This window comes from Hibiscus syriacus, unplaced genomic scaffold, assembly GCF_006381635.1.
Source record: "Hibiscus syriacus cultivar Baekdansim isolate YM2019G1 unplaced genomic scaffold, ASM638163v2 tig00116964_pilon, whole genome shotgun sequence".
Taxonomy (NCBI): Eukaryota; Viridiplantae; Streptophyta; class Magnoliopsida; order Malvales; family Malvaceae; genus Hibiscus; species Hibiscus syriacus.
In genome coordinates this window covers 3,342,179-3,476,869 of record NW_024063489.1, presented here as the reverse complement: position 1 = coordinate 3,476,869, position 134,691 = coordinate 3,342,179, and the positions used below count along the sequence as shown (strand labels likewise).

The 134,691-nt window shown below is 35.0% G+C and overlaps 3 protein-coding genes, 2 non-coding genes and 2 pseudogenes across 5 annotated transcripts; 4 read left to right on the top strand and 3 right to left on the bottom strand.

Moving 5' to 3' along the window:
• Positions 1–36,771: 36,771 nt before the first annotated feature.
• On the top strand, positions 36,772–39,256 carry LOC120190955 (annotated as a pseudogene).
• A 1,337-nt stretch (positions 39,257–40,593) lies between these two features.
• Positions 40,594–40,678, bottom strand: TRNAM-CAU. Its single transcript is given in 2 exon segments — positions 40,594–40,629; positions 40,641–40,678. It is a non-coding gene; the product is annotated as a tRNA-Met (tRNA).
• A 1,476-nt stretch (positions 40,679–42,154) lies between these two features.
• Positions 42,155–42,239, bottom strand: TRNAM-CAU. Its single transcript is given in 2 exon segments — positions 42,155–42,190; positions 42,202–42,239. It is a non-coding gene; the product is annotated as a tRNA-Met (tRNA).
• A 4,309-nt stretch (positions 42,240–46,548) lies between these two features.
• LOC120190870 (RNA-binding protein 38-like) lies at positions 46,549–49,537 on the top strand. The gene is made up of 6 exons (XM_039193913.1): positions 46,549–47,115; positions 47,194–47,317; positions 47,436–47,565; positions 47,975–48,011; positions 48,138–48,390; positions 49,116–49,537. Exons 1-6 carry the CDS (start codon positions 46,933–46,935, stop codon positions 49,187–49,189), a joined length of 801 nt encoding a protein of 266 aa, XP_039049844.1. The 5' UTR covers positions 46,549–46,932; the 3' UTR covers positions 49,190–49,537.
• Positions 49,538–79,553: 30,016 nt separating this feature from the next.
• On the bottom strand, positions 79,554–81,349 carry LOC120190813 (7-deoxyloganetin glucosyltransferase-like). Its single transcript, XM_039193851.1, has 2 exons — positions 80,716–81,349; positions 79,554–80,609 (listed from the first exon to the last, which is right to left on the bottom strand). Exons 1-2 carry the CDS (start codon positions 81,233–81,235, stop codon positions 79,672–79,674), a joined length of 1,458 nt encoding a protein of 485 aa, XP_039049782.1. The 5' UTR covers positions 81,236–81,349; the 3' UTR covers positions 79,554–79,671.
• A 29,015-nt stretch (positions 81,350–110,364) lies between these two features.
• LOC120190894 (protein PHOSPHATE-INDUCED 1-like) lies at positions 110,365–111,623 on the top strand. Its single transcript, XM_039193929.1, has one exon. It carries the CDS (start codon positions 110,418–110,420, stop codon positions 111,375–111,377), a length of 960 nt encoding a protein of 319 aa, XP_039049860.1. The 5' UTR covers positions 110,365–110,417; the 3' UTR covers positions 111,378–111,623.
• A 1,234-nt stretch (positions 111,624–112,857) lies between these two features.
• Positions 112,858–113,980, top strand: LOC120190895 (annotated as a pseudogene).
• Positions 113,981–134,691: the final 20,711 nt, after the last annotated feature.

Below are 134,691 nucleotides of genomic sequence, written 5' to 3'. Positions count from 1 at the left end.
AGATAAACTTATAATGAAAGTAGCCTCAAACTTTAGCTTTATCTCAAATTCCTCGGATCATCGATTTTTACTTCAAGATTCACATCGGTTACTGCAATAACAATTCTTTGCTGTCGACTCAGATTATGTTGTTTCAACAATAACTGGTTCCTATCTTAGTACCCGAAGTGATTTACGTACCTTACAATTCTCACGTTTGGAATTGAGCCTTCGCTTTAGTCTTCGGCTTGAAAGAAAATTAGCTAAGCATGACCAATGTCATGCTTAGCATAATTGAAAATGAAATTCTAAAGAAAATAAAGGAAGTATGCGAAAATTAGAGAGAAAACTAGAGAGAAAAAGAAGACTTTATTCTCAGATGAGAGATATATGTTTTTAGGCTTACCCTGAGAAGGTATTTATAACCTTCAAATTCCTAAAAACAAGCTAAAACATCTTAAATCATAATTAAAACACTTAAAACTATTTAAACTAAAATACCTAAAAAATCATATTTTAAATAATATTTTAAATCCTAATTAAAATACTAAAACATATTTAAACTAAAATATCTAAAACAAAGATAAAATATAAAAATAATATCCTAAAACTTAATTAAAATAGTAAAACATATTTAAATTAAAATACAAAGATAAAATATAATGTTTAAAATATTATCCTAAACTTAAGTTTAATTCAAATCCGAATTTCAATCAACTTTAATTTCGAAAATAAAAAAAATTTATAGAATTATATCATTTTTATACAATTTTTAAAATCTAACGTCCTGAATAAAAAATAAATTAAAATAAACAATTAAACTACAAAAACTAATAATTAAAGAGTAATTTAAAATCAAAATATTAATTAAATTAAACTCTTATCAATATGACAAATCAATTCGGTTGTCTTCATCATCTATCTGAAACAGATAGAGTGTCGTACTCTGATAACGATAGCTTTGTCGGTTCATCAATTTCCATTTCAATCACCAGTGAAAACTGTCAGATTTATGAGATCCAATCCAATCAGATTTTACGTGAAATTGCGAGTGAAAAAGCTAATAAGAGTTCCACAAAGGTTGGTTTTAATTACCGTCGTGACGAAATGGGTCGTGATATTATTCTACGGTAGTTTCTTTTAGTCAAAGTCAACGGTGACCGAACCAAATCAGCAACGTACAGGCATAGTCTCCAATGAAACGGCTATTTTACCTAACTGACACCATTTTTTTCTAATATTTCATTTCTAACACCGTTTGACCAATATTTCTCAAAGTGGTACCCTTTCTGCTGAGCTGGCGAAAGGCGTGTCCCTGGGGACACGCCTTACCCGTGTTTTCGCTGAGTTGGATGTCACGTGTGGAAGACGCATCCCCGGGGACGCGCCTTTCGCCAGCTCGACTGCCACGTATTTAATTTAATAATAAATATTTTATTTTTATTATTATTATAAATTAATAATATATTATGTAAAGTTTTCGATTATAATAAGAATTATCAAATGTATTTTGTTAATGTGTGTTAAAGGTGGGTGAATTATCTACATTAATATGATATAACAATATATGAAAACCAGTTTTGACTTTATTGTAGTTATAGGAAAAATGTATGAAATTATAATATACACATATGATTTATTATTATTTTTGATTTTGATTATCGATCTATTATTTTATCAGTTAATTATTTAATGTTATCAATCTAGTCATCTCATATCAATATTTAACGAAAAATATTGATGCATATTAATAAATTATATAATTACATATTTAATCTTCAAGACTTACATATTTTATAAATTAGTCTTATTGAAAATTTAATTTAATAAATTTAATCATCCAATCAGAACATGAATGTTCATCGTATACATAAATTTTTAATAACTTTTTAATTTGTTTAATTTAATATTTGCTCTACTTAGAAGGTGGAATTATTATTATATTTAAAAAAAAATTATAACTAATAATAATTATTATTAAATAAATATATTAAAATATTTATGTATTTAAATTTAAAAACATTAATTATTAGAAACAAAACATCATTTAAATACAATATTAATTACATAAGAGTTAACGGTTATTGATGATAACAGAGCTGGACATTTTTTTCTATTGTGCCCGATGTTTCTACAATGCCCACTCGTTCTTGTTTCTGTTGACTTCTCCCGAATATCCATATCAAAATGTATTCTAGTAGATTTTGGACGACCTGAGTCCCTCAATAGCAATGGATCTGGTACAATTGTAAGCCAAGTTTGAATCTCATTTGGGTCTCTTTCGTTTCCTATGGGCGGAAACTCAAATTCATATACCTTGAATACTTGTGAAAGTTGGTATACGGGATCAACATAATTTTTGTAGTCCAAATGCGAATGTGAGCAAGCAGCAATGCATGAGAGCATGGATATTTGAGTGCTTGAAAGAAGCACAATCGCACCACCTCTCTTGCAGATTAACTCTGAAAGAGTTAGCTCCAATCCCTTGCAGCGGACGTGGCATTTCGGTTACACGAAACATTCACGGGTGCGAGAAAAATTTGTAACTAACATCCCATTTGATGCAACCACTTTTTTCTGTAAATCAACTACTAGTCTTGGGTGGTAAATATGTCCGTTTTGCATCCAAGTAAGAGCTTGTCCACTGAGCTTTGCAAAGAGTTGATCCAAATGAAAATAAGTCATTTTAACTAACGCCGTGACTGGTAAATGACGCGCCCCCTTTAAGGTTGAATTTATTGCTTCAGCCAAGTTTGTTGTCATATGACCATAGCGATACCCCCCGTCATATGCATTTGTCCACATTTCTTTGCTGATGTCTATAATGTACTCGCACCCCTTCTTATTTTTGCCAACACTCTTGTAGCATCGACTCAAAACCTTTGAGGTAATTTCGTAACCTAAGCCATTAGGAATATGTAATAGTTAATATGAAGTATAAATAAGTAATAAGAAATTGATAGAAAAATTGGGAAAAAGTAACATACCCATCCGCACGACTACTGACGTTCATTGTTCTTCTTGTATTTTCCGTAATAGTTTGCAGCAATAACGGACACAATAACGATGTTGAACATGTGGAGGTCTATACATTGTACCCAAAGAGTCCATTGCTGCTTTTATCCCGGCCCTCGTCTGAAATAATGCATACTCGTTCCCTGGTGACAACATAAACGTAAATTTTTAAGGAAAAAAGCCCAAGACTCAGTGTCTTCTCCTTGAACGAGGGAAAACGCAACAGGAAGAATATTGCGGTTTCCATCTGGACCACACCAATAATAAACTTACTTGTATTTCCCATACAAGAAAGTACCATCATTTGACAACTGGTTTACAGTACTTGACTGCATTAATACACTGAGGGTAAGTCCAAAAGACACGGTAAGATTGGCAGCGATCGCGAACCATTCGATCATTCACGTAATGATGTTGAGTTTCGAACTCAATAATTGTCCCGGGATTAAGTCTTTGCACAACATGAAACCAACTGGGCAGCTCGTTGTAAGAGGAATCCCATTCGCCATGAAGTTTGCAAATGGCATTCTGTTTTGCCAACCACGCTTTTTTATATGAGACAGTGTACCCATAGTGACTGTATAGCAGAAATCAACACTGCAACAGCTATATGAGAGCTTTGCTTCACAATGGGCATGATTGCTTGACAAATAATGTTGGAGTCCAAGTTGGGATGATCCTGGTTTATACCTGTTACACAACATGTATGAGGACCGTTGTATATGGTTAGTTCCCATAAGTTGTTCTTTCTCTTCCTCTTTGATACACGGACCATCCATTGACATCTGTTGTCACATTGGACGCAGTAGCAGACATATTTCTCCGTGTTAGATCGATCAACTCGAGACTTAACTGAGTTACGAATATTGTAACTCTTTATTGCCATCATTGCTTCCTCCTTCGATGCGAACTCCATTCCAATAAGTAAATTACTGTCATTGACTAATGATTGAAGTCCATAGTTGCCAACATCAGGAAGATCTGGAAATTCAGGCTCATACATTGCATCATAATTAGCCTCATACATATGTGCAGGAAGTTCGGCTGGTGTTGTATTTATCGGAACGTCATCCTCGTCATCATCAGAATGTACGTTAAACTGTGGTGAGTCAGGTTCAACGAATAATCCCTTTCAGCACCATCTGCACCTGGCTCGATTGAAGTCCTAGTTGCCAACATCAGGAAGATCTGGAAATTCAGCTCATACATTGCATCATAATTAGCCTCATACATATGTGCAGGAAGTTTCGGCTGGTGTTGTATTTATCGAACGTCATCCTCGTCATCATCAAATGTACGTTAAACTGTGGTGAGTCAGGTTCAACGAATAATCCCGTTTCAGCACCATCTGCACCTGGCTCCCGAAGAGGTTCTTCTGGTGGAGATGAGGGTTCCTATGATAATCTAATGTTGAGGTCAAATAAGTTCCCGCTTGCGTGTCCTCCCCTTGAACTTGAGGCCATTGTATCATGTGGGATGTGAATAGACTGTCGTCTCGTTGGCATTTCCATATATAAGTCGAAAACATTGGCAGATGAATGTCTGCCCCTTGAAGTAGAAGAGATGTTTGCCATATGATTATTGGTGAAGCCACGTGGGTTGAGATCATAAGCAGTTGCAGATGAATGCCTTCCTATTGAACTTGATGGCATGGTATCTGGCGTTGGATCCGCCATTAATGATGTGAAATCATTACAGATCAGTTGTGTCGGGCTATCAACTTGATCATTTGATATGCATTCCAAAGTGAGAGAATATGAGAGACCACGAGTTGCACGAACCTCAATAAAAGTGGCATACATTTCAATAAGAGATTGTGAACTCCACATATGAGCATCAACCATCATAGAAACATCATCATCATTTGAAAGTTGAAATGATGTATACGTGAGCGGAAAAAGTTTAGTAGGAAATCTGTACTGAAGTGAATATAGTCTTCTCTGGCATGCTACACGAATCTTTAACGAAATTTTTGTGATTAACTCCTCAATTGTGATGTTTCTCTTCAAGGTTAAGGGGATATAATGATCTGACTCAAAACAACCCCCTCTTCAGCTTCCTTAATTTCTCCATCATACAAAACAACAGCAGAAAGACTACTCATTTTCAGAGAATTTGAGAATTTAGAGTTTGGGAATTTGAGAATTTGAAAGCTTGTGAACTGAAGTTTGTTTTGAAAGTTTATAATATTGCATATAATAGTGTCTATAATCGGAGTACTATTCACATAAAGGCGCGTTCCCGGGGGCGCGCCTTCCATTATTTTGTCAAGAATATATTATCATTGCCCTATTATGTCACTCATGTCCCTCGGGGACACTAGATATATCAGTACCTATTATTCACTATTCACATGAAGGCGCGTTCCCGGGGGCGCGCCTTCCTTATTTGTCAGAGAATATGTTTCATTGCCCTATTATGTCACTCTTGTCCCTCGGGGACACTAGATATATCAGTACCTATTATTTCACTATTCACATGAGGCGCGTTCCCGGGGGCGCGCCTTCCATTATTTTGTTAGAGAATATGTTCATTGCCCTATTATGTCACTCATGTCCCTCGGGACACTAGATATATCATACCTATTATTTCACTATTCACATGAAGGCGCGTTCCCGGGGGCGCGCCTTCCATTATTTTATCAGAGAATATATTATCATTGCCCTATTATGTCACTCATGTCCCTCAGGGACACTAGATATATCAGTACCTATTATTTCACTATTCACATGAAGGCGCGTTCCCGGGGGCGCGCCTTCCATTATTTTGTCAGAGAATATGTTATCATTGCCCTATTATGTCACTCATGTCCCTCGGGGACACTAGATATATCAGTAAATCAGGTAATTAGATAAAATGTTATGGATAAATTAAATAAATGTGAAGTGATAAGTTGATTGTGACATTGAAATTGTATGGAATGAGCATCGAGATGTTTTTACGAATAAATGTGAAGTCATAAGTTGTTGAAAACATTTTGATATTTCGATATAACAAATTAAGTTAAATGAATTTTAAGATTTTCCAAATGATTTTCTAAGTATATTCGATATAATTATTAGAATATCAAAACATTACTCCAAACATTACTCCAAATGATTTTCCAAATGAATATAATTTTTAATTTCGAATACAATTGGAATATTAAGTTGAAATTTAATGTTAAATTTCGAATACTATAATTTATATTTTAAATTTAAATTTCGAATAATATTATTTTTATTTTTATTTTAAATTTTGAATAATATAATTTGTATTTTAAAAACATTTATCAAACATTTAATGTTAAATGTGAATAAAAAATAACATTAAAAATATGTATGTAACAACCATAAAACATTTAAATAACATAACCAAATTACATAAAATTCTGAAATATAACTATTTAAATAACATTAAATACAACTGGATCACCGATGTCGTCTTCTCGAATGTGTTCCACATGGCGGTGGTTGTCTATTTCGTGGAGGATTTCTTCGTGGAACTTGTTCTTCAGTCTCCTCATCTTCACTATCATCATCAGCAGTATTTTCTTCATTTGGTGTAGATGACGCTGAAGGGGCTGAAGGGCCTGTATAAAATAACGACCCTGGAGGAGTGCTAGTAACAATCCCACCGCTCCCCGGGAACTGTGAAAACTGTGGAAACATTGGCATCGATGTATGTGATCCAGATAAAGATTGAGGTGTCTGCGGAGAAGCACCACCAGCCAAATAAGATGCATATGAACCATATGTTGGATCATTAAACATAGTTGTATATGCACCTCCATATGGTATAAAACCCTGCGGGCTAGGCATGTAACCTGGCGGGCTAGGAATGTAACCCTGTGGGCTCGGAATGTAACCCTGCGGAGATGGCATATAAACTGGTGGGCTTGGCATATAAAGTGGAGGGTTGGGCATGTACCCCTGTGGCATCGACGGATAAGGATGTTGTGGTGGGACTGATGCAGAACCGGTAGCGCCTTCTCTCCGTCCACGCGTCGGGGGACGATGATATTGAGACGGTTGACGTCTTTCTCGGCGCCTAGGAATGTTAACCCCTCGTGCTTCCGCCGAAAGTAGAAACAGCTTCCCATTTTCATTAAACCAGTCCATATAGTTATCCGTAACCATATGACCAGTTTCAGCGTAATATTGTCGAGGGGCCAACAGTGTATATCGGTTCTCCCAAAGTGCAATCCAATCTTTGTGTCTCACCACCCAGTTAACATCCTTCTTTCCTCATCTATCTATGTTATGCACGTCGTCTAAATTCCTAGGTGCTCCAGGAATATATTGCGTACAACCATACTAACGGAGCACACGATCAACTGGATGCCACTCAATAATAGCATAACATATAAGAAGTATAACCGATATCCATACCTCTAATGACCCACTAAGGTGGGGTGGGATGCAAGCTTTCACTTCATCGCTCGCATAAGGTATCCACTGAAACTGAAATATAAATATACAATTCAAATAAATAAAATATTCTAATTATATCTAGCATTTTAAATTAAAATATTAATAATTAAACAAATTTAAAAACATACCTCAGACCCAGCTTTCGTATCAATAAGTAAACGAATTTCCTCTAACCCAATAGGTATACTTTTATGGTCATTTCTTTTCATCGACCACCTATGAATTATAATATAAACTAAATATAACCCTATTTAATTGAAAATATTTAAATCATTTTAGTTCGAAAATTACCTCAACAATAAGGGGAATACGTATGGTTCATTCACGATCGGGCATAAGAAAGGCATGCGGAACCACGCCCATGATTGTAGAAGCAGAAGACATCCACCTATAGCAGTTTTCTTATAATTCGTCGTCCGACACATTTCTCTAAAGAGAAATGCCAAAACTGCAACGCCCCAACTATATCTTCCAGCTTTATCAAAATCGATCAGATGCCGCAACCACATACAATGCACCTGGTTGCGAGATTTGTCGGGCATCAATATTCCTCCAATTATTCGTAGAATATATGCCCGAGCACATGCCTTTGCTTGATCCTCTGAAGCATTTTCATTTAAAACCTCAAAATTAGCTTTCAACCAAGATAAAGCTATTCTACCTCCATTAAATTCTGGCGGAGCAGCTCCAAGATAATCAATGCACATTGATTGCCAATCACCATCCGCCATACCACACATCATATTTCCGTCGACGGGAAGCCCCAAATGCATAGAGACATCCTCCAATGTAATTGTGGCCTCTCCACATGGAAGGTGAAAAGTGTGTGTCTCGGGCCTCCACCTCTCAATCAGTGCAGAGATTAGGACAGGTTCGAGTTTGCAACCGCCTATAATTGTTGCTATATACCCGAACCCGGCAGAAGCTAAATATGGCAAAATACGTTCTGGTGTCGGTATACGTGGATTTTTAATAAAAGTCTCTAAAATACGATCAGTATCCTAAATAATATACATTATAAAAAATAAAAATTAATATAAATTCATAATAACTTTAAAATAAAAATAATTTAAATATTAACATTAATTATAAAAATATTACCATATCGCTAAAATGTCTGGAGATATGATCATATCCAATCGCAACAGCATTTCGTTTTCCATTATAACTGTAGACAAAACAATATAATTAGCAAAAGAAATTAATAATTCTAAATAATATAATTATAGAAATATTATTTAATAAAAAAATAATATTTACATAAATATTAATATAAATATAATAACTATTTAAAAAAATACTAACATAAAAATAAATTTCTTACCACTAATAACAAATTTAAAACTCAAATAGTTGGAGAATTTGAGTTATATAAGAGAGGAAAATATGATTTAGGTGTGAAGAATGAGAGAGGGTTGAGGGGGTTTATATAGGGGAGGAGGGGGGGAGTTAGGGAAAACGGATGGGGATATTTATGGCATTTAATGGAAGGCGCGTCCCCGGGGATGCGCCTTCCACACGTGGCATCTAACTCAGCGAAAACAAGGGTAAAACGTGTCCCCGGGGACGCGCCTTTCACCAGCTCAGCCGAAAGAGTGCCACTTCAGGAAATATTAGTCAAACGGTGTCAGAAAAAAAATATTAAAAAAAATTGATGTCAGTTATGTCAAATAGCCAATGAAACTCTTCAACCGTAAGTCGGGAACATCAATCTCGTACGAAAGTACTGTTAAATCTGTTGTCAATTTATTTGATTTTTCCAGATTACGTCCCGGCATGAAAAAGGATAACAACCAATCCAAAGGAGGACATAATTTCGATAAATCTTTTTTTAGTAAAAAAGAATAAGAACGTCCGTACACTATTAGTAAAATGATATTATATAAAAGTAGAGGATAAACTACACTAGTAGTCAATGAATTTTTAGGATGTTTTCACTTTGATTATTAAACTTTTAAAACTTGTACTATAATCACTAAATTTTTATTTTTCTTTCATTATGATCGTTAATATTAAAAAATATTGATATAACACGTTGAAATATCCTTCCTAAAAAATTTTAATTTTTTTTTTAAATTGATAGTCATTGCTAAGGTCGAACTTCTGATGAACGAAGTCATCATCGATCAATCTCAACGATAGGAAATAGGGGTGTACATTTTTTTAATATCGGATAGTATCCGATCCAAAAATTTGAATATTCAAAAACTTGGATCAGTAAAATTGTCATCTGGATCCAATCTGAAAAATTAGATATTCAGATATGAATATAAACTTTCATTTAATAAAAAAATTAAATTTAATATTTTATAACTTTATATAATATATTTTATACATCTATATTTTATACATCTAGTATATATTTATCAAAACATAATTGAATCATTCTAAAATAAATTTTTAATGCGTGATTTGGAAGCTTGAAAAATAAATAATCTAATGGTTGGCTGGGGCTAGGTAAGGTTGGGGCGCTGGTGTTGGAGCGTTGGGTTGCTGTAGCGTGAGGCAGACTCACTTGTTGAGATCATTGGGCATGGATAAAATCTTCTCAAGACTCATTTTTTATCAGAGTTTCGGATAATTCGAAATTAAATTTTAATCAATTTGTATTTAATTGAATTATCTATTTTTCTTAGATAATCATTTCGAATCGTCTAACAGTTAAAAAATGTATCATATATCTCAATGTTTTCATTGAATCAATAGACCAATGGGTTAGATTGGTCAAAACAGTTTTTTTTTACTCGCCCCTAATGAGAATACTTCGTTTGATAAGAAGATTAACATAATCGAGTTTTAAGTTGATCCAATAGTTGATAACGTATACAAAAATTCTTTATATTAATTTTTATGTCTGTCATCTCCTTTTGTCTTCGTTTTTGTCATTGTTCGATGGTTTTTCAGTAGAAAAGATCATCAAATTACTCTTTTTCTTCTCCACTTTCTTTCTTTTGATTCAAACATGTCAAAAAATCTTTTAATCTTCACAAATTTCAATCAAAATTAAAAGTTAAAACATCATGAAATGTCATTGTTAACTATCAGATTAACTTAAAATCAAATTATGTAATTTTTTCGTCAAACATATATTTTCTACAATTTGGATTAATCAACTGTAACACCCCAATTTAGGGGCTAAATTTTAGAAATGATAAAGTATTAGATTTAATTGGTATTTTGAAATAAACGGTAGATTAAATTATAAAATTTCAAAGTTGGCAGACCATTTTAAGAAGTACAGGAAGTTCAGTGACTAAACTCATGATTTACACATTTTTTATGGGATGAATTATAAACCCCTTCCCCGATCATTTTCCAGAATGTTTTCCCATTTCCCTTCCCCTGTTGACCCTCCTTTCCCTTCGATTTACTCATCGACCGACGTCCGTTTGACGAACCGAAATCACCATCGTGTTCTTTGTTGACCGATGAACAAAACCTCTCAAACCTTTCATCGTGAATCGTCATCGTTCATCGTTAATTTCAGTTGGAAGTATCGTCGGTTTTAACTTAATTTCCATTGGTTTTTCGTCGATTCACGACCATCCGACCATCCGTTTTCGACACCTCCCGCACCATCGTGTTCCTTGAATCGTTCCGAGTCCACTGGTGTTCACCGTTTCTCCGTCTTCACCGGTGAGTTTAGGGGTGAGAAATTCAAAGTTTTCAATATTTCGGAATCAAACTCTTCACTGTTCAAAATTATGAACTGAGCTTGGTAAGTGTCTCAAAATGCCTTAAAATAATTTTTAGATATTTTTCAGGAATTTTTTCGACACCGTATCATTGTTCACGCGTCGCCACTGCGCGTAGGGGGTGCTAATTGTGTAATTAATTTCTGTTAGGGTGATATTTGTGTAAAACTGTTGACCGTTGACTGACCGTTGAATTTTGACCGAAAGAGTCAAAATTTTCAAAAAGTTATATTATATGTTTTTCGACGTCCTGAGTTCGATTGTGCAGCCCGTTTTGCCAAATTGGGACCTGAATGCCTCAAAATTACCAGTCAAACCCTTTAACTTTGACCAAAAAGTTAAAATTTTCGAAGTCATATTTTGTGTTTTTCTACGTCCTGAATCCAAATCCGAAGTCCGTTTCACCAAATTCGAACCCGATAAGCTGTTTTTGACCGATTTATTACCCGAATCGATCCGTTTTTCAGAATTAAGCTCTGCTTTTGATGTAATTTCTGTTGATATGCATCTGAGGAATTATTGGAAGTTGATTTCAAGATTAAGGGCGTTCAAATGGAATTTAATGGTTGATCAGTATGGCACGGAAATCGAGATAATACATTACTACCTCTTTATGCTTTATAGAACATGTTGGTATTGGTAAATGCGTGAATGGAAATGTTTGGTCTCATATGTGTAATTAATGAAGTTCTACACTCGATACGAATGCGGTAGAAAGTAGGTAACTGAATATAACTCAGATGACTATTATAAGAATTGAAGGACAGTTGAAATTAAATTACAAGTTCTGGAATTAAGTGATAAAGGAATCAACCATGGATATGTAGATTATAATTTATCTCATTAAAGGTACTTGGATGATAAATTATGAGAATATTTTGATTAGGTAAAATTACGAAAATACCCCTGTGTTGTAAAATGACAAGAATTGTCTCTGAAAGTTGATTAATAACTCTGAAAAGACTTATTGGTCTGATAAAACTACAGATGTGCATAAGAAATGTTAGTTTTAATTGGAAATTTCGAATAACCGATTTTTAACCCCATGAGGGTTTATACAAGATACTATAAGTCTGTTAAGGAATCATTTCGAGATCAAAGAATGTTCGGGAAAGCAATTAACCATAGGATCTCAAAATTATATCTATTTTCGTTAAGAGTTAATACCAAAGTTATCTGGTTAAGAAATTATGAAAATGCCCTTGAGAGGTAAAAATAGTCTGAGTTGACCCTGGATGAGAAAGTACTTTGAGGATTCATACTTAACTCGATAAATTACGGATTTAATTGTTAAGATCATGTCTTTGTACAAAAAATTTCTGATAACATGTTGGTAACTTTTGAGAAGACAATTGACCTGAAAATCTCCGAGTTAAGAATAAATTATCGAGGGTGCTCTTCTATTAGAATTGTTCGAAAGGTATGAAAAAGATGATACATTTAAATTAAATAATAAGATCAGATGGGAAGAAAGGGTTGAAATACAATGGATCTGTAAAATGACCAGAATACCCTTAGAATGCAAATGACCAAGAATATCACCAAGTTCAGGAATGATTGGATACTCTCGAGCTCTAAAATGAATGAAATAAAATTGAGTACCAAAATGACCAAAATACCCTTATGGTCTAGAATAAGTAAATGTCTTGGATTAATTAAGAAATCCAAATAAATATGGATGTTGTAATGCTCTTAAAAGTTATGGAACATAGCTTAAGTGGTCAACCAACGCTAGAGCTATATCATTACCTGAATGATATAAGTACCACTTGAATGTTTGTTCGTATCATTAAGTATGGATTGATGATAATTTTGGAAGTAACCAGCTCAGCTTAACTCTGGATCACATTCAGTACTAAGAAATGGATATTCGTTAGAGAAATCAACCACGAAGACCAAATTGAATTGAACGAAAGTACAATATGTATCTGAAATTCAGGAACGTCTGAATTACTCTGGAAAATCCCGAAGTAACTAGAATGGACTTGACTGCTAAATGAATTAAGTAACCTCAAGGAATGAGGATTAAGTAAATGATTGGGATAAGCTTGGAAATTTGGATGAACTTACATGATGTATCATCCCTATGGATTATGAACCACAAATCAAGTACATCGACATTTCTTGGTATAGTTAAAACATAGAAATGAAATAAATACTATTAGAATATTTGTTCGTCTCCTCAAGATCTGTTCAGTGATGACTCAAAAATTGATCTATGGATAATAATATTTGGTATTAAAGAGTAAATACCCTAGAAGGTTAATGAATTGACAAGTTGATAAGTATTGTTTCTGGGAGCTATTCATCTGGAGTTGTTCGATAAACTGATTAATCAACATAGATTGTAAAGGTCATGAACCTTCATTTCTTCCCTATCAGCTCAAGTTTTATTCTGAATAACTGATGATTCCATCAGTTATTGATCTCTTTCAATAGTGATTCTACCTTCTGGTATTCTATCGACACACTGAAGATCCGTGTTTCTCTGCCTGATAAGATTATCCAGTATCTCTGAATAACATCTGAAAACACTAGTGTGTTCCCTACTCACATGAATGTTTTATCTGATTTGTAATTTGAATTCTATTATGATATATGACATGAATTCTGTTATGATAAAATGTTTTATTTAGGGGGTAATGTTGGAGGAAGATTATCTGCATACTCCTCGGCTTTGTGCTCAGGGTCTAAATGGTATGTGCGGTTGGGTGTATGGTTCTGGGGAACCTACACATTTGGTACGTGAAAGGATGGGGGTAAAAATATGTTTTAAAAAGATTTGTTTCTTTATACTGGTTTTATGGGAACACATTAGATAACCTATTCCGATCCCCTAAACTCAGTCAGTCGAAATATTTATCTGAATTGAAAGCTCATTTTCCGTTACCACTTGAAATATCAGTAGGATCTCTGCTCAGCATAAAAATCTATAGATGTCGGAACCAATAAGGAAATATATGTTTATCTATATCTGCACGTTTTTCAGCATTATCTGGTATGAAGATACTCATTTTTTTCATATGAATATTATTTATATTATTATTATAATTATAATTATAATAATAATTATTATTATTTTATTATTAATAAATATTATTACATGCCCAATCCAGACTGGACCGACCCAGTTACAAAAGACCCAACTGGCCCAAACTTAACAGAAACCCTAAAACCCATTTAGGGTTTAATCTCAGCTTCAGCCGCCGCTCATCTCTCAGCCGTTGGATCAGATATTGATCCAACGGTCCAAGGACTTCCAGATGCAAACCCTAGGGTTATGATACCCTAGGGACCACGCGGCGCCACTGAGCCATCCACGTTGTTACCCTATGGTGAGTCACCACCATAGTTCGGTGACTCACCGAGGGCCATTCCATTACCCGGTCCAATGAACATCTCGACGAGGCTATAAAGCCTCGGTTCACCTGCAAACAGAAAACACGACAGCAACCCAAGAGAAAAACAGAAAGTAAAAAAAAAGAAAGAGAATATACAGAAAAGGGCGAGCAAACCAACAACCAAAAACACAAAAATAGAAAGGAAAAGACGGAGAGATACTTACTGAGGAAGCTGCAACATCACCGGAGCCTTCACACGTCACCAGAAACCTTCGAAAACCGAAGGTATTTTCGTAGATTTGCTCCGATCGAGAATGTTTTAAGAAAAACGGTCATTGGAACCATTAATAGGATGGTCCGATCTATATTTTGGGGTAAATTTTTTTTTCTGTCCACCGAATGCGGTGGCCGGCAGCGGGGTTAGCACCGTCGAACGGCTGCCGGCCGGTGTCGCTTCTCTCTGTTTTAGAGAGAAGCGAGAGAGTTTTATAACTCTCTCAGTTAGAGAGAGAGAGTGAAAGTGAGAAATGAGAGAAATGGCCTTAAGGCCGTGGGGTTTGGGACTTAAATACCCCTCCCCGAACGACGTCATTTTGGGGAAGGGTCTGTCTGTAATTAATTAAAAGTTAAACCCCGTATACAGTCCAGTAATTTTGTAATTTTATATTATAGTCACCAAAATCAAATTATGAACTTTTTAATTTGATCTCTTAATGTTATTTCTTTATAAATTAGTCACTGACATAAATATTTTAGACAAATAACCGATTTAGTCCTTTAATTCTAATTAATTTTATTTTTAATCCCGAATACATGTTTTAAACTTATTTTAATTTGATATACGAATTTAATATAATTTTTAATCTAGTCACTAAATTAATAAAAAAAAAATAACATGTTTAATCCCTATAATTTTAAATAATTAATTATGAATTAGGTATTTAATTCTATTAGGTTATAATTTAGTCATTAATTTCAATTTTTATTTATTTATTTATTTATTTATTACAAGTTTTATACATAGTTTTAATTTTATTTATTGTTAATATGTTTACTTTTAATTATTATTACTATTATTATTATTATTATTTAGTCATATATATATATATATATATATATATATATATATATATATATATATATATATATATATATATATATATATAAAAATAATATGTATTTTTTATTAAAATCTTATTTAATTATTTTTAACTTATTTTAATCCTGTTTTAATATTTATTTATTTGTCAATATTAAGAAATGGCAGTCTTAAAATAACTGGATGTCCATTTTCTGATTTTTTAGATAAATAAATATCATATTTTATAAATTATATATATTAATTGTTTTAATTATTTATTTATTTATTTTTAATATCGAAAAAAAGAGCTTTCTTAAGGCACCTAGAAGTCTTTTTCTGATATTTCTAAATAAATAAATATTTTATTTATAAATATATATAAATTAATATTTTTTTATAATTATAATTTTGAAATAATAGGATTATAAATTAAATATATTTTGATTTTTTTTAATTTCTAATAATAAGAGACTATTTATAATTAAAAAGTACCAATTTTGGACGTTGTAGGGGTGCTAATCATTCCCTAAACGTAACCGACCACGAATCCCTTTTTATTATTAAAAAGAAAGAATTTTTGGTTAAAACGCATATCAGTTTATCTTTTAATCGATGTTTTCTGAAAAACTCTTTTAAAGGATGATTTTTAGGTATTCGACCTACCTGACCCAAAAGGTCGATGGCGACTCCCAAAATATTTTTTAAAATCAAAATCATTAATTTATTCACATCACTTTTCCCGCCGAGTAAAAATTTCGTGCCCGGGCGAAAATCGGTTACGACAGCTTGGCGACTCCGCTGGGGACAGTCAAGCTTATAAAAATCAATTATAAATTGTCTCTATTAATTATAAATTAAAAATTCATATATTTAATTTATAATTCTTTCTTTTCAAATTTTTTATATACTTATTATTTTTATAATATTTATATTAATATTTCATTTTACTTGCAAGTATTTTATTTCATTATTTATTTTTCTGTCAGAGGTTTGAACATTTCTCCTCATACACAACTTTGCTACATATAGAAGGGGCTTTGGAGAATCGAATTTATTCAAGGTCAATTAAAACTCAACCTTTTCGAGTTAAATTAGCAAAGATTGTTGGAGTACGAGAGGAATGGGTGGTATCCCGTACAAAACAAAAAGGCGAAAGCGAAGGCATTGCTTGGACCAACATTAAAGAACTTATTCAGAGTCATCCAGACACTAAAGTACGATTCGATCTCTTTGCTCTGGGTATGTATGGTATGATCATCTTCCCAAAAGTATTGGGATATATTGAAGCTGCAATAGTAGATTTGTTTGAGCAGCTACCAAAAAGGATTAATCCTTCTTCTGCAATTCTAGCAGAGACTTTCAGGTCATTAAACGCTTGTAGAAAGCTACGAGGTGGACGATTCTCAGGGTGTACCTAATTGTTATATGTCTGGATTCGCAACCATTTCTGGAGGACAGAAAAGATTTCATACAAGCGTTTTAATATGGACTACTCACTATTAAAAGAATTTCTGGAGCAAGAATGGCCGAAAGAAATTACGAAAGATATGTGGATTAATGCCTTTCGAAATTTGCAAAGCGATGACATTGTTTGGCGAGCCCCGTGGCAAATCCAAAGGGAATTCTTTTACAAATTTGGTGATTACAACTGGATAATGCTGCTCGGATTGTGGGGAGTAATTGGATATGCACCACTTCTGGTCATAAGACAGTATGAAGGTCATCAATTTGTACCTGTCACTGCTGGATTACATTCGTCTGAGTTCACATTCCACAACAAAAATTATAAAAGAAATATCATGGAAGCCTTTACAGCTTGGAAAACAACTTTTTGTATCTGAGCTAAAACAGCAAAAGAAATGTTAACTCCTGATTATGAGGAATGGAGATCTGTCAGGAAAAATGAAAATATCCCTCTACCAGACCAAAATGAGGATATCTCTATGGAAGATCGCATTAAGGTGGTTCCATCAGAGATTGAAATCCTGAGAGCTGAGTTTGAAGCAGAAAGAGAAGATTGGTCAAGAGAATTAGAGCAAATGAGACGAGATAAAGCTATGTTGGGTGTTGACATTGACTTTCATTCATCATAATGTGCAATGTTGAGAGAAAACAAAGAAAAAATTGATGGTGAATTCAGAACATTAAAGAAAAATTACCAGGAGTTATATAAATCCCGGAAAGCATCAGGACCGAGCCAATCAACAGTACAGATGACCAGAGAATTGAACATCGAGAAAAGTCGAGTTGAAGATCTGAAAGGAAAGAATAGCCGTCTACTTAAAAGCCTTGAGAAAGGAAAGCAGAAAATGGAAGATTTTGAGGTTGACATAAGAGAGCGAATTATAAAACACAAAACTGAACACCGCGAGGTCATGAATTAAATGCAAAGAGAAAGGGATCGAGCCAAAGATTTAGAAGAGATGAAGAATGACATCCTTGATAAATTTGAAGGTGAGAAAAATATCATGTTCAAGGGATTTGAATCTGAAATAAACCATCTAATTACCAAACTTGAAGTCAGGGGCCAAAGGATTGAAGAGTTCAATATTGAAAAAGAAAAATGGGAGCTGGAAAGAAAGAATTTCAACACCAAACTTGAGGTAGAGCAAGAAGTGGCTAGCAATTGGATGCAAAGATGCAGAAACAAGAATGTTCAAATCCAGAAGCTTAATCAAATGACGCAAGAAGCGCGAACAAAACTTGAAAAAGATCTGGATCAGTCTAGAAACAAAAACTCAGAGTTTAATGCTTACATTTTGCAACTTGAAGAGTCATTATTTCAAGAAAAGGTTCGTCTAGGACCTAGTGATATTAAAGAAAGTAATGAGGAAAGTGCTTCACTGCGAAGACGCATTAGAGATCTTGAAAAAACTCTGCACAATTGTCAAGTCAGAATCACTGAGTTAGAGCAAACTCTCACAGGAACTAATGAACAATGGCAAAAATCAACTGATTTCTATGTAGAAAGAAGTGAAGAAAGAAGTAATATGGTATTCGAGGCCATTGTACAAATGAGCGAAGTTGCTAGATATGTTGGGGAACTAGCTGTTGAAGTAAAAATAATTGAGCATCACATTGATCCAGTTTCTAAGTTCGGAAAGAAGGTGTCATGGATAATGAAAGAAATTATAAAGCTTAATAGGAAAGCTACGCCCTATCTGTAGTTATGAACTATTATAAAGAAACTTTTGTATGCCGATGAAAGTTGTTCTATGACAGTTAACTTTTTGGGATCAATACCTTTTGCATACATGCATTTTTGCATACATTCATTATTCATTGCATTATTTTCTTTATGTATAATTTTTACTATTAAGATAACATTCATTAATTAAAATTTGAAAAAAATAATATCAAAAGAATTTTCAATCGCAGTTATTCTGGCCAAAAGAGAAATACAACATCACTACGGTACTAGACAAGCTACTAAGAAAATTATGGAGGATAAAATACAACGTATTGAGGAACAACATAATAAAGAACAAGCAGAGATGAGAATGAAGCTAGAGAAAATTGAAGCCAGTATTGCAAACTCGTAAGACAGCATGATGCAGAAAATAGAAGACATGTTTAAAAAGCAGGCTATCATTAGAAAAATGCATGAAAATCCTGTATCTTTTGACCAAGAACCTATGTATCCTCTAGGTTTCCCACCATAACCAATTTATCACTCTGGTACTACACCTATACAAATCAATGCCCGCACATCAGCATTTCAAGAAGTCAAACCACATGAAAATTGACAAGTGGATCCTGCATCTTCAAGCAAAAATCCACTTATATCATATGTGAAAATAGGGGATTTTAATGCTGAGCATCTAATCCCAGATTTGAATGAGCTAAATGAGAAAGAAAAAGTAAATGAAGAATTGACCAGACAGATCAGGAGCTTAGAAGAACGAATGAAATCCATAGAAATAACTGAATCATTCTATGGGTTTGACGCTAGTGAGTTGAGTTTGGTTCCAGACCTAATCATCCCCATCAAATTCAAAGTTCCCGAATTTGATAGATATGACGGTACCACATGCCCTTCATCCCACATTACTATGTTTTGTCGCAGAATGGCAGGATATGTGAAAGATGAGAAATTGTTAATTCACTACTTTCAAGATAGTTTGACAGGACCAGCCTTAAAATGGTATACTCAATTGACCAAAGCTAACATTAGATCCTGGAAAGATCTGGCTAAGGCATTCCTAGAGCAGTATCGCCACGTAACAGACATGGTCCCTGATAGATGGACTCTCCAAAATTTGGAGAAAAATAATAATGAAACGTTCAGACAGTATGCTCAGAGATGGCGTGACACAGCAGCCCAAGTTCAACCACCTCTGTCAGAAAAAGAGGCCACAGTAATATTTGTCCATACGTTAAAAGCTCCCTATTCAAATCATCTAATGGGGAATGCAACCAGAAATTTTGCAGAATTTGTCATTTCTGGAGAACTCATTGAAAATGTCTTGAAAAGTGGAAAAATTGAATCAAATGAGGGGTCTAGTTCCAAAAGACCTATGTACCGAAAAAAAGAGAATAAAGTCAACAATGCAAACTCTTACAACAAGGATTCATCGAAAAGTGTTATAATAACCCAACCAAGGGTTAAGAAAGAAGAAACAAACACTAATCGAGTAGAGTCCAGAGGATCTCGAAAGGAAAATGAAAGGTTGTCTTTTACACCTTTACCAGTACCCTATGCTGAGATCTATGATTCGCTGTTAAAAGCAGATGTCATACGGCCCTATCCTTTGGTTCATATACAACCACCATTCCCTACATGGTATGATGTAAAGGCACACTGTGTTTACCATGAAGGAATTACGGGTCATTCTATTGAAAATTGTTTGGCATTCAAAAGGGTGGTTCAAAATTTGATCAACACTGAAAAGATGGAATTCAATTCACCATCTACATCAAATCATCCGCTGCCAAATCATGGAGATAAAAACGTGAATGCAATTCAGGAAGAGAACAGAAAGAAAGCAAAAACTGACGTTTTTGAAATTAAATCTCCTTTTGTTTGGATATTTCAACAACTCTCCTTATCCGGTATAATTCCACATGAATTCAGGCCAAAGCATAATGAAGGCAAGAATTATTGTGAATATCATCAAGAGAAGGGGCATGAAATTCAACTATGTCTTGAATTTAGGGATTTGGTGCAAAAGTTGATGAATAACAGAGAGATAGAATTCTTTGAAGAAGAACAAGGGAAAAGAGAAGATGATGTTTGCTCATCAGAAGATTCTAAACCTAATCAGAGAACAAGTGATCCTGTGATCATTAATGTGAAATCATCTACAGTGATTCCTGCACCAAAAAAGCCGAAAGTAGTTATCACAACCCCTTTACCATTCACATACAAGGATACCTGCAGGGTACCTTGAAATTATACTACCAATGTTTCAATGGTAGGAGGATATGTTTCTCTGAAAAAAAAAACAAAAGAGAAAATACAGAATCTGGATTCGACGTCTGAAGCAGTGAGTGAAGTCGGATTCTTTACAAGAAGTGGAAGATGTTACTCTCCCGAAACATCCAATGCACCAGAACAGGTGAAAGCAAAAGGAAAAGCCATGGTAATACCCCAAAAGGTATTTGATGATGAATCCCCTCCAGCATTCAATGAGCCTGTAACAGAAAAACAAGCGCAAGAATTTTTGAAATTCCTGAAACATAGTGAATATAGTGTGGTTGAACAACTACATAAACAACAAGCGAGAATTTCTATTCTTGATCTATTGATGAATTCAGAAGCACACAGAAATGCTTTGATGAGAATGCTTAATCAAACTTTTATCCCTGAAGATATATCCCTCAATAAACTTGACAGAATTGTGGGACATATAGCCGCTGACAATTACATAACGGTCACGGATGATGAAATACCTGAAGGCGGAATGGGGCCAGTAAAAGCTTTGAATATTACCACACATTGTCATGGTCATGTTTTGCCAGGAGTATTAATTGACAATGGATCAGCTCTTAACTTGATGCCTCTAGTCTCACTTCAAAGAATGCATGTGGATAAATCACACATGAAAAGTTATCAGAATGTAGTGCGAGCTTTTGATGGCACTCAAAAAGAGGTGCTTGGGAAAATGGAAATACCGTTGTTAATCGGACCAGTCGTGTACAATATTGACTTTGTGGTGATGGACATCCACCCTACATATAATTATTTATTAGGGAGGCCATGGATTCATTCTGCAGGAGTCGTTTCTTCTTCATTACATCAGAAATTGAAATTCGTTGTTGATGGACAACTAATATGCGTAGGAGCTGAAGAAGAAATCATTGCGTCTATAACAAGTGATGTTCCATATATTGAAACCAATGATGATGCTCTCGAATGCTCTTTCCGAGCTCTTGAATTTGTCAATGAAACCTTTATTGCAGAAGGAAGCAAAATTCCATATCCCAGATTGTCTGATTGCACCAAGATGACTGTACGACAGACTTTAGGCATCGGAGCTAAAACTGGGAAAGGTTTAGGAAAGAATCTTCAAGGGAGTTCAGTTCCTGTAAGTATGAAGATGAAGAAAGATCGTTTTGGGCTTGGATTTAAGCCCAATTTTCAGCAAAAGAACAAAGAGATGAAAAGAAGATGTGAAGATAGAAAGGCAAGGTTGAAAGGATAAGAAATCCTTTGGGAACACATGTTTTTCCCACAGTTGAAGACCACATTCAGATCAGGGGAACAATTAATGTAGAACAACAGCTTGTTGAGGCCTTTAAAGAAGAAAAGTTGACGAAAGATCAAAGCATAGTTGAAGAAGCTATAAAGGATTATTTATCAACATGATCATGAATGACAACAAGACTGGCAAATACTTGGCTAGGATTCACCCTTGTTTTCCTGGAGAAACACTCAACAATTGGACCGCTGAAGACCTTCCTGTAGTTTTTAATATTAACACAGAGTAATATTCAGAACTAATCTTTATGTTTAGCCCAAGAGTATGAAAACTTTTTGTTATCTTGTAAAGGAAATTATGTTAAGTTCACCTAATATTAAATATAAGAAATTTTCTTTAAAATTTTTAAATGGCAATCATTCTTTACATTTTTTACATTTTTACATTCATTTATTTCATAAATTTACTATATTCTTTCGGAAATATGTCCTACTTAAATTTGCAGGTGTCACAATGTTAATAGCATGTTTATTCCTAAATTTAATCGAGAGATAAATTTAGAGCAGCCCATATGTCTGGAGGAAATCAATGAGTGTGAGGATGAACTGGAATGTGATGTTCCTATTGAATTATTAAGACTGATAGAAAAAGAAGATAAACAAATTTTACCTCACAAAGAAGAGACTGAGACTGTAAATCTGGGAACAGATGAAGAAATGAAGGAGGTAAAAATTGGTACTACTCTGACAATCCATATAAAACAAGAATTGATAAATCTCCTTCAAGAGTTCAAAGATATCTTCGTCTGGTCTTATCAAGATATGCCTGGTTTGAGTACAGATATAGTGATGCACAAGCTTCCAATCAATCCAGAATATAAACCGGTCCAACAAAAGCTCAGGCGAATGAGGCCAGAAATGTTGTTGCAGATCAAAGAGGAAGTGATGAAGCAGATTAATGCAGGTTTCCTACAGGTAGCCAAATACCCAGAATGGGTAGCCAACATTGTTCCAGTACCAAAGAAAAATGGGAAAGTTCGAATGTGTGTGGATTATAGAGATCTCAACAAAGCTAGTCCGAAAGAGATGGAAAATACTTTGGTGGACAATACTGCAGGACACGCATGGTTTTCATTCATGGATGACTTTTCATGATATAATCAGATAAAAATGAATCCTGAAGACATGGAAAACACAACATTTGTAACCATGTGGGGCACATTCTGCTATAAAGTAATGCCATTTGGATTGAAAAATACAGGGGCAACGTATCAAAGAGCCATGGTAACTTTGTTTCATGACATGATGCACAAAGAGATTGAAGTATATGTAGATGACATGATTACCAAATCTAGAACTGAAGAAGAACATAATCAAAATTTGAGAAAGCTTTTCCAGAGATTGAGGAAGTATAAATTAAAGCTCAACCCCGCTAAATGTACTTTTGGGGTAACTTCCGGGAAGCTTTTGGGATTTATGGTCAGCAAAAAAGAAATCGAGATTGATCCAGATAAAGTGAAAGCAATTCAAGATCTTCCACCACCCAATACAAAAAAAGAGGTTCGAGGCTTCTTGGGAAGATTAAATTATATATCTCGGTTCATTTCTCAATTAACTGACAAATGTGATCCAGTGTTCAAATTACTTCGAAAGAACAATCCTGAAGTCTGGAATGATGAATGTCAAGAAACTTTGGATATTATTAAGAAATATTTATCCAATGCCCCCATTTTAGTATCACCAATGCCTGATAGACCATTAATTCTCTACTTGACAGTCTTTGAAAATTCGATGGGATGTGTACTGGGACAACATGATGAATCTGGAAGAAAAGAAAAAGCCATTTATTATCTGAGAAAAAAAATTACTGATTGTGAAATTCGATATCCACCAATACAAAAATTATGTTGTGCCTTGGTATGGGCTACTCGAAGACTCAGACAATACATGTTATATCATACTACTTGGTTGATATCCAAACTTGATCCTTTGAAATTCTTAATGGAATCACCAGCTTTGACAGGAAAAATGGCTAGATGGCAGATGCTATTATCCGAGTTTGATATTGTATATGTCAACCAAAAAGTGATAAAAGGAAGTGTCATAGCTGATTTTCTGGCCAGTCGTGTATCGAATGATTATCAGCCTTTGAGTTTTAATTTTCCAGATGAAGATTTGTTGTGCATATCCATGAATGAAGAAGTCGGAACAAATGATGCATCTTGGAAGCTTTACTTTGATGGAGCATCCAACGCATTGGGATGAGGAAATAATGAGATATGCAAATGGGCTACCATGCACACAGATTGCATTGATTATGCAAGGAAATGCCATAAATGCCAGATATATGCAGATAAGATTCATGTACCCCCATCTCCTTTACATGTAATGACAGTGCCCTGGCCATTTTCTATGTGGGGAATAGACGTCATTGGGGCAATCACACCAAAAACATCGAATGGACATTGTTTCATCCTTGTGGCAATTGATTATTTTACCAAGTGGGTTGAAGCTGCTTCGTATGCCAATATTAAGAGGTCCACAGTCTACAAATTCATAAAGAAAGAAATAATTTGCCGGTATGGCCTACCAAAAAGAATCATTATAGATAATGCTCTGAACCTGAACAACAAGATGATGACTGAACTTTGTGCATAATTTAAGATCAAACATGCAAACTCAGTGGCATATCGTCCAAAGATGAATGGGGCAGTTGAAGCAGCAAATAAGAACATCAAGAGAATCATTACAAAGACCACTGAAACTTACAAAGATTGGCACGAGAAGTTACCTTTTGCTTTATATGCATACCGAACTACTGTTCGAACATCTACTGGGGCAACGCCTTTTTCTTTAGTCTACGGGATGGAAGCAGTCTTACCAATTGAAGTTGAGATTTCATCACTTCGAATTTTGAGAGAAACAAAATTGGATGAATCTGAATGGATCCAAGCTAGATTTCATCAATTGAACCTTATTGAGGAGAAAAGATTGAAAGCTATTTGCCATGGACAGATGTATCAGAAACGGATGATGAAGTCTCATGACAAGAAAGTACATCCAAGAGAATTCCAAGAGGGTGATCTAGTACTAAAAAAGATCTTGCCTATACATAAATATTTACGTGGGAAATGGATGTCTAATTGGGAAGGGTCATACGTTGTAAAAAAGGCCTTTTCCGGAGGAGCGTTGATCTTGGCAGAAATGGATGGAAAAATTCTGAGAAATCCAATAAACTCAGATTCTGTCAAGAAATATTATGCTTGAAGAAAAAATGAAAAGAAGAAAAGAAAAAGAAAAAAAAAAGAAAAAAGAGGGGGTCAAGATGAAAACCCACAAAGGGCATCTTGTAACCAAAGGAAGGATTTGAGTTGAAAACCTGAAAGGGCGGCTCAAATGCATGTTGATATTAGGCATCTGGCAATTGAACCCTCTTAAGATTTTGATAGTTTGGGAGGAACTTCACATCTACAAGCATTCTGACAACGATTGAGATCTTTCAGACAAAAGCTTATATCAGTACTCTAAATTATATCAATTTGATTAATTTATAAATACTTATGCTACTAATTTGTTGAGTCATTTGAATTTTTATCATTCCTATGCTTTCCATAACTTTGAATACAATTCTATCTATTTATTAATAAATTCTAAGCTTATTTTCTCTAAATTCAATTTATTTGAGATTCAATTTATTTTCAAAAATTCAACTTATTCTTTTATTTTGTAAATAGATTAAAATAATTTTGAAATAAGTTAAATATTTTTGAATATCACTTTATGTTAATACTTTTAAAGGCATGGAATACAAAGCAAGTCTTATCAACGTCTGCAATCATTGTTAAAAAAGCAAACAAATTATTACCATCATAGAGTTATTTGGAAGCGGAACAAGAAGAAATATGTTCTCAATTGGCAGATTATGAATATAGCCCCTTTTCAGTGTAGCAGCATGAAAATGCTTCGAATCTACAAATTCTGGCTCTACATCGAATAAGTACTGTGATATTCCAGTCCAAACATCAACTGGAGCAAGTGCCACGTTATCATGGTAGAAATAAGGAGGCCTAATAGCATCTTCTGGAAGTGTTCTTTGAGTTATTTGATCTGGTTTGGTATGAACCCCAAAACCAATCATTAGATTTGAAAGATGAATTTGCTCATAGTAGAAATAAGGAGACCCAATAGCATCTTCTGGAAGTGTTCTTTGAGTTATCTGATCTGGTTTAGTAGGAACCCCAGAACCAATCATTAGAATTGAAAGATGAATTGCATGATCGTCTTCATTAAGAAGCTTCTTTTCAAGCTTCCTCTGTTTCTTATTTTTTAAGAAAATCATAGCCCAAATTTCAGCTTTTCTTGTAATTGGGATCATTGTATAATGGCTTCCTATCTTTTACTGGAAGAAGTGTGTCAGCAGCCTTAGCCATTTGAGCAGCACATATAAAATCTGTCAACTCTGCAATTGATGAATCAGGATTATATCTCTATGACTATTGAAGACATAGCATTTGAGTATCCCATTTTCGTCAAGTATAACAGTTTACTCTCCTCATCAGAATCAGAATTCAGGATTTTCTCGGTATCAAAAGAACTATCAATATCTGTGAAATCATCTTGAGAGATCACTTCATAATTAGATGAGTAGTTATCAGAATCAACATGTTACATGAGTGCAAACTTTTCAAGAGCATGTGCCATTGAGTTTTGTTCTCAAGGGATTTTGTGACATTATATCTACATCTACATTTTTCAAAGATGATAGATTCTCCGATTTGAAGAAGAAAGATTTATTGGATTTCTACACAACTGAAGAAATACTAAGTTCACCAATTTGAAATCAAATAAAAATAAACTTAACATTCATGCATCATATTTAGGCATTTGCAAAAATAGGTGCATTTTCATTCATTTTATCCATGTTGAATTTTGACAGGAATTTCAAAGATTTTAGCAAAGATTTAAATCCATCATTCAATGGATCAACATTTCCAGAAGAGTTCATAATGAGAAGAACTCATCTGAAGAAAGGAAGAAGAAGTTCATAATGAGAAGAACTTGTTCAACTTTTTGCTTAAATTCATCACTCGGTGGATCAACAGTGCCAGTTAGAGTTCATAATGAGAAGAACTCATCTGAAGAAGGAAGAAGAGGTTCATAATGAGAAGAACTTGTTCAACTTTTTGCTTAAATTCATCACTCGGTGGATCAACAGTGCCAGTTAGAGTTCATAATGAGAAGAACTCATCTGAAGAAGGAAGAAGAAGTTCATAATGAGAAGAACTTGTTCAACTTTTTGCTTAAATTCATCACTCGGTGGATCAGCAGTGCCAGTTAGAGTTCATAATGAGAAGAACTCATCTGAAGAAGAAAGAAGAAGTTCGTAATGAGAAGAACTTGTTCAAATTTTTGCTTAAATTCATTACTCGGTGGATCAGCAGTGCCAGAGAAAGTTCATACTGAGAAGAACTCATCTGAAGAAGGAAGAAGAAGTTCATAATGAGAAGAGCTTGTTCGACCTTTTGCATGACTCTATCACAGAAAGAGATAAATCATCATCAACATTTCCATAAAGAATTCATAATGAGAAGAATTCATCTGAAGAAGAAGAAGTTCACAATGAGAAGAGCTTATTCAACCTTTGCTAGATTACATCACAAAAGGAGATGAGTTGTCATCCACAGTGAAAAAGTTCATAATGAGAAGAGCTAATCCCAGAGACGAATTATTTCAACATTCCCATCATAATCAAGTGAAGTCAAATGAAAAAAAACTTATTATCTTTTCGTCTTTGCTCTATTCTTGTTAACACAAGAATAAACAAAGAGGGGCAGCTGAAGATACTCATTTTTTTCATTTGAATATTATTTATATTATTATTATTATTATTATTATTATTTTATTATTAATAAATATTATTACAGGCCCAATCCAGACTGGACCGGCCCAGTTACAAAAGACCTAACTGGCCCAAACTTAACAGAAACCCTAAAACCCATTTAAAGTTTGATCTCAGCTTCAGCCGCCGCTCAGCTTCAGCCGCCGCTCATTTCTCAGCCGTTGGATCAGATATTGATCCAACGGTCCAAGGACCTCCAGATGCAAACCCTAGGGTTATGATACCCTAGGGACCACGCGGCGCCGCCTCTGTCTCCAGCCTCCCCACGTTAACGTTCTAGCTGCCGCCGCCCTCAAAGAAGCCTCCAGAAGCGCCACTGAGCCATCCACGTTGTTACCCTATGGTGAGTCACCACCATAGTTCGGTGACTCACCGAGGGCCATTCCATTACCCGGTCCGATGAACGTCTCGACGAGGCTATAAAGCCTCGGTTCACCTGCAAACAGAAAACACGACAGCAAACCAAGAGAAAAACAGAAAGTAAAAAAAAGAGAAGAGAAGATACAGAAAAGGGCGAGCAAACCAGCAACCACAAACACCAAAATAGTAAGGAAAAGACGGAGATATACTTACTGAGGAAGCTGTAACATCATTGGAGCCTTCACACGTCACCGGAAACCTTCGAAAACCGAAGGTATTTTCGTAGATTTGCTCCGATCGGGAATGTTTTAAGAAAAACGGTCATTGAAACCATCAATAGGATGGTCCGATCTATATTTTGGGGTAAAATTTTTTTTTCCAGGCCACCGAATGCGGTGGCCGGCGACGGGGTTAGCACCGTCGAACGGCTGCCGGCCGGTGCCGCTTCTCTCTGTTTTAGAGAGAAGCGAGAGAGTTTTATAACTCTCTCAGTTTGAGAGAGAGTGAAAGTGAGAAATGAGAGAAATGGCCTTAAGGCCGTGGGGTTTGGGACTTAAATACCCCTCCCCGAACGACGTCGTTTTGGGGAGGGGTTTGTCTATAATTAATTAAAAGTTAAACCCCGTACGCAGTCCAATAATTTTGTAATTTTATATTATAGTCACCAAAATCAAATTATGAACTTTTTAATTTGATCTCTTAATGTTATTTCTTTATAAATTAGTCACTGACATAAATATTTTAGACAAATAACCGATTTAGTCCTTTAATTCTAATTAATTTTATTTTTAATCCCGAATACATTTTTAAACTTATTTTAATTTGATATATGAATTTAATATAATTTTTAATCTAGTCACTAAATTAATAAAAAAAATAAAATAACATGTTTAATCCCTATAATTTTAAATAATTAATTATGAATTAGGTATTTAATTCTATTAGGTTATAATTTAGTCATTAATTTCAATTTTTATTTATTTATTATTTTTTTTACAAGTTTTATACATAGTTTTAATTTTATTTATTGTTAATATGTTTACTTTTAATTATTATTACTATTATTATTATTATTATTATTTAGTCATAAATATATATATTTATATAATAAATAATATGTATTTTATTTATTAAAATCTTATTTAATTATTTTTAACTTATTTTAATCCTGTTTTAATATTTATTTATTTTTCAATATTAAGAAAGTGCAGTCTTAAAATAACTGGATGTCTAATTTCTGATATTTTTAAATAAATAAATATCCTATTTTATAAATTATATATATTAATTGTTTTAATTATTTATTTATTTTTAATATCGAAGAAAAGAGCTGTCTTAAGGCACCTAGAAGTCCTTTTTTGATATTTTTAAATAAATAAATATTTTATTTATAAATATATATATAAATTAATATTTTTTTATAATTATAATTTTGAAATAATAGGATTATAAAATATATTTTGATTTTTTTAATTTCTAATAATAAGAGACAATTTATAATTAAAAAGTACCAATTTTGGACGTTGTAGGGGTGCTAATTCTTCCCTAAATGTAACCAACCACGAATCACTTTTTATTATTAAAAAGAAAGAATTTTTGGTTAAAACGCAGATCAGTTTATCTTTTAATCGATGTTTTCTGAAAAACTCTTTTAAAGGATGATTTTTAGGTATTCGACCTACCTGACCCAAAAGGCCGATGGCGACTCCCAAAATATTTTTTAAAATCAAAATCATTAATTTATTCACATAACTTTTCCCGCCGAGTAAAAAATTCGTGCCCGGGCAAAAACCGGTTACGACATGGTAGTTCTGTATTACTGAGCTTTCCGAAGCTCACTCTATTACTCAACATTGCAGGTTAAAAGAATTGTACCAGTGCAGCTATCAACTTCAGTAAGGGAGTTTTTCTGGCGTTGCTTGCAGAGTATGGTACATATGATTAGGGGGCATGTAATTATATTTTGTTTTATATACGAGTCTAAAAATCTGTTTTTTTCTTCGTACTGATAAATCATTTTATAATTTACATGTTTTAATAAAAGTTTTAAACTTTCCACTATTTTTACAGTGGGTCGCTCCGGTGGTCCTAATGTGACACTCCAAATCGAATCAGGTTAACCGTATCGGTCTGAGGGGGTTACATCAACGGCTGCTCTATTTATAAAAAGAAAATTGGTATTTGCAATAATTACAAATTTAAAACTTTAGAGTTCTTTTTTTAATAAGACTTTAATATATTACATCAATGATAGTTAATCATAGTGAGAAAAAAAAGGAAAACAAATGGATAATTAAATGGCTAGCTGAAATATAAGTTTTATAAGTTGGTGACTAAAGTTAAAGTACTCTATTCAATAACTACTATCGTAGTTACCCAAAGTATAATCTTAATATTAATTTTGTATGTGAAGTAATCTTAATATTACAAAATACGATGCATGGGTGAGGGCGTAGTCAAATTTATGGTATTAATTTTTAAAAAGGTAGGTTGAGATTCCATTCCATAGACACGTATCACCATAATCACTTTACAATTGTTACACCGTGCTTCGTGCGCGTATGTTGTTTTACTATGTTGCTATAGCTGTCAAAACTCGTAGCAATTTCCAGTCTCTTCTTTGTCGTTTCCAGTCTAGCTAATTACGGCCTCCACCACCTCTACCTTGTTCTGAAATAGTCTGCTGTTCCTCTATAAGAAGATGTAAAAGCTTGGAACTTTTTCGGTGATATCAAGAGAGACGTTTTGTATCAACAAATCTGGCGGAGTTTTGCTTCAACAGGTTACCTTCTACTTTATTTTTGTTCTTATCTTCCTTTTAAGTAACTTGTAAATCATCGGTTCAAGAAATCAGCATTCCAGATCCAAGTATTCTATTAAGAAACAGAGACAAATGAGAATTTGGAAAAGAAAAACTAACTTCTTTGAGATTCTTTTCTCGATGGGTTTTGGGATTATGTAATGATAAGTATGAGAATATAGCATAGAGTAGTAATATATTGACTCATAATGTGTGATCTTATTGATTCATAATGCACCTTATATACAAGAGATTTACAGCATTTACAGCAGCCTTTAACTGCTTAACAACTAAGCATTAACTGCTTAACAACTAACCAGCTAACAACTGCTTCTATCAGCTTCCTTAACTAACTTAGTACATCAGCTATCATTCAACCAATATTCTCCCTACTTCCTTCTTCTTCCTCCAAGAAAAAGACTGAACATTCACCCTAGCTTTAAAGACTTCAAATCGAGCAGCAACCAATGGCTTTGTGAATCCATCAGCAATCTGGTGACTTCCTGGTACATAGTTCACCAATACTTGCTTCAATGCCACCTTCTCACGAACAAAGTGAACATCAAGCTCAACATGTTTGCTCTTTGCATGATAGACAGGATTGGCTGTCATAACTACAACACTGCTGTTATCACACCAAAACTATGGGAATCTTCTGCCTTGCAACGCCCAAGTCACTTAGAAGAGCATTTACCCAAGTCGTTTCAGCAGTAACATCTGCTACACTTCTATACTCAGCCTCCATGGTTGATCTGGACACTGACTTTTGCTTTTTTTGAGTTCCACATTACAAGGCTATCACCTACAAATACACAGTAACCAGATACCGATTTTCGATCATCTTTGTTGGCAACCCAGTCAGCATCTGCAAAGGCCACTACATTGAACCCTGCTACTGCAAGTGCTATGACCAGGCCCTGATTAATCGTTCCCACCAAATACCTCAAAATCCTCTTAACTGCAACCAAGTGTTCTTGCCTTGGAGCATGCATGTACTGTGCTGCTTTGTTGACACTAAAGGTAATATCTGGGCGAGTATGACAAGCATACAACAATGCCCCTACAATGCTTCAATACTCATAAGCATCTTGAAGCAGTACCCCCTCATCTTGATTTAGCTTAGTAGATACCAGCATGGGCGTAGGTGCAGGATTGGCAGTGTCCATTTTCGTTTTCATTAACAATTCGTGTATAAATTTCCTTTGACTGAGAATTAAGGAACTGCCACATCATTTAACCTCTATGCCAAGGAAGTAATGAAGGTCACCAAGATCCTTAAGAGAAAACTCACTCCCAATAACTTTCACCACTTCTTCAATATGCTTGTTGGAGCTCCCAGTCAATACTATGTCATCAACATACACTAGTATGTAAACACACTGACCATCATTCCAACGAACAAAGAGAGACGTGTCTGCTGAAGATTCTTTAAAACCAATTATAAGCAAGTAATTCTTCAATTTATCATGCCAATTTTGAGGGGCTTGGCATAAGCCATACAAAGCCTTTTCTAACCTGCACACCAAAGGGCTACCATCAGCTGCTAGTTGCTCAAACCCAGGGGGATGTTGCATGAACACCTCTTCATGCAGGTCACCATGCAAAAAACCATTGTTGATATCCACCTGGCATAACTGCCAACCATTCTAATAGCTAGTGACAAAACCACATTCAGCGTTGCAAAACTGACAACTGGACTGAATGTTTCACCAAAATCATGTCCTGGTATTTGCGAAAAATCTTTGGCTACTAACCTCGCTTTATACCTACAAATGGAACTATTAGGGTTCTTTTTCAATTTGAACATCCATTTGCACCCCACGACTGATCGACCTTCAGGTAACTTCACTAGGGTTTACGTGTCATTTCTTCTTAGAGCTTTAATCTTTGCATGTATTGCTGCTCTCCAATGAGGTGACTGAACTGCTTCATAAACATTAAGAGGTTCCACGTCATTACACTTGTCCATGTACAGTTTAGGCTTAAACACCCCACGTTTACTCCTTGTTATCATCGAATGTTGATTCAAGGAATTGACATCATTCGTATCTCTCAGGGAAGCAGTATTGTCAACGGACTCAACCATTGCCAAGGATTGCCTCTGAAATGTCGCTTCAATAACTTTTAGTTGTACCAACCTCACCGTCTTCAGCTCCAACCACACCATTTTCACCACCTTCTACATTGTCACTCCCTTGAGCAGCAGTTTCTAGGGAGTTTTCATGGCTAGAATTCACATTTACATCACCTTCTGTTGTACCATCAACTTCCTGAGGAACTGCCTCATACAAGTAAGCCAAACTCGTGTTATTAGAGGTTGTTCCTTGATTTGCATTAGGCATGTTGTTTTGAAACTGCTTTACATCAGCTTCAAGTTTTGCACATCGTTGTTTATTAAGAAGAGATGTGTTGTGTGATCCTTCAAGCCCTGCAAATGAAAAGGTAAACTCATCAAAAATAACATGTCTCGAGACATATATTCAACCACTAGTTGCCAAACACATATAGCCTTTGTGATGAGGACTATAACCAAGAAATGTACACACGATTGAGAGCGAAATTCCATCTTATGCTGCTGAAACAATCTTAAGTGGGGAAAGCATTTGCATCCAAAGACTTTCATGAAGCCATAATCAAGCTTCTTGTTGAACAGCTTCTCATAAGGTGACAGTTCACTCAAGACTTTAGTAGGGAGTCGATTAACAAGGTATACTGTTGTGACAGCTGCATAGTACTAATAGCATAGAGGCATAACAGCTTGTGCCAGTAAAACCAGGGCAAGTTCAATGATGTGACGATGTTTTCTCTCAACCACACCATTCAGTTCGGATGTGTGAGGACAAGCAACACGGTGTTCAATTCCTTCTTTTAACAACACAGCTGACAAGCTTCGGTACTCTCCACCCCAGTTGCTTTGCACAACCTTCACAACTAAGCCAAACTGAGTTGCAACCATTTGTTGAAACACCTTGAACATGCTTACTTCCTGTGATCGATCTTTCAAGAAATAGACCCAAGTGTGTCTTGAGTATGCATCTACAAACAAAAGGTAATAACGATAGCCATTTGAGGTTATATGAGCTGGTCCCATATATCGATGTAAATAAGTAAAAAGGGTTTAGTATAGACAGTCTTAGAAGAGCAGAATGGCAATTTGTGGCTTTTGCCAATACAGCATGCTTCACAAACTTTATTTACATCTTTACTAACTTGTACATCAATTGTTTTGCATACACTAATAACAGTATCATGCATTGTATGCCCTAACCGCCTATGCCAAAGGTTGTAGACATCAGCAGCCTTAGCAACGTTCACACAGGCATTTTTACAAACATTAGTAATAGCAGTACTAGGGAAAACATAAAGTCCTTCATACATTCTTCCTCGAAGAAGCACTTCTCCTTTAGCTGCATCACGAACACAGCAACCTTGTGCATAGAATTCAAATACCACATTGTTGTCCCTAGCAAACTTGGACACAAAAAACAGATTTTGTGTTATATGCCAGGTACATGAAATATGTCATTAACTAATAAAATTCTAGAACCCGATTTCATAGTTGTACTGCCAATCAAACCAACAGGTAATAATGCACCATCACCCACAACTAACTTACATGGTCCACTACAACCAGTTTTTCAAGTTACCATATCTGAATCTGGTGTAACGTGGTGAGTGGCTCCAGAATCAATGACCCACTGTTCTTGTTCAGCCACAAACGCATCAGCACCCGATGATGCATGTGACCGAGACCCCTTTGAAGAGTACATACACTTACATTTATCATAAGCAGCAATATGAACCTGAGCAGGTTCGTCATCATAACTTGACTGACTGTTGCTAATAATCTGAAACGACACATCATAACGATGCCAACACCGATCAACTAAATGTCCAACTTTGCCACAGAGTTGGCACTGAACACATGGTCTGCCTTGACCTTGTCCTGCTCGACCACCCGACTTACCACCTGTTCGAGTAGCAGTACCACGACCCTTATCGTAGTTTGAGTAAGACCTTTTGGAGTAATCACTAGTTCCACGAGCAACATGAGCTGTTACCATCACGGTTTCTTCTTGAGCTGCAAAACCAGCAAGTTGTGTCTCTGCATCTATTAACATGGTGCAGACCTTGTCTAGCGGTAACATTTCACCACTCGACGTTATAAAAGCCATAAATGGTTGGTATTCACGCGGGAGTCCTTTCAAGATGCTAGCAATATGCCCTACTAGAGGAATTGGGCTTCCACATGAAGCCAAGGCATCACAAATTTCTTTGACTTTAGCAAGATAGACACGCATGTTGTCTTCACCTTTCTTGAGTGACTGAAGCTTACAATGTATGATCATTACTGAGGTTGAAGATCTTGTTGAAAAATATTACAACACCGTAGCCCAAATTAACTCAACTGTCTCAGCTCCCACAAACTGAGATAAGAGATGCAGACTGATAGTAGACAACAACCATGATGCTAACGCACTGTCTTGGGCTACAAAATCATCGTAGGCATCATTGGGAACTAGACTGCCATCTTCATCAAGAGTCATTTCCGGTGGAGACTGCATAGCACCAGTAAGAAGGTGCTCAAGTCTATGGCTGCGAACAGTGAGTAAAACTTGTTATTTCCATAACAAAAAATTCGTTTCATCAAGTACTACGTTGATTTTCTTGTTAGTGAACATTGTATTACAACACTCAGCAGCAAGAAGACAAGAATCATACAGAAAACCGTTTCTTGATCAAGAACAATATATCAGGCTAGCAAGCAAGAAGCTACCACGAACAACCAGTACTCTTTGAGTCACACAGCTAGAACCGATAACTCCATGAACTTATGGGGACTGATACTATATGAGAATATAGCATAGAGTAGTAAGATATTGACTCATAATGTGTGATCTTATTGATCCATAATGCACCTTATATACAAGAGATTTACAGCAATTACAGCAACCTTTAACTGCTTAACAACTAAGCATTAACTGCTTAACAACTAACCAGCTAACAACTGCTTCTAATAGCTTCCTTAACTAACCGAGTACATCAGCTATGATTCAACCAATAATAAGGAAATCTGGCATTTCATATTTCCTCAAATAAGTGTCAAAAAATTAACTTTATATTAAAGGAGCTTTGGGGTTTTCTTAACCACCTGCTTTCTTGCTTGCTTGCTTTGTTCTTAAACAGGAGAGGTTTAAAAGACGGATTCAGTGAAGCTTCCTAAGAGAAGCTGGGCTTTCAACTCTGGCCGACAAACTAGTGAGACCTTCTCGAGCCGGAGAAGGCATCGGCCCTTTCATTTCCGATGGTCGTTCACTATCCGATTGCATTCGGTCGTTGGCTTGGTGCCTTCCTGTTGATTACGGCTAACTTTTGAACAATCATTCTCTGATGTGATCTTTGTAAACTCGAGTTCCGTTATCAAAGCTTAATTAGAATCGGTTAGAGATGTGAGCATCAATAGCCTATACGTTCAATAGGAGGAAGAACGAAAATAAACAGTACATATATTCAGGCTTCTTTGAGATTTTGACCAAGTCCTACGTAAAATGGAGAAATATAATTGTTTCAAATTATTGACCGCGAAGAAAAAGAAAGATATGGCGAGAAAGGGGTTCAAAAAATTTACATAATGCTTCAGATTTGTGTATGTAATGATTTCCTGCTTCATCTGATCTTCTTGAACTGTTTACTTGTAGAGGTGTGATTCATCATCAAAAGCTAATGATCAAAAGAAAGATAGAACACTCCAGATTAAACTTGAACAACTGGTACAGCCTTTCGAGGGCGATGAATTGAAATCAACAACCTTTACGGTCCCTGTACCTGTTGGCTTTAAGGAGGATTGCAATATCAAGGTAATCAACCATGAGAGCCCTGTTGGATGTGAAGCAGTAGAGAAAGCATATGAAGGGGAAGATGAGCATGAAGAAAATGCCTCAATTAAGAGAGAGTTCTCTGACTTTGATCTCCAAGCCCATGTGGGCAACTCAAGTGAAGGATTTGATTTTGGAACCAAAAGGGTGGCTCTTCTGATTCATTTGAACCTGAAGCAAAGGAAGATTTTATGTACTCAGTGGAGAAAGATGTTGAAAAGGTTGTTGATTTAGTCCAAAGTGCACATATTAGTGATCCTGGGATGAGGAGGGTTGAGTTCTGGGCTTCACCGAAGCATATGTCCTCATGCTCGGATTTGGGGACAAGGGATGTGCTAAGAAAGGTAGCTGATCAGTTGCCTCCATCTAAGTCATTTGAAGAATTGCAGGAGCTATCTGCAAGAAAAATGGACAATTTTAATCTCGGTAGCCCTTCTTCTGTGATGACTCGTTACATTGCAGACCGAGTGATGTTGAAAAAACATTCCTCCAGTCAAGTTCTACCTTCCAGAAGCAGAAGGTTATGGTGGAAATTGTTACTTTGGAGCCACCGGAACTCTCACAATTGGATGACAAGACCACAACCTGTTCCTATCACTGCTACTTTAAACCAGCAGGGAGGGTACTCTTCAGATACAATTGAGCTACATCAAGCAATGAAATCAAGCAAGATGGAATCACCAGGATCGTTTATGGGGGAGTCCTTAAACAAAGACTTCACTGGAAACTGTGATGACAACCAGAGTTGGAATGGTTTTCATAATGGAGTTTCTGGTTTATGGCCTCAGAACCAATGGGTTGCATTCCCCACTCCATCATCATCCTTCACAAGAGTCGATGAGTGGGTGAGGGATCTAGAAACCCAAAGTGCACAGCCTTCTGATGATGTAAATGATGAAGAGAACATCACATTTCCACCTTCTCCGGACACTGGTAAATCATCAGCAAGAAACACAGCCCACTTGACTCGCCGTTCGGATATCAATTTTTCTGAGGAGATTTTACATGCCAATAGTGTCATTCAAACTCTCAATTCATCCTCAAGCGTTGCACGCATATCAGGAATAGGTTTGAAAGCCATTCCAATCATCCCAGGTTTCTCCAGCCTTCGATTGGTCAATTTGTCAAACAACTTTATAAGTAAGCTCTCGAAAAAGCTTGACGATTGTTTAAGATGATAACTAATTCACATTTTGCACTCTGATATATGATCATGATTATCATTCTTGCTTTCTCGACAGCCCATATTACTCCGGGATCGCTGCCGAAGGGCATTCACACACTCAACTTGTCAAGAAACAAGATCAGCATCACTGAAGAACTTAGAGAATTAACTCGATTGCGAGTTGTTGACCTTAGTTATAACCGCATTTCTCGAGTTGGACATGGTAACTAATTCGTGAATGAACCTGTTACACGGAAACATTCTCCTTAAACAACTTGCATGCAATTCTAAAAATGTACTGTTTTCTTTGTTATGAGAGGGTTGTCAAACTGCACACCGATTAAAGAACTGTGCCTTGCTGGGAACAAGATAAGTGATGTGGAAGGGCTACATAGGCTCTTGAAGTTAACAGTCTTAGACCTGAGCTTCAACAAGATAACAACAACAAAGGCACTGGGCCAGCTTGTTGCAAACTACAACTCATTGCAGGCATTGAAATCTGTTGGGAAATCCAGTTCAGAGCAACATTAGCGATGACCAGCTGCGAAAGGCAGTTTGTAGCTTACTCCCTAAGCTTACATACCTGAACAAGCAACCCATTAAACCACAAAGGGCAAGAGAACTGCTCACTGATAGTGTAGCCAAAGCTGCACTAGGAAGTGGCAGTTTGAGCTCTAGAAGAAAAACATCAAAAAGAGCAACCCAGGGCAGTTCAGCATCCTCCAGAGTGCATAGAAACAATGTGGGAATAGGGAAGAAGAAGAAGAATAAATCGAACAGCCAGAGTTTTCATCGCTTATCTCTCAAGTCACCTGCACAGGCTTCTTCATCCCGTTAGATATTTTACCCGTAATTTACCTGGAAATTCATGGGAACCTTTTTCTTTATTTTGCTTTATGAGTGTGACCCTAAAGACTTCTTGCTATGCAGACATCTCTATTGTTATGTTGGAGTTGTTTTCTTTTTGGTAATTTGATTTGAGTTTGTGTGGTTTAGTCAAATGTTGTTGGTGCATGAAAACTTGTCTCTGTGGATTACATGATAAAACTCTTTCATTGTTTCTAAAATTTAACATAAGTTGTTTGCATAAGCTTACATAAAACGAACATAACTCCATCAGAACTCATCCTTGGTTATGATCCAGAATAGGTCTTGATTTGACAGTTGGGAGCGGGAGGAACACCCGAACTCAATTCATGTGTCATCAGTGGATGTGTTAAGGGTTAGGGTTTAAGGATTATATTGATTTTCTCAAATCGATTCTGATCAATCACACCAATGCACTATATTGATTTGGTAGAAAACATGAACTATAAAATTCCATCATAAATGCACTTACAAGCATTTCTTTCTTTCTCAATGCTGCAGAGCTAGAAGCTTATTCTGTAAACCTTTTTCACAACCTCAAATCATGTCTTTGTATAGTACTAATGAGACAGAGACATGGGAATCTTTCTCAATTGCACTGTAGCCTCCTATTTGATTAATTGCGGAGGCTTTCGTTTTTGTTTTCATCTACCATCTTTGCTGCTTTCTGTTCAAAATGAGTTCGAATACCAAGACTCGGAAAACTTTGGGATTTCTCTAGAATTGTTTTAGCTTGTTGATTTCTCTTAAAGAACGGTTTTTGAAAAAGTAAACTGAAACTGCCGAATGCATTTCGACTTTATACAAATGCTACTTGGAGTGGTATTGATAGAAGAAGCGATTCTATGGTCACTGGATCTCTTAAATATACAATTATTGTCAGACACAAACGTTCCTACAGGCATTCAACCCTGAAAATAAGTGCTAGTTCATTGCTTGATGGAATCTACTTCTAACAAACCTTGCAACACCAAATTACCATATATGCTAGTTCATTCTTGTTCAAATTAGACCAAGAAGGCCATCTTGCCCTCTCCTCAATAGGAACCCATCACCGGCTATTTGTACAACCTATACAGTTTTGAAGAGGTCGATGGTATGGAGATTCAACATCTTCTCCTTTGCTACATGTAGAAGGACCAGAATCAGGATTCCTCAACACATGCATGAATAATAATAACATGAAGATCACATAGTACAGTTGAGTAATAAGGACCTCTTGACCAGTAATTTTAACATTTGCAACCCAGATGACATCTTCTCCCAGTTGGCCACCTAAGAGGAATTTCATGGTCCACAGGTGGAAGAACTAAACAACAAAACATAACTTGAAACACGACATTTTTAACCATTGCCTGTTTCTTGGATACCCAACACTGAAAGGATAAGACAACCATTCTTGGTTACGTTTGGACAATGAAACAGGCGCATACTGCTTGTCTCCAGCATTGCGGAGGAAAATATGGGGTGAGAGAGGCTCGAACTCTCGACCTCAGGATAACTCAGAAGCTATGAGACCTACGCGCTAGCCAACTGCGCCACCACCCCGCACGTAAGGGGAGCACGAACATATTTTAACGGCTGGTTTCTTCGATAAGTTTTGTTCGGTTTTGATTTTTTTGGTAGTTGTTGGTTAAACGTCTAGAAACATTTTATTTTTATCAATTCTTTTAAATTAAAATTTCAGCACTGGAATCGTCAACTCCCCTCCGTAGCAAAACAGAATATTATTTTCCTTAAAGGTCCCAGATTCAAGCAGCTATATTTGTAGGATGCATGTGTATTAAGAAAATTCTGAACAAATACTACCTTTAATCATCCCAAAATTTATAAAAAAATATCAGCACGGTTTAATTATGAATAGATACGTTTGATGCCTTTTAGTCACCGAACTTTAGAACTGTATCCGCTTCAATCAAGAAAATACCATATGTAGCACACATTTTGCATAAAAGAATTCACTTTCAGGAGCCAACACATGGTAACAAATTCAAATTAACAAATAAGAGATTGGTGAACGTCTGAAAATTTTATAGAACTTTAAGCAATAAAAAGGAAATTGACCAAGAAATTTGTGTATTATTTTAAATATGCATTTAAAACAGTCATTAGGGTACTTTTACATACAAAATATCTAACCAAACTTTTTTTCTGTCCTGACACAAATTATTCTAGCCCTATGTCTATGTCCCAACACAAATTGACTCTATCAACATGAGAAATTATAACATATCGGGGTTGTTGTAGGAGGATGAATTGATGGAGAAAGAAGCAAATCGTACACTACAAATGATTCTAGTTGACAGTGGCCATTAAGAAAGCTTTAAACTCAGGTTTATATTTCAGAAAGTTGTAATGAGCAAGCAAAAGGAGAATTTCAAGGAGAGTTTCAGCTTACCCTGAACATGCATGTTCCAAGGAGAGTTTCAGCTTAACCTGCTTGTATGAAGTTAGATTCATATCTCAGTCCAATCATTTCAGTAATCTGATGAGAATAATCTTCCACGCCATCGAAAACATGAGTGAAGCTGAACGAAAAGAAATCTGGTGTTCCTCCAGCAGCAGCATTCTGCAATAGCACGAAGCAGAGAGTTGAAGAAACACATTTGTAAGAATAATAAATGGGTAAAGGGGAAAGGGGATGAAGTCAATTAGATGCGAAAGTTAACTGACGAGAAACATCTACTCACCTATAGGTTAACACAGCCACAGGAAAATACCTCTTCACCATTAATTTTAACATTTGCAACCCAAATGACATCTTCTCCCAGTTGGCCACCTAAGAGGAATTTTATGGTCCACAGGTGGAAACAACTAAACTTCAACTTCAAAAACAGCATTGTTAACCATTGCCTGCTGCTTGGTCACCCAACACTGAAGGGATCAGATGCAAAACCATTCTTACTGACAAGAATCTTGTCCACGTTAGGACATTGAAAAAGTGCATACTGCACGGTGTCTGATCCCAATTCAGCGAAAGAAACGTATCCAGCATTGTCTAAAACGGAGAATAATGAGATAAAATGGGGTGAGAGAGGCTCGAACTCTCGACCTCAGGATAACTCAGAAGCTATGAGACCTACGCGCTAGCCAACTGCGCCACCACCCCAAATGTTAGGAGGGCACGAGCTTATTTACTTGGCCATATGATTATGCACAGCATACCCTTTGGACATGTTTTGTTCGCTTTTGATTTTGATCGGTAGTTGTCCGATTAAACGTCTACAAACATTTTATCAACAATTTTAAGGGTAAAGCATACAAATAGTTCTCATTATAAGATATTGTTTTATTGAGTCCTCTTATTATTAAAAGTTACAAAATAATCAATCGACCGTAGGACGTTGTTCTGTTAAGTCCTTCAACTATTAAAAGTTATAAAATGATCATCAGACTATTCATATATGGTCACCCAACTATTCATATATTCCAAAATCGTCTTTTTTCGATAAAAAATTAACGCTCGTCTAAACCGAATATTAACATGTTCACTGAGATATGATAAAATCATATTTTAATGATATATACTAGCACCGTTGTTGCTTTAAAGTACTGGCTCGATGACATAATGTAAATAGAGATTCGATCCATAAAATAAAACTAAAATGATTACAAAATATAATCAATTTTTTAATAAAAAAGAACGAGATTGGAACAAATGAATAGTCAAATAACCATTTTGTAACTTCTATTATTCAACAAAGTAGTGTCCTATAGTCAGAAAATAATTTTATAACTTTTAATAATAAAGAGACTTAGCAAAACAACACCCCATAATTAGAGAACAATTGTACTTTACCGTTATTTTAAATCAAAATATCAGCACGGTTTAATTAACAGATACGGATAAACCCTACTAATGTTCAAAACTCAGCAAATGTGAAATATAGGCCCAGCCTGAAAACTCAGAAACCCATCATTTGGTTTAAAGTTGCCCAATTTCTTTAAATGACTTATGTATTCACAAAAAGCCCACTCAAAACCTTGACATGGTCCATATGATAATAAACAATATTTTTCTGTCCAGTCAGAACAGAAGATTTCACTGTCAGATTACATATAATCATAGATCTTATTGTTTTAAAAATGAGAAATCTACGGTATTTCTTTTATTCGATATTGGTGTTTAGGCCAACCAGTGCCGGTGGATGATGGGCAGGTAATTTTCATGTATATGGATAAAGAGCATTTATCTATCTTTATATTTATATTGTGTTTTTGTAAAATTATGAAGTCCGACTTTAAATTAGACACCCATAATTTGGTGATTTATAATGGTTCCAAATGTTAGGTTTTTTTATTCAGAACCATTATTTAAACCCCAAGAAGAGTAGGCCATTTAGAGTTTCCATTTTGGGTCTCTTTATTTAGGTCTTTGAATGCTTCACCTTCAAATCTAAATCTCGTATGACAATTGTATAAATATTGTTACATAACATTTAATAACGACTTAAAAGCAGCTGCTGAAACAGCTCCTATTTGTCCAAAGATCGGTAACCTATAAGCCAAAGATCTTTTAACCCCTAACCTATCCTTCTGATTTTCTCATACGTAGCTTCCATGGACCTCGGATGTTACTTTAAGACACCCGTACAAAGATTTGTTTTAAGACCGACTGCAATAAAAACATCTTGACGCTGATCTTAAAAAAAAGAAAAGAAAAGGGTATCAGATACTGTAACAGTGGTTCATTACAAGGTCAAAAAAGGGCAATTTGGAATTCAATCCTTATGTGGTAGTGGTGAGGGAAGAATAATAATATTTGTGAGAAACAAAACAGCGACGAGGGGTATCGAGGCGAGAGTTGCAACTTTAAATGGGCATTGATTGGCTTGGTTTGATGGGATGGAAATCATGGAACCAGTGGAGGTGGGTCTCAACTCAGCCATGAAAACAATACAATACAATGAAAAGGAAAAGGAAATAATAAATAACAATAAAATGGAGAGAAGAAAGTAGATGAAGTCCAGCTCATTGTTCTCAACGAGTGATACGACCCCCACGTGGATAAAATAGCCAGCCAGCCAGTTCACGGACTTGTACAGTTTTCATAAAAAACAACTCAAGAGTTTCCTCATAGCTGTCTCATCGTCCCTAACGCTGGCACTGCCAACATGCTAACTTCATAAACCCACCCCTGTTTATTATATTGATTTCTTTTACGTGAATTTTATTTTTTAACTTTATTACCATAACAACTTTCTTTATCTCTGCTCATCAACCCCACATAAAGAAGGAGTTTTGTTTGCCAACAAATCATAAAAGAACTCGATGGAGTGTGTTTAAAACCATAGCTGGCTTTACAACAAAGGATATAACAAACATAATATATACATTTCCTTTGAAGAGAGAATGGCGAGACTCTGTGTTTTTCGCTGGCACTTGTGGACAATATAATGGTCATACATTACCAATATACAAACACATGTAATTATAATGCCCTATCTTTTTTGTTTATATAATATGATTGACCAAATTAAAAGAGAATGGTTTTGGGTTTTCAAACGCACGCACATGATTTGGTATCGCCCTTCAGTGGTTAATTTTGTACGTGATCCCAACTGTTATATTCTTCTTGTGCAGAAGTTGGCCTTTTGCATATAACAGGTTGTGATTAGAGGAGGTTTGGAGCATGGATTGTATCTTTTTTTTTCTCTTCATATTTGTATGTACTTGTCAAACCAACAAAAAAAAAAGCTTAAAATTGTACACTGCAACTTTAATATCATTACCATATTACTTTCTATACTTGTCAGATATGCGGCAACCTTTAACTTTGATGAATAATAAAAAGGAAAATGACCGAGATAGAGCAGAAGTGGAGGCATATGTAAAGAGAAAAAGACTTTAATATAATACAATTCTTATTTTGTTTGTGAATTTTTTTAGTAGTATAAGTGATTATAAGGTAATATATCTTTACAATCTTTTTTAATTATTGACAATTTATATACGTTGTTAAATGAGATTGGACGGTTCAATTGGCTCACGTCCTTAGAGAATGCAATCGAGTTGCTGATGCTCACGTCCTTAGAGAATGCAATCGAGTTGTTAAATGAGATTGGACGGTTCAATTGGCTCACGTCCTTAGAGAATGCAAAATTTCCTTGGAAACCTTCTTTTGGCATACACTTATTCCATGATCTGTCCCGGAAATAAGCCATATTTTTTATGATGATGCTCGAGTTGTTTGAATTGATGGTGTTGTTCGCCTCTTAGTGGTTTTTTTCTTTTCATTCAAAATAAATAAATAAAAAGTACACAAAATATTAAATATCTAAATATTATTCTTATTTTTTTTAAAAATTTAAAAATACAAAAAAACTGTAAAAGTCTAAAATATTTTTTAACATTATATTTATATATACTTATATTTTTACATCATCATATAATGGATGCAATAGAAAGTGAAAACAGCAATAACAAACTCTTAACCAAAAACACTTGTTTATTGATATATTTGAGTTTGTATTATCTTCTCAATTACGTCTTACTTTTTTCTCTTTCGTCGTGGCCAACATTACTAAGTTTTTTAATGCAACCCAACATAAATTGATTTAATTAATTAAATATTTATTAACACCTTGATGAAAATCAAGATTTGCATTTTATCAATAATCTTATTTAACTTATAAAAAATTACACAAATATATTTTTTCCATATCATGTAATTTAAAATAAAAAACACTGAATAGTAATATTTTTTAAACAATTTGAAGGGAAAACATCAAATATTTCAATCAAATGATTTGGGTATGCAATTTAACTACTAAATTAACAGATGTTAATTTTCTTCATTTTTAGAAAATCAAAAAATCGTTGGTGCTTAAACATGAAATTTAGCATCTAAAAAAAATTAAGAAAGAAGCAGCATAATTTGGTTGGACTATGAACATCATGAGAGAGTCAATGGTCCTTTCAATAGATTATTTGATTTCTAGATGTTCTTCCAGCTTATACAAGCCGATTCGTTATTATAATAATGGAAGTAGGCCTGCAAATAATGTTTTTATTCATAATTACTATAAGTTTTTTTTAATATATACTCTTCCAAAATCAATCACAAATATATTGCTGTTCAAGAAAATACACACCAATCACATCAAATAATTTCTGTATGTAAATCATAATATTTTAATATTATTGGTACTGGAAAAAGTATCTGTATATGCATAAATAAACAATACATTTCAGTTTTTGAGGCAAAGGCTTAAAAAAGACAACACATGGAAAAAGTAACCCTGAAAAAAAAAAGGAAACCACAACTACTGGTTAAGGGGTTGAGGAGAGTATATTAACGCAGAGACAGTGAAGAGATGGTCAAGTGCGTGCAGTCACGCAGGCTCAGGTGCCATTCGATATAACGAAGCCAACCCCCTACCCTCTCTCTCTCTCTCTCTCAATATCTCAATCGACAGCAAATTAACGTTTGCAGCTGTCTGGTCTCTGTGTCTTTAAACTACTGTTTTCTTTCTTTCCCTTGCTGGTTTTCTCTTTTATTAACCAACTCATAAAATAATAACAACCGGCAACAACTTCTGTAACATCATAAACAAGGCTTCATCTCATTCTGTGACCCTCTTCAATGATTCCTCTGTGGTGAAATGAAAGCTTAAAAGAAGGGGAAATGGAAATAGAGACAAGCACAGTAGAGCAACAAGAAGGAAGAGAAATGAGGTGGAATTGCAGAGGATTCGGCTGTCTGAACCTTTCTTGTCAACTGTAATATGTGATCCATACAAAACGAGAGTTTTGATGCAAAAGGAAAGTTACCCACTTGTTGTTTTGTTTGTTTAGATGCGATGGCTTATGCACATTATCGACCAAATTTTGGTGACACTACGTTTACCAAAGTGTTTGTTGGGGGACTAGCTTGGGAGACCCCGACCGACGAAATGCGTAGGTATTTTGAGCAGTTTGGAGAGATTCTTGAAGCTGTTATCATCACTGATAAAAACACTGGCAAATCTAAGGGATATGGCTTTGTAAGTTCTTATATATATACTACTTTGTTAATGGCTAAGTTTCTTGTGCAATATGCCAATATCACTACATTCGTGTAGGTTACTTTCCGTGATCCTGAGTCAGCTCGGAGGGCATGTATTGAACCAAACCCTGTGATTGGTGAAAGAAGAGCAAATTGTAACATTGCTTCAGTTAGAAGGTCTAGACCTTCACCGCCACGAGGTCCCCATACTCTTTCATATGAGCTGCATTTTCCTCATTAATTTATTTTATGGGAAGTGAAAGAAAAAAAACACAGATGGTGACAATAATGAAACGGATATGATGAATTTCAATGCAGGAAGAAATCAAGGTAGTACTCCTTTTCAGGGAGCTGCACAGCAAGGTACACCGTCTTATAGTGGAGTTACAGCAACTGTGCCTCCACCACCGCTGCCCCCGCTACCAGCTGTCATGTATCCACCTTATGGGTGAGCTCTCCCTATTATTTACAATCAAATCAAGCTATTGGTTGTTTCGTGCTCTAGTTAGAGGAAGTGGTACATGCATGCCCTAAAAAATCTTAAGTTGGAAAATTTTGTGTTAGTATAGTTACATTATGCTTAATTATGCGTGTTTCTCGATGCAGTTGGCATATCAGACTGTACATAGTAAAAATGACCATGCATGCATTTGACTAGAAAATTGTCGTGACTAGGATGAAAAATAAGATAAAAGAATGGGAACCGTACAATACCAATGCAGTAAAAAAAAGGCTAAAGGCGTTAGTTTCGCTAAACAAAAGAAATATAGGGTTGATATATCCAATAATTTTCAACACAATTATAGTCATTTGCTCATATTTCTACTAAATGTTTTTGATGAATTCCATCTTTCCAGGTACCCAACTTACAGTCCTGAATACGGGTATCACCAAGTAAGCAATGAAACCTATTTCTCTGTCGATTTCAAAACTTAACATCAATATATAAGTTGTTCCATATAAAGCAAGTAGTTCAGCCAACAATATCCGATAAGGAATGTTATTGAAATGGCAATGCAGACTCTCTACAATCCACAAATTCAGCAGGGACAATACTATCATCAACTGTATGGATCATCATCTTCCACAATGGGGTCACCGTATTATTTTGGCTACTCCATGCAAGCTCCCGGGGGAACATTTTCTGCACCCCAGGCTCAACGTATCCCCGGACCGTCCTATCTTTACTATCCTACACAAATGGAGGGGTCCTTCTCCAACTATCCTCCCCCACCTTTCCATCCTAGGCATCCCTTTCAGTACTCTTCTGCAGGTAAATATTCTTGTCATTTTTTTACTACCAACATTATTTAGGCTTCATATACATGATGATACACATTTCTTTTGAGTAAAAGAACGCACCTGAGCTAAATGCTGATATGCCTTTTAGAATTCATTCTTGGTAAGTGGTAGTAATTTTTCTGTCATCTTCCTTTGATTCACACATACACATTCTGACACAGATAATATATAGTATTAGGAATTTAGTGTAGCATGTGCCAAAGGGGAAGGGGGGCCACATGGGCAACGTCAAACATGTGAATGAGCTGTGTGGTTATTGGCATGACCCGAATGATGGGTCAAATAGAAAGTTATGACAGAGGAGCATAGTGTAAACAAATAGTGATTGCATGTGGTTTCAGTATCAGGGATGATGCTTTTGATTGATTCTCATCATGCAGTCAAAGTGAAGAGCCTCAGTTACCATGTTATTCACTGCCCACTGTTTTAACCATTTCTTATGTTCCTACATAAAATTACGTCAATAAGATTAACCAAATTTACAATGCTTCCAGTTCAATGTAATGTACAAAGACATAACATGGAAGCCAGGCAGGCAGAGGGGGCCCTGTTTCTCAGTGAAACATCACATGCTAGGGCATTATTTTCTCTAACTATGAAAATATACGTACTAGACTCTCAAATCTTCATCATTAGTTTGCTGTTTTCACTTGTATATGTGCTCGTCATAAATTTTGTTACTGATTTTGGTCTCAGATTCTCAGACTACTCAGCCTCCATCCACAGAAACGGAAGCTGGGGCCATCACTTCTGAAAGTCCAAAAACCTGAAAGGGAAGGAGAACTCATCATCCATGCCAAAATGATCAAACTGTACAATCTTGATAAGTTTTTATGTTCCTCTCATCACCTTATTTCACTCTCATATTCTCAATTATTTAGCCATAGGTGAGTACTACTGCAACAACTTACTGCTGTGGCCTATGGCAGGAATAAGGAGGACTAATCAACCGCCTTATGCTGATCTTTTTCGCCTTATTCTATTTTTCTCTCAAGTCATTCATTCATCAAGAGTGTTAACATCCTTTACAGAACTACACTGTATGAACTTTGAACCAGAAAAAGGGAAGCACATTCCCTTACTAAAAAGGGAAAATTTGCTTAACAATTTAGCCTCAACATCTTGTTATTTTCTTTTGTGCACGGGATTAATTCAAAAATCAGTAATTAACAAGATTTATATATTACATAAGAATGGTATTTTCATTCTCTTTATTTTGTTTATATATAACCATAATAATCAGCAAAAATGTTTACAAGCTACTTGATCTACTAATCTAATTTGTATGGTTAGGACAGTAGCATAAGAAACTAATGATGGAATTATTTGTAAATGTATTGCAAATATAATGATTGCTATAATTAATAATACTTATGAATATTGGACTTTTTGTTTTAATATTTTTTATCTAGTTGAACCTGACAACCTTATTTAAATTTATTGCCCACCAAAAATCCCTATCAATAATTTTTTATGTAATATGAAGAATGTTTCATCTTTACACCTTTATCTGGTGCATATAACATGTTCCAAATTATTCATGCACTGATTCTGTGATCTCAAATTATTTATTTATTTATTTGGTTAGAGGATTAGAAATTATAAATCTGTATATATCTGTACAAACATCAAATGAACATACAAAATAAAAAAATTAAAGAGATTTAAGTTATTATAATCAGTCTTTTCAAGTTTGATGTCAATGTCCAGAAAATGCATGTAAAGAAGTTGTGCTGTGTCTTTAACCTAATGGAGACAGCAAAATTTGGTTTAGATTTTTATACGATGATTCATTGGGGTTGCTGGTAGCCTCTTCTTCCAGCTTCTTCCACGCCAAAGCTTTCTTCTTCATCGCTTTGCCTTTTTCTCATTCCATTAACCCTCTAACCAGCCCAGTAACTTAATACATCTTGACATTGCGGTTAGTTTCCATGCCGATTCCCCATTTAGTGCAAGAGAACCAACAACTGGGTTGCTGGTCGGCGAAGAATCGCCAGCAAATCACTGGAACACCAAACGATATACTTTTATCGTAGAATTCCATCCACAGTGCGTCAAGAATCCACCAACAGAAGGGTGGCTCAAAACTTGTTCCTGCGGGAAGCAACTTGCCAGTAAGCCGATCACTGTAAAAAATTCTGATGGTAGAAGTGCATTGTATTTGTCCCCACATACTAAATCAGGCCTAATAACCCCAAAAAAATGTTTGGTTTCTATTTTCCAACCCCCAAGCAAATTCAGTCAGCTGATCAGGTGTCGTCACAGTGATGATGCCAAAGTTAATTCACGTAAACCACAGAGTTGGGCTCTTTTGATTCGAGCCATTGAAGATAACTTGGGGTCTTCTTTCCATATATTTGACCCAAGTTGTTTTAAATCATTATCGTGGGCCTGATGACTTTAGATTCAGTGGTTCAAGTGAAAAACAGGAGCTACCATTGAGGAGAGAACACCTAAAACTTCACGCTTCAGGTGGTTTTCAGAACCGGACCGGTTAACGAACCGGTCATGCTACCGGTTTATTAGTTTAACCGGTCGAACCGGTTTGACCGGTCGGAAGAACCGGATGACGTCATAATTATTTAAAAAATTAAATAAAAATACTAAAAATATTTAATAAAAAATAATTTGTTATATCACAAGTCATATTCAAAGCAAGTCATAACATATATAAGTTAAAAACTATAAAATCAAGTGAAACAAAATGAATCAAATTAACTACAACATAATATTCAAGGTAAAACATATTAAATAATAAATATGATTATATAATTATAATTAAAAAATAAATTTGGGGTTAAAAAAATCATAACAAAATGATATTGTTTAGTTTAATTTTTTTTTAAAAACAATTCCACATGGCTAAGAAACATAGAAGAGCATCCCAAAAGTCTAAAGAGTAAAAAATATGAGAACAAAACAATCTCACATTGCTAAGAAACATAGAAGTGCATCACAACTAACTTCTATAAATAATAGAGGTAATTTGGCATTCAAAATCATGGAGCCTTTTGGTGAGTATTGAGTGAACTATTCTTTCACTTCAATCAAGCTCGAATTTTAGGCTTCAATCGAGCTTCTAATTTTTTTTTGAGTTTAAGCCTTTTTGAGTTCAAGTTTCAATATTATATTTCGAGTTTGAGTTGAACTTGACAATTTTTAGCTTGTGAGTTTGAGTTGAGTTGAGCTCAGCAATACTCGAGTTCGACTTGGCTCGTTTAACAAACGACGTTGTTTGGTTTAATTTTTTTTTTTTAAAAACAAAAATCCCGATTTTTCCGGTTTTCAACCAGTCTAGTTCGAACGGTTCAACGGTTCTAGCCGGTTCACTAATAGCGGTTCAACTGGTTTAGATTGAACCGGACTAAGCAACGGTTCCCGGTTGAACCGGCCGGTCCGGTCCGGTTTTCAAAACAGAGCTTTTAATTCCTTCCTTTGAAACAGAGCTTTTAATTCCTTCCTTTGAGTACGGACAAATAAAATAATAGACAAACAAAGTTGGGTGATTTTACCAAAATATCACCCGTACAGGTAATAATTATCTGTCAGACATTCTTTCTCTTAATTTTAACGATCTAGCACCCTTTCTGACAAGGCGCAGATCATCATCAGCGCCTTTGCGGGGTTCTGTCCGAACTGGCGCCACATCATTAAAGGTGTGGATGGCGATCCGCGCCTTATCCGAACTGGCGCCACGTCAAGATGGGCGCAGATCATCATCTGTGCCTTCCATTATTGGTACCACCCAAGCAGCTCGACCTTTAAAGGCTCCCCTCCCCTATAAATAACACACCCTCTATGAAACTATCACCACATCAATTTCTTCTAATTTTGCTTTATCAATTCCTTCTATTTTTGTTGTAAGATAAATTTTTTTTATTATATTATATTTATTTTATATATGATTATTTAAAAAAATTATTGTACTAATTATTTTGCATTATTTTTTACGATTGTAAAATTGGAAAGTGGGATCATACCTCGAGACATTTTTGTCGATACGATAACAATATATTTAAATTTTAAATTATTGTGAAATTTTTTAATTTTTTATTAGTTTATATTTTAATTCATATACTATTTATTTAAGTAGGTATATTTTAGCTATTGTTTTTGTATATATAAGACTCTCAATCTTTCAAACTCTTAGAATGACGCGTATTTCAGCTATTGTTTACTATGATGGAGAATTTCGGGAAGATGAAACCGGCGTCATCTTCGCATCAAATCATTATGTCAGATATCCTTCAAGAGAAACATAACTCTTGAGGAGCTGATAATGAAAATTTCAAGGAAGGTTCATGTTGTAAGTACTAGAAGACTGTCATCACTTCAGTACAGATTTCCAACCGCAATATTTTCGTTAACTTATATAGCGTTTGAACTGTCCAACGATGACGATGTTGCTATGATAGTTGATTCTCAAAATCATTATTCAGACATCGATGTATACGAAATTTGTTGAAGTGCGTGTTATTCGTGTTATGTCATTATGCTCCTACTATGGGCTGACTCAACAAACTGATCAAGTTGACAGCCCAACTTAAGTAATATGTAATGATTTTAACTCGTTAATGGGAAATCCACATCATGGTGCCATCCCATCAAGTTCAATTGAGAGACATTCATCATCAACTTCTTACGATATGTACCGAGGTGGCTCCACAAACAATACGTATGGCAACAGCGCGTCCAGTTCAAGGGTAAGACATTCATCTGCCAATTTCTTTTACCTGGATATAGAGATGCCCTCGATGCAATAATCTGTGCAATACCCATTTGACACGATACCTTCAAGTTCCAGGGGATGCATTTAACAGCAAGCTTCTTCGACCTCAATGTCGAGATGCCTTCAAGTTCAAGGGGGAAGACATTCAAATACTAGTTTGTTTGACCTAAATATTGACATCGTGGAGGAACCCTTATATCCACCAGAAGAACCTCTTCGTGAGCCAGTGCAGATGGTGCTGAGACTGAACTATTCGTTCAGCCAGAATCACCGCAATTCAACATGGACTCTGATGATGATGATGTAGATGAAGTTTCCAAAAATACGATATACACCAAACCTCTAGCATACATGTATGAAGCTGACTATAGTGTAATATACGAGCTAGAATTTACGGATATACCTAATGTCGGTGACTACGGATTTAACTCATCAGTCAATGATGGTGAGTTATATAAATGAATGAAGTTTCCACGCAAAGAATAAGCGATGATGACAATTAAGAATTACAATATTCGTAATTTTGTTCAGTCCAGAGTCGGTCATTCTACCACCAAAGAGTATATCTGCCACTATGTCCAACGTGATAACGGATGCAATTGGATGGTTCACGCATCAAAGAGGAAGAAGAAAAATAATATATGGGAAGTAACGATATACAACGGTCCTCACACATGTTGTGTTGGAGAGATAAACTAGGATCATCCCAACTTGGATTCCAACATTATCTGTCAAGCCATTATGCCCATGGTAAAAGCAAGCTCTCATATAGTTATTGTGGTGCTGATTTTAGCTATACAACCACAATATGAGTATACCGTCTCATGCAAGAAAGCATGAAAGGCAAAGCAGAATGCCATTAAAAAACTTCACGGAGAATAGGATGTATCTTACAACGAACTACCAAGTTGGTTTAGGGTAGTGCGCAGATTGAATCTTGGGACAATTATTGACTTCGAAACTTGCCATGCATACCATAATGATCAAGTGATTTACGATCGATGTCAATTCTACTGACTTTTTTAGACTTACCCACAATACATTAATGTTGTGAAATACTGCAAGCTCATGGTACAAATTGACGGGACATTCTTGTATGGAAAATACAAACAAGTTTTACTATTGACAATTTTCCAAGATGATAATCGCAATATTATTCCAGTTTCTCTTGTCCTTGTTGAATGAGAAGATACATATTCTTGGGGGGGGTTTCCTCAGAAACTTACGTTTACATGTTATCACGATGGGAAAAATTTGTGTCTTTTCAGGCAGGATCAAAGCAACAATGTATTTTTTGGATCCAATGTGGCAACCACCCTATGTCCAACATCAGTATTATATCTGACACATTGCTACTAACTATCATGGAAGGTTCAAGAAGAATGATGAGCGACAATTACTTGTGCACATGGGTATGTCAAAATGATATTTCTATTTCATAATCATTTTTATTTTTTATGAAAACAAAGTTAGTAAGTTTTACATTTGATGCTCATGTTACGAACTACTACCTGAAACATTTGAGTACATGCTTCAAGAGTTGCGAGGAAAGAACGAGGAAGGATACGATTACATCAACCTCATCAACAAAGAAATGTGGACAAATGCATATGATGGTGGATATCGATATGAACACATGACAACCAACTTGGCTGAGACTATCAATTTGACCATAATTGGGGCACACCATTTACCAGTAACGACTTTGGTTAAAATGACATATTTTCGTTTGGGAGCAATTTTTACCAAGCTTGGGGGACAAGCTCAAACTTGGATGCAAAACGGTCATTTCTATCACCCAAGATTAGTTACATATCTACAAAAAAAAAAATTGATTCATCAAATGGAATGTGTACAACTGTGGGTTTTTTCAAGCTCTGAAGTATCCATGTTCTCATGTCATAGCATCTTACTCGCATACCCGTCAAGACTATAACCATTTTGTGGATCCCGTATATCAATTTTCAGAAGTGTTTCAGGAATTTGAATTTGAGTTCTCCCATAGCTAATGAGAAAGACTCTGTAAGGTTCATAACTGGCTTCCGATTGTTCCAGATCCATCCTTATTGAGTGAGCCCGATTGTCCAAAATCCACTAAAAATCATTGTGATATGGATATTCGGGAGACATCCAGAGAAAACAAAAGATGTGGGCATTGTAGAAACCTAGGACACAATAGGAAAAAATGTACATCTCTTTTGTCATCAAGTAACCGTTGATGTTGTGCTTGATGTAGTTGTTGTTTATGAAATCTAAGTTTATGTTATTTAACTTTCATTTACTTTCAGTTAATATCATTTGAGCATCATCGATTAATTACCAACTAAAGAAATTAAATAATAAAAATAATTCGAACAAACTAAAAACAAGAAAACAATACAACAAAAAAATTAAAAAGAACTAAATAATAAAAAAATTCGAACAATTAAGTAATAAAAAAATTAAGAAACAAAATAAATAAAAAGTCCATAATTAAATAAAAAATTTACAATTGATGGTAAACAAAAAAATTAAATAAAAAAATAACGAAGTAAATAACTCTACCAATGTTGGCGTCTTGAATGTGTTCCACAAAGCGGTGGTTGTCTGTGTCGAGGAGGATTTCTTCGTATAACTTGTTCTGACTTCTCACTCTCATCGTCATCATTATCATCATCATCATCATCAGGAGCAGATAGTGTAACACCCAAACATGTACCTGACCCGGATACAAATTTGAGGTGTCACATTGACTTTTCAAAACATTTATTCTTACAAAATAACTAAAATTCCAGTTCACATTGAAAACAAAAATGAATAATTTACATTAATTACAATAATACAATTTTACAAAACCAATCATAGCATATCTTATTCAAATCTTTACTTACATGTCAACTACATTCTTTATAACAAAATACATATGGTTCAAATTCTTTTTGATATGATCTTTGAAAAGGAGAAACTGACTTGACATGCCTATCTTTGCTCCTTTTTCTTCTCGGAACCTACGTGTGAAACACTCACACACTAAGTCGTTGACTTAGTGAGGCATATAAGAGAATAACGAAAACTTGAATATTTAACAATAAAAGAACATTTCATATTATCACATCATATAAAATCATATAATATTACATATAACAACATGAATACATACTCCTATATCATCTTCAATATTCTTATAATTATCATTAATCTTATACTTATCATTTATACAAAGAATATGATACATTACAAAAAGAAACACACATAACATCACACAAGGTTTATTTATGTTATCTTGTTATTAGCCCATGTACACTTGTGAGAACTAAAGATATCTTAGTACATAGAGGTTGTGCACATATGCTGACACCATAGGTAGCTCGTATAAGTTCCCACTAGGGGCATATAAAATTGTCTCGATTGACCACATAGAAATGTCCCGAATGACCACATATATGTCCCGAATGACCACATAGAATCATCGAATCTTGGCATGCCAACTATACCCTTAGCTCTCATATCACATACTATGAGCTTATCATTTATACATTTCATATAGTTGATTTCTCATAGACATACATCCACATGTTCACATAGTCATATAGTTCATCACATATACATGAAATCACATAGTTTATTATCTCGTAGCTCATGTCACATTTTCATATGGTCTCGTAGATCATTTCCATACACTAATATCACATTTTCATGTAGTCACATAGATAATATCACATAAACATTTAAATCATGTAGTTCATATTTCATGGCTTATATATTGTTCTTATATATTTTAATAAACATATAATCACATAGATCATCATTCCATAATTTATATTACATCTTAATGTAATCATTTATATCTGTACCACATAGCTTATATTTTGTTCTCTTATGTTCACATAGATCACCTAACATATGTCATAGCATGTAAACATATATCACTTATATCTCATCATGTATATACTAGTTTAATATATTTACTTAGTTCAATTTTACATTGCTCCTATAACCTTCTCCTATGGCTTCATAGATCTTTACCATATAACCCATATGCCATAGTTTCATTTAAGCACATGAATCTTCCCCATATAGATTATCTTGCATTTTCGTATCATCATTTATGTACATGTCTCCTAGTTGATATACAATTCTTATATTATCCTATAGGTCAATACTACTTATCTTATCTCACTTCTCATTTAATCATATAATTCCATTATACTAGTTCACATAGATTATCACACAATCATGTACTTGTTTAGCTCATGTTCATATTGTTTATATTGCATTTTCACATACGTACATAGATCATATCACATATATCAATGTCATTGAACTTATTTCACTGTCTCATGTTATTACATAGGCTTATAATCTCGTATGGTCACTTAGATCATCACATATACCTTTACTTATATATATCATGTCATTTCTCATATAACCATATATGTCATGTCTAATAACATATTTATATATGCATATAAGTATTATATCATATAGCTTATATTTTATTCTCTTCTATTCACATATATCATATAAACATTTAATGCATACAAGGCATATTCACATAGTACAATCATAATCATTATTCTACTCATACCATCATATATTTAAAATGTCGAAGATAGACTTATAGCAAGTCTAATTTCCATCAAATCATATTTCATCCTAGTATGCACTCACCTTAGCCTCACTAGTCCAAGCAATAAACTTATCTCTTCTTGATCGATCATATCTCGTTGACTTATTCGATACTTGTTTCCGTTCGATATCTACATAATTCATATAATCGATATGAATATTGGAATTCCAATTACTCTAAAAGATTTTTACTAATGAAAACTAATCAAAACACTAATTTACAAATTTCCATTTGAGTAGTATCGGTACTACAAGTATAATACCGATACTTCTATTCTTATGGGATGGGTTTTGGAATTCATTCTAAAATGGTACTGATACTAATACATTAGTATTGATACCCATGGTACCGATACTACCACTTCGGTATCGATACCTTATGAAGAATTGTCAACATTTGCCTTATGGTATCGATATTGTTCATGCAGTATCGATACCTAACCAATATTTTCACCTATTATGGCTTTGTAGTATCGGTATTACTCATCCATTACCGATACCATCAGCCCATAATATACTTCTACCACCCGAGAATTATCAACACTTCACATAAACTTTACTTTTAGAACTCATTTCATACCATCAAACTCAACTATATCCACTTTAATCATCTTTTATAATTCTAACAGCTCGTCATCTTCAATGTCTCACCATAATATGTTAAACTAAGAATCTTACTATATTTTTAACATGATCCAAATCCCTTTTTTAACACTTTAGATTTCTTATTCCAGCTTATGACAAGTCAAATTCAACTTCAAAATCCCTTTACTTATTGTTTTTCAATAATTCACTCAAAAACTCCTTATATTCAATCTCTCATAACGTATTCATTTTTTAGTTTTAAGCCACCTTAAACTTTCCTTAAGCCTACTTATCACATATAGACCAAAACCCAAACTTAAAATCAAGAAATACCAACTTACTAAGAACTCATATTTGAAATGAAGCTCACGGGAAGAGAAGAAGAAAATAGCTCTCCAGAATCTTCAAATTTGTCTTTTCCCCTTCTTCACGTGCTTAAATCTCTTACAAAGGAAAGATAAAAAAATCTTTCCATTAAAAAGACCAATTTTGCCTTATTTCATTCAATATTTACTAAACAACCATTCACCAAATATTCCCCATAAATCCCTGAACCTATTAATTTTTTTTGAATTTAACCTCAAATTTTCAAAACTTACATTTTAGTCACTAGCCTTACTTTTGGGATGTTACAGATAGATTTTCTTGATGAGGGACGAATGATGATGTAACACCTCCATAGAATAAGGACCTTGGAGGTGTATGACTGACTATCCCACCACTCACTGAAAACTGTGAAAACTACAAAAAGACCGATATCGATGAGTGCAAAAACTGTACAAGAGGTGTCTATGCATGTGATGAAACTTCACCTACCAAATAACCAGTATATGAACCCCAAGTTGGATCTACAAATATGGAACTATAATATCCGCCAGGAGGGGTCATAAAACTCTACGGCAGTGACGACATTTGGTATGGAAGCGATGGCATCTAACCTAGCTGCGGTGCCATCTAAAATGACTATGAAATGTACAACGTTGTAGACAATGGCTACAGTGATGGTTCCGATGATGCAGCTAAGGATGATCCAGAAGTGCCTGCTCTTCGTCCATGATTCTAGGGACGATGATGTTGTGACAGTGGATGTCTTTTTCGATGTCGATGAATGCTCCCACTTCGTGTTTTATCGGAAAGTATGAACGATTTCCCGTTCTTATTGAACCACTCATAATAATTATCTGCAACAGAGTAATGATCTATATAAATGGGTTTTGTATGGGGAATGCGCCCACGTCGATCCTCCCGTATCATTACTCACTCAATGTGCTTCAGCAGCCAGTTGATTTTTTTGCCCCGTCTATCGATGATATGAAAATCATTGAGATTCTTAGGTGCTTCCAGAATAGATTCTACAAAACGAAATTGGCGAAACACGAGATCAGTGGGATGCCACTCGACAATAGCATAATATATCAGAAGGACCACCAGTATTTAGACATCTAATGGGCCTCTTAAGTGATGTGAAATGCAAATCCTCATCTCTTTATTAGAATAAGGAGCCCTTTGAAACTAAAATAAATATATATAATTCTTATCAAAATAATATTCTAATTACATAACGATAATTAAAAGTAGATAATAATTTTTAAATACATACATCTGTACCAGCATTCTAATCAATGAGTAGCCTAATTTCTTTCAATCATCAGGTAAATCCCGATGATCTTTTCTTACACTTGACCACCTATTCAATGAAATAATTTTTATTATATATTAAACAAAATTGTTAATATATGAAATCAGTATTGAAATTACCTCAATAATAGTGGGAAGACCAAAGGGTTTTTCACCACCGGACATAAAAAGGGCATGCCCTACAACGCCCAATACTAGAGTAGAATGAGACATCCACCGATAACATTTTTTCTATAGTCAGTAGCTCGACACATTTCCCTATACAGAAATGTCAAAACTGTGAAGCCCCAACTGAGTGTGCCAGCATGATGAAAATCTAATGATGAAAATCTAAAGGTGACACAGCCACATACAATGAACTTTGTTACGTGATTTGTCGGGCATCGAGATCCTTCCTATGAGGTGTAGTATGCAAGCCCGTGCATACATTTTAACCTGCTCCTTGGAGGCGTCACCAAATATTTGAAAGTTGTATCTAATCAATTTAACGAAATTCGACCATCGTTGAAATTAGGCGGGACGCCTCCAAGATACTCTTCGCAGAATGAATGCCAGTTACCATACGCCACCCCGGAAATTACATTCTCATCTACCGGAAGCTCAAAATGCATGGAAACATCCTCTAGCGTAATTGTGCACTCTCCATACGAAAGATGGAATGTGTGTGTCTCTGGTCTCCACCGCTCAACCAATGCAGACATAAGGTTGGATTCAAGGTTATAGTGCCCTTTATATTTTGTTACGTAACCGAATCCAGCCTTGACTAAATACAACCATACAAGAATATGTATCTCTAACTTAAGGTTACGAATGAATGGATCTAATATACAATCTCTCTCCTAATTTAATAAATATTATAGAAATTAAAATATAAAATAATATTAAACAAATTAAATAAATAAAATATTAACAGTAATTAAAATTACAATAGAATTTAAAATTGTTACCGTATCAGCAAAATGCCTCGAGGTATGATGTCCATCTAAACGTAGCAAATCACATTCCATTTTATAACTGCAAAAAATAATAAAAAGTTAGTATAATAAAATTTAATAAAATAATAAATAATTGATTTATTATAATATAATAAAAATATTTTACTTTCTTAATAAAAAATTTGATACTCTGAATAATGAGAGAATTTGAGATTTGAGTATGGTTTGAAGCTTGTGTTTGAAGGAAGAGGGGATGGGGTATTTATAGGAAAAGGGGAGGGGTAGACGACTTTCTCACAAATGTGGGAGGTGGACGGTTGGGGTATTAAATGAAAGGCACATATTTTATTTTAATCGGTTAAGTTGTAAATATTTTACCATTTACATTATTATTATACCTTTAAACAAACCGGTAATTAGTTTAACGTAATAGGTAGCGCCTATTTTATTTTATGTTTTACATTTGTCGTAACAGGTTTTCGCCAGGGCACGAAATTTTTACTTGGCGGGAAAAGTGATGTGTGAATAAATGGTTTTTTTTAAATGTTTTGGGAGTCGCCATCGGTCTTTTGGATTAGGTAGGTCGAATACCTAAAAATTATGTTTTAAAAGAATTTTTAAGAAAACATCAGTTAAAAATAAATTGATCTGCGTTTTAACCAAAAATTCGTTCTTTTTAATAATAAAAAGGGATTCGTGGTCAATTACGTTTGGGGAAGGATTAGCACCCCCACAACGCCCAAAATTGGTACTTATTAATTATAAATTGTCTTTATTATTATAAATTTAAATATTCAAAGATGTATTTAATTTATAATAATGTTATTTCAAAATAATTTTATTTTTATAAATAAGATATTTATTTATTTAGAAATACCAGAAAAAGACTTCTAGGTGCTTTAAGACAACTCTTTTCTAAGTATTAAAAAATAAATAAATATTAATAAAATATTTATCTAAAAATAAAAAATAGATTAATATATATAATTTATAAAAGTAAAATATTTATTTATTTAAAAATATCATAAAATAGACATCCAGTTGCTTTAAGACTGTCATTTCTTAATATTGAAAAATAAATATATATTAAAATATTATTTTTTTTAAAATTAATTTATAAAATTAAATTTATAAATAGAATTTTAATAAAAAACAAATAAAATAAATAAATGAATATGACTAAATAATAGTAATAACAATAATGATTAAAGTGATAATTTAAACATATTGAAATTGAAATGATAATAATATAAATTAAATTGCAATTAAACATTTAAATAAATAAGCAATGATAAAATAAAGAAAACTAAAATTATAGGATTAAAATATAAGATATATATTAATTAATAGACAAAATGAAAATTATAAAAAAACAGTGACAAATATATAAAATATAAATCCTAAAGATCCTAATTTGAATTATTAAAAAAGATATGTACTAACAGTGTAATTTAGCCTCAATATTAATTATTCGGGTTAAAATAAATTTTATTAAAATTACCAGGGACTAAATAATATATTTACCATAAATATGTAAGTATAATAATATTGACTAAATTATAAATTAAATAAAACTATAAAGTCGAATTGAAATAATTAGAAATTGATTTTAGTGACTGAAATACAAAATTACAAAACTAGGATGGCTACACGCGTGATTCTTCCCAGATGGAAATTATACAGAAGTCCCTCCCCAAAACGACGTAGTTTTGAGGAGGGTATAAATAGACCTTAAATAGCCTAAAATTCCCAAAATTCTTCATTTCTTCATTTTGCTTCTCTCTCCTACTTATCTCTAAACTTAGCCACTGGTCGGTCACCGTCGATCACCGGTCGATCACTATTCTGATCACCATCGGTCACTATTCCGACCATCGGTCACTCTTCACGGTAGCCGAAAAATATAAAAATACCCCCAAATCGTAGATTGGAATACCCTAAAGCTGAATCCGGCCTCCGTTTTTCCTAAAAACTCCTAGAATTTTCTAGATCTAAATTTATACCTTCGATATTTTGGGTTTTCGATGACTGTGGTAAGCTCTCTCCTTCTTTTTCCTTTCGGTTTTTTACTGCTGGTGGTAGATTGGTTCTCTTCCTTTTTTTTCTTATTTGCATGTTAAATGGCCTTTTATAGGCCTTCAAAATACTGTTTGTTCGGTGAGTCACCGGATCTACGATGGTGACTCACCTTAACTTCAATATGTGTGCGACTATCTTCATCTCTTCTGGAATCTTCATTGCAGCTGTGGTGATGTGGCAGCAACTGATTGGGGAACATGACGGCGGAGAAGATGCTAAAAATCCTAGATAGATGTTGGGTCGGGTCTAGATATGGGCTTCTAGGTTTTGGATCTGGGCCTCTGGGTTCTAGATATGGGCCTATAAAATTAATTGTAATTTTTATTATTTTTTATAATAATAATAATAAATGGGACAAAAACTTAGTGTTTACAGCTGCCCCTCTTTGCTCATTCTTGTGTTAACAAGAATAGAGCAAAGACGAAAAAAAACAATAAGTTTTTGTCCAATTGACTTTTCTTAATTAAGACGAAAATGTTGAACAAATTCTTCTTATTATGAACTTGTTCTTCTTTAGGACTAGTTCTTCTCATTATGAACTCTTCCACTGGGAACGATAATCCATTTTGTTCTGTGATGAAATCTAGCAAAAGGTTGAACAAGTTCTTCTCATTATTAATTTCTTCTTACTCTTCAGATGATTTCTTCTCCTTATGAACTCCTTCTGAAAATGCTAACCCTCAAAAGAGGTGTCATTGATTCAACTTCATATATGATGAATTAAAGCAAGGTTGAACAAGTTCTTCTCATTATGAATTTCTTCTTCCTCTTCAGATGAGTTCTTCTCATTATGAACTCATTCTGGAAATGTTAACCCTCAAAAGAGGGGTTATTAGTTTGGCTTCATATGTAACGAATTAAGGCAAGGTTGAACAAGTTCTTCTCATTATGAACTTCTTCTCATTATGAACTTCATCTCATTATGAACTTCTTCTCCTTCTTCAGATGAGGTTCTCATTATGAACACTTCTGGAAATGTTGATGATGATCTATCTTCTTCTGTGATAGAATCATACAAAGGTTGAACAAGCTCTCCTCATTATGAACTTCTTCTTCCTCTTCAGATAAGTTATTCTCATTATGAACTTTCTCTGGAAAAGTTGATGTTGATCTATCTCCTTCTGTGATAGAGTCATGCAAAAGGTTGAACAAGTTCTTCTCATTATGAACTTCTTCTTCCTCTTCAGATGAGTTCTTCTCATTATGAACACTTCTGGAAATTTTGATGCTGATATATCTCTTTCTTTGATAGAATCGAGCAAAAGGTTGAACAAATTCTTCTCATTATAAATTTCTTCTTCCTCTTCAGATGAGTTCTTCTCATTATGAACACTTCTAGAAATTTTGATGCTGATCTATCTCTTTCTTTGATAGAATCGAGCAAAAGGTTGAACAAATCCTTCTCATTATGAAATCTTCTTCCTTCTTCAGATGAGTTCTTCTCATTATGAACTCTTTCGGAAATTCTGATCCATCGAGTGATGAATTCAAATCTTTGCTAAAATCTTTGAAATTCCTGTCAAATATTTAACATGGATAAAATGAATGGAAATGCCCCTATTTTTTAAATGTCTAAATATGATGCATGAATGTTAAGTTCATCTTTATTTGATTTTAAAGTGGTGAATTCGGTCTTCCTTCGATTGTGTAGAAATCCAACAAATCTTTCTTCTTTGAAAAGAGAATCTATCATCTTTGGAGAGTGTAGATGTAGATATGCCTGAATTTTTGTATGAAGTCACAAAACCACTTGAGAACAAAACTCAATGGTATATGCTCTTGAAAAGTCCACACTCATGCAACATGTCGATTCTGATAACTACTTATCCGAGGAAATCCTGAATTCTGATTCTGATGAGGAGAATAAACTGTTATACTTGACGAAAATGGGGTACTCAGAGGATGAGGCTTCAATAGCCATGGAAAGATGTGGTCTGGATTCTTTAATTGCAGAGTTGATAGATTTTATATGTGTTGCTCAAATAGCTAAGGCTGATGACACACTTCTTCCGATAGAAGATAGAAAACCATTATGCAATGACCTCAATTACAAGAAAAGGCAAAACTTGGGCTATAATTTTTGGAAAAGAAATAAGCAGATGAATCTTGAAAATAAGCTTCTTAATGAAGACGATCATGCAGTTCATCTTCCAAATCTAATGATTGGTTTTGGGGTTCCTACCGAACCAGATCAGATAACTCAAAGAACACTTCTAGAAGATGCTATTGAGGCCTCCTTATTTCTACTACGAGAACGTGGCACTTGCTCCAGTTGGTGTTTGGACTGAAATGTCACAGTACTTATATGATGTAGAACCAAAATTTGTAAATTCGAAGTATTTTTGTGTTGATGCATGGAAAAGGGGCTATATTCATAATCTGCCAATTAAGAACAAATTTCATCTTATTCTACTTCCAAATGACTCTATGATGGCAATAACTTGTTTGCTTTTTAACAGTGATTGTAAATGTCGATAATACTTACTTTGGATTCCATGTACTTAAAAGTATTAGCATAAAGTGATAACCAAAAATATTTTGTTTGTTTCAAGATTATGTTAATCCATTTACAAGATGTTTATGTGAAAGAATAAATTAAATTTCGAAAATAAATTGAATTTCAATAAGATAATCTTGGAATAAATAATAAATATATAAAAATGTATTCAAAGTTATGGCAAACATAGCAATGATAAAATTCAAATGACTTAACAAATTATTAGCATAAGTATTTGAGCCGCCCTTTCAGGTTTTCAACTCAAATCCTTCCTTTGGTTGGAGCATGCCCTTTGCGGGTTTTCATCTTGACCCTCTTTTTCTATTATTATTTTTTTCATTTCATTTTTCTTTCTTTTTCATTTTTTTTCATTTTCATTTTTTTTCTTCAAGCATAATATTTCTTAACAGAATCTGAGTTTATTGGGTTTCTCAGAACTTTTCCATCCATTTCTGCCAAGATCAACGCTCCTCCGAAAAAGGCCTTTTTTACAACATATGGCCCTTCCCAATTAGGCATCCATTTCCCACGGAAATCTTTATGTACATGCAAGATATTTTTCAGCACTAGATCACCCTCTTGAAATTCTCTTGGATGCACTCTCTTGTCATGAGACTTCGTCATCCGTTTCTGATACATTTGTCCATGGCAAATAGGTTTCAATCTCCTCTCATCAATAAGGTTCAATTGATCAAATCGAGCTTGGATCTATTCAGACTCATCCAATTTTATTTCTCTCAAAATTCAAAGTGATGGGATCTCAACTTCAATCGGTAAGACTTCTTCCATCCCATAGACTAAAGAAAAAGGCGTTGCCCCAGTAGATGTTCGTACAGTAGTTCGGCATGCATATAAAGCAAAAGGTAACTTCTCGTGCCAATCTTTGTAAGTTTCAGTAGTTTTTGTAATGATTCTTTTGATGTTCTTATTTGCTGCTTCAACTACCCCATTCATCTTTGGGTGATATGCCACTGAGTTTGTATGCTTGATCTTAAACTGTGCACAAAATTCAGTCATCATTTTGTTGTTCAAGTTCAGAGCATTATCTGTAATGATTCTCTCTGGTAGCCCATACCGGAAGATTATTTCTTTCTTTATAAATTTGCAAACTATAGACTTCTTAATATTGGCATACGAAGCAGCTTCAACCCATTTGGTAAAATAGTCAATTGCCACTAGGATGAAATAATGTCCATTTGATGTTTTTGGTGTGATTGCCCCAATGACGTCTATTCCCCACATAGAAAATGGCTAAGGTGCAGTCATTGCATGTAAGGGCGATAGAGGTGCATGAATCTTATCTGCATATACCTGGCATTTATGACATCTCCTTGCATAATCAATGCAGTCTGTATGCATGGTAGCCCAATAATACCCATATATCATTATTTTTCTGGCCATGGAAAGACCATTTGCATGTGTTCCACATATCCCACTGTGTACTTCCTCAATGATACTTTTGGCTTCGCTAGCATTTACGCATCTCAATATCATTTGATCATTGTTTCTTCTATACAAAGTTTCACCATCAAGAAAGTATCCAGCAACAATTCTTCTCAATGTTCTTTTATCAATCTCAGATGCATTTTGTGGATAGCTTTGATACTTGATATATTGCAAGATATCATAATACCATGGCTTGCCATCTGCCTCTTCTTCCATACTGTAGCAATGTGCAGGAATTTCATATACTTTCATTTTGATTGGCATCATATCAACTTCCTTATTTGCTTGAAACATAGCAGCTAATGTAGCCAAAGCATCTGCCATTTGATTTTCCTCTCGAATGAGATAATTGAATGTGACGCTTTCAAATTTTTTCACTAATTCGAGGATAAAATTTCGGTATTCCAACAATTCGGGATCTTTTGTTTCCCATTCTCCTCATAGTTAATACACCACTAACGATGAATCTCCATATATCTTGAGAAATTTAATTTTCCTTTCTATAGTTGCCTTCAATCCCATGACACAAGCTTCATATTCTGCCATGTTATTGGTGCAAAAGAACTCCAATCTACTTGTAAAAGGATAATAGATATTTTCTGGAAAAATTAACACTGCCCCAATTCCTCGTCCCAAGACGTTGGATGCTCCATCAAAATAAAGCTTCCAAGATTCATCATTTGTTCTGACTTCTTCATTCATGGATATGCACAACAAATCTTCATCTGGAAAATTAAAACTCAGAGACTGATAATCATCTGATACACGACTGGCCAGAAAATCAGCTATGACACTTCCTTTTATCGCTTTTTGGTTGACATATACGATATCAAACTCGGATAATAACATCTTCCATCTATCCATTTTGCCTGTCAAAGCTGGTGATTCCATTAAAAACTTTGAAGGATCAAGTTAAGATATCAACCAAGTGGTATGATATAACATGTATTGTCTGAGTCTTCGAGTAGTCCACACCAAGGCACAACATAATTTTTGTATTGGTGGGTATCGAATTTCACAATCAGTAAATTTCTTACTCAGATAATAAATGGCTTTTTCTTTTCTTCCAAATTCATCATGTTGTCCCAGTACACATCCCATCAAATTTTCAAAGACTATCAAGTAGAGAATTAACGGTCTATCAGGCACTGGTAATACTAGAATGGGGGCATTGAGACTTCAGGATTGTTCTTTTCGAAGTAACTTGAACATTGTATCACATTTGTCAGTTAATTGAGAAATGAATCAAGATATATAATTTAATCTTCCCAAAAAGCCTCGAACTTCTTTTTTTGTGTTAGGTGGTGGAAGATCTTGAATTGTTTTTACTTTATCTGGATCAATCTCAATTCTTTTTTGACTGACTATAAACCCCAAAAGCTTCCCTGATGTTACCCCAAAAGTGCATTTAGCAGGGTTGAGCTTTAATTGATACTTTCTCAATCTTTGGAAAAGCTTCCTTAGATTTTGAATATGTTCTTCTTTAGTTCGGGACTTGGCAATCATGTCATCCACATATACTTCAATCTCTTTATGCATCATGTCATGGAATAGAGTTACCATTTCTCTCTGATACGTTGCCCCTGCATTTTTCAATCCAAATGGCATTACTTTATAACATAATGTGCCCCACATGGTTACAAATGTTGTTTTTTACATGTCATCATGATTCATTTTTATCTGATTATACCCTGAAAAGTCATCCATGAAGGAAAACCATGCATGTCCTGCAGTATTATCCACCAATGTGTCTATGTGAGGTAATGAAAAGCTATCTTTTGGACTAGCTTTATTAAGATCTCTGTAATCCACACACATCGAACTTTCCCATTCTTCTTTGGTACTGGAACTATGTTGGCTACCCATTCCGGATATTTAGCTGCCTGTAGAAATCCTGCATTAATCTGCTTCATCACTTCCTCTTTAATCTGCAATAACATATTTGTCCTCATTCGTCTGAGCTTTTGTTGAACAGGTTTATATTCTGGACTAATTGGAAGTTTGTGCATCACTATATTTGTACTCAAACCAGGCATATCTTGATAAGACCAGGCGAAGATATCTTTGAACTCTTGAAGGAGATTTATCAATTCTTGTTTTATATAGGTTGACAAAGTAGTACCAATTTTCACTTCTTTCATTTCTTCATTGGTTCCCAAATTTACAGTCTCAATCTCTTCTTTGTGAGGTAAAATTTGTTTATCTTCTTTTTCTACCAGTCTTAATAATTCGGTAGGAACATCACATTTTAGTTCATCCTCACACTCATTGATTTCTTCCAAACATATGGGTCGCTCTAAATTTATCTCATGATTAAATTTAAGAATAATCATGCTATTAACATTGTGACACCTACAAATTTAAATCGGACATATTTCCGAAAGGATATAGTAAATTTATGAAATAAATATAAAGAATGAGAAATAATGAATGTAAAAATGTAAGGTATAAAGAATGATTGCCATTTGAGAATTTTAAGAAAACTTCTTATATTTGATATTAAGTGAACTTAACATAATTTCCCTTACAAGATAACAAAAACCTTTTATATTCTTGGGCTAAAGCATAAAGATTAGTTCTGAGTATTACTCTGAGTTAATACTAAAAATTACAGGGAGATCCTCAGCAGTCCAATTGTTGAGTGTTTCACCAGGAAGACAAGGGCGAATCCCAACCAAGTATTTGCCAGTCTTGTTGTCATTTGTGATCATGTTGATAACTAATCCTTCCATAGCTTCCTCAACCATGTTTTGATCTTTTGTCAACTTTTCTTCTTTAAGAGTATCAACCAGCTGCTGTTCCACATTAACCATTACTCCGGATTTGAGTGTGGACTTCAAATGAGGGAAATACATATGTTCCTAATGAATTTATTCTCCCTTCAATCTTGCCCTTCTATTTTCACCTCTTCTTTTTATCTCTTTGTTCATTTGCTGAAAATTAGGCTTAAATCCAAGCCCAAAATGATCATTCTTCATTTTCATACTTACAGGAACTGAGCTTTCTTGCAGATTCTTTCCCAAACCTTTCCCAGTTTTAGCTGTTATGCCTAAAGTCTGTCGTGCAGTCATCTTAGTGCAATCAGACAATCTGGGATGTGGAATTTTGCTTCCCTCAACAATAAAGGTCGCATTGACAAATTCCAAAGCTCCGAAAAAGCACTCGAGAGCATCATCATTGGTTTCAATATACAGAGCATCACTTGTTACAGAAACAATGATTTCTTCCTCAGCTCCTACACATATCAGTTGACCGGCAACAACCAACTTCAATTTCTGATACAGCGAAGAATGAACAACTCCTGCAGAATGAATCTACAACCTCCCTAATAGACAATTATATGTAGGGTGGATATCCATTACTACAAAGTCAATATTGTACACGACTGGTCCGATCAACAATGGTATTTTCATTTTCCCCAATACCTCTTTCTGAGTGCCATCAAAAGCTCGCACTACATTCTGATAACTCTTCATGTACGATTTATCCACCGGCATCCTTTGAAGTGTGACCAAAGGCATCAAGTTAAGAGCAGATCCATTATCAATTAATACTCCTGGCAAAACATGGCCATGACAATGTGTGGTAATATTAAAAGCTTTCATTGATCCCATTCCACCTTCAGGTATTTCATCATCAGTGAATGTTATGTAATTATCAGCGGCTATGTTTAAATAATTGAATATTCTTCATCTTTCTAATAAGGCTTAGTAATTTTAATTTAATCTATTTTGGTGACTATGAATATTATAATGGAATTCTAATATTTCTTTATTTCGATTGAATTAAGAATTAATTACTTCAGATTATGAGGGATTTATTTCTTCTCAATATAAAATAATTTAATATAATTATATTTCATGGTAAAATTCATATTTTGGTTGTTTTATGGGATCGAAAATCAATTTGAATTTGAATTTGTAATTTTTATTACAAAGACATTAATTAATCAACTAAGTACTGATTTAGGGCGTTGTGGGAGTGCTAATCTTTCACCACTCGTAACCAACTCCTGAATTCTAATTTTGATAACGCGAGCCTAAATTTGTCGTTTTAATTAAAATTATTTTATTTAAAAAGGCAAAACGTTTTTTGGTGCCCAATCACACCCTAATCAAAGATTGGTGGCTACTCCTCAAACCATATTTTTCTATCGTAAAGGAAATTCCAAAATTTTCTAAACGAGAGGTTTTTTTAATCACATTCTCTTTTAATTAAAAATTAATCAATCAAGAGAAAAATTAAAATGGTGTAGTTTCAAAATCTCATTTCAAGTAGAAATCGTTTCGACAACTTGGCGACTCTGCTGGGGAAATCGGCGAAGGGCTTCAAGGATCTTACGACATCTGGGGGATTAATTGAAGATACAATCAGTAAAGAAAACTTGAAAGTCACTTCCAAAAGTCCAAACGATCAAAAGTAAAAAGCTGATGAGGTGAATGAATGTCACATCCAGAGCTCGTACAACCGTAAAAGAAAAGAGGCAACGGGTTACTCAAGCCATCCAAAGAAAGTCCCAAGATCGAAAAATAATTTGAAATTGTTCCAAACTTCTATCTGGGATCTGTATCCCTATTTGGTTAATGGTCAATACCTAACACCGAGGCCAGTGAAAGTGCAACCAGACCCTTCTGCTCACAGCTTTGATCAAGATAGTGTCTGTGATTTTCACTTGGAGGCATTGGGGCATTTTACAAGGAATTGTAGGCCACTGTTAAAGGAGATAGAGATGTTTGTGGAAAATTGGACATTGACACAAGAATTGGTGAAACAATAGATGACGAGCTCGAGTAAGGCGTCAAAACACATAATGTAGCATCCGCTTGGGTTAGGTGTTGTTGTATTAGATGAGTAATGAGGCATCCTAATTAGGAAAAAGTCATGAAGCCTTATTCCATTTGCAATATCTTGTTTGAATTTTTTTTTGTCATTTCTCAGTTGTCTTTGTAAGGATATTTAAACAAACTTATGTTGCTTTAAAGATGGTGAACATTGAATAAATTTTGTAATCTTGAAATTATTTGAATATCAACTGAATTAAAAACTCTTTAAATGATTAGAGTTATAAATCTTTGACAAAATGACAAGATTGAAACCTGATAAAATAAGGACCTTGACCTTATCCCCAGAAGATACAGTCGAACACCATACCTTTTTATTGTAGGGCCGATATAGCCTTCTCTTATCATAAGGGAATGAACAATAGGCTTGGTATTCATGTATGCATAGGATCGGATAACATGGGGCATCTTTTGTGTATGACGTTACAAAATTGACTAGATCACAATTTTTTTGATGATGTTCAATGATGATCATGATCTTCACAGATGAAATAGTCGAGTAGATGAATCTAGTTTAGGTCAGTTGCTTGGAAATTGAACTCTAAGGATGAGATTTTCTGAATTTCAACAACACCTATACTATAACAGGTTCTTCTTGACAAGCTTAAGAAATTGAATTCGTATACCAGAATGTAATTATATATGTATACAATAAAGCTGAGCTATTCGACTAAAGCAATTGGTTATAGATGAAACTCAAAAGCCATGGCTTTATGAATAGATTGTATTCAAACCATGACATTGCTCGGATACTTGGCAGTTTGGTGTTTGCTCCACTACAATTGTCAGGTGATAAGATGAACCCTTCAGCTATCCCGATAAAGGCGATTATAATATATATACAATAAAGCTGATTTCAACTAGCCAGACAATGGCAAATTTATGTAAATAAGGAGTTTCGGTAAAGATGAACTAAAGGAGTTAAGGAACACCTGTTATAGTCAATTCCACACAAGCACTCAGGAATTTCATTTTTAGATAGATATTTCTGTACTGCCTTTGTTTTTGTTAGAGGAGTCTACGAAGCTTAAACAAATGGAAGATTTCAAAGAACTGAAATAGAAGTATTCTAGAAAGTCTAGTAATTGATTATGCTAGTTGCGTCATTTTGTCCGCATCTGATTAAAATACCAAGATAAGAAAGAGATACATGTTACAATGTCCATGAGGACCGAGAAAGAAATGAAATTTTGGTGGTTGAAACCTTAGAAAATAGGAAGCTAACTTGAAGCCAACCCTTCAATTTTTGACACTTGTCAAAGAGCTATAACTCTGAAAATATTAAAGAACTATTTATTCTTTTGATATTTTGTGAACTCATGTTTATAATTTGATTTGATTGTAAGCTTGAATTAAGGGGCAATGTTTTATAAAATTATTTCATAAGAGAAAGGGGAAAATATTTTCAAATAGAACAGTTTCAAATGTGAAAGGTCTTTGAAGCTGGTGAGGCTCATTCTCCTTCTATTGGGGAAAAAATAAGCGATCTTGAAGCAGATGGTCCAAAAGATCAGAATGGATGAAGGATAAAACTTGTAACATTTCCTTGTGACATTGTATCCGTCAAGAAGAAGATGATCTCATTATTTAGAAGGGGCACATATCACAGCTTATATAAAAATGTAAGACATTTTGTTAGAAGAATTGATCACTTCTTAAGTGTTTGTGGCAATTATGAAGAGAATCAATCAATATATTTGACAATATGGTTGTTTAGTGACACCAAACTGAGACCATTCAAGATTAAGATATTTTGTGCACGAAGGGAGCCATGAGTACCCACATTGGGGTATAACCAGAAACCCAGATCATGTTGAGATGGTAAGATTTATACCAATAAGACATTGAGAATGATTCTCACAACTTGGAGTGTCAGGGGAAAACCTTGAATATTGAGTAGAGCTTAACTTGTAGAGGAAGCCAATCGAGTATCAATCAACAATAGACTCCCGGAAAAATAACTCTGACATTGCAATTGAGCCAATGACGGAAATGGGGCAACACAGTCATATTTCTGACCATAACAAGAAGTTGAGAGAGAAAATAATTTCTCCAAAATGAAGACAGAAAATGAAGACCACAAGATGATTGGGTAGATCTTCAGAAATTGCAAGCTTAAAATTATAAGTTGCTACATTGATATATGAGTAAACCCTGGGAAGAAATGATCAAATTGAAGAAGACTGAGTTCGCCAGTCTGGAGCCAAATGAATATTGAATTAACATCTATGCATTCATGAGAACATCATTTACATAAAATAAAATGCATTACACTGATACATTTAATTGCATTCGTGTTTCATACATATACACATGGTTTTGACAAATCTTCCAGTGAAAAGAGAAGATGAAGGATGTTAAAATCCTGACAAGTGAAAGGTAGAAGTTAAACATCAAATACAGGGAATCATGTTTAGAGAGGCAGAACCTGAGGAACACATGGAACCAATCCACAGAGGAAGCATTACTTTGAAGTAGGGCATGTGGCCCGACCATTAAGCCATTTTATAAGCAAAAATGAAATGAGAAAGATTTCTCATTTAAATCTGAAAATTCAAAAATTTTGAAAAGTAAGAAAGGCTTCTTACCTAGTAAACTATTTCCAAAATTTATAAGTCCTTCGGGCCATCAGTAAGTCTTTCGAGCATGATGTTTAAACCCTTCAGGTCATCTGTAAGTCTTTCGAGCAAGATTATAAGTCCTTCTGACCATCCATAAGACCTTTGGGTAGGATGTTTTCACATGTCTATTGAAAAATGAGAAAGATTTCTCAGTAAAATCTGAAGATTTGAAAAGTAAGAAAGATTTCTTACCTAGCAAAATTTTGCACTTAGTAAGTCATTTGTGCCATCAGTAAGTATTTCGAGCATGATGATTAAATCCTTCGGGTCATCTATAAGCCTTTAGAGTAAGATGATAAGTCTTTCGGGTCATCCATAAGACCTTCATGTAGGATGATGTCACATGAATTTGAAAAAAAGAGAAAGCGATGTTTTTAGAAAATGGAATTTTTAAAAAGTAAGAAGGAGATTTCCAAAAGTTTGTACTTAGTAATTCCTTCGGACTATCAGTAAGTCTTTCGAGCATGATGATGAAATCCTTCGGGCCATCAGTAAGTCTTTTGAGCATGATGATTAAATCCTTCAGGTAATTTGTAAGCCTTCACCAAAGAGTAGTAAAGCAAATCAATCTTAAGCCTTCACCGAAGAGTAGTGAAGCAAATCAATTGTAAGTCTTCACCGAAGAGTAGTGAAGCAAATTCATCTTAAGTCTTCACCAAAGAGTAGTGAAGCAAATCCATCTTAAGTCTTCACCGAAGAGTAGTGAAGCAAATCCATCTTAAGCCTTCACCAAAGAGTACTAAAGCAAATCCATCTTAAGCCTTCACCGAAGAGTAGTGAAGAAAATCAATCTTAAGCCTTCACCGAAGAGTAGTGAAACAAATCAATCTTAAGCCTTCACCAAAGAGTAGTGAAGCAAATCAATCTTAAGCCTTCACCGAAGAGTAGTGAAGCAAATCCATCTTAAGCCTTCACCGAAGAGTAGTGAAGAAAATCCATCTTAAGCCTTCATCGAAGAGTAGTGAAGTAAATCCATCAATAAGCCTTCCGAACATGATGATTAAATCCTTTGGGTCATCTGTTAGGCTTCCGAGCAAGATGATAAGTCCTCCGGGCCATCTTAAGCCTTCAACAAAGAGTAGTGAAGCACATCGATCTCGAGTCCGATTTTCCCAGCAGAAATGGTGAAGCGTATCCCTTATTAAATTTTAAAGCACGGAGATGGAACTGGACAAAAACTTGTTATTTTTTTTCGTCTTTGCCATATTCTTGTAAACACAAGAATGTGCAAAAAGGGGCAATTGTAGACACCCATTTTTGACCGGGCTTTAAAAATATTATTATTAGTAGTAATATTAGTATTACTATTACATATATTTTGTAGCACCCCATGTGAAGCACCACCAACTGAGTAGACCCATGCCCTATCAATATTTCATCTACCCCAATTCAACAACTCCACCAACTACACGCAAGATTGAAAATAAAGGGACTAAAAAAGAAAGGGGAGCAGAAGAAAAGAGGAAATGACATCCATTGCCAACCAAGACCTGCAAACAAGCAATCAAAATATCATCTACAGGGAGCCATTTACCAAAGTTAACGAAATATCATTATTTTCACCTAAACACATCAGCATTTCACCAAACAAAAGGAGAAAATTAAACAAGATAAAAAGGGGGTTCGGTGAGATGAAGGTGATAAAAGAGAGGGAATCGAACAGAAAAACGAAGGGGGAAGAACCATAGACTATCATCAGATAACCCATTGGCAATCAACAAAAAAACATAGAAGGCAACAAAAAAACTAGATGAGGGAGGAAACAAAGATAAAGAAAATCGAAAACTAAAAAAAAAGCAAAATAGTGCAAAAAGTAATCAATCGAAGAAGCACGAAGGGGAAATTTTTTTTCTTGAGATTGTGGTATTTTGAAACCTATATAAACAGTGTGTAATAGGGGTCATTCCTGATATTTTTCGAAATCAATAACATATTGATTAAGGTATTTTCTTATTTCATTTTTTACTTTACAGTGGTTGTGTGTATGTTTAAGGATGAAATATGAGTAAATAGAAAAGAAAAGAAAAAGAGTCAAGATACCTGGATTGTACGGATGTCGGTGGAGTCTCGTTGATTTCGTCTCATAGCCGTTCGGGTCTACACTGTCAAAGAGAAATAGTTGAGATTAGTCTAAAAAAAATAAAAACATAGTAAGGAATATGAGTAAGGAGATACCCTATTTTTTTAATTTCATTTCTAGGTTCAATCGACCACTGTTGGTGGTGGTCAGGGTTTGCAGTAACGAGGATTTACTGCCTGAAGACAGTAAATTGTTGGGATTCTCGTCAATAGGGGAGAGGCTTTACTAATCATTTAGACTACTGTTTCGGTGTCTATATGAGAGTGAGATAACCACTGAAATCCGGTGGTCGGCGTTGGTTTGAGACTCTTGAGGTCTCGGTCAAACAGAAGGGTTGAGAAAGGTAGGAAAGTTAGCATCTTTGGGCTTTATAAGGGTTGTTTTCGTTCATGTATGAAGGCCATCGGGGGGTGGTCAAGAGTAGGCCATGGGGTCTATTGAAGTGATTGGCGTTGCATGAGTGTTGAGGGAGTGGGTCTCGGTCGAGAGTGGAAAGAATGAATGGAGAATATGAGCTTTAGTTTGGTCTTGTTTATGGGACAGTTTTGTTCCCCGTTTGATTCACCGATGGCCGATGGTGCGAGTGGCGACGTGGAGAGCTTTGGATGCTCTCGGTGGTGTTCATCGGGGAAGAGAAAGTTGAAAGAAGAATAGGGTATGCGACTGAGGGTTTAGTTTACAATTAAGTTAGGTTTAATATTTTAAGTAGTATATATATATATATATATATATATTAAAGCTTTTGGGTTAATTAGTATTTAGTCACTGAAGATGAAGGGTAAATTATGTTATAATCCCCCAAACTTAAGCGCCTTTTTATAAATTAGTCACTTGTAGGGATTGATTTCGAATTTACTCCTTTTTGTTTGTCTCAATTTAGTTATTTTCCAAATTTAGGTTTTAGTTAAAAATTTTGGGTTATTTTGAGATACTGGTCATTTGAGTTTTCTGATGAATTTATTTTAGTCCCTAATTGAATGTTTTCATGTATTTAATTTTGTCCTTTTATTTTACCTACATTTAATTTCAGTCCCAAGTAGTATTATTGTATTTAACTTTTATTGTTTGACATTTGAACTCTAATGTTTTTTGTATGTTACTTTTTAGTCCTTAAACATTTAGGATTATTTTATTTTTTGACCCTTGATTAGTTTTTGAATATGTTTTTGGTGTTTTTTTAGGTAAGTTTTAGATATTTATTTAATTAATTTTTGCCTATTAGATTTAATTATAGAATATAACTTTCAAGTTGGTCCTTGATAATTTTTTAAAAATTAGGTATGTTTTTATGTTTTGCATATTAGTGAATTCAAGCATGCAAGTATGAAAATGAATTGTGTATAAGTTGCATGGCATATATATATATATATATATATATATATATATATATATATATATATATATATATATATATATATATATATCTTGTATGATATATTCATGTGCACAACTTGACATAATTACATAATTGGATTAAGGGTAATGTCCTTTTAATTTAAAATTGTTTAAATAACTTGTCTTAACTCACTAGAAAGTCATTTTAATGATTTTAAATTAAAAGTGTATCCCATTATTGACACTTAAAAAATGGATTGTCACCTTAAAACTTGGGAATGAAAGAAAAAGAAATATTCAGTTATTTAAATTTTTCGAGAAAATGTTGTTAGAACTTATCTAAAATTTGGTCTCGATATTTTTAAATAATTGAATATTCTTCATCTTTCTAATAAGGTTTGGTAATTTTAATTTAATCTATTTTGCTGACTTTGAATATTATAATGGAATTCTAATATTTCTTTATTTCGATTAAATTAAGAATTAATTCCTTCAGGTTGTAAGGGATTTATTTCTTCTCAATATGAAACAATTTAATATTATTATATTTCATGATAAAATTCATATTTTGGTTGTTTTATGGGATCAAAAATCAAATTAAATTTGAATTTGTAATTTTTATTGTAAAGACATTAATTAATCAATTAGATACCGATTTAGAGCGTTGTGGGGTGCTAATCCTTCCCCACGTGTAACCGACTCCCGAACTCTAATTTTGGTAACGCATGCCTAAATTTATCGTTTTAATTAAAATTAATTTTTATTTAAAAAGACAAAACGTTTTTGGGTGCCCAATCGCACCTTAATTAAATATTGGTGGCGACTCCTCGAACCGTATTTCTCTATCGTAAAGGAAATTCTAAATTTTTCTAAACGAGAGGTTTTTTTTTAAAATCACGTTCACTTTTAATTAAAAATTAATAAATTAAGAAGAAAATTAAAAATGGTATGGTTTTAAAATCTCATTTCAAGTAGAAATCGTTTCGACAACTTTACATCCTTCTCATTTTCAATTTTTTTAATTTAAAAGTATTGATATTTGTAGAGAAATATTGAAACTTTATAGTCTTCTCATTTTTCAAAAAAATATTAAAATTTAAAAATGTTGATATTTGTGAAAAAATATTTATACTTTGTAGCTTTCTCATTTTTTATTTTTTTTAAATTCAAAAGTATATATATTCGTGGAAAAGTATTGATACTTACCAATCCGAGAAGTTAACTGGTTTTGTCAATATAATTAATATATTAAATATAAGTCAACATTTTCAATCGTGTTAAACTGGCTTTGTTAAGGTTATTCAGAATTTCGGTTCTGCTGTTTTTTAGTCATCTATGAATCTACCTTTCTTTAGACAATACCCAGTTATTTAAATAGACCCAACACAGGCGGACACGTGATCCCACTTGTGCGATGAGCGAAGAGAGAATAGGCAAAGCTGCGTTTGTCGTTTGTTGGTGTTTGGCAACAACTTTAGATCCATTCCATATCCGATCTTGATTTTTTTCCTTTAAATATTAATGGAGTAGGATCTATCCATTACTTAAAATAACTCAATGACGCAAACTAAACTAAGCCGACGTTGCTATTTTTAGCTTGTCTTTCGCCCTCAATTTTTATTTAACGTGGTTAGGCTGCAGGATGGTGTGCCCTGATTCCACCGCCACACCCCAAGCCTTTTCTTTATTTGTTAGATCACCAACCTCACGAATGAGCTTCATTCTTTTGTCTTATTTGAACGTAGTATATATTTTTTACGAATGATAATGCCACTTTTGTATTATTAAACAGAAAAAAATATAAATATTAAACCCCAACAGAGGAGTTTTATAGAAAGTAAAATCTGGCCTTGGCCTCTTAAACTCTGGGTGACAGTAGAACTTGGATCATTTTATTGAGGTTCCTGTAAGATGATCCATCCGGATTGGCTATGGACTCCTCTGCTTTTCTCTTCCAATCCAGAGCTTTCTTCTTCATCTCTTTGCCCTTTTCTCCTTTGACCAGCTCTCTGACGAGGCTCTCAACTTCATCCCTCTTAACATCATTGTCGATTTCCATGCCCACTCCCCATTTAGTGCATGAATACCAACAATTCGTTTGTTGCTCAGCGAAAAACGGCCAACATATCATGGGAACGCCGGCTGATATACTTTCAATCGTGGAATTCCAGCCGCTGTGTGTTAAGAATCCTCCAATAGAAGGGTGGCTCAGAACTTGTTCTTGAGGGCACCATGTTGCCAATAGCCCTCTATCTTTGGTCTCCTCTACGAACTCTGCCGGCACAATTGCCGACTCACCACCCACAAGATCAGGCCTGATGACCCACAAAAACGGATGCTTGCTGTTTGCTAGCGCCCAAGCAAATTCAATCATCCGGTCGGCTGTCATCACAGTGATGCTCCCAAAATTAACGTAGACAACAGAGTTGGGCTCTTTCGTGTCTAGCCATTGGAGACACTGGGGCTCTTCCTTCCAAAGGTTGGATCCTATTTGTCTCAATTCATTGTCATGCACATGATGATTCAAAACAAGATGCAGAGGACCCACGGAGTAAACAGGAGGTAGCATTGAGTTGAGTGCGTCCAAGACTTGATGCTCCAAATCATCAATTGTATTCAGTATTATTGCTGAGGCCTTCCGAGATCTTTCGGTCTCACCGAAAATAAAATCAAGCATAATGAAATTCGGGTCGGTTGTTCTTAGGAAACTAGGTAGATCCCTCAACCGGATACCTTTCATTGCCGGTATCCAGTCTATGACGGTATCCAAATATCCGTTCGTTAAATAGCTTTCATCTGCAAATAACAATATATAATTAACTAACACCAATGGCGGCGACGACGAAAGTGGTGAAAATGAAAGATTTTTTGAAGCTGAAAATAAGCTTCAACGAATAATTACCTTTGAGAGGCGTATAACCCTTTTCCTTAAGTTGGAGATAGTGAACATAACCGAGGAATCCACAAGCGCTTGGGGTCCAAAACAGAACTTCAGGGACGCCAAATTCTTCAGCTGCATCAAGAGTGAAGCTCATACAACCGTCCGAAACAATGCAAGAAACAAGAGGAAAGTCGGATGTGGAGGAGGAGTCGTTTAGCTTGTGGAGGAGTTGTTTAAAGTAGGGTAAGCAAGTTTTACTGGTGGAGTCGCAGAGGGAAGGAATGTCTTGGGTGGCATCGACATCCGTTGGGGGAAGGCCGTCGGGAATGGTTTCAAAACGAAAAGAAGGGAGACCATCAAGCGCATGAGGTCCTCGTGACTTAAGTAAGCGTTTGTGGTTAAACTCGGTGTTGACAAAGGTGATATAGAAGCCCCTGCAGTGAAGAACCTTAGCTAGCATTAGCATGGGATTGATATGGCCTTGAGCAGGGTAAGGAACACAGACTGCATGAGGCTTATCAGTGAAACCCAAAGAACCCATCTTCGATCTTCCAAAACTTAAACACACAGACGAATAAAACAAGGATATTGTTAATGAATACGGGAACTTTTTTTAGCCTTTGGAAGTGGGAAAATTTGCGAGGAAAGCTTTGACGTGAAGGAGAAGGGCAGGAAGACCCCTTTTTATAGGCGTTTTGAAGTCGAATAAAATAAGCCTAGGCTACCCTGCCTGTAAATATTAAATTATTAAAATGGATGCTCCAAATTTTCAGCGAGGAAAAGTCAAACAAATCAAGGAAACACCGGATGCAGACGAAATGGGTATGCAAATGCAGATGTCGGGTGAGCTGAAATGAGTAAAAGGACGAAGGAGCGGCGTAGATTTGAAGGCCAACATTTTTTTCCCCTCAGTGGTCAACTTTGAGGTGTCGCCAGAACTTACTTCTGGCTCAATGGCGAAGTCTTGATAAAAAGATCAAAGTATAAACACGCCATTCTCTATTCCAATACTGAATTTTATTATATTTTAATGTCGAATGATCAAAGAGCTTTTTGTTTGTGTATCATGGTGTTTTGTCGACCTATATATATATATATGAAGATTTCATATATTTATTTTTCATATTTTAAATTATATATTATATCAAATTATAATAGTTTATTTATAATATAAAGCTATTATTAATGTATTGTTGTAGACTTTTAATTAAAACTAGAAAATAATAGGTGATAAATTTTAATTCTTTATTTTTAAATTAATAATACTTGTTTTTACCATAAAATTTACCAATGATAAAACATTAAATAGTTATCTTAAATTTGAATTCAAATTTAAATTAAGCATAAATAAAAACTTTCAAGAGTAAAAAATAAAATAAAAATTATTCTGTATACTGCATAGCAAACTAGTTTACAAATTCCACAAGCCGTTTACTTTATTTTCAACTTTATTTGGCAAACAGACATATTAATTTTTATTTATTATATTTTTAAATTTCTTATATTATATCTTTATTTCTCTATTGTTTTTTAATTCCTAATAACTATGTTTTTATACTATTTTTTTTTTGTCTTTAGACACATTTTTTTGATCACTCGGTCAATCTTTTTATTTATCTTTTTTTAAAAGTTGTATTTAACATCACATCGACGATCAAAATTATGCTTATATATATACATGTTGATCTTTCATGATTTAAACCATCAGATTGAACTTTGATATTTGATTTACGTTTGTGGATAGTGTTTTCTTGTCGCTCGTCTATAGTTTATTATTTTTTGGTAATCTTTCAATAGTTTGATTATCTTTTGTAATTCGTTTACCGATGTATTTAAATATACTCGTATATATTTTTTGCTCGAATTTTTAATATTTTCCTTATATGATCCTTGTATGATGTAAATGTCTAGTTTTACGGTTAATGATTATAGTAAAATGTTATGATTACATGTTTATTTTATGATTATAATTATAATCTTTATTGTAATTTTAAATATTTTTTATTTTAATAAAATTAATTATTTCTATTAAAAAATTAGTTTACAAATAAAATAAGATATTCTATTGTGATCAGTTATATTGAATTTTCACTTGAATTATTGGCCAAAAATTAGGAGGTCGAATACGATATGTGGCGAATATTTTGTTAGATCCTGTTAAATATGTCATTTTCATTAATAATTAATCGTATATTCATGTGGTAATGTTTTAACTTTATAAGGAAATGGAAGCGGCCTATAACTAATACGTAAACATGGTGGACACGATGTATGACGTTTCAAACCTTAAAACTACATTTTTGTACACGGCTTCGCCCCGGAATTTAACAATTAATAATAAATTTAATTTAATTTATAGTTATAGCTATATTATATATTAAATCATTATTAATTAAATAATTATACATTATAATATTTTGAGTTAAACTAAAATATAATAAAAAAACTTAACGGTAACACAACACAAAAAATAAGGGTAAATTATAACCATGACAATTTAATTATAGATGAATTTTAATCTAACCATTAATTTTAAATTTTATCAATTAGACTATATAATTATTTAAATGATAACAATTAAGCCACATGTTCTTAACAGTTAACGAAGGAGCTGACACGATAATTAAAAAATTAGTATAATTACATATTTAATTCTCATTATTTATACATTTTATCAATTAGTCTTAATTTTAAAGTTAATCATCAAACCTTACGATGACACATGTTACTATTTTATTGGGGATTTTTTCTTAACTTTAACTTATTTAATTCAATTTGATCATCGAACTCGATTAAAAAAAGATTAATTTAACTCATCCATCATATTATCAGCCACGATGAATTGTCATGTCAATATCATAACAATCAATTACAAAAACCATTGGTCAAAGGATAACATTAAGTGTAAAAATAATTTGGGAGCATAATAATTTTTTGAAAAAGTTCGGAGGCTTTGGTTATCATTAACCCTATTTACTTTTTCATGTTTGTAACTTGTAAGTTCCTTAATAGAGAAACCCAACAAATAAGTAATTGTAAAAAGTATTATGCTTCTTGATTAGGAATCATAAGGTGTAAAAGTTATATATTGTCAATTCATAAAATGTGATGATATTTGTTTCTGAAATTTTTCGAGAAACTTTTGTAAAAAATAAATATGGATGGAATACATCTTTACTGTCACCTCTGAGGTCTTTAGATCTGCCTCTGCTGATTCCATTTCCACCCCTGAAAATTATATTTATGGTTAAAGAGTATAAAATGTTAATGAATTCAATAAACAAATAAAATGGGATTAATTGAAAGAGATTCAAAAGGCAAAAAAAAAAAACGATTCGTGGAGAGCAGTTCTTTATAATAATGATTGGGTCTCAAATCATAGTAAGCAAAAAAGACTACTATTAATACGGTTTAGTGAAATGAGAAGATAAAAAAAATGAAAGCTTTAATTATTTGAAAACTTTTCTTGATCTCTTGAGCATAAGCTTCATATTGCATGTGAACCTTTAACACCACCACCATTATCTGAGCAGAAACAATTTTAAAAACCCAAAATTTATCAGTCTCGAAAATGCTGCAAAACCGAAACTATGGAGTTTGGAGGACCTAGGAAAAGACCTTTCATTTCTTCAAGCTTAGGCTTTTCTTTTTCATCTGGTTTCTTATCCTCCACCGCCGCAGACGGTGATTTTGGGATGGGTGAGAGAAGCTCAACTTGCCAAGGGGATTTGGGCAAAATAGCATGAAACAAGGGAGAAAAATAAAATGAAACCCTAAATATGTGTGGTATATCATTTTTGCAATTATATCAAAGTCAGTAGATATATCATTCCTAAACCTCAAATCCTGAACTCTTAATCTTAATTATACTCTTGATTTCAAATGTCGATTTTATTGACGTTTTTACCCTAGATTTTTTTTAAGTTTTTCTTGCGCCGCTCTCTTTTATATTGTTGCTCGATCGGCGATAATATTAACTTTAGTGCTAGTTGTCGGTTTCTGGTAATTTTTATTTTTCACTTATTTTCTTATATTACATCTAGGATGGGCATAAGTTGGGTTCGGCTAATCAAATCGACTCAAAAATTTTATATCATTCACCCGACCTGACCCGACACAAAAAATATATACCCTCAACCCGATCCGAACTCGACTCAATTTTTTTGAGATAAAATCTGAACCCGATCCGACCCGAAATAATAAAAAAATGTTATTTTTATTCAATAAAAATAGTTATTTAATTGAAATATATATATATATATATGGGTATTATTGTAATTATACCTAAATATATAAGGTAAAATTATATTTTTTCGGGTCAGGTTGAGCCGGGTATTTTTTTAACCTAAACTCGAATCCGAGCTGATCTAAACAGCACATTTAAAAAACCCGACCCGACCCGAACATGAATACTTTAAAAATCTCGGATCAGAACCCATCGAGTTCGAGTCTCATACCTATCCCTAATTACATCTTTATTTTCTTTTTGATTTTTCGTCTTCAATAAATGTATTTGTGAAATATTTTCTCTGCTTTTGTGACACGTTTTCTCTGCCTTTATGACACGTTCTCTTACGCCTTTTGGCACGTTTTCGGTAGTTTGATTATTTTTTTTTGTTTTTATATTTTCTTAGGATTTGATTTGACGACGTCTCGACTGATCAAGATAGCACTTATTTATTATCCAGGTGATCTTCACTGCTTTGGATCCTGGGATTAGATTGGGATACGTGGTTGTGTTCGTGGATAGTTTCCTACGTCGCTTGACTCTGATATGCGGTTTGTAGATGGCCTTTCAGTAGTTTTCATCCCCTTCTGTAGTTTATTTGTCGATACAGTCAGATCTTTTCGTATTTATCTTTGTTACTCTGATGTGTGGTTTGTCACTGGTATTTCAATAGTTTTTATCACCTTTTGTGGTTTGTTTGTCGATACAATCAGATCTTTTCGTATATATATTTGTTCTGACTTTTTATATGTATCTTTGTTCGAATATTTAGTTTGGTTTTTAACATTTTCCTTGTATACTCCTTATTATGTGTTTAGTTTACTTGCATACATTCATTCTAATTTTGGATGTTTTTCTTTTAATAAAAACTAATTACTTCTATTCAAAAATAATAATAATTCTACTTTAATCATTTTTTATTAGAAATTCAACCCATCACCATGATCCGAAACATTTTTTCTTAAAAAAAATAAATCCAAAATCAAGTAGATTCAATTTGAAATTTATCAGAATTTTAAAAATTATAATCTCTACTAATTAAATAAGTTAATTTCAAATTTTAGAGTAAGACTATAATTACAATTTTAAAAAGAATAAAGATAAAACTCTATATTAAAATATAATAAATAAACCTTAATTTAAACGTAATACACAAATTAATAACAAATTAATTTAGGTGATTTAGATATGCCAAAAATACATGGAGAATAGCACAAACGAAAACATAAAATAGTTAAAAATATATAATATTAATGAAAATATTACGATTATGACACAAATATAGAAATAATTAAAATTTATATAAAAATAAAATTTCAACGTGCTTCTGTTTACTTGCCCAGACTGGTACCATGCTGCTGTTGAGTTATTTTTATAAAAAAGTCTTCGATGCATTAATACTAGTTTTTAATTCATATGGAAGACCATGACAAGCTGACACCGATGATGACTATAACGCTATATTTATTCCTAATTACAATGATGTTGATTATTTTAGATTTTTTTAAAAAAATTAACGTCAATCATTTTTATATTTTAATTAATAAAATTAAATAGATTGGTTACTGAAGACACCAAATTTTATCCTTTAACATTATATAATATATTTACATTATAATTTATATATATATATATATATATATATATATATATATATTTTACATATGGTGCATACATATTTACACACAAATCTGTTACATTTGCAGGCCTGCTACATGAGGCCCAACTGTACACAACCCAAACGTAGGAGTCCAAACGTGTGGGGTTTTCAGAAACCCTAAACATATGCTCTCAAACCCTAGCCTCGTCAGCGCCGCTTCAGCTACCTTTTCACGCGGCCAACACCGAGTTTCACGGCAAGACTCCCATCACCGCACGTCTCGCCTTCAACGACCGGGACTCTCGGCCACGCAAAGAAATAAACAACAAACAACATCAGTGTTTTACTTTAATTTAAACTCTAAAAATAGCCATTTTTTTGGGCTATAAATATTATGTAAAGCACACAAGTTTAGGGGGAGAGATTACTGCGAATACACACAGAAAGTCACCATAGCAAGCACAAAGAAAGTCAGAACACTTGTACAACATTTCGAAACAAGAAATAAAAGCGAGGTATATTAGTTGTTTACCTTTTGGTTCGCTTGATCCTTTGCACGTCAAATTTATCGTCCATCGTGTTGTTTTGAAAAAATCTTTTGGCCGATGAAAAGGTGTTTTCGTTCGAGATCGTTTTGTATAGATCTACGAAAACCCGAGGCCTATTTCAAAAAAAAGGTTTGAGATTTGAGTCAAAGGAGAGAAAGGCTTTCAGAAAAACCAATTTTTTATGGGTTTGCCGCCGATGATCGGTGGCCGGCGCCGACCAACGGCGGCCGGCGAGGCGGCGTGTGGCCATGTCTGGGATTTTACGGCGGCGTGTTCTTCATTTCTGAAGAACACGCATGAACAGATGAAGGAAACGAGAGAAAGAGAGGAGAGCTCTCGGGCGAGGAAGGGAGAAATGAAGAGAAAAAAAAGGTTTTTGGGCTTTATACATAGCCCGTGCGGTGACCCGCGCGTCAACCCGACCCGGGGAAGGATCCGCGTGTTTTGTTAAAAGGGGTAAACTTCATTTTGGCTCCCTCTGTTTTGAAAAACATTCAATTTGGTCCCCAAATCGGTTTAATTCCCTTGGTTATATTCTGATTCTGCCATCTAACTTTATTTTGTTTCATTTTACCCCTTTATACTCATATATATTTTATTATATCTCGTATTTACTCTTTTATACATAGATATTTGGATTTTTATTTATTTACACTATATATATTATATTCCTATTAGTTTATATATATACATTACTTATTTTTCTTTTATTACATGCTATTTATTATATATATATTACTCATATTTGCTTTTTTTTATTTTCTTTGTTTTTATATTTTTTATGGATGTATATTTTTTACCTATCTATTTATATTTTTATATTTTTTTTTCTTTTCTATTAATACTTTTTGTTGTGTTTCACAAATTATTATATTCGTATATATTATTTTTAATTTAACTATTACTATTATCTTCTTTTTACTAATTTATATATATATATTTACGTTATTATTATATATGTATACTTTTTTTCTTCATTGATTATTTTTGCTTAATGTTATATTTTAATATATATGTATATATATATATCTATGTATATACTTGTAATAGTTTATTTATATATCTATTATTATTATGTGTACATTTCAAACATTTTATTCGATTACCTTTTTCTTTACTTTGTTTTTATTTCTTTGATGATCATCTTTTTATTCATTGTAATTTATTTATTCGTTGGTTGTATGTAGATTATCAATGTTTCATTTATTCATTTTACTCTGCTTATTAACCCTTTTTTTTCACTATTTTTATCTTCACTCTTGTTTCCCTTATTTTTCATTTTTTTATTTTCGTTCTTTAACGTCTGTATTGTTAAGGGAATTTCAATCAATCAAGGGTAAGTAGTTCAGATCGATGTTTTACCTTTTTAGTTTAACTTTCAATTCTCTTAATTAAAGACAACTGGAAATTACATAGTACCGAAAGGGCAGTTCAAGGGTGCTAATCCTTCCTTGGCTGTAATCGACTCCCGAGCCCGACATATTTCCGGTAAGACGCAGATCAGGTAAGATGGTGTCCGACCCACCTAAATTCGTTTTAAAGTGGTCAGTGGCGACTCCAATCCACATTTTTCAAGTCGAAGCCCAATTCCGGGGCCCAACCGGAAAGACGGTTGCGACAGCTTGGCGACTCCGCTGGGGACCAGGTAAGTGAGTCAGGCTAAGGTAATTTCCAGTTGTCTTTTTAACGAAAATGGTAAGTTTAAATTTTAAGGTAATATTTCGATCATTTTTACTTACTTTTGATTATATTTTCAAGTAAATAGTTGGACTAATCGTTTTCTCATGATTTCAGCCTTCAAAGTTTTTTTCATCTAAGGCTCTATACCCGAGCTCCAAACCCTATTTTTAAGTGGGGGTGAAAGCGACGCCTTCGTGTGAATTTATTCACCGTGCGGGCCTAGCAAGTAGCCTTCGGGATTCATATACCTTATGTCTTCGTGTGAATTTATTCACCGTGCGGGCATAAGGGAATGTGTCCCCTCGAGTTTAACTTAGTCCATACAAGCCTGTGATGGGTTTAGGACTAAGGGTCTGGCAAGCCCAAGGGGGCTCCGACAAGGAGAACTCGGGTACCGTTTTTTTAAAACCTAAACCGGGAGACCATGAAGAATTAGAGCCTACCCCGAAACCACGTTCCAAAACTTAGGATATTTTTACCCTAACCATGTTTTTGTTACGTTTTTTCCTTCCGTCATTTTTTTATTTGTATTTTTATTTTACTAACGTTTTTTCCTTTGTGTTTTGTTTTCTAGCATTTGCATCATTACAAGAGGCTATTGATCCCTAAAAAGCGTTTGTTATACACAAAATAATTCGAATTAATGGACAAAGGTGTTGTAATACAAGAGATTGAAAACGCTGAGGCACGACTATGGTCCGAGAAGGCTCAAAAAGAGAAGGGAGACAGTCTTCAGGGAAACTATGTGTCAGAACTGGTTAGTTATGCCGCTGTCAGCCTGAAACAGAATAATGTCCAAGAGCTGCGAAACATTTGGGACAGTTGGAAGAATGACAGAAAGCAGAAGTTCAGCCAACGGTATGGTGATATCGCCCTCTTGCTCCATGTCAAGACTGATGAGCCCTTACTCCGAGCATTAATTCAATTCTGGAACCCTGGATATAGTTGTTTCACCTTTAACCAGGAAGACATGGTGCCTACTATCGAAGAGTATACTACTCTACTGCACTGCGAAAGCATCAAACTAGAGAGGGCATATATTAAACATATCAAGAGTCAGCCCTTCAAGAACGGACTGGCCAGGATTGCAGGGGTTGATGAAAAGTGGGTGACTGATCGACTCTGGCACAAAGGTAGCGGGGAAGGAATCGAGTGGATCCATATAAAGCAACTAATGAAAAACCACCCTGATGAGTGGAAGACTATAGACCTTTTTGCACTGGGTCTGTACGGTTTGATCATATTTCCGAAGGTTTTGGGGTGCATTGACGCTGCCGTGGTGGAACTATTTGAGCAACTTTCTAAACGAGTTAACCCAGCACCAGCCATCTTGGCCGAGACCTTTCGATCGCTCAACCATTGCCGAAGAACTGGCGGAGGAAGATTCACCGGGTGCATTCAGCTCCTTCAGGTCTGGATTCACAGCCACTTCTGGAAGACTGACGGGGTTGCCTATCGCCGTTTCAGCACCACCTATTCACCTCTAGGTGAATTTATTACCTTAAAATGGCATGAAGGCGCTTCGAAAGAAAAATGGATGAAGGTCTTTACGCATCTTCAAGACCGAGATATTGTCTGGAGAGCCCCTTGGTTATTCCTCAGTGATGTTCTTTTTCGATGTGGTGACTCTGACACTGTGACCTTACTTGGACTTTGGGGAGCAGTCGGGTACGCTCCGTTATTAGCACTTAGACAGTATGGAGCGCGTCAGTTTGTCCCAGCAACATGCGGGTTAGCTAGGTCAGAATTTGAGTATCATGGCGACAGCTATAAAAAGATGATCAAAGAAGCAGCCGATTCGTGGAGGAAAATATTCCGGATGGATGTTGTAGCTGCCAGAAGCATGCTCACTCCGGATTATGTGGAGTGGCGAAGATTGAGAAAGAATGACAACATCCCTGTGCCAAACTGTGATGACACCCGGACCATGGAGGAACATCTCAGGCATGTCCCTTCTGAACTCGAAATAGCCAGGACCGAGTTTGAAGCCGTGAATAAGGAGCTGAAGCAAAGGATAAAGGAACTTGAAGCTGAACGTTATCAGTGGAAGCTTGATGCTGACTCTCAGAAAGATCGGGCAGAAAAACTGGAAAAAGAACAAAAAAGAGTCTGTTTTGAGCTCGAAGACTTGAGAAAGGGGTATCAAGATAAGGTCAAGGATAACTCCAAGTTGAAGGTAACCTCTGAATACTGGAAAGACGAAGCTCATAGCCTGAAAAGGAAGTTCGAGGGGCCTGATGAGAGAGCTTGGAAAGAACAAACAAAGACTGCCCAAAGACGCTTGGCAGATAGTCAATATCAGAACCAACGCTTGAGAGTTCGGGTAGCTGACTTAGAGAAACAACATGAGAAAGATGGCAAGACGATAGCTGAGTTAGAAGCTATTATAGATGGATTCAACAGGCAAGCAAACGAGCTTCAGATGGTGCCCTTCGACGGAGGACTACAATGGCGTTTCCGTTGGGAACAAGCACAACGAAGGGTGAGGGCCCGAGACGCAACCATCCGAGATTTCCTGGATCAAGTGCAAAAAGCAGCCCGTCATCTTCACGGCCTAGCAAGGGAAGCTGGTGTGGTTCGACAAGGCATTCAACCAGTGACAGATGAAGGCAGGAGACTCGTCAACCTATTGGAAGCTGTTCGGGGTCTAGAGGATTTAGTCCGAATGTACCTTTAATCTGTCTTTATGTCTCTAAAAAGATAAAACATTCTTGTCTGAATAAGGATTATTTATAATAATGAACACTTTTCTGGATCAATGCCTCCAATTGCATACATCATACATTACATTCCTTGCATTTTATATTTCATGTTTGTTTATTTTATATTTTCCATGTTTTTACATTCATATTAACTAACAGAACATGTCTCAGACACCGAGCTTACCACCGCAAGCATCAGATACACATCACCCGCACAATACTCGAGCAAAAAAGAGACAAATGGAAGCCAGAATGGAGAAGATCGAAGAACACATGGCAAGACTTCAAAAGGAGCTAGAAGATAAGATGGCTCAGAACAGTGAAAGTACTCTTGAGTCCATCAAGAAAAATCAGGAGTCCTTGGTCGACCAAATCGTAGCCAAGTTGTCAGGTCTACAGCAAGCTAGTGCATCAGGGGGCATCTCTTCCGAGGGGGTGGCCATACCACCAACCCCGCAAGTGGTTCTCTCACCCGGAATATTATCCGGGGACGCATCTGCTACTAAAGGGAAAGCAGCACTACCCGGGGACTCATTCGCTACCAAAGCGAAAGTTGCACCTGCTGTGAAGATACAAGCTTCTACAATCATCCCTGATGATCATCCGGATGATTATAATGTCCCAGACTTTGACGAGGAAGATAAAGCCAAAAAGATGGAAGAAAAGATAAAAATATTAGAAGATCAAATAAAGATGGTCCAGGGAGACCATGATTACTATGGAGTGGACGCAATGGAGCTAAGCCTAGTTCCAGACTTGGTACTTCCACCAAAGTTTAAAATTCCTGAGTTTGAGAAGTTCGACGGGAACAGCTGCCCTTCAGCCCATATCACTATGTTCTGTCGAAAGATGACAGGATATGGAGGGAATGATCAACTCCTGATCCATTGTTTTCAGGAGAGCCTGTCCGGTTCAGCTATTCGGTGGTACAACCAGCTTAGCCGAACTCATATCAAGACGTGGAAAGACTTAGCCAAGTCTTTCCTGGAGCAGTATAAGCATATCAACGATATGAGACCAGACCGGGTCATGTTACAAAGCCTGGAGAAGAAACACAATGAGAGTTTCCGACAATACGCACAGAGATGGAGGGATTTATCTGTGCAAGTTCATCCACCTTTGGATGAAAAGGAAACTAGAAAGCTGTTTGTACAGACCCTGAGGGCACCTTACTTCGGGCATTTGGTAGCAATCACGTCGGGGAGTTTTTCAGATTTAGTCATGGCCGGTGAAATGATCGAGTTGGCCATTAAACAAGGAAAGATTGAGGGAGGAGACTCCAGTAAAAAGCCTTCCACGAAAAACAAGGAGCGAGAGATCAACAATGTGAACACCTACAACGTCAACAAGGGGGTTACGATCTCAAGCTCAAATTCCACAGCAGCTGTACCATCCGGTACTTCTAGACAGAACCAGAGAGAACCAAGAAGAGAAAGGGAAAGGGAACAGTTTGACCCCATTCCCATGACGTATAAAGAATTATACCAACAGCTCTTCGACACTCATGCAGTGTCGCCTTATCCTATGAATCCAATAAATCCTCCTTACCCGAAATGGTATGACGAGAGCGCTCACTGTGAATACCATGGCGGTGTGCAGGGGCATTCGATTGAAAGCTGTCTCGCATTCAAGAGACTTGTGCAACGAATGAGAAACAAGAATTGGATCACTTTCAATTTCGGGGCACCAAACGTTGCCCAGAATCCCTTGCCCAATCATCAGGAGACAGGAATTAATGCCATTACTACTGAAGGGGGAAGGAGAATTAAATCAAGGGTTTCGGAAATTGAATCTCCTTTGGTTTGGGTATGGAGCCAAATGGTAAAAGCAGGATTTCTTGCACCATGTTCAGATACGATAGAAAATGAAGATGGTAACCATTGTTGTTACCACAACAAAGAAGGGCATAAAGTGCAAGATTGCCCAGAGTTCAGATTGTTAGTCCAGCTCATGATGGATCGAAAGGAGTTGGAATTCTACGAGGAAATTCAAGATTCTTGGGAAGCAGATGTTTGTGCCACCGGAGAATCATCAGATAGAAAATTTGGTAGGGGTAGTCCTTTGATAATTACCCCTAAGGCAAGCATGACAGTGACAACACCAGCCAAGGTGGTAATCTCCGCACCGCGGCCTTTTCAATATAAGGACAATCGGCAAGTGCCATGGAAATATGAGTGTCAGGTGAGCACTTCCGGGGGAGGTAATAGTAAAGTGGGGCAAAGACCACTGGAGCCATTCAAAGAAGATGTGCTAGTCGTCAATGAACCTATAAAGGAGGAAGAAGCTAAGGAGTTCCTCAAGATCTTGAAGCACAGCGAATACAACATTGTAGAACAGCTCCACAACTTACCTACACGTACTTCAATGCTAGCACTATTTTTAAACTCGGAAGCACACCGAGAAGCGTTGTTGAATGTCCTTAATCAAACGTTCGTGCCACAAGACATACCAGTCAGCAAAATGGATCGACTGGTGAACAATATTCAAGTTGATAATCTCATCTCGTTTTCAGATGATGAGATTCCATCAGGAGGAAGAGGCCGAACGAAGGCGTTACACATTACTACCTACTGTAAAGGGCACGCTTTACCAAGTGTCTTAATCGATAATGGTTCAGCCCTAAACGTGATGCCTTTGATTACATTGAAGAGGCTACCAATAGATACCTCTCATATGAGAGCTTGTCAGAATGTGGTCCGAGCATTTGATGGGACCAAAAGAGAGGTAATCGGAAAGATCGAGATACCATTGACCATTGGACCAGCCACCTATGAGGTTGAGTTCCTGGTGATGGATATCATGCCGTCCTATAGCTGTCTTTTGGGAAGGCCATGGATTCATCAAGCAGGTGCAGTACCCTCCACGTTGCACCAGAAAGTTAAATTTGTTGTCGATGGAGCCTTAGTAACTATCAACGCTGAGGAAGATATCGTGGCAAGCGTGACCACGGAGGCTCCATACATCGAAGTAGACGAAGAAGCGGTAGAATGTTCGTTCCGCTCCTTAGAGTTTGTGAATGCCACATTTGTGGCGGAAGGAAAGAGAATCCCAAGACCTCGACTCTCCAAATGCACAAGGATGGAGATCAAGCAAACCTTAGGCCGAGGCGCAAGAACCGGGAGAGGTTTTGGGAAATATTTGCAAGGAATGATCAACCCTGTCCGTCCTATCCCAAAATTAGACCAATTTGGGCTCGGTTTTCAGCCCGGTTATCATGAAAAGAGAAAGGAAATTCAAAAGAACCGGGAGAGAAGGTTAGCCAGATTGACTGGAAACGAACTCCAATGGAAGCCTATGACATTCCCGCCGCTCTTCAGAACATTCAAGTCAGGTGGTTATGTGTTTGAGACCACCATGTCCGAGTTACGAACGGCTCTGGAAGATCTGAACGTTAATGCCGTGACCACAGAAGATGTTGACAACGAAGATAGATCCAGGATATGCCCTCTGCCGCATGGATTCGTACCTAGCAGTTGGTCGGTGGAAGAACTACCTGTGGTTTATAAGAATCTTTCAGAGTAATATTCGAACTATCCCTATTTGCCTATACCCGGGGCAATAGGTGATCTTTTGTAAGGGTGAATAAATGTTTTGTTTAAGTTTAATAAGGGATGCATTTTTCTTTTCCATGGCAAGCAAAGTTTTCTTTTATTCATTATCTATCTCCTTCAGTATTCCATTTCCAGTTACTCTCAAAGTTAGTTCTTGACCATTACGTGTGGGATATTATCCTCTCACACATACACATCTTCCTCCTTTCAGGTTCCCAGATAACGATAATGTGGGCACTAATGACCTCGATCCGGAGGTGGATTTTGAATCAACCATTTGTCTTGGGGAATTTGAAGAATGCGATAATGAAGAAGAGTACAACTTACCTACCGAATTGTTGAGAATGATAGAAAAAGAAGAAAAGCAAATACTGCCGCATGAGGAGGCGATCGAAATCTTAAATCTGGGCACTGAGGAAGATCGAAAGGAGGTTAAAATCGGCACAACTCTTTCGACTGAAGCAAGAAAAAACCTGATAATCTTACTTCAGGAGTACGAAGATGTGTTTGCTTGGTCGTATCAAGACATGCCGGGACTAGACACAGATATGGTAGTTCACAAACTACCAATCAAACCAGAATTCAAACCAGTGCAGCAAAAACTGAGAAGAATGCGACCAGAAATGCTCCTTAAGATCAAGGAAGAAGTCAAGAAGCAATTTGATGCCGGTTTTCTCCAAGTGGCCAAATACCCTGAGTGGGTGGCCAACATAGTGCCTGTGCCGAAGAAGGACGGGAAAGTACGCATGTGTGTCGATTACCGGGACCTTAATAAGGCCAGTCCCAAGGATAACTTTCCTCTGCCACACATAAACACTCTGGTGGACAATACGGCTGGGAACGCCTACTTTTCATTCATGGATGGATTTTCGGGGTATAATCAGATCAAGATGCATCCCGAAGACATGGAGAAGACCACTTTCGTCACAATGTGGGGAACTTTCTGTTACAAAGTGATGCCTTTCGGATTAAAGAATGCTGGGGCAACATATCAGAGAGCTATGGTGACCCTGTTCCACGACATGATGCACAAAGAAATCGAGGTTTATGTCGACGACATGATTGTTAAGGCACAAACCGAGAATGAACATGTCAAGAATCTGAAGAAGCTCTTCCAGAGATTGAGAAAGTTCCAACTGAGACTAAACCCTAGCAAATGTACCTTCGGGGTAACATCTGGAAAACTATTAGGCTTTATAGTCAGCAGGAGAGGCATACAGGTCGATCCTGATAAGGTTAAGGCTATCCAGAATCTACATCCACCACGAACCCAAAAAGAAGTCCGAGGTTTTCTGGGCAGACTAAACTACATAGCTCGGTTCATCTCTCAGTTAACCGACAAATGTGACCCCATCTTTCATCTCCTCCGAAAGAATAGCCCTGGAGCATGGGATAAAAATTGTCAGATTGCATTTGAGAAGGTAAAAGAGTACTTGTCTCACACTCCTGTCCTGATGTCCCCTATCCCAGGAAAACCTCTGTTTTTGTATCTCTCCATATTCGAGAACTCCATGGGGTGTGTTCTGGGTCAACACGACGAGTCTGGGAAGAAGGAAAGAGCCATCTACTACTTAAGCAAAAAGTTCACCGATTGCGAGGTCCGATATCCTCATATTGAGAAGGTTTGTTGTGCCCTGATATGGGCTACAAAAAGACTTCGACAATACATGTTGTATCACACCACTTGGCTGATTTCCAAGTTAGACCCACTAAAATACATGATAGGTGTACCTGCTCTATCCGGAAGGTTAGCCCGATGGCAGATTCTTTTGTCTGAATTTGACATTGAATACGTGAGCCAAAAAGCGGTAAAAGGCAGCGCCATATCCGATTTTTTGGCAAGCAGAACTGATGAGAGCTATGAGCCGCTGGACTTTGATTTCCCAGACGAGGACTTAATGGCCATATCTTTAGAGGAAGCAAGCATTTCAACGGACTGTTCCTGGAGAATGCACTTCGATGGGGCATCAAATGCACTAGGACATGGCATTGGGGCAATTCTAGTCTCCCCAGAAGGGAGTCACTACCCATTTACCAGCAGACTGAACTTTGATTGTACCAATAACATGGCAGAATATGAAGCCTGTGTCTTGGGAATTCGGGCTGCACTGGGGCAAAATATAAAGACTTTGCGGGTATATGGAGACTCAGCCTTAGTAATCTATCAGCTCCGAGGAGAGTGGGAAACCAAGGATATAAAGCTGTTAGAGTACCGAAAACTAGTGTTGGATCTGCTCGAAGAGTTCGACGAAGTCACCTTCCACTACGTGCCTAGAGAAGAAAATCAAATGGCTGACGCTTTAGCTACCTTGGCTGCCACATTCAAGGCTGGCGGGGAGTCTGAAATGATGCCAATTAACATGCAGTCGTATGAGTATCCAGCTCATTGTTACCAAATTGAAGAAGTGAAAGATACTAGGCCTTGGTACTACGACATTCTGCAGTATATCAAACATCGGAGTTATCCAGAAAAAACCACTGAAATCGAGAAGAGAACCCTTAGAAGGTTGGCAGCTGGATATGTCCTTGACGGAGAGGTTTTATACAAGAAAAGCCATAACCAAGTTTTGTTAAGGTGCGTCGATGCTGAAGAGGCAAAAATGATAGTGGAAGAAGTACATGATGGGGTTTGTGGAGCACATGCAAATGGGCATATGATGTCAAGACAAATAATGAGATGCGGATATTTTTGGTCCACACTGGAAAGTGATTGCATCAACTATGCTAGGAGATGTCATAAATGTCAGATTTATGGAGACAAGATAAATGTTCCACCCTATCCACTTCATGTAATGACGTCACCATGGCCTTTTTCTGTGTGGGGCATGGACGTTATCGGGCAAATCCATCCAAAGGCTTCGAATGGTCACCGTTTCATTCTCGTAGCAATTGATTATTTCACGAAATGGGTAGAGGCTGCGTCATACGCCAGTGTCACTCAATCCACTATTTGCAAGTTTCTGAAGAAAGAAATTATATGTCGGTATGGTCTACCTGAAAGGATTATCACCGATAACGCAACAAACTTGAACAACAAGATGATGAGTGCTGCTTGCGAACAGTTCAACATAAAACATCACAATTCCACTGCTTACAGACCAAAGATGAACGGAGCAGTAGAAGCAGCAAACAAAAATATCAAGAAGATAGTGGAGAAAACAACTGAAACCTACAAAGACTGGCATGAGAAGTTGCCTTTTGCTTTGTTCGCTTATCGAACCTCGGTACGTACATCGACTGGGGCAACTCCATTTTCACTAGCCTACGGAATGGAAGCAGTGCTACCCATTGAAGTCGAGATTCCGTCTCTCAGGGTCTTGTCAGAAGTCAAACTAGATGATGCAGAGTGGGCACAATCCAGATATGATCAGCTTAATCTGATAGATGAAAAAAGACTGAAAGCCATTCATCATGGTCAAATCTATCAGAAACGAATGATCAGAGCACACGACAAAAAGGTGCGCCCGAGAATATTCCGTGTAGGGGATCTAGTGCTAAAAAGAATTTGGCCAGTCCAGAAAGATTTCCGAGGAAAATGGACGCCAAATTGGGAAGGTCCTTATGTCGTGAAAAAGGCTTTCTCCGGAGGAGCCCTTATCCTGGCTGAAATGGACGGACCTGAGCTGCCACATCCCATTAACTCGGACGCAGTCAAGAAATACTTCGCTTAGGATGAAAACCCGAGAGGGCGTCCTAAGTTGAAAAAAAAAAAAAAAAAAAAAAAGAAGAAAAAACGTTTAGGGTGAAAACCCGAAAGGGCGCCCTAAATCAAAAAAAGAAAAAGAGGAAAAAGAAGAGAAAATAAGGTGGGTTCAAGATGAAAACCCGCAAAGGGCGTCTTGCAACTAAGGATGGGTCCAAGTTGAAAACCCGGAAAGGGCAATTTGGATATCAACGGTGGAAACATCCCGGCACATGAATCTTCTACGAACCCAACAAATCGGAGAAATGTCGCACCCTCCCAAACGTTGTCGCATTTTCAAAGATCCTTTGGCAAAGGTCGCATTTTCAAAGATCCTTTGGCAAAGGCTGCATTCAAAGTCACCAAACGGCTTTTCAACTCAGAAGTGCCCACGTTATCAAGATCTAAGACATTCATTTACACATCATTGTGTATTCGTTTTCTAGAATGTTTGCCATGTATTATTTGTTCTTCTCCTCCCTTATGAATAAAGACCATCTTTCCTCCAATTCCTTTTGAGCATCTTGAATTAGATTTAAACCTAATGATTTATTTATTTTTATGAAAGATAATCGCATATTACTGTACAAAGATTCATTGAAAAGTACAGGTACCCAGAAGCCGATCAAGGCTCATGCACATGCTTGAGATGGTTGAGGAGCATCTTCAAAAAAAAAAAAAAATCATCATCAAATATTTGAAGAATTCAAGATCAGAGATCGGAACTTCAAGCTTTCAAAGTCAAGAGTCAACAACGACAGGCCACCGGAAATCAAGATTTCTCTCCAGAGCCCGTAATAACATATGTTGCCTATACATTTTAGGCATACCTAAGAGCATGACATCCATACCATCGCATATATGCATATCTTTGCAGGTTTTACCCAGAGCCAATTTCAACTTCACAACGAAGGATATTGGACTCCAGACAACGCAAGTTCAACTTCGCGACGAAGGGACCGCTGGTTGTCAACAAATATTTCTCAAATTCAGAGCCAATTTCAACTTCACAACGAAGGATATTGGACTCCAGACAACGCAAGTTCAACTTCACGACGAAGGGACCGCTGGTTGTCACCAAACATTTCTCCAATTCAGAGCCAATTTCAACTTCACAACGAAGGATATTGGACTCCAGACAACGCAAGTTCAACTTCACGACGAAGGGACCGCTGGTTGTCAACAAACATTTCTCAAATTCAGAGCCAATTTCAACTTCACAGCGAAGGATATTGGTCTCCCGACAACGCAAGTTCAACTTCACGACGAAGGGACCGCTGGTTGTCAATAAACACCTCTCAATTTCAGAGCCAATTTCAACTTCACAGCAAAGGATATTGGACTCAAGACAGCACAAGCTCGACTTCACAACGAAGGGACGACTGACTGTCAACGAATAATTTCTCAATTCCATAGCCATTTCCAACTTCACAAACAGATTGGTTCAATTTCAAGACGAAGGAGTCATCTGCAAACACCGAAGCTTTCAGGTCAAGTTCCACCTTCACGACGAAGTATCTTGAGCCAGGAGACGATTCAGAGGCCAATTGTCAAAAAGCTTTGAGCTCGTTTTCAACTTCACAACGAGGGATTTCGTGCTCAGCATTTTTCAGTTTAAACTCAACCTCACGGAGAGGGAGTCATTTCGACAATTTCAACTTTACGACAGAAAATGTTCGATATAGACAAAATTTGTGTCTTTTAATCTTTGCTCTATTTTCGTTACACGATAATGAGCAAAGAGGGGCAGCTGAAGACACCAAATTTTATCCTTTAACATTATATAATATATTTACATTATAATTTATATATATATATATATATATATATATATATATATATATTTTACATATGGTGCATACATATTTACACACAAATCTGTTACATTTGCAGGCCTGCTACACGAGGCCCAACTGTACACAACCCAAACGTAGGAGTCCAAACGTGTGGGGTTTTCAGAAACCCTAAACATATGCTCTCAAACCCTAGCCTCGTCAGCGCCGCTTCAGCTACCTTTTCACGCGGCCAACACCGAGTTTCACGGCAAGACTCCCATCACCGCACGTCTCGCCTTCAACGACCGGGACTCTCGGCCACGCAAAGAAATAAACAACAAACAACATCAGTGTTTTACTTTAATTTAAACTCTAAAAATAGCCATTTTTTTGGGCTATAAATATTATGTAAAGCACACAAGTTTAGGGGGAGAGATTACTGCGAATACACACAGAAAGTCACCATAGCAAGCACAAAGAAAGTCAGAACACTTGTACAACATTTCGAAACAAGAAATAAAAGCGAGGTATATTAGTTGTTTACCTTTTGGTTCGCTTGATCCTTTGCACGTCAAATTTATCGTCCATCGTGTTGTTTTGAAAAAATCTTTTGGCCGATGAAAAGGTGTTTTCGTTCGAGATCGTTTTGTATAGATCTACGAAAACCCGAGGCCTATTTCAAAAAAAGGTTTGAGATTTGAGTCAAAGGAGAGAAAGGCTTTCAGAAAAACCAATTTTTTATGGGTTTGCCGCCGATGATCGGTGGCCGGCGCTGACCAACGGCGGCCGGCGAGGCGGCGTGTGGCCATGTCTGGGATTTTACGGCGGCGTGTTCTTCATTTCTGAAGAACACGCATGAACAGATGAAGGAAACGAGAGAAAGAGAGGAGAGCTCTCGGGCGAGGAAGGGAGAAATGAAGAGAAAAAAAGGTTTTTGGGCTTTATACATAGCCCGTGCGGTGACCCGCGCGTCAACCCGACCCGGGGAAGGATCCGCGTGTTTTGTTAAAAGGGGTAAACTTCATTTTGGCTCCCTCTGTTTTGAAAAACATTCAATTTGGTCCCCAAATCGGTTTAATTCCCTTGGTTATATTCTGATTCTGCCATCTAACTTTATTTTGTTTCATTTTACCCCTTTATACTCATATATATTTTATTATATCTCGTATTTACTCTTTTATACATAGATATTTGGATTTTTATTTATTTACACTATATATATTATATTCCTATTAGTTATATATATACATTACTTATTTTCTTTTATTACATGCTATTTATTTTATATATTACTCATATTTGCTTTTTTTTATTTTCTTTGTTTTTATATTTTTTATGGATGTATATTTTTTACCTATCTATTTATATTTTTATATTTTTTTTTTCTTTTCTATTAATACTTTTTGTTGTGTTTCACAAATTATTATATTCGTATATATTATTTTTAATTTAACTATTACTATTATCTTCTTTTTACTAATTTATATATATATATATTTACGTTATTATTATTATATATGTATACTTTTTTTCTTCATTGATTATTTTTGCTTAATGTTATATTTTAATATATATGTATATATATATATATATCTATGTATATACTTGTAATAGTTTATTTATATATCTATTATTATTATGTGTACATTTCAAACATTTTATTCGATTACCTTTTTCTTTACTTTGTTTTTATTTCTTTGATGATCATCTTTTTATTCATTGTAATTTATTTATTCGTTGGTTGTATGTAGATTATCAATGTTTCATTTATTCATTTTACTCTGCTTATTAACCCTTTTTTTTCACTATTTTTATCTTCACTCTTGTTTCCCTTATTTTTCATTTTTTTATTTTCGTTCTTTAACGTCTGTATTGTTAAGGGAATTTCAATCAATCAAGGGTAAGTAGTTCAGATCGATGTTTTACCTTTTTAGTTTAACTTTCAATTCTCTTAATTAAAGACAACTGGAAATTACATAGTACCGAAAGGGCAGTTCAAGGGTGCTAATCCTTCCTTGGCTGTAATCGACTCCCGAGCCCGACATATTTCCGGTAAGACGCAGATCAGGTAAGATGGTGTCCGACCCACCTAAATTCGTTTTAAAGTGGTCGGTGGCGACTCCAATCCACATTTTTCAAGTCGAAGCCCAATTCCGGGGCCCAACCGGAAAGACGGTTGCGACAGTTACTTTAAAAATAAAAGTAATTTGTCGTTTGTCAATTAAAGTTGGACAGTTAATCACAAATAAGAAATAAAAAATACATACAATCGACAATTAATATTAAGACTAATATCATCAATTTGTTAAACTAAAATAAAAAACGCTAGGGTTTAAAAAATACCTTTAAATATATTTCAAAGCGCATTTTTCTATATGATAAATATTTAATCTAGATGTGTTATTATATATTTACACGAGCAGAACATGAATCATGTTCTAATCCTGTAGTTAAAGAGATTAAGTAACCAAAAAATCACTTTACCGCAATCTGAACAATTCATTAACCTCCCAATAATCGCGCATCATGCCAACGTTTCAATAGGCAGAGCTAGGGTTGTTCATTCGGTTAATTCGATAGTTAAACTGACCGAATTATTATTAACCGAATTAACTGAATTTTTTAACTGTTAATCGAATTGAATTGTTTTTCGAAAATATTAACCGAACCGAATAAATTTCGGTTAATTTTCAAATTAATCGAAATTTTTTAGAATTTTTGAATTTAATATTTTTTTAATTAAAAAAACAGTTTACAATATCTAATTAATTTGATTCAAACATTATATTAAAATAAGATATTTGTTTCTATCAATTTAGTTCAAACAAACTAACAAATTTGAAATTCTACAAAATAAATGGTGCATGAAGGTTGTGCTAACTGCAACTCGACAGCTACTATTGCAGTATTGCTAGGTGAAATGCTTGATTTTTCTGATGCTACAATCAAGAAGATAGCTAGCTCTTTTGTGTAGGACTTACTGCACAAGCCTCTTGAACATGAAGTGGATGATTAAGGCAAGAAAGTTGTGATCGGAGATGGCATAAACCTGGGTGGCGACCGAGATTAGGCTAACGCAGTGGCAAGGTTGGTGAGGAAGGTTCACTATGCTGCTGGTTGGAAATGTTTGTAGCACTGTATCTTTTATCTTTCCCGCTTCTAAGAAATGCTAATAACTACTATAATTCACTATTTGATCTTTTGGATGCATTAGGGAAATTACAGGCAAATATATCTACTATGCATGATGGGAAGATCAGAAAGTTTAAATTAATGAATTACACATTCAAGAAATGGCTGCAAGTTCCTATGCTGTCAAATGCGTGCTCCACTTGTCCATGCTCGAGCCCATACCTTACACGAATTAAGGCATAAAATAATTGGTAACCGAGTAGCAGGAAGTGGGGGGCATCATATTATGGGGTGAAAAAAATAATAAAAAATATTTAAGGGTTAATTCGGTTAATTAACCAATTTCGAACCGAATTAACCGTTAACCGAATTCTAAAAATTTTCTTAACCGTTAACCAATCGAACTAATTCGGTGGTCGACCGAATTAACCAAACTAATTTGGTTCGGTCGATCAACCGAATTAGTTCGAAAATTTGAACACCTCTAGGCAGAGTCGCCTTTGACTTTTGTAACTATCGTCGACCTAATTCCAGATCCTATCTAGAGGTGGGTATATATGCTAAGGCCCACGGGGCCCGTGCGGGTTTTGAACATCAAAAACTGAAGCTCGTTTAAATTGCGGGATTTTTAGCCCGAACTATTAAACCCACAGGTTTAATGGGTATAACCGCGAGTAACCCGCAATAGTCCGCTTAATTTAAAATTTATAAAATTTTAGAGAAAATAAACTTAAAAATTTTATAGAAAAAGAAAATAAATTACCTATAAATATGATGTTACTTGTAACCATTGTAGTTCTTAAATTTATTAGGGCATTTGTCATTATTCTACCGTTGCTTGATATTTTTTTCATTTACAATGTATCAAATTATGCTTCATTTAAAAAAAAGTTAAAAGATTTATATAGTATTTTAGTCTTATAAAATTTACATCATTATCACTTTGGTATTTAAAGATTTTTTTTATTTAATTTTGACATTTATTTTTTTCATAAAGTATGTTATTCATTTCGTTCTTTAATTATAAAAAGTCACGTGATATTCTAATAATATATCACATGACACGTAATATTTAGATTAAAAATAAGAAAGAAAAGTAAAAGAAAAAATTGAAAACATAATTTTCAACTTTTAAAGGCTTTTACAAAAGAAAAATTGTTAGATTTGTATAATGTTTGACTTTGTTGAATTTTTCTGTTTGAATTTCTGCTTGTAGATATTTATGTATCTTCATATTATAGCCTTGAATAATCGTGTTTTATAAAAGTATAATGTGGTTATTGGTTTATTTGTTTTTCAATTTAGTAATATAAGTAAATATTGTTTTTTTTAATTTGAGTTTAAGTAATTATATCGTTATATATATTAATGATTAAAAAATTAAAAAAATATTATTTTATAAACATTTCCGACTATTTTAAAAAAAATTTAAATATTATTTATTATTTTGACGGTGCTACCTTCCTTTTCAAGTTACTGGATCATTTTTAAAGGTGTAGCAAGTTATAACATTATTTTTTATTACATTTAAAATTATTTTTATTTAACGGGCCGCGGGTAAGCCTGTTTAACCCGCGGGTTAAACGGACGGGTCACGGGCCTTAAAATTCAAAACCGTTTATGATTGCGGACTTTTTAAACCGCTCCACTTAAGTTCGTATAGTCAAAACCCGCGGACTAAACAAACGGATAACCCGTATACCCACCTCTAATCGTATCTATTTTCTTTTCTTTTCCGCCTGTCACATATCAAATCTGTGTTTTATAATATTATATATTAATAAGGCTTTAGTATATAAATTGCCAAATTGGTATATGAATCTATCAACCATTTCTACTTTAACGTATTATAAATAACGACCAACATAGAAATTTAAGAATAAAGATTAAAATTTTAATATTTTAAAAATAATAATGGTATGTAAATTTTTTTATCTTTTTATTTTTTTCTTAACACATCGAACTAAATTTAATCAATTTTTTTAAATAATAGGAATACATATAACTCACTAAGGGGTATAGTACATCTGTCCCTGCTATAAATTTTAGATATTTTAATACTTGAATTTCAAAAACAATTTTAAGTTTGTCAATAATCTTTAAGAAACATTTGGATAAAAGTTTTTAACTGACACATCTTTTTCTTAAATCGTAGTTATAGGTTTATACTACTAGAAATGAAATTTCTCTTTCCTTTTCTTAAATAAGAATTATTTGAAAAGAATCTTGAATTTCAAAAATCATTTAAAATATTAAGCTTGTACTTCATTGGAGTGAAAACAAATTTGAGGACGTATTCGCATAGGAGAGAAGTGCACGCAATTGTAATTTGATCTTAATTTAAATTGGCCTCTTATCTTATCTGTTAATTAAAATATTAACGATAGTATCTGATATGAAGTTATTATAGCCTTCAAAGGTGAAATCATGGATGACACAATCAGCATGCCCCAGCTTCTTAGGCACCATAGCCCAAACCTTTTCTTCATTTCTTTATTAATAGGGCGACCTTGTTTCTTGGACGGTACACGGATTTTGTTTTTGATGTATTCGATTCACAGTATACGGTGGTGGACGCACCTTGTCCACCTTAAAATCAACTTTTTTTACGTTATTTATTCATTTTACAGATGATAGTAAGTGCATTCCTCAATGTGATTGAACTATCGACTCAAAAAGGAGAATTTACTAGCAAAGGGAAATAAATTCAACGCTTTGACGCCTTGTGTGCTCCTCTGTCTTCTTATTTCTTTCGATTTGAATTTCATCAAAAATCAAGCGTATCAAAGCTATCGTTGAGAGGATTTTAGAATATATATTCGTTACACTTGAAATCCTTTTATTAGCATGAATCAAGTGACTTTAATGATTAAAAGATTATTGTTATTTCCTGATATTAAAGGTGTCTCTAGGCCTAGGCCCACCTAAGCTTTGGCCCACCCCACGTCCAAAAAGAGTAAATTATTTATTTAGTTACTTATTATTTAGTCTCTGTTTTGGTCACCTAATTAATATTTATTTTAAATCACACTTAATGTTATATTTTGATTATGTTTTGGTCGCTTGTCTTTAAAAAATTAGTGGTGATGTCATCATACGATAATCTCACGTTAGGATTGAAAAATAATTTAAAAATGTCATGTTAATATCATTGTTAATTTTTTAAAGTTAGGTGATCAAAACAGTACCAAAACGTAAGGTTATATATGATTTTGAAAAAATAATAGTTGAGTGACCAAAACATAAATTAAGTAATAGGTGGGTAACCAAATAGTTAGTTTACCTTAAATAAACAATATGTATGAATTATGTCAAGAAAATTATATTGATCTAATTAATATATTTTCTCTAGATTTAATTCAAATATAAATATATATAATTGTTATTACATTTTTAAGTTAAAAACATAATTCTAAAACAATTATTCAAATTCAAATAAATAAATCTACCATGTATGCAAAGGTATAAGCGTTCAATGTCAAAAGGTTAAAATTCTTTGAACATATATTACCTTGTATTCACCCAAGATTAATAAAAAAATTATTATGATTTTGAATACGTTGTTTGTATTAATGCATGGTAGATTTATTTATTTAATTTTGAATAACTGTTTTAGAATTGACATAAATTGTATAAAATATGAAATTAATTGGAATATATTATAAGAATAACCTAAAAAAATATCATTGTTTAAAATAAATACATAAATATACAAATCATACATAAAAATTTATTATCAACATGTAAAAAGATTAATTGGGCCAGGATCATTCCTATTTGGACTTAAATAGATAAAGGTGATTGGGCTTAATTTGATAGCCTAAAATACGGTCCAATTTTTGGATGGTTATCAACGATGGTCATTATTCATGAACCTTTATGCACTTTATCAGATACAAACCCATTTTATAATGAAAAAAAAAAGATTTATTTACAGTTAATTAGTTAAACAGCAGATTAACACAATACAAAGGGAAATACCATGAGGGTCTCAGACAAGGGATGAACATTGAGAAGTAAACAAGGGTGGTAGCAAGTGAAAACTTAAAAATTGGAACCCAAATATTGAAAGAGAAAGAGGGGGGGGGGGGTTTGAATTTGGATATTGGGATATGGGTAAGAGGGGTTTATTTATAGTTGAGTTGGTTCATGCAATGAGAAAGTTGCAAGGGATTGCACGGTAGATTTCTTATTTTGTTTTATAATACATTTTATTTGCATGAAGATGAGGATAGTTTAGGTTCATAAACTCTGCAAAATCTACAATCGTGGCTAAATGATCAATCGTAGGGGTTTTGAGTACCAGATGCAATGTTCTGCAAGAAAACAAGTATGGAGACGTAGTTGAGGTAGCTTCATCATTTAATTCCATTATCCACACACAAAACTGCAGTGCATTGTCACATCATGGGATTATTCCAGACTGTTTTGGTTGCTCCAGCTGAACTATACTGCTGTAGGAAATAGAGTAGCCTTCCCCATCCCATGAGTTACAGGGATGGATGTCAATACCAATAGGACATGCCCTCGTATTGCGGGTGGTTCACTTCACCAGACATTTTATCAACCCATAGATGCTATTGCTTTGGCGGCATTCGAGGGAATTATAATATACTACTCGCACGCTTAAGCGGATTATTTCGATGGATAATATGAATAAGAAAAATTCCAGCACCAAAACCATGGACGGAAAATGAACATGCAAGGTCGACCGAGATGGAAAAATGGAAGAGTTTACCTTATCATTTTATCATTACACATTGACATTCAGTGGAGCCTCAACAGCGACACCTTCTGAGAAAGTGCGACTTCAGAATATCTCAAAATGAAGGTTTTCCAAGTCTTATATACACAACTAATTTCACCCCATTAGATATATGAAGGTTTCTGGGAAGAGCGGAAACAGTTTATACTGTTAACCATGCAAGAAAAGTTTATCCATAATAGAACAAAGATAGATGGACTGCACATGATATAAACATATGAGAAAATGAGGAAGGAACATCCATCCCCATCGACAATACACGCTTTTCTATGTAACTACAACCCAAAGACACTAAAATAACATTAAACAAGGTCCACAGCTTGGTTTAATTTGTGAAATAGCACACACAAATATTTATGGATTATACCTACACATCGGCAATGGATTTTGGAACTGATAACCATGGATGAAGCTATATTGATGGTGGGAGGGCTATATCCTCCTCTGCAATATTCTATAAATTCAAAATTAAACAAATTAGACCCTAACATCCCTATTTTTAAGTTTCAATTTGATACCTCAACAATTAGATTTTGAACTTTCATATTATTATTTATATTTGTTCTCACGAACTTTATCCTTATTTTGCCCATGCTTATATCCTCTTTGAAAAGAAGTTCAACATTTTATAAGCATGGAGACATCAGACCTTGCAGACAAAGAGAGTCAATATGATAGGGGGCATGAAATTCTGTTGAAGATTTCATGTCATAATAACAAGAAGAAAACATTACTTCCAGTTTAGTTTTGTGAACATGACTATGCTTAATGTGATTTTTGAAATGCATAAGAGGCTTAGATTCTCAACCACCTCGATAAATCTTGCAAGTTGCTGTTAGAAAACTAGATATATATGTGAAAATGTCTCCGACAAGGCAGGTAGTTCCCATCAGACACGGTTCAGTAATAATTTTATATTTCGAATATTTCGGGACTTAAGGGCATTGTAAGTGGACTCATAGGCAACCAATTCATCGATTCGACGTAATATAATATTATTTTAAGATAATATTTTATTTTCTAATTAAATATTCATTAAGATACAAGAATCATGTGATCTAAGTTATTACTTAAATAACTAATTAGCTTGCCTCGCGATTGCTGTTTGTTTAGGTGTTAGATAGTTTAAAATTAAGCTCGTGAATTTAGGGTTAGATTATTTGAACTGTTATACTTTTGATTTGGTCTCGTAGCTTGTAAGTCACGGATGATATGAAAATGTCTGTAAAATCAACATATTTGTTAATTGATTCATTGAATCGTTTTTTATTTAAATATATATCATCTTAATAAGTGATACATACCTCAATTTTCAGTAATAAAAAAAAGAATTTAAGGATACAATAACATGAATTATTATATCCCTCCAATATTGGGATTTATTCAACTTCAAACTTTGAAACTGAAGCACCAACGTTAACCTGCAACAAGTACACTAAGCAGGAGCTCTGTTTTTGAAAAGAGGGAAAAAGGCCTGGGGCTAGCTGGCTGCTCTTCAAGTCCACACTATTCCGTGCCTTGTGTTAGCTTGATCCAGCTAAGTGCCAAGGCCTACAAAATGAGCCACAGGCGCGTACATCACCTTGGATTCCCAGGATTCACCACTTTTGCCCACTCTGACAGCCAGCCAGCCAGCTAGCTACCAATAAAATTAACTCCAGCCTGTCATTTCATAACGTTTATTATATCTGCTTCCATTTTACCACACTTTCGCAGTTCACCAAGAAACTTGTTTTCACGCGCTTAAAAGGCACTGTTAATCACGGATATTTTTTATTGGAGAGTGAAATGAAACGGCACGTAGAGCGAATGGCGGGACACTGTTTTCTTTTCTTTTTTTGAAACCGTTGCGCCTCTTTTTCAAAGCTTACTGGCAATGACGAAGCTCCAACCCTAAATCCCCACTTTTTTTTTAAATTCTAAAGAAATTGAAGTTCAATAAATAAACTCATTTCCCAGGCCTATATATACCCTTTTCCACTATCCTCAAAATCCACAACTCAAACCATATCCTAAAGCACCGTATTGTTCTCCTTGTTTCTTTCCTATCAAAACAAAAAATGGCTTCTTACCTTACTCATTGTGTTTTGAAAATTTTCCTTATGATAGCTCTGTTTCAAATATGTTCGGCCGGAAGGAAGCTGAGTGAACTGGTGCAAGACCAGCCTCAGCTCTTGACATACCACAACGGTCCCCTTCTTTCTGGCAAAATTACAGTCAATTTGATTTGGTATGGCAAGTTCAAGCCTTCCGAGAGGGCTATCGTCTCCGATTTTGTTGCCTCACTTTCCTCCCCCGCCCCGCCTCAAAATAACCAGCCCTCTGTTGCCCAGTGGTGGAAAACAACGGAGAAGTATTACCACCTCTCCTCCAAGAAATCGTCGCTTTCCCTGTCTTTGGGAAAACAGATTCTCGACGAAAACTATTCATTCGGGAAGTCTCTCAAAAACAAACAAATCGTTGAATTAGCCTCCAAGGGTGACCAAAAGAATGCTATCAACGTTGTTTTAACAGCTTCCGATGTTGCTGTTGAAGGGTTTTGCATGAGCCGATGTGGGACTCATGGGTCAGCCTTGGGCTCAACCAGTGGTCACATCAAGGCCAAGAAGTACTCCAAATTCGCTTACATTTGGGTTGGTAACTCCCAGACTCAGTGCCCCGGTCAATGTGCCTGGCCCTTCCACCAACCAATCTACGGACCACAAAGCGCTCCTTTGATTGCACCAAACAACAATGTGGGTCTGGATGGCATGGTGATCAACTTGGCTAGTCTCTTTGCCGGGACTGTCACCAACCCTTTCGGAAATGGTTACTTCCAGGGCCCAGCGGAGGCACCATTGGAGGCTTCATCAGCTTGTCCCGGCATTTATGGTAAAGGGGCTTATCCAGGATACGCAGGAAACCTACTTGTAGACGCAACAACGGGTGCTAGCTACAATGCTCATGGTGACAATGGCAGGAAATACTTGCTTCCTGCTTTGTATGATCCTTCAACATCATCTTGCTCGACTTTGAGCTAACCACCTGAAGCATCGATTAGCTAACCATCGGTGCTAGCTACAATGCTCATGGTGACAATGGCAGGAAATACTTGCTTCCTGCTTTGTATGATCCTTCAACATCATCTTGCTCGACTTTGAGCTAACCATCTGAAGCATCGATTAGCTGAATGTACACGGATTAGGGTTTAATTCTTTTATTTGTTAAATTATTATGATTATGCGGATAATAAAATACCAGCAAACTACTTGGGTTTGCTTTTATCATGTTAACAATTCTCACTCTGGAGTTTTCGTTAGTGATTCAAATCAATCAGCCTTTCCTACTTTACTGGGGAAACTTCCAATTTTGGTTTTCCAGTTAAGGATGTTGGAAATTGGATTAGCTCAGTTGAATAAAAAACAATTGGCAGCAAGACCTACAGTAGGAACATTACTCGTGTTCAGGCTTGTAAACAGCATCTGGTCGTGGACAATTAGTCAATTATTCATTCGACTGCCCTGTTTTCTTGCCTTCCGTATGCCTTTGTCAAGGGATGAACCTAAATTTTTATTTGTATTTTTTATTGGTTATCTTAATATCTCACATTCTAAAATTTTATAATTTCGTACCCCTTAAAATTTTAATACAACTTTTTAAGTTTACATGAAAATGGTAAATGAAAACACACGTGCTCATGTGACAATATTTGCTAAAACAACTTAATAAATTTGAGCTTATTCGTATTAATTTATTACATAATGAATCATATTATTATCGTCAAACTAATCCATCTATCCCTAACTTCGGTTAAGTTTGGATTAGATAAAAAAATATTTTTTAAAAAATTATGTAGCAGCATGATACCTCTATTCATAGCTCTTGGTCTGCCGTGACTAAAAATCTATACATTACATTTGTAAAAATTATTTCATGGGTTATTGTTGATTCTAACATGTGTCTTGGCTTTGCATGCATATTCATCGTGATCTTTTGATTTAATTTAGTTCATATTTTATAAATATTTTTATTTTCTAAATTAAAGACCGTAGTGCAGCAAATTATTTCAAAACCAGTAAAAGTTGTGATTAACTATATTTGTATATTTATAATAAGATTAATTTTATATGCGGCAACACGTAACTTGGTACATGTACATGTTACACAAATGTTTCATCTATGAACACTTATTTTCCTCTTCAATAATTCTCAATTATGAAAGCTTGATGTTCCAGCTAGTTGATCTTTTGAAACCCTAAAGCCACCTCCCCCAAATGGATTTGGCTGCACAGTCCCCAAACTACTATTACGCGTTTTCCCACTGCCTCAAAAGCACCATCACCCGAATAACCACCCAATTTCGTCAATTTTCTTCACGTCTCTTTGCCTTTATCTGCCCTTAGCTGGCTTTAAACTGTATTCCTTTAACGCATTGGCAACGCGTCAGTTGGCTGGCATGCCACCCCACCTTCTCTTTCCTGCCACTTACTACCCTTAAAAAAATCTGCATACCTCGTTTCACTTCTCATCATCCAAAATTACCTAAAAATGAACATTCAATCTCACTTCATCTGAGCTTTTCTTCTATAATGGCTTCTTTGGACACTTCCAATGTTGTTCTGTTTCTTCTTGTTTTGGTGTCTTCGTTATATTTCACCGCGGAAGCAAGGAAGCTCGTGGAATCGGACGAAACCGAGCAGCCTTTGCTTTTCCAATACCACAATGGCCCTCTTCTATCTGGGAAAATATCTGTTAATCTCATTTGGTATGGCAAATTCAAGCCTTCCCAACGTGCGATTGTCTCCGATTTCATCGCTTCCGTTGCATCTTCCAAGCCTACAGTAGCTCAACCCTCCGTTGCTACATGGTGGAAAGCCACGGAAAAATATTATCAGCTCACCAAGAGACCTTCTTCTCTTGACATCTCCTTGGGTTCACAAATCCTTGACGACAACTACTCTTTGGGAAAATCACTCATGAATCAACAAATCGTGGAACTGGGATCAAAGGGTGCTCAGAAGAACGCCATTAACGTTGTTTTGACATCAGCCGACGTGGCTGTTGATGGCTTCTGTTCTAGCAGGTGTGGAACCCATGGTTCAGCTTTAGGAAGTTCAAGCAATGGTCACAGTAATTCGCTTATATCTGGGTCGGTAACTCAGAGACACAGTGCCCGGGTCAATGCGCTTGGCCATTCCACCAGCCCATCTACGGACCACAGAACCCACCTTTGGTTGCACCCAACAATGATGTCGGTCTTGACGGGATGGTGATCAATATAGCTAGCCTCTTGGCTGGGACTGTGACCAATCCGTTTGGAAATGGGTACTACCAGGGTCCGAAAGAGGCACCGCTGGAGGCTGCATCTGCTTGTCCCGGGATTTATGGTAAAAGGGCTTATCCGGGCTATGCCGGACACCATCCGGTGGACGCCACAACTGGTGCCAGCTACAATGCACATGGTGTCAATGGGAGGAAGTATCTGCTACCTGCTTTGTTTGACCCTACGACCTCAAATTGTGCTACTCTGGCTTAAGAGTTTAAACGGGGATTATAAGACATGAGAGGATGTTAGCGTATAAAATACTATATTTTAGGACAGTACAATTTTGTGAGATTCTTTTATTCTGTTGTTATTGATTTATTCTTTTTCCATAATGGTTATTGGTCAGATTTATACTTGGAAATATTTTCTCCATTCATCTAATATGATTTGTATCCAATTGAAGGCTATTTTCCCGGTATATCACCTGTGATCGGTATTATTATCGATCTAACACCGGTCATACTATATTTTTTGATCTAACACTCTTAGTAGAAAAGTGCGCCCTCTGCACCACGTTATATGCTGATTTGGCGCCACGTGGGTATAGCGCGCCCCCTGTCCAGCGATATACGGTGATCTGGCGTCACGTGGGTATAGCGCGCCCTCTGATCCGCGTTATACTCCGAAATTATATTTAACGCGGTCCCTGATCCGCGCTATATCTTTTATCTAAATAATTGCATATAGCGCGGTGCAGGTATCGCGCCTTATATGCTTATAAATACACTCCTCCGGCTCACATCTCCTCGCATCTCTCCTCTCTTATAAATTAATACAACAATTCCGTCAACGAGTAATAATTCTCGCAATCTTCTCAAATTTGATTTAGAATTTCGTGCGATTTTTCGTTATAAGGTAATTTTGTTATAATTTTTTAATTATATTTATTTTTTATTATCATTATTTGAAAAAATATTATACTAATTATTTTCAATTAATTTTTATGTTTGTAAAATTGAAAAGCGGGAGCATACGTCGAAATAGTTTTGCAGTGCATGTAATAATATAAAATTATATTATTTAAATTATTTACGTTGATGTGTAAAAAATTTATTGTGTTATATTTTCTTTCATATATAATTTATTTAATCAGGTTTGTTTAAGTTATTTTTTTTTTGCAGATATAATATTGCCGCACTTTTAAACTCAAAGAATGGCACGACTTTCAGCTATTGTTTATTATGATGGTGAAATTCGAGAAGATGAAACCGACGTTGTTTTCGTATCAAATGAGCGTGTTAAAATATCATTCAAGAGAAACATAACTCTTGAGGAGCTAATAACGAAGATTTCGAGGAAGATTCATGTTGGAAGTAACAGAAGAATGTCGTCGTTGCAGTACAGATTTCCAACATCATTGTTGCCATTAACTTATACAGCGTTCGAACTTTCGAACAATGATGATGTTCAAATGATGGTTGAAGCTCAAAGTAATTATTCAAACGCCGCTATTGAGATGTTTGCACATTTTGTTCAAGTGCGTGCTGTTCGGGGTCAATCTTTAAGCTCACACTATGGGCTGGCTGAACAAGTTGATCAAGTTGGCAGCCCGACTACAATAATGTGTAATGATTTTAATGCCGTAATAGGGAGACATTCATCCGTAACTCCTTACGATATGTACCGAGGTGGGTCCACGAACAATCTGTATGGCAACACCGCGTCCAGTTCAAGGGGAAGGCATTCATCTGCAAATTTCTTTGACCATATGGAGATGCCATCGACGCAATCATCTGTGCAGTTTCCATTTGACACGGTGGCTTCAAGCTCCAGGGGGAGGCATTCGACTGCAAACTTTTTCGATCTCAATGTCGATATGCCTTCCAGTTCAAGGGGAAGGCGTGCAAGTAGTAGGTTCTTCGACCTAAATGTGGAGAGCATGGAGGAACCATCATTTCCACCAGAAGAACCACTTCGTGAGCCTGGTGCGGATGGTGCTGAGACTGGACTATTCATTCACCCAGAATCACCGCAATTCAACTCCGATGATGATGAAGTTCCAGGAAATGTGGTACAAACTGACCCTCCTGCACACATGTATGAAGTTGATTATGGTGCAATGTACGGGCCAGAATTTGCGGATATGCCTCATCTCGGTGACTATGGATATTACTCATCAATAAATAATGGTGAATTATCTTTAGGCATGGAGTTTTCAAGCAAAGAAGAAGCGATGATGGCTATCAAAAATTACAATATTCGTAATTCTGTTCAGTCCAGAGTCAACCGATCGACGACCGAAAAATATGTATGCTATTGTGCCCGGTGCGAAAACGGATGCAATTGGATGGTTCGCGTATCGAAAATGAAGAGGAAAACCAACATATGGGAACTAACAGTATACAACAGTCCTTACACATATTGTGCTAGAAGGGTCAACCAAGATCATCCGAACTTGGACTCTGAAGTGATATGCCAAGCCATCATGCCCATGGTAAAAGCAAGCTCTCATATAGCTGTTGCAGTGCTGATTTCAACTATACAATCGCAGTATGGGTACACTGTCTCCTATAAAAAAGCTTGGTGGGCAAAACAAAATGCCATTGTCAAACTTCATGGCGAATGGGATGCATCTTACAATGAACTTTCAGGTTGGTTTAGGCTGGTGCGGACGTTGAATCCTGGGACAATTGTGGACATCGAAACCTCCTATGCATACCATAATGATCGAGTTCTTCGCGATCGATGCCAATTCTACCGGGTTTTTTGGAGTTACCCACAGTGCGTTAATGCTGCCAAATACTGCAAGCCTGTGGTCCAGATCGACAAGACTTTCTTGTATGGAAAATACAAACAAGTTTTATTATTGGCAGTTGTCCAAGATGGCAATCACAACATTCTTCCAGTTGCTTTTTCTCTTGTCGAAGGAGAAGATACAGATTCTTGGGCTTTTTTTCTCCGAAATTTACGTGCACATGTTATCACGAGGGAAACAATTTGTGTCATTTCAGATCGCGGAGCTGGGATCAAAGCAGCAATGGAGTCTTTGGGTCCAATGTGGCAACCACCCTTTGTCCAACATAGGTATTATCTCCGACACATTGCTGCGAACTATCATGGAAGGTACAAGAAGAATGATGAGCGTCAATTAATTGTGCGTATGGGTAAGTGAAAGCAAGTTAGTAAGTTATACATTTTTTTATCATTTTAATTTTGTAAAGAAAGCAAGTTAGTAAGTTATACATTTTTTGATCAGGTTACGAACTACTTCCTCGAACGTTTGAATCAATGCTTCAAGATTTGCGGGCGAAGAACGAGGAAGGATACGATTATATCAGCCTCATCGATAAAGAAATGTGGACGAACGCATATGATGGTGGATATCGATATGGACACATGACGATCAACTTGGATGAGGCAATCAATTCAACCTTAAAGGGTGCACGTCACTTACCTGTAGCAGCTTTGGTAAAAACTATATATTTTCGTTTGGGGGCGCTTTTTGCGAAGCTCAGGGGACAAGCTCAAACCTGGATGCAAGGCGATCGTGTCTATCACCCTAGATTAGTTGCAGATCTACAGAAAAAAATTGTTGCATCAAATGGAATGTCTGTAATAAGCTTCTTTAGAAGGCATGAAATGTTTCGTGTCACAGAGTTACCCCGACCTCTTCAAGGGATTAAAGCTGTGTCGTTAAGAGTAAATCTAAGGGACAGAGCGTGCGACTGCGGGCTTTTTCAAGCTCTCAAGTATCCATGCTCTCATGTGATAGTAGCTTGCTCGCATACACGTCAAGACTATAACCATTTTATGGATCCCGTATACCTACTATCTGAAGTTTTTAAGGTATACGAATTTGAGTTTCCCCCATAGGTAATGACAAAGACCCTGATGAGGTTCAAGATTGGCTTCTGATTGTACCAAATCCGAGTTTATTGAGGGAGCGTGGTCGTCCAAAATCCAATCGAATTCATTGCGATATGGATATTCGAGAAAGATCTAGACAAGCCAGAAGATGTGGCCATTGTAGAAACCCATGACACACTAGAAAAACATGTTCACTTCTGTTGTCATCAAGTAACAATTGATGAGGAAATGATGTATTGTTTATCAAATAATAATTCTTGTATTTTAATTTGCATTTACTTCAAGTTAATGTCATTCGATAATCGCTGATGAAGATTAAAAAAACGAACACTATTATTAAATTTTATCAAACTAATAACAATTTGATATTTAAATACAACAAACTTACAATAAGAATTAAATGGTAAATGATAACCAAATTACAATAACTGATATTAAATGGTAATAAACAAAATTAACTAAAATATATTAAAAAAAGTTCAACAAATTTAACAAAATAAAGTAAGTATTAAATGAGAAATAATAAAAAATTACAATTAAAAAAAATAAAGTAAATACAAATATAATAAAAAAAATCTATCGATGCCTGCATCACGAATGTGTTCCGCATGGCGGTGGCTGTCGGTCTCGAGGAGGATTTCTTCGTATCACTGATTCTGACTCCTCGTTGTCATCATCATCGTCATCGTCGTCGTCACCATCATCATCGTCGTCATCGTCATCCTGAGCAGGTATATCAGGTTGATGAGAAGCTGATGAAGATGAAGCACCTCCATAGAATAAGGACCCTGGAGGTGTATGACTGACTATCCCACCGGCATGCGAAAACTGGGAAAACTGGGAATAGCCAGACATCGTTGAGTGTGAAAACTGTACAGGAGGTGTCTGTACTGCGGCCATAGGCGATGAGGATGAACCCACCAAATATCCAGCATATGAACCCCAAGTCAGATCTGAAAACATAGACCCATAATAGCCTCTAAGAGGGGTCATCTGTGACGGTGGTGGTGGCGGGGTCATAAAACCAGGTGAAGGTGGCGGCGGCGGAATCTGGTAATGGAAAGGCGATGGCGGCATCATATATGGCTGCAGCATCATATATGGCTGCAGTGGCTGCTGGGAAGGTCCTGCTGGTGTAGCTGAGGATGAACCGGAAGCACCTGCTCTCCGTCCACGAGTCGGGGGACGATGGTGCTGTGTCGGTGAACGTCTCTGTCTACGTCGTGGAAAGTTCTGCCCTCGTGCATCCTCGGGAAGTAGAAACGGTTTCCCATTACTGTTGAACCACTCATAATAATCCTCAGCATACATCAATAGGTCATCAAAAATGGGCTCTCTACGGGGAAGGCGCCGCCACAACACGACCCACCCATGATGCCTCACCAGCCAATCTGTATCTGTCTTGTCGCGTCTATCTAAGCTGTGTAACTCGTCCATATTGCGAGGTGCTTCCGGAATTGGTTGAAAACAACCAAACTGCCAGAGCACGCGATCAGTGGAGTGCCTCTCGACGGTCGCATAACAGATCAGAGGGACCATCGCCATCAAAACACCTAATAGACCCCTCAACTCATGTGGAATCACCGCCCTCACATTATCAGTAGAATATGGCACCATTCAAACTAAAACAAATAATATATAATTTTTATCAAAATAATAATCTAATTATATAACTATAATCTAAAATCAATTTTTAAACATTAAAATTCATACCTGTGTGCCAGCCTTCTGATCGATTAGCACCCTAATTTTTTCTAAATCATCAGGTAGCTCCTGATGATTTTTCCTATCAGTATACCACCTATTCAAGGGAAAAAATTTGTTATACGCTGTATAAAATTATTAATATACAAAATCAGTTTTATAATTACCTCAGAAATAGTGGAAATACGAATGGGTTCTTCACAACATGACATAAAAAGGGCAATCGATACCATGCCCAAGACTGCAGCAGCAGGAGACATCCGCCGATAGCATTACGTCTGTAGTCAGTGGCTCCACACATCTTCCTGTACAACAAAGCCAAAACTGCCGAGCCCCAACTGAATGATCTGGCGAGACGAAAGTCGCTAAGATGTCGCAACCACATGCAGTGAACTAGGTTACGCGATTTGTCCGGCATCAACAACCCTCCTATCAACTGCAGTATGCATGCCCGTGCACACATCTTAACCTCATCCTCAGAGGCGTCTGCGCTCAACTCCCGAAAATTGGCATCTAACCAATTTAACGGTATCCTACCTCCGATAAAATTTTTCGGGACACGTCCTAGACTATCTCGACACAAAGTAGTCCAAGAACCGGAAACTATCCCCGATATCACATCTCCATCCACCAGAAGCCCCAGGTGCATAGAAACATCCTCAAGCGTGATCGTGCACTCTCCGCACGGAAGATAGAATGTGTGGGTCTCCGGTCTCCACCGCTCTACTAAGGCAGAAATCAGGTCTGGCTCTATTTTACAGTGACCCTGATATCTACCTATGTAACCGAATCCAGCCTCTACTAAATACGACAAGACACGGCTGGGTATTGCTAACTTAAGATTCCTAATAAAAGGATCTAATACACGATCCTTCTCCTAAAAATAAATAATTACAAAAATTAATTCTTAATCTAATAATCATGCATTAAATGAATCAACTAATTATTACTAATAATTTAAATTAAATTAAAACGTTAAAATGTTACTGTATCAGCAAAGTGTCGAGATATTTAATTCTTAATCTAATAATCATGCATATAATAAATCAACTAAATATTACTAATAATTTAAATTAAATTAAAACATTAAAATGTTACCTTATCAGCAAAGTGTAGAGATATATGATTTCCATTCGAGCGAAGTAGACTGTCTTCCATTATATATATATACAAAAGAATTATATTAGTAAAATATTAAATAAAGTACAAACATAATAGTAAAAATATTATAAAATATACCTTAAAAAGAGAGTATTTGAGAGAAATTTAGAGAATTTGAGAAAATTTGGTGTGATAAAAGTGATTGAGGATGGGGGTATTTATAGGGAGGATGAGGACGTGAAGGGTTGGTAATTAGGGGTATAGCGCCCCCCTGTACCGCGCTATACCCTACGTGTCAGATATCCAGGTATAGCGCGGATCAGGGAGTGCGCTATACCCACGTGGCGCTAGATCACCGTATATCGCGGGACATGGGGCGCGCTATACCCACGTGACGCCAAATCAGCATATAGCGCGGTGCAGGGGGCGCGCTTTTCTTCTAAGGGTGTTAGATCGGGAAATATAGTCTGACCGATCTTAGATCGATAATAATACCGATCACCGGTGATATACTGGGAAAATAGCCCCAATTGAATATCTAGAGATTTTGATATAATAAAAGGAAAAAAGAAAAGAAAATTTGTTTAATCCACTAGTGATGAAAAATATATGTTGTACAAACAACATTATTTTGATATGGATTAAATGCATCATTGTCCCCCAAAATATATCGTTTATATCGAGTTGCCCCTTAAATTATTTTTCAGGACGTTTTGTCTCATAAAGTTTAAATCGCAACCTTATTTGTTTCAAACTGTTAACTCCTTTAAAAACACGTGAATAAATTAAATATTTTGTCACTTAACTATTTATGTGGTTCTCTTTGAGTTACCCAACTATTTTTTCTTCAAAATCATTATTTAACATAATTTTTTGTTACGTTTTTGTTACACAATTTGATTCAATTTATTTTTTAAATTTATAGTATATAAGAATTCATTTATATCACATTTTGTACTCCACATATAAATTTAATTTATAATAATAAATAATATTATACAATGAATAATAAATAAAATATTAAACTATATGTAACATAAATAATATATAATGTAAATAATAAATAATAAAATTGACAATAACAAAAAAAGTGAAACCAAACCAAAATTTAAGCCCAAAATAGCTATTAAAATTGCATCCAAATTTCAAAGAAATCTATCTGAGAAAAAAAGTTGGAATCGGGGTTTTTGCAAGTGATTTTCTATAACAAGATCTACATTTTCAAACAATTAAAAATAAAAAGGGGAAATATTTGAAAAAAGAAACAACTAAACCAATAAAAATAAAAACACCTCAATAGAAGAAAGTTTATTTATATAAAAAAAGGCGTTGATTGATGGCGATGTAGACAATACAAGTGAAGGTGAAGGTCGGTAAAATACGAGGAAGAAGTAACGATTCAAAATCAAATCTCAGAACTCCGAAAAATTTGATTATTATATTTTATACTCTTAACTTTTCTATAGTGTTATTGATGATGTATGTGAGATCGGCAAGCAAATATAATCGTTGTTTCGTCGTACGTTGTGCAATTTTCGTTTATGATATTTTAATTAAATAATTAATATTTATTTTAGTAGAATTTTAATTACATACAATTTAATATGTTGTGTATTATTTATCTTATATAATTACTTATTATTGCAAATTAAATTTATATGTTGAGTAAAAATAATAATATAAATAAATTCTTATACATTAAAATTTAAAAAAATGAACCAAATTAGATGATCAAAACGTAACAAATGCAAGTTTAGTGATGACTTTGAAGAAAAAAAATAGTTGAGTAACTTAAACATAACCACATAAATAATTAAGTGACTAAATATGTAATTTACCCACTTATTTTTTAATGGAGTTAAGAGTTTGGGATAAATGAAGTAACGATTTAAATTTTAGAGGATAAAACGCCTTAAAAATATTTAAGGAGAACTCGGTACAAATAATATAGTTTAGAGGATAATGATGTATTTAATTCTTTTTTACATTATTAAATTTTATTTTATTTATAATTATAAATTTTATGATTTATAATTTGATTTAAAACTCAGAATCACTCAAAGGTTAATGATTTAAAAATTTATGTGTCAGTGTATAAGATTGCACAATTTGTTATTTTCAATCGTAGTCCCATGTTAACACGTTCAAATGAATAACGTGATATGACAGAAAATATTTCTTTTAACTTTTTCTGAGTGGGAAGTGATCTAAACGATTACAATAAGACCTTACACGCAAGTAAGGGGCCATCAATGTTTCTATTTAAAATACGTAGCAAGGAAATGATGATAAGACAGTGCTTGAACCATCCGGAGATGGGTTCATATTGGGGGCGTTTTTACCGAAATCTCAAACTTACACGCAATAATTATATATCATACACTTTTTACGTAAATATTACTGATATAATATTCTTTCTGATACGGTGACAATAAAATTAATTAGATTTTGTTATTATTTTTATAAGTTAAAATTATTTTTATTATATTATACTTATTTTATATTTAGTTATTTAAACAAATGTTATTGCATTAATTATTTTATATTACTTTTTGCAGTTTTAAAATTAGAAAGCGGGATCATACACGAGACATTTTATCGATGCAATAATAATATGAAATTGTTTTATTTAAATTATTGTGATTTTTTAATAAAAAAAATTTGGATTAGTTTATATTTTAATTTATATATTATTTATTTAATTGGGCGTATTTCAACTATTGTTATTGCAGATATAAGACTCGATCTTTCAGTCTCAAAATGGCATGTATTTGAGTTATTGTTTACTAAGATGGAGAAATTCGAAAAAGATGAAACCGACATCATCTTTGCATCAAATCATTCTGTAGAAATATCCTTCAAGACAAACATCACTATTGAGGAATTGATCACTAAAATTTCAAAGAAGGTTTATGTTAGAAGTACTAGAAGATTATCCTCACTTCAATACAAATTTCCAACCGTAATATTTCCGTTGACTTATATAGTGTTTTAACTCTCCAACGATGACGATGTTGCTATGATGGTTGATTATCAAAATCAATAGTCAGACGCTGATACATAGATGTATGAGATATTTGTTGAAGTGCCTGCAGTTCGTGGTATGTCATTATACTCCCACTATGAGCTGACTCAACAAGCTGACCAAGTTGATAGCCCAGCTCAAGTAATGTGTAATGATTTTAACTTGTTAATGGGAAATCCACATCATGGTGTCATCCCATCAAGTTCAATGGGGAGATATTCACCAGCAACTTCTTACGATATGTATCGAGAAGGCTCCACAAACAATCCGTATGGCAATATCGCTTCCACACAAGGGGAAGATATTCATCTGCCAATTTCTTTGACCTAAATATGGAGATGCCTTCAACGTAACAATATTTGAAGTACCCATTTGATAATATGCCTTATAGTTCCAGGGGAGGCATTCAACTGCGAGTTTCTTCGACCTCAATGTCGAGATGCCTTCAAGTTCAAAGGGAATACATTCAACTACCAACTTGTTCGACTTAAATGTTGGCGAGTTATATAAAGGAATGAAGTTTCCATCCAAAGAAGAATCAGTGATGGCAATTAAAAATTACAGCATTCATAATTCTGTTCAGTCCAGAGTCGACTGTTCGACCAATAAAAAATATGTCTGCCACTGTGTCCAACGTGATAATTGATGCAACTGGATGTTTCGTGTATCGAAGAAAAAGAGGAAAAACAATATATATGAACTAAAAGTATACAACGGTCCTCACACATATTGTGCTGGAGGGATTAACCAAGATCATCCCAACTTGGACTCCGACATTATTTGCCAAATCATCATGCCCATGGTCAAAGCAATCTCTCATATAGCTATTGCAATGTTGATTTCAGCTATACAGTCGTAATATGGGTACACCGTCTCATACAGAAAAGCATGGAAGACAAAGTAGAATGCCATTAAAAAACTTTACGGTGAGTGGGATGCATCTTACAATGAAATACCAAGTTGGTTTAGGGTAGTACACAGATTGAATCCTGGGATAATTTTCGACTTCGAAACTTGCCATACATACCACAATGATCAAGTGCTTCACGATCGATGCCAATTCTACCGGCTATTTAATTTTCATTTACTTTCAATTAATATCATTTGAGCATCACCGAGTAATGGGCTACTCAAGTGAAAATTAAATAAAAACATTACAAATTAAATACAAGAAAACTATACAATTCAAACAATAAAAACAACTAAATTGAAACATTAAATGCATATAATACAATTTGAATAATTAAATAATAAAAACATTAACAAACAAACAATAAAAAATTCATAACTAATTAAAAACTTTACAATTGTTGGTAAACAAACAAAATTAAATAAAAACATTACAAACTAAATAACTCTATCGATGTCTACATCTTGAATGTGTTCCGCAAGGCGGTGGCTGTTTGTGTCAACGAGGATTTCTTCGTATAACTTGTTCTTCCTCCTCACTCTCATCATCATCATTATCAGGAGCAGCTACATTTTGCTGATGAGGGATGGATGACGATGTAGTACCTCTATAGAATAAAGACCCTAGAGGTGTATGATTCGATATCCTACCATTCATAGAAAATTGTGAAAACACAGACATCGATGAGTGCAAAAACTTCGCCGAAAGTGTATGTGTATGTGGTTCACCTTCACCCGCCAAATAAGAAGCATATGAACCCCACTCTTGATATATAAGCATGGAAGTATAATATCCGCCATGAGGGTCATAAAACCCTGCGGTAGTGGCATCTGATCCAGCTGTGATGTCATCTGATATGTCTGCGATAACATCTAATATGGAAGCGGTGGCGTTTGACTCGACTACGGTGGCATCTGAAATAACTGTAGTGCCATCTGATATGGCTGTAATCCCATCTGAAATAGCTATGAATATACACTGGTGTAGACGGTGACTACTGTGATGGTTTCGGTGCTGCAGATGAATATGGACCATAAGCGTCTGCTCTTCGTCCACAAGTTGAAGGATAATGATGTTGTGACGGTGGATGTCTTTGTCGGCATCGATGAATACTCTTGGCTCGTGTTTCCTCGAAAAGTAGGAACAATTTCTCGTTCGTGTTGAACCACTCATAATAATCATCAATAACTTAATAATGATCCACATAAAATAAGTTCCATAAGGGGAATACGTCCACGTCAATCCTCTCATATCATTACCCACTTGATGTACTTCAACAACCAGTCGACTTCTTTTTTGTCTCGTTTATCGTTGATATGCATATCGTCGAGATTCTTAGGTGCTTCCGGAATAGATTATACTAAACCAAATTGGTGAAGCACGTGATCAACAAGATGCCACCTGACAATAGCATAACATATTAGAGGGACCACTGCCATTTAAAAATCTAATAGGCCTCTGAAGTGATGTGGGATGCAAATCCTCATTGCTTCAGTAGAATAAAGAGCCCATTGAAACTAAAACAAATTTAAATAATTCTTATCAAAATAATATTTTAATTATATAACGATAATTAAAAGTAAGTAATAAAATTTAAATACATACCTCTATATCAACATTCTAATAAATGAGTAGCCAAATTTCTTCTAATTCATCTGGTAAATCCCGGTAATCTTTTCTTGCACTTGATCACCTATTTAATGAAAAAAATTCATTATATACTCAACAAAATTATTTATATACGAATTCAGTATTGAAATTACCTCAACAATAGTGGGAAAACCAACAAGTTTTTCACGACCATACATAAAAAAAGCATGCGATACCATGCCCAATACTAGAGATAAATGAGACATCCGCCGATTGCATTTTTTTATAATCAGTTGCTCGACACATTTATCTATACAGAAATACCAAAACTATAGAGCCCCAACTGAGTGTGCCAGCAACGTGAAAATCTGTGAGGTGATACAACCACATACAATGAACTTGGTTACTCAATTTTTCGGGCATCAAAATCCCTTCTATAAGCTGTAATATGCAAGCCCGTGCATATATTTTAACATGTTCCTCGGAGGCATCGCGACTCAAATCTTTAAAAGTTGTATCCAACCAATTTAATGGTACTCGACCATTGTTGAAATTAGGTAGGACACCTCCATAATACTCATCTCACAAGGAATGCTAGTCACCATCTGCCACCCCAAAAATACATCTCCATCTATCGAAAACCCCAAATATATAGAAACAACATCCAACATAATCGTGCACTTTCGACACGAAATATAGAATGTGTGTCTCTGGTATCAACCTCTCAACCAGTGCAGAAATAAGGTTGGATTCAAGGTTACAGTTGTAATATCCCAAAATAAGGGCTAGTGACTAAAATGAAAGTTTTGAAAATTTGAAGTCTGATTTTGAAAGATTAAAAAGTTCAAGGATGTGATTGTGAATATTTTGTGAATTATTGTTTAGTAAATATGAAATGGAGTAAGGGGTAAAAGGTTCATTGAGGAAGGGAATTAATTAAATAATTGTTGTGGGTGTTTTATAACCCACATGGAGATTGTTTGGGAAACAAATGTTTCCAGACAATTCTTCTTCAACATTTCCTTCTCCAACCGTGAAGCACCCCAAGCCAATATGAGTTGGATTTCTTTTGGTTAATCCTTAAAATTTAAGTTAGATTTGGTTAATGAATCTTTAGGAAATATGATGGAGATAAAAAGGGACTTAGAAACTCAAAGAGTTTTGGGTTATGGATGATTTTAAATATGAAGTGTTTAAGTGAAAATTTGAATAAGAAGGTTAAAATGAGTTTAGGACTTGAATTTGACTTGCCATAAGGGTAAATAAGAAATAACAAGTGTTGAAACTGAATTTGGATTACATGTAAAAGTTAGTAAGATTCTTGGTTTTAAGAATTGGGATAAAATATGAGATATAATGAGATGTTAAAATGATAGAAGTTAGTTAAAGTGATTATAGTTAAGTTTGGTGGTATAAAAAGGACTTTATTTGAGGAAATTTAGTGAAGAATTGATGAATTTTTGAGTGAAAAAGTATGTTTTGGACAGGGTGTATCGGTACACTATGAATACGTACCGATACACTAAGACCACATTTTGAAGAATAGCTTTAAGGTGCATCGATACATTCAGAGGTATACCGATACCTATGTATCGATACACACAGGCATGTATCGATACATGGAAATTTTGAACCCAATTTGGGTATCGATACACCCTTAGTGTACTGATACCCCCTTAATAGAAAATGTAAATTATGTTCATCAACTAGCTTAAGTTATTATAATCGAGTTATGATGTTTAGGCTTCTGATGATTATCTTGGAATCTATATTTATGTAGATATTAAGCCTAAACGAGTTCCGGAACAATTGACGAGTAAGATCGATCGAGGGAAATACAAAGAGTGATAAGTGCTCGATATTGACTAGTGAGGCCAGGTGAGTGCATATTAGTTTATATATGATGTTTAAAGGAAATAAGACTTGCGATAAGTCTATTTTCAATAGTAAAATGCATGAATTCATAAATAGAAGTATGTGTTTGTTATGATTTATATGTGTGCATGAGTATATGTGATAACATGATACTATGTATGTTACATGAGTTGTATAAGTATATGTTAGTGTGATAAGTCATGTGAAATAATACAAATGATCTACGTGTATATGTGACTATGTGATATATATGATATAGTGAAACATATGTGAACAAGAGATGTAAATGATATACATGTTATATGAATACATGAGAAGTGATATAAGATATGTGGTATAGATATAAATGATAAGTTAAATGACATTGATATATATGGCTACATGAGAAAGAATATAGGTTAGGTGATTATGAATATATGGATATATGACTATATAGAAATATGAGAACAAGATATAAAAATTTCCTGATTTAGATATAGGAGAACTAGTATAATCAACTTAAAGGATTAAATGAAAAGTGAGATAAGGTAAATAGCATCGACCTATAGGACAATATGAGAATAATATGCAAATTAGGAGACATTGATAGAAATGATTCTATGAAAATGTAAGAAAAATTATATGGAGAAGATTTATAGGCTTAAATGAACCTATAATAAATAAGATATATGGTAAAGAGCTATGAAACCATATGAAGATGTTATAAGAGCTATTTGATGATAAAATATGAGAAGACATGTATATGTGATAAGCTATGTGAAACTGAACTAAGTAAATATATGAAATTAGTATATAAATAATGTGAGATAAGTCATTAGGTAAAACATAGAGTTATGATATATTGATATATATATATATATATATATATATATATATATATATATATATATATATATATATATATATATATATATATATATATAAACTATATGAAAGTGTGTACATGAATACAAACATAAGTGACATATGTTTATATGTTATAATATGTTACGTGATCTCTGTGAGTATAGAAGTACCAATTATAAGTTATATGATATGAGATAAGTGATTATCTGTACATGATGTATGTTATGAGACGTGATCTATGTGATTACAAGAGAAATAATAATAACTATATGAGTATATGATCATGTGAATTATATGGAAATGAACTACGTGACTATGTGTGATCTTATTAAAATGTGATAATGAGCTATGTGAAAGAACTATGAGACTATGTGTATATTTGAATGTGTGTTAATATAAAAATTAGTGTTCATGTTATATGACATGAGAGCTAGATGTTTAGTTGGCATGCCAAGAGTTGAGGGTCTACGCAGTCTTTCGTGACATATATGTGTACTTTGGAATATTTATGAGGTTCTTTGAGACACATACTTGATCCTCAGCATATGTATATGATTTTTAAGGAATTTTTATGTAGTCCTTATGTACATTTCTACGTGGTACTTCGGTGCATTTCTACGCGGTATTTCGGTGCAATCCTACATGGCACTTCTGTGCAATCCTACGTGGTACTTCGGTGCATTTATACGAGCTGTGGTGACAACATTAGTGCACAACCTCTACAGACTCACATATGTACATGGGCTAACAAAGAGATAATAATAAACATATGGCATATGATGTATATGTTTTTGTGAGATGAATTGTATTATATGATTTTAATGATGATATGTGTATGACGTGGTTAAATGAGTCATGTTGGTTAAAACGGTAAGTACAAAAGGATATAATTACAAGATATAAATGATAATCATGTTGATAGTGAAATAAGATTAATGTTATAAATGATGAATGATGTGTATAAGTGTACATTTGATTATATGTAATGATATATAGTTTATGTGATAGCATGATATGACATGTTCATGCATGGTTACGTAGTTAGAGTTACTTTTATACGTTTAATGCCTCACTAAGTCATCGACTTAGCGTGTGAGTGTTTCACACGTAGGTTCCGGGAAACGAGAAGAGAAGTGAAAGGGAGCAAGACAAGTCAGTATCTCCTTACAGAAAAAGTCAGATCAGAAGAGAAATGAATAATATGTATTTTATGCATATTGTTTTATTAATTGTAGTTGACATCTACTAAAAGATTTGCATCGGATATACTCTGATCGGTTTTATACTATTCTAGTCAACTTATGTAAGTCAACAACTTTTATTTTAATGAAAGTTTAAAATTTCCTTGATTTTCTTTAGGAGTCAACGTTTGAAAAGTCAATGTGACACCTTGGACTCGTACTCGGGTCGGACACAGGTTGGGGGTGTTACATTTAATGGTATCAAAGCTAAGGTTTAGCCAATTCTAGGCTAAGTTAAAAGAGTTTTAAAATGTGTACATGCCAACACAAGGTGAAAAATTTCTGATCTGATAGTGTAAGGAGTATGTTGTCTTGCTAATAGAATAAGATTAGTATAGTATAGTAGAAATTCGATTATGAGAATTTCTAAAGAAAAGTGAGAGGTGAACCTGATGGTGATAGAAATTCACTTGTACTGGCCAGACAAGATGAAGAGCGGACACCTCAGGAAGTGCCTTGTAAGAATAAGGGTTGATTTCGAAAAGTTGAAATCATATCAGAATAGTGATAGAAGATCTTCATTGTTTTTAATCAGAAAAGTGAAGTAGAATATTTTATTATTTCGTGGATAAGATAAAATATGTTGAACAAGTGTCACCATAAGAAAGTTAAAAGATCAAAGGATGTGGTTAGAATTTGTAGAAGATTTCAAGATATATCAGTGTCAAGTTTATAAGATCAATAAAACCAGAGTTATAAATTTGCAACAAAAGGGATAATAAGGTGTATAAGCACGAGTGCGGATATGATAAGGGTTTGTATTTTAGATGGAAAGAGTTAGCGTGGGCTAACAAGATTATTGGATGAAAATGTATGGAAGTTATAAGATTTTAAGATATTGTCATGTTAAGATAACCAAATGTGAAGTGGATCTAGATACGGTTGTATATTCGATCATATGAATGTGATGTAGTGAAAGAGATAAGGATTCTTATGTTTAAGAGAAGTTAAGGATTGATAGAAAAAGTTTCAAGTAATATAAAAAGAGTAAGGGAGTATGAAAGAAAATATATGACCGATGTTATAAGGATATTTTGATTTATGGAAAGTAATGGAATAAGGAAAGGATAAAGTTTATAGAATCAGATATGAAAAGGGTTATATAGAAGTATCGATTATGAGTTTGATATAGAAATAAGAAAAGAAATCAATTGAATTATGATATTGAGAAGTAAGAATTGGATTTTTTTTATCTATATAATGAGAAACAATCTATGGATTTATAAAGGTAGGATGTATATGATTAGTTGAGTAGGGCTTGTGCCCTAGATTGAACATTTGCTATTAATTAACTGTAATAGTAAAGGTGATCGAGTTGTGAGATTTGGAAAGATATAAGACTAAGTTAATCTGGTATGAAGTGGATTTAGATATGATGGTGTGTAAATATGGTATAGTTAAGAAGATAAGGATTTATGTATTCAAAGGAAGCTAAAGTTAGTATATGTATATGTATATTGTAAATAGAATAAAGATTTTGTATAAGGACAAGATTTTGAGCTATTCATGTGGATTGTAAGAGTTATGAAGATGTAATAAAGATGGGTAATCAGAGATAAGTATTAGTGATATGAAAAGAGTACGAGAACAATGGTGAAACATATGGTTTAGTTCTGTTATAAGAAACTCTTGATTATGAAAAAGATAGAGTTTAAAGAATTAAGTAAGATAAGAGTGTTACCTGTTAGATAATAAAAGAATATGAGTATGGTAATTTGGATGAAGATGTTATAAGAATAAAAGGTTTGTTTTGTGGTAAGGTAATTAGAGATTATTAATGAAGCAGTTTGATTCATTATTTTGAATGGAAAAGATTGAGATTAATGGTTATTGTTTATATAATAAGTGACGGTAGATGAATGTATAAAGGAAAAAGATAGTGAAGAATTAATGGAATGATATATTAAGAAAGGAAGCAAAATAAGAGCATGAGAAGATATGTTCTTATCGATGTATGCAATGAAAATTCGAGGACGAATTTTCTTAAAAGGAGGGGAGATTTGTAATATCCCAAAATAAGGGTTAGTGACTAAAATATAAGTTTTAAAAATTTGAAGTCTGATTTCGAAAGATTGAAAAGTTTAAGGACATGATTGTGAATATTTTGTGAATTATTATTTAATAAATATGAAATGGAGTAAGGGGTAAAAGGGTCATTGATCAAGGTAATTAATTAAATAATTGTTGTGAGTGTTTTATAACCCACGTGGAGATTGTTTAGGAAATAAATGTTTCCAGACAATTCTTCTTCAACCTTTCCTTCTTTAACCGTGAAGCACCCCAAGCCAAGGTGAGTTGGATTTCTTTTGGTTAATCCTTAAAATTTAAGTGAGGTTTGGTTAATGAAGCTTTAGGAAAAATGATGGACATAAAAAGGGACTTAGAAACTCAAATAGTTTTGGGTTATGGATGATTTTAAATATGAAGTGTTTAAGTGAAAATTTGAATAAGAAGTTCAAATGAGTTTAGGAGTTGAATTTGACTTGCCATAAGGGTAAATAAAAAATAACAAGTGTTGAAACTGAATTTGGATTACATGTAAAAGTTAGTAAGATTATTGGTTTTAAGAATTGGGATAAGATATGCGACATAATAAGATGTTGAAATGATAGAAGTTAGTTAAAGTGGTTATAGTTGAGTTTGGTGGTATAAAAAATACTTTATTTGAGTAAATTTAGTGAAGAATTGATGAATTTTCGAGTGAAAAAGTATGTTCTGGGCAGGGTATATCGGTACACTATGAATAGATATTGATACACTAAGACCAAATTTTGAAGAACAACTTTAAGGTGCATCGATACATGGAAAATTTGAACCTAATTTGGGTACCGATACACCCTTAGTGTACCGATACCCCCTTAATGGAAAATGTAAATTATGTTCATCAACTAGCTTAAGTTATTATAATCGAGTTATGATGTTTAGGCTTCTGATGATTGTCTTGGAATCTATATTTATGTAGATATTAAGCCTAAACGAGTTCCGGAACAAGTGACGAGTAAGATCGATCGAGGGAAAGATAAAGAACGATAAGTGCTTGATATTGACTAGTAAGGCCAAGTGAGTGCATATTAGTTTATATGTGATGTTTAAAGGAAATAAGACTTGTGATAAGTCTATTTCCAATAGTAAAATGCATGAATTCATAAATATAAGTAGGTGTTTGTTATGATTTATATGTGTGCATGAGTATATGTGATAACATTGATAACATGATACTATGTATGTTATATTAGTTGTATAAGTATATGTTAGTGTGATAAGTCATGTGAAACAATACAAATGATCTATGTGTATATGTGAATATGTGATATATATGATATACATGAAACATATGTGAACAAAAGATGGAAATGATATACACGTTATATGAATACATGAGAAGTGATATAAGATATGTGGTATATATATAAATGATAAGTTAAATGATATTGACATATGTGGTTACATGAGAAAGAATATAGGCTAGGTGATTATGAATATGTGGATATATGACTAGATAAAGATATGAGAACAAGATATAAAAATTTCCTGATTTAGATATAGGGGAACTGGTATAATCAACTTAAAGGATTAACTGAAAAGTGAGATAAGGTAAATAACATCAACCTATAGGACAATATGAGAATAGTATGCAAATTAGGATACATTGATTGAAATGATTCTATGAACATGTAAGAAAAATTATATGAAGAAGATTTATGGGCTTAAATGAACCTATAATAAATATGATATATGGTAAAGAGCTATGAAACCATAGGAAGATGTTATAAGAGCTATTTGATGATAAAATATGAGAAGACATGTATATGTGATAAGCTATGTGAAACTGAACTAAGTAAATATATAAAATTAGTATATAAATAATGTGAGATAAGTAATTAGGTAAAACATAGAGTTATGATATATTTTATATATATATATATATATATATATAGACTATATGAAAGTGTGTACATGAATACATACATAAGTGACATATGTTTATATGTTATAATATGTTACGTGATCTCTGTGAGTATAGAAGTACCAATTATAAGTTATATGATATGAGATAAGTGATTATCTGTACATGATGTATGTTATGAGACGTGATCTATGTGATTACAGGATAAATGATAATAACTATATGAGTATATGAACATGTGAATTATATGGAAATGAACTACTTGACTATGTGTGATATTATAAAAATGTTATAATGAGGTATGTGAAATAACTATGAGACTATGTGTATATGTGAATCTGTGATAACATAAAAATTAGTGTCCATGTTATGTGATATGAGAGCTAGAGGTATAGTTGGCATGACAAGAGTTGAGGGTCTAAGCGGTCATTCGGGATATATATATATACTTTGGAACATTTATGAGGTCCTTTGAGACACATACTTGGTCCTCAGCATATGTATATGATTCTTAAGGAATTTCTATGTGGTCCTTATGGACATTTCTACGTGGTACTTCGGTGCATTTATACGAGCTGTAGTGATAACATTAGTGCACAACCTCTATAGACTCACATATCTATAGTTCTCAAATATGTATATGAGCTAACAAAGAGATAACAATAAACATATGACATATGATATATATGTTTTTGTGAGATGAATTGTATTATATGATTTTAATGATGATATATGTATGGCGTGGTTAAATGAGTCATGTTGGTTAAAATGTTAAGTACAAAAGGATATAATTACAAGATATAAATGATAATCATATTGTCAGTCAAATAAGATCAATGTTAGAAAGGATGAATGATGTGTATAAGTGTAGATTTGATTATATGTAATGTTATATTGTTTGTGTGATAACATGATATGACATGTTCATGCATGGTTACGTAGTTAGAGTTACTTTTATACATTAAATGCCTCACTAAGTCATCGACTTAGCGTGTGAGTGTTTCACACGTAGGTTCTGGGAAA

Coding starts and splice junctions, on each gene's coding strand:
- LOC120190813 (XM_039193851.1), bottom strand. CDS start 81,235: ATGGGTTCTTTGGGTTTCACTGATAAGCCTCATGCAGTCTGTGTTCCT. Junction 80,610..80,715: donor GGGTTATACGCCTCTCAAAG/GTAATTATTCGT, acceptor TGTTATTTGCAG/ATGAAAGCTATTTAACGAAC.
- LOC120190870 (XM_039193913.1), top strand. CDS start 46,933: ATGGCTTATGCACATTATCGACCAAATTTTGGTGACACTACGTTTACC. Junction 47,318..47,435: donor TAGACCTTCACCGCCACGAG/GTCCCCATACTC, acceptor ATTTCAATGCAG/GAAGAAATCAAGGTAGTACT. Junction 47,566..47,974: donor GTCATGTATCCACCTTATGG/GTGAGCTCTCCC, acceptor CCATCTTTCCAG/GTACCCAACTTACAGTCCTG.
- LOC120190894 (XM_039193929.1), top strand. CDS start 110,418: ATGGCTTCTTACCTTACTCATTGTGTTTTGAAAATTTTCCTTATGATA.